General features: G+C 42.0%; 3 protein-coding genes and 2 long non-coding RNA genes across 13 annotated transcripts in view; 3 read left to right on the plus strand and 2 right to left on the minus strand.

Annotated features, from left to right (window-relative positions):
* Positions 1 to 13,423: 13,423 nt before the first annotated feature.
* On the plus strand, positions 13,424 to 74,062 carry LOC120045574 (vinculin-like). 2 transcript variants are annotated; one of them, XM_038990477.1, is made up of 23 exons: positions 13,424 to 13,591; positions 27,673 to 27,743; positions 29,150 to 29,300; positions 35,401 to 35,509; positions 36,106 to 36,228; positions 36,631 to 36,791; positions 37,441 to 37,531; positions 37,801 to 37,948; positions 47,152 to 47,305; positions 47,419 to 47,594; positions 61,984 to 62,174; positions 62,958 to 63,157; positions 67,188 to 67,316; positions 67,445 to 67,594; positions 67,728 to 67,836; positions 68,125 to 68,427; positions 68,521 to 68,645; positions 68,817 to 69,017; positions 69,348 to 69,356; positions 70,291 to 70,461; positions 71,361 to 71,564; positions 71,655 to 71,759; positions 73,916 to 74,062. In XM_038990477.1, exons 1-23 carry the CDS (start codon positions 13,424 to 13,426, stop codon positions 74,060 to 74,062), a joined length of 3,396 nt encoding a protein of 1,131 aa, XP_038846405.1. The 2 variants fall into 2 exon arrangements, with proteins under 2 accessions (XP_038846405.1, XP_038846406.1); XM_038990478.1 differs by lacking the exons at positions 69,348 to 69,356; positions 70,291 to 70,461.
* A 12,667-nt stretch (positions 74,063 to 86,729) lies between these two features.
* LOC120046436 (AP-3 complex subunit mu-1) lies at positions 86,730 to 100,360 on the minus strand. Of its 3 annotated transcripts, XM_038991665.1 has the most exons (11): positions 100,343 to 100,360; positions 100,153 to 100,218; positions 98,966 to 99,149; positions 97,021 to 97,111; positions 96,725 to 96,896; positions 93,116 to 93,253; positions 92,886 to 92,971; positions 92,266 to 92,399; positions 91,934 to 92,141; positions 91,568 to 91,712; positions 86,730 to 87,273 (listed from the first exon to the last, which is right to left on the minus strand). In XM_038991665.1, exons 3-11 carry the CDS (start codon positions 99,145 to 99,147, stop codon positions 87,173 to 87,175), a joined length of 1,257 nt encoding a protein of 418 aa, XP_038847593.1. In that variant the 5' UTR covers positions 99,148 to 99,149; positions 100,153 to 100,218; positions 100,343 to 100,360; the 3' UTR covers positions 86,730 to 87,172. The 3 variants fall into 3 exon arrangements, with proteins under 3 accessions (XP_038847593.1, XP_038847592.1, XP_038847594.1); XM_038991664.1 differs by lacking the exon at positions 100,343 to 100,360 and having other exon boundaries at positions 98,966 to 99,152; positions 100,153 to 100,304; XM_038991666.1 differs by lacking the exons at positions 98,966 to 99,149; positions 100,343 to 100,360 and having other exon boundaries at positions 100,153 to 100,302.
* An 8,531-nt stretch (positions 100,361 to 108,891) lies between these two features.
* LOC120045575 lies at positions 108,892 to 113,704 on the plus strand. Of its 4 annotated transcripts, XR_005476727.1 has the most exons (7): positions 108,895 to 109,025; positions 109,135 to 109,234; positions 109,752 to 109,856; positions 110,492 to 110,696; positions 110,861 to 111,018; positions 112,687 to 112,951; positions 113,420 to 113,704. It is a non-coding gene; the product is annotated as an uncharacterized LOC120045575 (long non-coding RNA). The 4 variants fall into 4 exon arrangements; XR_005476726.1 differs by having other exon boundaries at positions 108,892 to 109,234; XR_005476728.1 differs by lacking the exon at positions 110,492 to 110,696 and having other exon boundaries at positions 108,894 to 109,234; positions 113,420 to 113,702.
* A 5,428-nt stretch (positions 113,705 to 119,132) lies between these two features.
* Positions 119,133 to 124,892, minus strand: LOC120046438. Of its 3 annotated transcripts, XR_005476806.1 has the most exons (8): positions 124,488 to 124,892; positions 123,604 to 123,671; positions 123,053 to 123,109; positions 121,230 to 121,578; positions 120,631 to 120,747; positions 120,198 to 120,302; positions 119,919 to 120,089; positions 119,133 to 119,791 (listed from the first exon to the last, which is right to left on the minus strand). It is a non-coding gene; the product is annotated as an uncharacterized LOC120046438 (long non-coding RNA). The 3 variants fall into 3 exon arrangements; XR_005476808.1 differs by lacking the exons at positions 123,053 to 123,109; positions 123,604 to 123,671; positions 124,488 to 124,892 and adding an exon at positions 122,128 to 122,255 and having other exon boundaries at positions 121,230 to 122,000; XR_005476807.1 differs by lacking the exons at positions 123,053 to 123,109; positions 123,604 to 123,671; positions 124,488 to 124,892 and adding an exon at positions 121,907 to 122,255.
* Positions 124,893 to 135,667: 10,775 nt separating this feature from the next.
* LOC120045827 (kinesin light chain 1-like) overlaps positions 135,668 to 144,179 on the plus strand; it is a 35,576-nt gene continuing 27,064 nt past the window's right edge. Inside the window, exon 1 of the mRNA XM_038990759.1 lies at positions 135,668 to 135,816. The gene's annotated coding sequence lies outside the window, so the exon portion shown is untranslated. The remainder of the gene's footprint in view (positions 135,817 to 144,179) is intronic.

Raw genomic sequence — 144,179 nt, forward strand, 5'->3', positions numbered from 1 at the left:
CCACAATAGCCAGAAACACAAGCCATTTACCAGCAGCAAATGTTAGCGATCGTAACAAACCAGCAAAAGATATATAATTTTTGACTAACCTTGATAAGCTTCATCAGATGACAGTCCTATAACATCAGGTTATACATACACTTATGTTTTGTTCGAAAATGTGCATATTTAGAGCTGAAATCAGTGGTCATACATTGTGCTAACGTAGCATCTTTTTCCCAGAATGTGCGGATATTTTTATGACACTCAACTATTCTGACCAAATAACTATACATAAACGTTACTAAAAAAGACATGTTGTATAGGAAATGATAGATACACTAGTTCTTAATGCAATCGTCGTGTTAGAATTCTTAAAATAACTTCATTACGACATCCAGCTTAGTTATAGCGAGAGAGTGCCCAAAATATGGGCGCAAACTACTAGTAAAACATGTTCGACAGATATATGAAATAGCATCATAAAATGGGTCCTACTTTTGATGATCTTCCATCAGAATGTTGTACAAGGGGTCCTTTGTCCAGAACAATCGTTGTTTGGATTTAGAATGTCCTCTTCTCCAGTCAATTAGCACGGAAAGCTAGCAAAGTGGCGCGAAGCTCTCCTTCCTGAACATACGCAGACAAAGCAACACGCCTAACGTCCCAAAAAAAATTCAATAATCTAATAAAACTATATTGACAAAACATACTTTACGATGATATTGTCACATGTATCAAATAAAATCAAAGCCGGAGATATTAGTCGTCTATAACGACAGCTTTTCAGAAGGCTATACCAGGTCCCTTCTCGCGCTCTCCAGAAAACAGGAAACTGGTGACACGTCATGCAAAGAGCTTTTATTCGACCCCAGATCAAGTTATACACTCCATTTCTTCTCTCACTGCCTGTCGACATCTAGTGGAAGACGTATGAAGTGCATGTATACTAATAAATATCAAGGACATTTATACGCAGGCCCTAGAACAGAGCATCGATTTCAGATTTTCAACTTCCTGTCAGGAAGTTTGCTGCAAAATGAGTTCTGTTTTACTCACAGATATAATTCAAACGGTTTTAGAAACTAGAGAGTGTTTTCTATCCAATAGTAATAATAATATGCATATTGTACGAGCAAGAATTGAGTACGAGGCCGTTTGAAATGGGCACCTTTTATCCAGGCTACTCAATACTGCCCCTGCAGCCCAAAGAGGTTAAATAAGTAAAAGGAACTGCTTGTCTCAACCTTGATTCAGTGTCATTTTTATTATGCCTGCACTGCTTGGTATAGTGGGCTATCTGCTCTGCTTGGTATAGTGGTCTTGTAAAATCCCAAGAGTAAACAGTACTGCGAGGAGTACGTTTTTTACTGGCATTTGTACTGGTACCTTACTGGCATTTTACTGGTACCTTTAGTTTCTTGAGCCTCCCCCAGGTGATCATGCAAAGAAAAAGTAGAAATAGCTTTAAAAAGCAGTCAAAGGTTTAAATTTGGACAAGGTTGTATAAGTAAGAGAAACCACTCCACTACCACTTGATAGATATGATGTGCAATGAATAGATTGTTTTAATGTGAAATTGATATGGTTGATTTTTAAGGTTAGGGAAAAGTGCAGTGAATATAGCCACTTTTTAGGATGTCAATATAAATGAATGTATTTATGGTTGTTTGCAATTTTGTCATCATTATATGTGTTATTGTTTTTACCATTGAGGACCACTTTGGAAACAAGCGTTTTGATGAATACTTTCAAGTGAAATCCTCTGGGTCCACATTGTAAATTGTTGTATATGTCTCTTACCCAAAATAAACTCAATTCAAAACTAATTGAAGAGCTTATGACTGAACAAAAATGTAATGTTCATTTGAGAATATAACACAAAAACAGACAAATTAGAAACATTCCCTTCCCCTCTTTATTGCAGGATTGTGATCTGTGATTAATCAACATCGACACTTGTTCATCTTGAATAATAGTTAAGTTAACAATTAAAACAAGTTTAAATACCGAACATCAAAGAATAAACACTATTTCATACATTTTCAAAGTGTACAAGTAAGCTAACTCATGTATGTAAAAGTTAAATATCCTATTATAAAAAAGAGGCAATTCCAGAGTTGGCCAACCTCGCTCCACTGATCCCTGATCTACTGGGTGAGCAGACTTCTGTTCCAGCCCAGCAATAGCACACTGGATTATTAACTAATTAGGTTTGATACATTAAATCAGGTGTGTTAGTGCTGGGCTGGAACAGAAGCCCATCAAGGTTGGCCTACTCCAGTTGGCCTACTCCAGTTGTAAAAGGTTCATACATTGAGTGTGACTTTAGAACTGTATTTTTGTTCACAAAATGTGCTAATATAGGTACACATATAATCTATGGTATACAATGATGTACCTTTAGTTTCTTGAGTCGTTCGTTGGGACCTCTTCATCTGCAGATAGGGTTTTACGGCTCTCTGTATCTGAGGACAGAAAACATCACAAAAGAAACAGGCTGCATTATACTCAAATTAGACAGCACTGAATATTATGTTGCTATATCCCTCTGTCCTATGTTTGTCTTGCTAGGAACTGGAACTAATAATAATCTTTTCATAATGTCCTCCCACAAAAGGTACCTGCCCTATCCAGAGTAGCCTACTGTCGTGTCTTTGGCTATGCCAGATTAATTGCTATGACATACTATTCTATAAAATCATTTCTCCGTAATTAATATTACCTGATTGAACTAATCATGTAAATGTAATTAACTAGAGAGGGACACCACGAAAGAATATTTATAGAGCTGTTATCTTCCGAATAAACTCTTAAAGATTTAGTAATATTTTACGTCAATAGCAGTCAAAATTAATCGTCATCTCATTCTGTCTCATATTCTGAAAGTTGTAAATTCTTGGTTATCTGCAAGAATCCTGGCTAACAAGTTGAATCAGCAATACAAAATTGGGTTTAATTATTTATTTACTAAATACCTAACTAATCACACAGAATCACACATACCCAATGAAATCATAACTTGATTACAAATTGCCGTCATAAAGGAAAACGTCCCTAGCGGGCGGAACAGATATGACAGCTTGTTACACAAAGAAAAGGGGCGGGATTTTAGTGAAAGAGCGGGAGACTGGAACATAGGCGAAGCTGTGCTATCGTAAATATTTACTCTGAGCTGCGCTTCAGTAGGTTGGTGGTAGATGGAAGACCGTATCGCCAACCCGAGTCCTCTGTCCTTTGAAGAATGTCTCTGGTGGTCACTGGATACGTTGGAGTAACGTCGTTGTGTAGTAGACGGGATACTCGGACTGTCCTTCCTAACCTGCGTTTGTAGCAGCTGTTGCTAACTCAACGGCTAGGAGGTATCACTTCTGTAGTGAATATGAGTTCAAAGTTCATACCATTTACAACCAAAGTTCATGCTGATGTTGGCTTAGTTCTGTAGTTATTATCTGAACCATTCTGACATCGGATCGTCATCCTAATGTACCCGGAACAGGAAGTTATATTTCTGTCAATGGCTTTATATACTGGAGGGAGAGGGGTGTGTCTGAAAAGTTTGTAACCCATGTCTCTTCACAGGGGCGGGCCACTGGTTGAGCGGAGGCCCAAACTTATGAAAACCCAAATCTCTCATTTGGAAGCTAAAATTACATTTAATCTCTTCACAAATAGTTTCATATTCAAACATTTCAATTAAACAACAATTCCATGTGAATCAGATACCTCTGATGTTTAGACTTTCCACAGTAGAGTTTATGTCATTCTATCATTGATGAGAATGTGTCAGAGGGCAACCGAACTGACATAATATACCTTAAGTACCACCGCATATGTTCAGTTGGTCGGATTACCAGAATATAGTTCATTTCCCCCCAACTTCTGATGTTCCCAGAATCTCTATGTTAACCAAGGAGTTTTCTTATGTCACATCAGTAGGGAAGAGGAATGGGGGAGGGGGGAAAGAGGTATTTATGACTGTCATAAACCTACCCCCAGGCCAACGTCATGACACTACTATCCCTTCTCTGACAGCTGGAACTGCTAGGTGCTTGGAAGCTTGGCTTCCCTTGGCATCCATGAATACACGCCACTGTGTGTGTATAACTTCTGTAAGTGCCTCTACTCTAATGCTCTGTGCATGATATTCCTCCATTCCAGGTACCTCAGAACCTCCCAGGCAGTTGCATTATTAGTCCTGATTCCTGTGACTAATCAATTTGGCTATTTAATATCAGCTACCCAACTTTATAAGGAGTTATCCTGAGCCTATTTGCAATGAGAATCAATAGTTTATTTTCTTTTTCGCCATGATCTGCTCGTAAAAAAACATTTACAGATACAAACTTGAAACAATTGATCATGACAATTTAGCCCACGGGGTGAAACTCCTGGACAGTAGTTTTGAGTAGCCTGTGTTGTGACATGACTATCATTAATGTGATGACTGCTACTTATCGAATAATTACCTACTACGTTTAATTATTACTCGATTCAATTAATCATTTAAGAATGAACTCATTAGGAATTTGGGGCACCACATGAAAAGTTTGTTAAACGAGTTAACAACTCCCAAATTAACTCAAGAATATATAGATATCATACCAGTCACTAAATAATCATTTACTCATATCGGTCTCATTCTGAACGTTGTTGACTTCGTAAATCTGCACAATCATACTAATCATTCTGTACCACACAAATTGATTTTATTATTTATTTACTAACAAGTTAAATGATAACATAAGATAGCACACACACAACACACACACACAATATAGGTTATTGATTGGAAACTTAGTCCGCTAGGGATTTGTTGTCGTCGTATTAACACAAGATGGAGATTTAAAAAGAGAGCGAGAGAAAAAGAAGCAACACTTGGATACATTTGTAAACAACGCTTAGTTTAGCCCTAATACCTTGCCCTGAACAGGCGTTCCTTTGGGTAAGAAGTAATGTAAGGATGTATTTACGTGTTGAAGGTCTTTGTCGTGTATCTCTGTTGGGCCCTCTTCGGATGGCCTTGTCTTTCATTCTCAGGTGTAAGTCTCTGATTGTACACAAGAGGTCACAATGTCCTTAGTTGTCTGTTTACTTGCACTCGTTCTGGACAAGTGGCCTACTGAGGACGGCTAATCAGCCGTGTCAATGATCCCAGAGTGGTGATGAAAGCAGTGTAGGACACGATGATTTGAAAAGATTAACTGGATTGTCCTACTTAAATTCACCTTCTTAGATACAGTACAGTACTACTCAACCATAGCATTGATTGTTAAGAGGTTATTTTGTCTTCTTCAACCTCGTGTTGCATTTTCGGGGTCGCGTCTATCTTATCCCACTGCACCTGTGGTCCGTTTTAGTCTGATATGTTAATTCTTAACTCAAATTTTATTTTTTATTTATTTAACCTTTATTTAACCAGGAAGGGCTCATTGAGATTTAAAATCTCTTTTTCAAGAGCGTCCTGGCCAAGATAGGCAGCACCAAGTCATTACAAAAAATTACAGACAGACAACATGAAAAACTACAAGTAATCTAGTAAAAACCATTCATGAATTCACAAAAGTATAACAATATCAAAAACAGCAAATTAAAAAATGCTTTATACCCTCGGGTAAAAAGGGGGCCTTTACATCAGGCTGACACTGTCTGGGTTCCCTGGGGCGTGGCTAGGTACGAGGCAAGGTATCACAACTTACTATGATCTTGTTAGAGAACTAAAATCACAATCTTATTGTCACAATAACGTTCTCTATATCCTGGATATTTTCCACACAACGTAAAGCATGTAACATGATATACACAGTATGAATACTCTTCAAGTTACAGTGTTTTTGTTATAACGTCTTCATGAAACTTTTAATGGCATCACAAAATAGACATTCATTTTCCATATTCCATCTCTCATCATTCCCAATATTTGGGTGTTGAAATATATTGTCCCAGTGTCCATGGTTTGATGTTGTAGTTTTGGGCGGCAAACTCTTCATAAGACACAAAGACATTCCGATCACCCAAACCAGGCCCCAAAATAAATAGTCTGCTGCCTATGGTTTACGATCGACGTGAGGTGTCATAAAACCCCCACATCCATACCTCTCCCCCTCTGCGGTAGAGAGAGAGCTCTGTGGAGTTGATCTTGCTGATCTTTTGGATCCTCACAGGAGATTCATGCCACCTGATTGTCCATTCCATTTTGTCCATTTTACCTTGACCTGTCCTGTTTTTAGGATATAGTGTTTGTTAACATGTCATTGCATTATTTATTTCATTGGGAACCATTTAGGTTAGGCTATATGATTTGAGAAACGTGCATGATGTAAAAAGTGTCCATCTCATTACATTGTACATGTCATCTCCGGCCTGTAGGCTACAGAAAAGGCAATATAATAGGCTATATCTGCTACATGATTTATGTAAGATAATTTTTTTACGGAACGTTGGTGTAGCGCACCAGCGATGAATCTCTCCAACAGCACCTTGGAGAGGCGCGCTGGGAATGGACAAGCAAAGCATTTGCGCCAGTCGTCACTGCTTATCACAGGGCGGATTCAGCGCTCACCTTAAAAGCCCAAATGCCACTTTTTGAGATAAATTGTCATTGTTTTTGGGCAGAATTATGTGAGGTTTTATGTGTTGTTGGAGGTGCGTCTTGGTCAGTTTAGCTTGTCAATCTGCCGCCATAGGCAGCAGACTATTCCTGACCAATGGGCAGGCCGGCCATGTTCACAGAGATTATGTGGCCCCCACGTGTGGGGAATCTGATTGGTTGTTTACAACACACCTCCTTGTGATTGGTGGATTGTAGCTCACCACGGCCAACACTTGGTCTGCATGGCTAGTGGCTAATGTTAGCCAGCATCTAACTCAGAATAGATTCTCCATATGACATTGAGAAAGAGTGTATTGTGGGTAGTTTTTAAGAGAAGTTAATAAATATGTAAAAACACAAACATAACTATGTTTGGATATAGTTATAGGTAAACAGATCGTGACTACAACTAAGTTACTTCCGAGGGCTCCCGAGTTGCGCAGCAGTCTAAGGCAATGCATCTCAGTGCTAGAGGCATCACTACAGAGACCGGTTCGATCCCGGGCTGTATCCCAACCGGACGTGATCAGGAGTCCAATAGGGCGGTGCACAATTGGCCTAGCGTAGTCCGGGTTAGGCTGGGGTAGGCCGTCATTGGAAAATAAGAATTTGTTCTTAACTCAGTTGCCTAGTTAAATAAAGGTTAAATAAAAAAAAATGTAAAAACGTAGTCTTTGACCACACTGTGTTGTTACTTTGCTGAGTAAAAACTCTTTAATAGAATAGAATGTTACAAGGTGTATGACAATATAGTGTCACGATCGTTATATAAATAATCGGACCAAGGCGCAGTTCCACATTTTATTGATCGTGAAACTTCAAAAAAACAACAAAGAAATAACGAACGTGAAAATACGTAGCGCACATACAAAAACAATAACGCAAGGGCGGAGGTGGCCGCAGGCACGCACATCGACGAGATGCCGCACCCGACGTGGTAAGAAGAAACGACTATCAGAGGCAGAGGAGACCGTTCACACGGTCCCAGAACCCACGGGACTGAGTGTTTTTAATTTATCAAGCAAGATATTGAGCCCTGCCCATGTCTCTTTGCTTAATAAAGGGTTATCTTTTGTGCCTACAACCCAGTGCAACGACTTTGATGTAAAGGTAGACACGTTTAAGTTTTTTAGAAACATCCGTTTAAGGGAATACTTTAGCTCCCCTAATCCTGACATTTCTATTGAACCAGTATGTTGCTCACCTGCACATACTCCGACTCCTTTTAGAAGCAAGAGTTATTTTATACCTCCAACCAATCGCAATCACTCTATCGAGACATATTGTAGACTTGTTGAAAAATATGTTGCGCAACTCCTTAAGAACAAACAGGAGTCCAAATCTTTCCACAATTTACCTAAGGATGAAAAACAAGCTTTGCTTGATTTACAATCCGATACCTTAGTCCTTATTCGTCCTGCTGACAAGGGTGGGTCGGTTGTACTTATGGATAGGACAGCTTATGTAAATGAGTGTCATAGACAGCTGCTTGACAACACCTTTTACAAGAAACTCAGAAGTGACCCCACTTCTCAATTTCAGAATACTATCTTAACTGTCCTAGATGGGTATTTAGGTTGTGGTCAGATAACCAAAAAAGAACATGACTTTTTGGCTATTCAACACCCTAAAATTGCCACTTTCTATACTTTGCCGAAATTACACAAGAATGTTACAAAACCTCCAGGGCGCCCTATTGTAGCGGGCATTGATGCAGTAACGGCCCCTCTATCTACTTTTGTTGACTTTTTTATTAGACCACTCGCAGAACAGCTCCCCTCATTTGTAAAGGACACCAGCAGTATGATCTCTATCATAGAATCTCTTGATCCTCTCCCTGAGAATACCTTGTTAGTTACTTTTGATGTTGAGTCGTTATACACAAATATTCCTCACGAGGGCGGTATTGAAGCTATGGAACATTTTCTTCTGCAACGTGACCCTAATAAACTACCTTCCAGTGAATGCATTATAACATAAAATAGCTGAAATAGTACTTACACACAACTATTTCATGTTTCTAAATGATTTCTTTATTCAGACGAAGGGTACTGCTATGGGATCCCCCATGGCTCCTAACTATGCTAATTTGTATGTGGGTTACATGGAGAAACAATCTATTTTCAATCCTCTCAAAAATGTTTTCTTGCCTAACATCATTATTTGGAAACGGTATATTGATGATATTTTTGTTCTATGGAGGGGTGATGCAAAACAGCTCGAGGCGTTCCATGCTTTTCTTAACTCCTGTTCTGAGCACCTGAGATTTACTATGCAATCTGATACACGTCAAATCAGTTTTCTTGATCTTCTGATCTTATGTGAAAATAATGTTCTATACACTGATCTTTACAGGAAACCTACTGATCGTAACAGTTTGTTGAGGGCTGATAGCTGTCACCCACTTCCCTTGAAAAATAGCTTGCCCTACAGCCAATTCTGTCGAATCAAAAGAATTTGCAAAAAACAATCAGATTTCGACAGAAATAGTCGCAAAAGAAAGTTCAAGGAGAGGGGGTACAAAAATGATCAGATGAATATTGCCATTGAGAAAATTCAAAACAAAATGAGACATGACCTTTTTCAAGGGCAGTCTCGCAAAAAGACGCATTCTTGTATTCTAACTACCCGCTATTCAAAGCGCTCTGAACAAATTAAGGGAATCGTTCACAAACATTGGCACATTCTAAAATCCGATGATAGTCTCGGTAATGTGTTTTCAGACCTTCCCTTGGTCGTGTTTTCGCGGGGCAGAAATCTCAGAGACCAATTGGTACACTCTGATTTGCCACCCCAAGATGTTCCTGAACAACGTCTATTTGCGCCCCTACTGGATGGAAATTATAAGTGTAATGGCTGTGCTCAATGCAATGGCACTTATAAATGCAGATCCTTCAAACACCCACAAACAGGGAAATCGATCCCAATCAAAGGTATTATTACGTGCTCCACTATGGCAGTTATTTATCTTATAACTTGTCCTTGTGGTAAAGATTATGTGGGTAAAACAAAGCGTGAATTAAAAGTACGTATCTCAGAGCATCGTAGCACCATTAGGTGCCAAAACTTGACCTACCCAGTTGCGGCCCACTTTTTGGAGGTAGGCCACTCGATTTCGTCTCTGCATTATATTGGCATCGAACATGTCACCCTCCCTAGCAGAGGGGGTGATCTTGATAATTTATTGTTAAAACGAGAGGCTGCTTGGATCTTTAATTTAAAGACCCTTGCTCCCTTCGGTCTCAACGTGGACTTTGATTTGAAGCCATTCTTGTGATTGTTGTGATTGTTGTGACTTTGCCATTGTGGTTGTTTGTAGGCTTGTGTGGTCTTAAGTGAGTCTATGATCGTATGCTATCCATTTGTATTTATTGTATGCTGCTCTTTCTATGCCATTTTAATATTTGAGAAATTAACCAATGATATTAGGCCACTCTTGGCCATGATTACAGACACCTGTGTGTCTTGACACTATATATAAACGAGTCATCCCGCAGTGTCTGTGATTGTACCCTGATGAAGACAGCTTGCCTGTCGAAACGTTGGTAAATTAAATATTTTTCATCTGAGCTCCTAGAGTGTGCGGCTCTCCTTTATTTTTAAGTTTTCTACTCCGCTAGCCAGCACCTCGCCTAAATAGGTGTGTGTTTCTTTTTCTTCTAGATATTTCATGATTATGACATACTGTATCTATAGGGTATATGAGGGAGAGCTGAAGTCAGGGGTCGAGAGGGGACGACTTTCCTGTTACCAGCGGTTTAAGGACAGACTGACACTGACAATGCACACACACACACGCACATACACACACACACACACACACACACACACACACACACACACACACACACACACACACACACACACACACACACACACACACACACACACACACCCACGGTAAATCCGGAATAGGTGTTAAGCAGTGGTCAGGTTGGTAAGGATGATTGAGAGATGAGAGATAAGTTCTAACAGCCCGTTCATCCCAAGGACAGTTACAGATACAGACCCACCTCTAGACCTCTAGGAACACCAGACAAGACATGTAATCTAAAAGCAATCACTCAATTATTCATTCATTCACTCACTCCCTCACTCGCACGCATGCACACACACACACACATTCTCTCTTTATCTCTCTTTCTCTCACTCACTTTGTCCCCCCTCTCCAACCTCTTTTTTTATTTTTGAACCACCACCCAATCAAATCTTCTCTCTTTCGCTTTACCACGCCTCTCTGTAAACTGCTGTTGTTCCTGTCAGTGCACAGAGGCGTGGTCCTGCTCTATGAGACACATCTGTGTTAGAATTTATCTTCTTTCAAATACTAAAGCTTAGCTTGATTGAGCTCGTCTGTCAGTGGGAGAGTCCCAAAAGTACTGTACAAACCCTGTCCACCTGACAAGCTCAAACAAACGTGCGAAGAAAACAAATAATATTTGATAACAGGTCTGTTAAATCCAAGTGTGTCTCTTTTGCTACAAAAAACTTGACAGAACTACATGTAATTTACAAAAGAAGGATTCTTTTGTGTTGTTACACAGCTGTGCAGCTGTGCATTGCACATGTTTCATCCTTGGTGTGTGTGTCCCTCTTTCTGTTATAGCACCCCCCTCACAATTCCATGTCTAATGCCCCATACGTCGAACAACCCCCCCACCTGAAAAAATTTAACAAGTGCTGTTTGTGTTACACACACACACAACACTCACACACACATACATACGCATGCACACAGTTTGCAACAGAGTAATATAGTTTACAGTAGCTAATGTAGTTTACATCAGTAAATGATGCAATTTATGTTAGTTTCTCTGAGAGAACTACCCTCTGAGAGGCTTGAGGTATAGAACTCTTTCTCTGAGCTCTGTAAGGACAGGAACGTAACAGGGAGACAGAACATCAAGATCAGGGCTATTCACTTAGCAGCCCTTGCTATAAAACCCTTACTGCCTTAATACCAAAATACTACTGTAGGTAAGTAACCTGAATGGCCCATAGGGCAGGAGTCTATCTCCTGTTTCTGTAGCGTGAGGCAGCTTGATGTACAAGTACACCCCCTGGACAGGACGCTAGTCTATCACAGGGCCTTACCCTCAATCCATCTCCTTAATGCTGAGTGCCAAGCAGAGAGGCAGTGGGGTCCAATTTTTTAAAGTATATAATATGACTCGGCCGGGGTTGATTCGACTGGGATAATTCTAACCCCTAACCTTCCAATCTTAGGGTGAGAGAGAGAGAGAGAGAGAGACTCTTAACCACAAGGCTACTGAGCTACCAAGTACTACTGGTTCGTTTTCAAATCAGGAGGAGCCCATCTCTTTGCGCAGCTGGTCACACTAGAGAGTCAAGTCCCTCAGCTCCTGCTACAGTTTCTGGTTTCCAACCCTAGATTCAGATGAACCTCTATGGGCCACTGCTTATACACACAGACCACCCAAACTTAAACATGTACAGTGTACACACCATACATCTAACCCCAACCCATTTCCCATACACTCAACAAACGTATAAGCCTGCCCAGAAATAAAATGCACTGACCAGACCCTACAGACCTCCTGGAGAGGGGGAGAGCTGGAGTTATACCAATGTCAATGTCCTCCTGGTAGTTCACCTTAGAACCAGAAATCATCCATCTACTCCATCTCCTTCATTTTCAGCATACTAGACAGTCAGGCAGGCTCTACAGAGTTACAAGGTTTTAACCAAACAGACAATCAATTCTGGCCAAGTCTAAACCCAGGCAGTCCATTTGCCATTGCGAGAACAAGCCTCCAATGTCCTTATTAACCCAGCACGCCGTAAGGAAAGTTGGGCTGGGGTAACTGGGTGGAGTAGTAGCTCAGTGTTACATTTCCATTCCTCCTCCCAGCTCCTGTGGGCTGCAGAAGATAGCTGAGCTGCTTGAGCTGGGGCAGCTAGGAGCTGCAGAAGGAGCCCTTGGTCTTATTATAGAGCTGGTGGCCAAAAACTACAGGCTGGAGACACGTTAACGGTAACTCCTGACCCTCCTTTTAGCTAACCCAGATCAGGTGACAGACCAGGAGAAGTCCCAATTGGCACCCTATTCGTACATAGTGCACTATTTTTAACCAGGGCCCATAGGGCTCTGGTCAAAAGTGGTGCACTAGGGTATAGAGTGCCATTTGGGATTGACACCAGCTCTAAAGCAGCATAACACTCAGACTCATAGACCAGAGAGAGTGGTTTGTTTCCCCAGTGGCTTGGAGTGGGTGGGGTTTAAGTTGTGGTCTACTTGTGGTTTACTTATGGTCTGGTTGAAGGTATATGATGGAATGTCCCGAAAGTTACTTTGTTACGATCCAGCTCTGGTATGAAATGTTGCAATAACTCCATACTAATACCAGGTCTCTCTCACTCTCCCTCCCACCCCCGTTCCCCGACCCCCCACCACCTCACTCCAGCACTCCCTTTTTCGGCAACCAGAATGCATGACGTCATTTGGGAACAGCTTTCACTTGCAGTGGGGTAACGGTGTGCCTGCGTGTGCGCGATGAGAAGCCGTCTGTGCACACCAATCCTATTAGCAGATGTATCTCGTGCAGTCAGTTATTGTCTGAGATCTCGAACTGTGATTTCTCCTGTCACGATTTTCGGTGTTCGGTGTTCGTCTCACAATCCCGGACAAGGTGCTGACACCGCGCATTGCAGAACGTCCTCGCTGGAATACGCACTCCAGGAGTGGAACTAAAGAAGAAAAAGGCATTTTGTCTGTCAATTTTTATTGTCGGGTAAAGACGGCGGAGGAATAGAGCAGGATTTTACCAGCGGGGTGTTGGAGCTGCAGCAGCCGTGTTTCAGATCTCTTTGAGCGGGCTAACAGCTGTAACCATGCCGGTGTTCCACACGAAGACCATCGAGGGCATCCTTGAGCCGGTGGCCCAGCAGATCTCCCACCTGGTCATCATGCACGAGGACGGGGAGGTGGACGGGAAGGCCATCCCAGATCTGACCGTTCCGGTGGCCGCGGTACAGGCAGCGGTCAGTAACCTTGTCAGGGTAAGTGCGTATCTCTCTCTCTCTCTCTCTCTCTCTCTCTCTCTCTCTCTCTCTCTCTCTCTCTCACCACTCACCACTCACCACTCACCACTCACCACTCAATTTGGTGTAGTGATTTTGTATTGTACTGGATGGTAATGAACCGAGAGGAGTTTGTGTGGCACAATGAAACGGGAGAGTTGTTATTGTTTATTGTAGTGGTAAACACTTTTTTACAGTGACAATCTAGACAGGCACTGCTGTCACTGTGGACTGGTCAAATGGGGTTAGGGCAGTATCAACTCATGTTGAATAAACCTACATCTGTAGCAGAAAGAAGGCTGTGTAAAACAGTGTAATAGTATTGTCATAATAAATACCATGTCATACAGTAATGTACATTGGAAGAATCTTATCTCTGGAAAACTGAGCTAGCAGCAGAATAGCCTACCCTTTCAGCACATGTGAATGGCAGTGTACACTGTGGTGTGTGTGTGTGTGTGTGTGTGTGTGTGTGTGTGTGTGTGTGTGTGTGTGTGTGTGTGTGTGTGTGTGTGTGTGTGTGTGTGTGTGTGTGTGTGTGTGTGTGTGTGTGTGTGTGTGTGTGTGTGTGTGTGTCCCCTCTTCGAGTGAGTCCGTTAGACTTGAGGATTCTGCTGGTTTCCCTCACAGGAACCAGCATTGAGAATGCTCCCTCTTTCCCTCTTGCCCCCTTTCCCTTTCTCTCTCTCTGTCTCTCGTTCGCTCTCTCTCTCCCTTTTTCCTTCCCCCTCACTCTCGCTCTCTCTCCTCTGTAATAAACAGAGTCATGTCGAGTTGTTTTCAGTGAGACAGCAACAGTGGTGTAGTGTTGCCTGGAGAAGTGCATATACTCTAATTTTGCAAAATGATTCCCCAAACGGCCCTCCAAAGGAAAAATGCTCTGTGAAAAAAGTTATATGAGAAACCGTGTCATACACTCTGAATTACCAAAAATAAAAAATTCCACATTGGTAATTCACAGTTACACCAACCCAAGGTGTACTGTGCAAGTAGGCTAATTGTAGGTATATTATTGAAACAGATAAATGAGGCTGTGAACTGAGTCAGAAATACATCGGGTTTCAGATTTGTTAATTTTTTCACACATTTTTTTGCTCTCAAAGTCACACTTTTTAATAGAAAACAACAAATTGGATGTTGTAAGTCCATAACATGCTTAAACCACATCAGGAGACCAATTTTGAACTCTTGTGTTTTTGTGTAGTTACCCTTTAATTCAAGTGTGCAGGCACCTAGCTCTGTTGTTTGTATGGTGGTGTTTCTGTAGCACATGAGAGGGAGTTTGCAAAACAAATGGCCACTGGATTGATGCAAATAATCATATCATTCTGCCTGGTAGGAATAGGCTACTCTGTGGCTAGTTTACATGTCATTTAGAAGGTTTTGGGAAAGCCTCTCCATCTACTAGAAGATGGTTAGGCCTATCATTAGCATCACTATATTTGACCTGTTCATTAATTGTTTGAAATCTGGACTTTTTACTTCATATTATGAGGCATGTCTTACCTTGCTTCAATGTAGCCTATAGCCAAAATCCCACCATGGAAATGTAAAGGCAATTATTTTATAAGCACTTCCTCATATGCGTTCTCCTGTTCTATTGGTTTTCTTACAACTTTGGTTCATTGTGTAGCACCAAAAAGCATTATCCTAGTCATATTAACAACCCATGATAGTTATTGCATATCCTCTTTGGGATATGGGGGCGCTGTTTTCACTTTGTAAAAAATCGTGCCCAAATTAAACTGCCTCGTACTCAATTCTTGCTCGTACAATATGCATATTATTATTACTATTGGATAGAAAACACTCTCAAGTTTCTAAAACCGTTTGAATTATATCTGTGAGTAAAACAGAACTCATTTTGCAGCAAACTTCCTGTCAGGAAGTGAAAAATCTGAAATCGAGGCTCTGTTCAAGGGCCTTCCAAATCATTTGCTTGAAATCTATGGATATACATGCACTTCATACGCCTTGCACTAGATGTCAACAGGCAGTGTGAGGTGAAATGGGGTGTATAGCTTGATCTGAGGTCAAATGAGAGCTCTTGGAATGACATGACCCCAATTTCCTTTGTTCAGCAAGGCGCGGGAAGGACATCAGCATTGGCTTCTGAAAAGCTTTCGTTATAGACGGCTAATATCTCCGGCTTTGATTTTATTTGATAAATGTGATAATATCATCGTAAAGTATGTTTTTTCAATATAGTTTTATCAGATTATTGAAAGTTTATTGGGAGTTTTGGCTTTTTCCGTTCTCTGCGTTTGGTGACGATGGACAGCTTCGCGCCACTTGGCTAGCTTTGGTTGCTAATTCGACAGGATAAGAGGACATTCTAAAACCAAACAACGATTGTTCTGGACAAAGGACCCCTTGTACAAGATTCCGATGGAAGCTCAACAAAGTAGGAACCATTTATGATGTTATTTCGTATTTCTGTTGAAAATGTTTAGTAATATTTTCCGCCCTGATTTTGGGCGCTGTCTCGCTATAACCTAAGCTGTATGTCGTACTAAAGTTATTTTAAAAAATCTAACACAGCGGTTGCATTAAGAACTAGTGTATCTTTCATTTGCTGTCCAACATGTATTTTTTAGTAAAGTTTATGATAAGTTATTTGGTCAGATTAGGTGAGTGTCAGAAATATATCCGGACATTCTGGGAAAAAGTTGCTACATTTTCACAATGTATAACCACGGATTTCAGCTCTAAATATGCAAATTTTCGAACAAACCATTGTATTGTGTAATATGATGTTATAGGACTGTCATCTGATGAAGATTGTGAAGGTTAGTGAATAAATGTATATCTTTTGCTGGTTTTTTCGCTATCGCTACCTTTGCGTTGAATGAATGCGGTTGTGTGGTTGGCTATTGTAGTAAGCTAATATAATGCTATATTGTGTTTTCGCTGTAAAACACTTAAAAAATCTGAAATATTGGCTGGATTCACAACATGTTTGTCTTTCATTTGCTGTACACCATATATTTTTCATAAATGTTTTATGATGAGTATTTAGGTATTTCACGTTGGTCTCTGTAATTGTTCTAGCTGCTTCGGTGCTATTTGTGATTGTAGCTGCAATGTAAAACTATGATTTATACCTGAAATATGCACATTTTTCGAACAAAACATAGATTTATTGTATAACATATTATAAGACTGTCATCTGATGAAGTTGTTTCTTGGTTAGTGACTAATTCTATCTCTATTTGGTCGGTTTTGTGCAAGCTACCTGTGCTGTGAAAGAAATGTCTGTGCTTTTTTGTATTTGGTGGTGAGCTAACATAAATATACGTGGTGTTTTCGCTGTAAAACATTACAAAAATCGGACATGTTGGCTGGATTCACAAGATGTTTATCTTTAATTTGCTGTATTGGACTTGTTAATGTGTGAAAGTTAAATATTTCTGAGGCAGGTATAAACAGTCAGTAAAGGGATGTAATAGGAGATAGTTCATGTACATGAGTTCTCAGATTTCCTGTCAATCTTTTTGTTGTTGTTTTTATATGTAGGTATCAGTGTTTTGTCTCCCCCATACCCATACTCCCCCATACCCCTCTTATCTTGCCAAATTTTTAAGGAGTTTTGTTTACACCCCTCCTTGACGTTATATATTTTTGTTTGTATATTATTGTTTCACATTCAGTGGAATGTGGGCGGGGTTCCGCTAGCGGAACGTGTGTCCTAGACAGGATATTTAGATCTTCCCTCTTTCTAAATTTCAAACAGATATTTCCATCTCTACCATGAATCCGCTTGCATGTGCAGTGCGCATTTTAGAACAGTGTTTTCCCTCATTTGGAAACATTTGTGCATATACCTACCGCTATGTGCACATTTCTGCACCTAAAATGTGAAGAAATAATAGTTTATAAAAATAAATCAAGCGAGTGGCACACTCTCCCAGTAATTAATGTATTTTTATAGCTTACAATTTATTCGCCGTTAGTCAGCACCTCTACACAAAATAATTTTCTCTGCGTGTGCGCCAGCTCATGCTTTTTTAAAAGAAGTAATAGTATACATTTTAAGCTAAACATTCTGATCTGTTCCATCAGCCTTTTTATTTGGTATGGCGTTTACCTCCACTACACTACTTTGATAGACACCATGGGGATTAAGTAGTGAATATATGCAATACCCACTGAAAAATAAATGGGCTTACGGCATATACCTGCGTGTACCCTCCACTACACCACTGGACAGCAACACAGAGACTGGCAGAGAGCAGGCTGGGATAGTGTAATGAAGACGCTGAGGGTGGAGAAGCAGGTGCAGGTGGTACGTTTAATAAAACAACAAACATGGAACAAAACAACATAGCAGTGGCGTCTTCACATAAACAATACTGACATGGGGAAAGAACCTAAGGGAGTGCCACATATAGGGTAGGTAATAAGTGAGGTAATGGAGTCCAGGTGTTCCTCATGATGAAGTGCAGGTACGCGTAATGATTGGTGCCAGGTGTGTGTAATGATGGATGCCAGGACCGCTGGTTAGTTTACCGGCAACGTCGAACGCCGGAGGGAGGAGCTGTAGATGTGACCGATGTGATAGAATTTGGAAAATCTATCCACAACCACCAAAATGGTGGCGAAATCGTCAGAGGAGGGGAGATCAGTAACAAAGTCATGGATAGATGAGACCAGGGAAGCTGAGGCACGGGAAGTGGAAGTAGTTTCCCTGCTGGAGCGTTAAGGGGGGATTTGGTTTGGGCACATATGGAACAGGAGTTGGCATAGTAAGAGACGGCTCCACACCAACCTATGAGGACCACCCTTGAGGAGAGAGTTGAGAGAAGCGGGGACGGAGCTGAAGTTCCTGATGAAACAGCGGTAGAAGTCGGCAAATCCCAAAACTGTTGTAATCCCTTTATGGTGGTTCCAAGAAAAGTCTCAGTTGGAGACACTGACACCAGAGAACTTTCCTCCTCAGCAGGGTGTCCCCAGGGTTGAGGTTTATGGCTATCTAGGGTTGAGAGTGAATCATTTATAAATGTGGTTTGTTATGGTTACAGTAATATCAGAACATATTCTAGTGCCTCATTGAGTGTAGCTCCCAGAGGCTGTGTAACCTGTTGTCACTGTCACAGTCAATGTTGACAGTGGAGATCCAGGTCAGATAGATACTGCTCTTTGCTTAATTGACAGTTATTAGGCTAAAGTGGAGTGATCAATACACTCAACTGATCCTAGGTCAGATCCAGACTATTCTATGGTTCATGGACTGTTTTTACAGTGGAATAATAGTACACCGTTTTTAGGTCAGCTTCTACTCTTTATGCACTGTTACTACTGTGGAGTGAGGGCTCAATACATTACACAGATCCAAGGTCAGCTAGATACTGCAATGAACCTAATTGGACTGTTATTACTTTGTGGAATTAGTGATACATTACACTAGGGGTGTGACATTTAAATACCTAACGCAACAATGCTAACAAATCCCTAACCAAATTTAAATCATAGTGCAGTTATCACAAAACTACCACTAACAGGTTCCGATCATCATCATAAAGGCTAAATATAAATTAAACAAATACCTAACGCAACAATGCTGTAAGTAGGAGGAGATATGCATCTTTCAAATTATTTGCCACGAATATAAAGCTCTCTGCACGTCATCGCCATTAACAGTTGAAAACATTTCAGCGAGTGAGACGGGGAGGCGTCAGCAGCAAAGTCCTGTATGGCATCACTGCAACGAGCCATCACATTGATGAGAAGTGGGACATGAAGTCCCATGTATTGACAACTGAGAACATGGAGGAGAGGCACACAACAGAACCTAAAACGGCCTCCCGAGTGGCAGAGTGGTCTACTAGAGATCCTGGTTCAAGTCCAGGCTTTGTCGCAGCTGGCCACGACCGGGAAGACACATGGGGTGGCGAACAATTGGCCTAGCGTCGCAGGGATGTTCTTGTCCCATCGCGCACTAGTGACTCCTGTGGTGGGCCAGGCACAATGCACGCTGACATGGTCGCCAGGTGTACGGTGTTTCCTCCGACACATTGGTGCAGCTGGCTTCCGGGTTAAGCGGGCATTGTGTCAAGAAGCAGTGCGGCTTGGCTGGATTGTGTTTCGGGGGACACACGCGATGCAGCGATGGACTGTAACGACCAATTGGATACCACGAAATTAGGGAGAAAAAGGGAATATAAAAAATAAAATAACCTAAAATGGCATTAATAACATCATTTCTGAGTGGGTGGGGAGGTAGTGGGTGGGGAGCGGTGTCTGGTAGGTAGTCATGAGTGCAGTAGATTGAACTGCATTGCCCCCTCGTGGTCATACGCAGGACCATATCTGCATTGTGAATTCACATAATTGTATGATTTAAAAAAAACTTTGAAACAAAAATAATGGCAGTTTAAATATTTCATCTTTTTTTTTACATTTGTCACATCCCTACATTACACTGACACTCGTCATAATCTACCTGTCTGGAGTCGATAGAATGAAGAGAGGGACTTCCACAACTCCCTGTCCTCCATTGCAGATACAATCTCCTCCTCCTCCAGTCCCGTGTCACATTTGTGCTGGTCCACATATGTAATCTCTGGCCTGTCTCTGCGAGTTGGAACCATGCTGTGGTTGCTAGAGGATCAGATCACTTGCTGGAGTGTCCTTCTGCCTGTAAACATGTCTGGTAAACCATAGTATTTTCTGTGCCCTTATGGCATGTTACTGTGGAATGATCAATACATTGATTACACTGATCCTAGGTTAGCTAGAGAGTGTTCTGTCCTAACTGGACTGTTACTACTGCGGAAAGCAGGGATTTCTGTCAGCAACTACAGAACTAAAGTTGATTTTACACAGCTTCAGATTGGCGACATTTGGTCGCCTGTGATCCCACGGCCAACAATTGACTAAACAGTAATATTTTATTTAGCCTATATCTATTGTTTACCTCAGGGATGGGTAACTTTGATGGGGGTGGAGGCACTCGTCATAAGGGGCCGCAGTGGTACCCACATCCATACCCACACATGCAGTCTGAGCCAGCCCTAGCGTTTTGGGTGCCCTAAGCAAAACAATTTAGTGGCCTCCCTTTTGACAGCAGAAAGAAATCATCTATGTTTTAGTTAATTTCCTGCTATTCTACACATTTTGCCATGGGGCAGAAGGAAGATTTATCAATTTCCGAACAAATTTCATGCAATTATACTCATTTTGCTATGGGGTGGAGAGAAACATTTGCGGGTTTGAAGATAATTTCCTGCAATTCTACACATTCTGCCATAGGGCGGAGAGAAATGTTTGCAGTTTTTAATGATATCTGAGTGAGAGTGACTAACAAAATCAATGGGGGCTTCCCGGTCGGTAATTTGACCATGATTACTACAAGTTTGGATAGCTGGCACGACTAATTTAACAATCTAAAAATGTTTAGCTGACATGAGATAATTGAGTGACTGTCAGAGACTAACATAAGAAAAAAACTGCTGATGCACAACCAAATTCCGAAATTGCACGTTGTGTGTTCAACTATTCTAACTCTTAACAGTAAGTTGAGACACGGACTGATTTGGGGGGGGAGTGGACCCGCAGTTGTCCATCCCTGGTTTACACGATCTTGGCAACAGATGGTTCATTACCCTAACGAGAAACGTGTATTTTGCGACATGTGGAAGGTGTTTGATAGGTTTCGATTTTTTTTGAGGGACACACACAGTACACACACATATACACCACTGACTAAGTTAAATTATATTGAGTTTCCTTTCCGATCTGAGGGTTGCTCAGTGTTTATTGATCCTGTGGTAAACGCCTTCTCCCGCAGTACGGAGCAGGTTAATGCTAAATCCAGAAACCACTCAACATTAATTATATATTAAAATGGCTAATCGACACTAAAAGCACTCAGTGTGTTTGTGTAAGTGTGTTCCTGTGGTCCTGGGGTCCAGCAAAATTAAGACAATTTATACAATTTTAAAACGTTACAATACATTCATAGATTTCACAACACACTGTGCCGTCAGGTCCCTTCTCCACCACTACCACATATCTACATTACTAAATCCATGTGTATGTATAGTGTGTATGTTATCGTGTGTGTGTGTGTGTGTGTGTGTGTGTGTGTGTGTGTGTGTGTGTGTGTGTGTGTGTGTGTGTGTGTGTGTGTGTGTGTGTGTGTGTGTGTGTGTGTGTGTGTGTGTGTGTGTGTGTGTGTGTGTGTGTGTGTGCATGTGTCTGTGCCAATGTTTGTGTTGCTTCAGTTTCTTGATGTGGAATAGAGTTCCATGTAGTCATGGCTCTATGTAGTACTGTGTGCCTCCCATAGTCTGTTCTGGACTTGGGGACTGTGAAGAGACTTCTTGTGGCATGTCGTGGGGTATGCTTGCGTGTCCGAGCTGTGTGCCAGTAGTTTAGACAGACAGCTCGGTGCATTCAACATGTCAATCATTACCTCTCATAAATAAAAGTAGTGATGAAGTCAATCTCTCCTCAATTTTCAGCCAGAAGAGATTGACATGCATATTAATATTAGCTCTCTGTATACATCCAAGGGCCATCCGTGCTGCCCTGTTCTGAGCCAATTGCAATTTTCCTAAGTCCTATTTTGTGGCACCTGACCACACGACTGAACAGTAGTCAAGGTGTGACAAAACGAGGGCCTATAGGACCTACCTTGTTTATAGTGTTGTTAAGAAGGCAGAGCATCACTTTATTATAGACAGACTTCTCCCCATCTTAGCTACTACTCAACATGTCAATCAATGTGCCAATTGACTGACATGTTTGACCATGACAGTTTACAATCTAGGGTTACTCCAAGCAGTTTAGTCATCTCAACTTGCTCAATTTCCACATTATTTATTACAAGATTTAGTTGAGGTTTAGGCTTTAGTGAGTGTTTTGTTCCAAATACAATGCTTTTAGTTTTATAAATATTTAGGTCTATCTTATGCCTTGCCACCTGCTCTGAAATGAACTGCAGCTCTTTATTGAGTGTTGCAGTCATTTCAGTCGCTGTAGTAGCTGATGTGTATAGTGTTGAGTCATCCACATACATAGAAACTCTGGCTTTACTCAAAGTCAATGGCATGTCGTTAGTAAAAATTGAAAAAAGCAAGGGGCCTAAACAGCTACCCTGGGGATTTCCTGATTCTAACTGAAATATGTTAGACAAGTAAGTCTTCATCCACATTATAGCAGGGAGTGTAAAGCCATAACACATGTGTTTTTCCAGCAGCAGACTATGATCAATAATGTCAAAAGCTGCACTGAAGTCGTACAAGACAGCCCCCACAATCATTTTATCATCAATTTCTCTCAGCCAATCATCAGTCATTTGTGTAAGTGCTGTGCTTGTTGAGTGTCTTTCCCTATAAGCATGCTGAATTTCTGTTATGAGTTTGTTTACTGTGAAATAGCATTGTATCTGGTCAAACCATTTTTTTCCCAGAGGTTTACTAAGGGATGGTAACAGGCTGATTGGTCGGCTATTTGAGCCAGTAAAGGGTGCTTTACTATTCTTGGGTAGCGGAATGACTTTAGCTTCCCTCCAGGCCTGAGGGCACACGCTCTCTAGTAGGCTTAAATTGAAGATGTTTTTTACTGTAAAATAGCATATGTATGTGCAGTGTGTGTGGGGGGATACAGTCTTTTCTAAAACGATAATTTTTAAAAGTTGTCATTTCCATTATTACGTTAGAAAATAAAAATTACCATTATGGATGTATGGATGTTATAGTCTAAAATGGACATTCAAATCTTAAAGATTTTTTGATTAAATTCTATCATAACACATTTGTTGTCATCTGGAATGTTTCTAAAATGTCAGCAGAAGTCATAGTACCTTAGGACGATATAATTACAGGTAACCTGAATACCGCATAGGCTAAGGCCATACACCACACCCTAATAGGGTAATGTTTTCTCTTTATAGTGCCACACAAGGACAGGCCAACAATATTTTGGGTATGAGATTGTTCTGGAAATTCTCACATGGAAACATTATTGGGAGGAAGGATGTTTGACATGCTTTTTACATGTAACTTTTACAATATTTTAGGCCCTTTTTAGACCTATATTTGCCTCCTGTGATCCGTAAACCATACATGATACAGACATCATCTTGGTGTTATTATACTCCTTACAGTGTGCTCTCAAATATTGAGTATTTCGCGATACAACAATATAAATAATAATATTAATATCCCAAAGGCAGCCTTTTTGATGTTGATTTTAATTTTTTTACATAGTGTTCGGAACAATATATTCTTCAAACACGTCAAATTTCCAAAGTGGGCTCTCTGGTACTTTTGAAGATATAACCCATTTCATACATAGACATTGACAATATAGGTCATTAACCATTCAGCAAATCACCAACAGAGGAAGTTTGAATTCATTTTCCCATTCACTTTTTTGGTGGTGCTCATTAGTAGAAAGCCCACTCTGAAAAGTTGCTGTACTTGTAGAGTATATTGCTTCAAACAATGTCTAAGAATAAGCAAACTCAAAAAGGGTACTTTTGAAATGTACTTATCGAAATAACGTTTTTAATTAAAATATGTCAGTCATTGTTTTAATATGTTGGTAGCCGGTTTATAAAAGCTATAAGCCGTAGTTGGTTAAAATATGTTTAATAATCTACATTTATCAGTCTGACTCCAATTTAATATAAAGGTTTATAGACATACTATTTTAGCAAGAGACCCTTTTCGTGACTAACGGGTCTAGCCATGCAGCAAGCTTGGGCATCACCAGATTTGACACAAAAAAAATTAACACGTGTTTAAAATGAACCTTTATGCAATTAACAAGAGGCTAGACACAAAGAGCATTAATTAATTAATTAATTGAGTCAGTTTTAAGCAGAGGTGTCAAGTTGGTACCTCAAGAATACAATGTGTGTGTAATTAACTTTAATAAATAAGAATTTGCCAATTCTAATTTATGAAAGTAGTCAATCAAAGAGGTACTCTATGAACGAGGAATGCATTCACTCAAATCAACTAATAGATGTATTAGTCAAGAATAAACGAACTCTCAAACAATAACAGTGTACATGGAAGACATTATACAGCATAAAACAGAGTAAATTACTATCAACTAATAAGACTTCAGAGATTAATCTCTAAGAGAGAAGATCTATGTGTGTCTGTACACACAAGGGGCTTGCAAATAAGGTCTCAATTAACTAAAGGAGACACAATCCTTTTAACTATGAAAAACAGAACTCACCCCCCCTATTAACTAACATTACTTTACACTTTGCTGGCGAAAACAAAAGGAAGAAACATCACACACGGATTGTAATCTAATTACATTCCTACAATGTTACGACAGGACACAGGAATGCTCCTGTCTGATAAGCGGTTAGCCCAACAGACGAATTCAACCCGGTCTCTCTGAAAAGATATCAACCAGACAACATACAATGCAAGTCATGTCAAAATATTCAGCTCTTTATGAGCTATTAAACAAATCCAAACATGACAATAAAATTCATCGAAATACATTGACAATGTCAGGTCCAGTTTTAATACATTTCAGCCTTGAGGGCACAAGGAGGCATATGAAGTCTCCTGTACTTCGTGGGAAAGTCCCGCCATGTGGAGAAGGTGCAAACACAGCTGTGCCTTGCTCTTTTAAGTGTTAAAACACAATAAATGATCTAGATAATTCCATGAGTTGTGATTGACCACACGCTGGTCTCCCACGCCAGCAAGTCACCAAAGTAGTCTTCATCACATTCCAGGATGGCCATCCTCTCTCCCCTACAAAGGCGCCTTCACATTGTGCCTAAGAACAGCCCTTGGCCATATACCACACACCCTCATGCCTTATTGCTTAACTTCTTTGGGCTGCAAGCCCGAAGCCGGGCACAATATGACAACAGCCACTTCAAGTGCAGGGCGCGAAATTCAAAATATATTTTTTAGAAATATTTAACTTTCACACATTAACAAGTCCAATACAGCATATGAAAGATAAACATCTTGTGAATCCAGCCAACATGTCCGATTTTAAAATGTTTTACAGCGAAAACACCACATATATTTATGTTAGCTCACCACCAAATACAAAAAAGGACAGACATTTTTCACAGCACAGGTAGCATGCACAAAGCCAACCTAACTAACCAAGAACCAACCAAACTAACCAAGAAACAACTTCATCAGATGACAGTCTTATAACATGTTATACAATAAATCTATGTTTTGTTCGAAAAATTTGCATATTTGAGGTATAAATCAGTTTTACATTGCAGCTACCATTACAGCTACCGTCACAAATAGGACCGAAGCAGCCAGAGTAATTACAGACACCAACGTCAAATACCTAAATACTCATCATAAAACATTTCTGAAAAATCGATGGTGTACAGCAAATTAAAGACAAACATCTTGTGAATCCAGACAATATTTCTGATTTTTTTAAGTGTTTTACAGCGAAAACACAATATAGCATTATATTAGCTTATTACAATAGCCTACCACACTACCGCATTCATTCATCAAGGCACGTTAGCGATAGCAATAGGCACGTTAGCGATAGCGAATAAACCAGCAAAAGATATATAATTTTTGACTAACCTTGATAAGCTTCATCAGATGACAGTCCTATAACATCAGGTTATACATACACTTATGTTTTGTTCGAAAATGTGTATATTTAGAGCTGAAATCAGTGGTTATACATTGTGCTAACGTAGCATCTTTTTCCCACAACGTCCGGATATTTTTCTAACACTTTTTCTGACACACATATTCTGACCAAATAACTATTCATAAACATAACTAAAAAATACATGTTGTATAGGAAATGATAGATACACTAGTTCTTAATGCAATCGCCGTGTTAGAATTCTAAAAATAACTTCATTACGATATGCAGTTTACGTTATGGCGAGAGCGTGCCCAAAACCTGGCCGCAAACTACTAGTTCACATGTACGACAGATATATGAAATAACATCATAAAATGGGTCCTACTTTTGCTGATCTTCCATCAGAATGTTGTACAAGGGGTCCTTTGTCCAGAACAATCGTTGTTTGGATTTAGAATGTCCTCTTCTCCAGTCAATTAGCACGGAAAGCTAGCAAAGTGGCGCGAAGCTCTCCTTCCTGAACATACGCAGACAAAGCAACACGCCTAACGTCCTGAAAAAATTTCAATAATCTAATAAAACTATATTGAAAAAACATACTTTACGATGATATTGTCACATGTATCAAATAAAATCAAAGCCGGAGATATTAGTCGTCTATAACGACAGCTTATCAGAAGGCAAATCCAGGTCCCTTCACGCGCTCTCCAGAAAACAGGAAACTGGTGACACGTCATGCAAAGAGCTTTTATTCGACCCCAGATCTAGTTATACACTTCATTTCTTCTCTCACTGCCTGTCGACATCTAGTGGAAGACGTATGAAGTGCATGTATACTGATATATATCAAGGACATTTATAGGCAGGCCCTAGAACAGAGCATCGATTTCAGATTTTCCACTTCCTGTCAGGAAGTTTGCTGCAAAATGAGTTCTGTTTTACTCACAGATATAATTCAAACGGTTTTAGAAACTAGAGAGTGTTTTCTATCCAATAGTAATAATAACATGCATATTGTACGAGCAAGAATTGAGTACGAGGCCGTTTGAAATGGGCACCTTTTATCCGGCTACTCAATACTGCCCCTGCAGCCCAAACAGTTTAAGTATAGCCCAGGAGGTGCTTACATGGCAGCCATCAAGCTATGTGATGTAATTCTCAAGGGTTCATGATGTTTAGTGGTTGAAACATCGATTGCCAACCTGTCTTTATATCTGTACACTGAGTATACCAAACATTAGGAACACCTTCCTAATATTGAGTTGCACTGTATACTCAGTGTAGTTCTAGTGATGTATATGCTGCACTACATTACTCATGTATCCCTGCTGTTGATGTTTTTGATACTGACACACCAATCTACTGTAAACTGTCAACCCCTCTTCCTGTTCTTATATGTGTATGCGTGTGTGTGTGTGTGCGTGCATTCTTGCATGTGTGTGTGCATGCGTGTGTGTGGTGCATGCATGTGTGCGTGTGTGGTGTGTGTGTAGGTGGGAAAGGAGACTGTTCAGACCACAGAGGACCAGGTGATGAAGAGAGACATGCCTCCCGCCTTCATAAAGTGAGTCACGCCTCTTACATTGACCTCTGATTTACTCCTGACCCCCTAACCTCTAACACTAACTATTGGGACGGATTTCTAGGGGTTTGCAGTGTGTACTGTTCAGCCAAACAGCAGTATTCATTGATCAGTAAAGTACCAGAGAGAAACACAAAAACCAACAGGACAAGGGGACTGGAGGGCTGAGGTTTACACCCCATGTCAAATCAAACTTGATTCATTCTTACAAAGCCTAATTATACATATTTTATACCATCCCTTTTAGCCTTGGTAGCCTTCAGTTTCAGAGGCCTTCGTCTTTATAGTTTATAAATGGTTTAGTAATGATGCCCTTCTCTTGTGTCAGTGAGTGATGTTGCTCTCTTCTCCGCCCATCTGGTCTTTTTGTCTGCGTCTGTTTCTCTCTCTCTCATCGGTGGAGGAAATAGTAATTATAATTCGTTTTAGGTTTGCTTAGCAGGATGTGAACTCTGTCTGTCTGTTGGTGATGTAATTTAATAACAACAGGCCTGACTGGACTGTCTGTTTTGCCTGAGAATGCTCTGCCCAGAGGTGTATACTGTAGCTGTGCTCTGTCTTCTACTGTGAGTCTGTCTATCAGTATGTTAGTTCTGCTGTGTGGTTCTGTCTGTCTGTCCAGAACTCTGTTGTGGGGTTCTACTGACTGTCTGATCTGATCTGCTATGCTCAGTGTCTAGAGGAGAGTGAGCGTAGATTAGACTCTGACTCTGTTACTCAGCAGTCCTGCTGCTACCTCTCTCTCTTTTTCACTCTCTGTCTCTTCTCGCTCCTGGTGACTGCTGTAGGAGTAAAGTTAGATCTCTTCACATGAGAATTCCACAGCGCAGTCCCATGCAGACACACACACACACACACAAACTGGCACTGCATCATAAATATAATTCTCAGTGCTCAGCAGGGGTTATGAGGGAATGTGAACCCTGCTATATTTAGTTCTCTTTGCAGAAAATTGATACTCTGGCCAATGAGGGCTCAACCCATTGATACTCTAACCAATGAGGTAACAGGAAGGCCCTATTCCAATAGTCTTAAAATTCTCCCTCCTTACCTTTCTTCAACCCGTACTTTATTTCATCTTTCCGTCTTTCATTGCTTCCTTCCTTCCATCCTTCCTTCTCTGGGCTGTCAATAATAATTAATGTTATATATCCAGTACTGTAGGTAAATTGTTCTAAGTTGTATATATGTTCTAACAGTGGCAAATGTCTGTTTTAAGAGGGTTCTATGATCTGTGTTCTAACAGGGTGGAGAACACCTGTTCTAAGCTTGATCTATGTTCTAACAGGGTAGAGAACACATGTTGTAAGCTGGTTCTATGGTCTATATTCTAACAGGATGGAAAATGTGTGTGTTCTAAGCTGGTTCTATGGTCTGTGTTCTAACAGGGTGGAGAATGCGTGTTCTAAGCTCGTGCAGGCAGCTCAGATGTTGAAGGCGGATCCCTACTCGGTTCCTGCCAGAGACTTCCTCATTGACGGTTCTAGAGGAATCCTGTCTGGAACCTCAGACCTGCTGCTCACTTTCGACGAAGCTGAGGTGGGAGTGGGGGGGGGGGGGGGGGGGGGGGGGGGGGGGGGTGTGTGTGTGTGTGTGTGTGTGTGTGTGTGTGTGTGTGTGTGTGTGTGTGTGTGTGTGTGTGTGTGTGTGTGTGTGTGTGTGTGTGTGTGTGTGTGTGTGTGTGTGTGTGTGTGTGTGTGTGTGTGTGTGCGCGCGCGTGTGTTTGTGTCGGCAGCAGTGTAATAGGCATCACACTGTTTCATCCCCAGCTGCCCTGGTACTGAACGACCACAACTCCCCTCGATCACAAGACTTACATCACAAGACACACACACACACACACATGCAGGGTTCAAAAGGACAGATGTAGGTACTTAAAAGCGGTACTTCTGTTGTGAAACTGTATTTACAATCACAAGCAACAACATCCTTTAACCTGTTTGGCGTGCAAGCCCGACGTCGGTACACTTATGACAACAGCCAGCTCAAAGTGCAGGGCGCGAAATTCAAAAGATATTTTTTTAAAATATTTAACTTTCACACATTAACAAGTCCAATACAGCATATGAAAGGTACACATCTTGTGAATCAAGCCAACAAGTCCGATTTTTAAAATGTTTTACAGGGAAGACAAAATATGTAAATCTATTAGCTAACCACGTTAGCAAAAGACACCACTTTTCTTACTCCAACAGTTTTTAACTCCATCAGTAGCTATCACAAATTCGACCAAATAAAGATATAAATAGCCACTAACCAAGAAACAACTTTATCAGATGACAGTCTGATAACATATTTATTGTATAGCATATGTTTTGTTCGAAAAATTTGCATATTTCAGTTATAAATCATAGTTTACATTTCAGCTACAATCAGAAATTGCACCGAAAGCAGACAGAAAAATTACAGACACCAACGTCAAATACCTAATTACTCATCATAAAACATTTCTGAAAAATACATAGTGTACAGCAATTGAAAGACAGGCATCTTGTGATTCCAGACAATATTTCCGATTTATTAAATGTTTTACAGCGAAAACAAAATGTAGCGTTATATTAGCGTAGCCACAATAGCCAGAAACACTTGGGCGCCCACGACCAGTTCACATGCACGACAGATATTAGAAATAGCATCATAAAATGTTTCTTACTTTTGGTGATCTTCCGTCAGAATGTTGGACAAGGTGTCCTTTGTCCAGAACAGTCGTTGTTTTGATCTGGAACGGCAAATATCCCTCTTCATTTAGCATGCACACTAGCCGAGTGGCACAGATCTCTCCAACGTCAACAAAGTCAGAGAACGGAACACGGCAAAACTCCCGAAAAAATTTCAATAATCTGATTAAACTATATTGAAAAAACATACGTTACGATGATATGGTCACATGTATCAAATAAAATCCGAGCCGGAGATAGTTGTCGTCCATAACGGCAGCAAAACAGAAGGCAATCCCACTGTCCAAGTCGCGCGCTTCAGAGTACCGGAAATGAGGGACACGTCATACAAAGACCTTGTATTCCAATTCAGATGAAGATAAACACAACATTTCTTCTCTCTCAGCCTCTTGACATCCAGAGGAAGGCCTATGAAGTGTACGTAGACTCTTACGTGCCATGCCCATGTATAGGCAGGAAGTTGAACAGAGCAACGATTTCAGACATTCCACTTCCTGGTCAGGAAATGTGCTGCAGAACGAGTTCTGTTTCACTCAGAGAAATAATTCAAACGGTTTTAGAAACTAGAGAGTGTTTTCTATCCAATAGTAATAATAATATGCATATTGTACGAGCAAGAATTGAGTACGAGGCCGTTTGAAATGGGCATGTTTTATCTGGCTACTCAATACTTTCCCTTGCAGCCATAAGAAGTTAAGTCAAACTGTGTCCTGATTCTCAACCCTTCTCCTAGTGTGCACTTGCAAGCATTGGCTGCAGGGAGTTTTCTCCACTTAAATCAATGAAGAAATCCATGGAGAATCGGTCAAAGTGAATAGGTCCTATTATACTGAGCAAAAATATAAACGCAACATGTAAAGTGTTGGTCCCATGTTTCATGAGCTGAAGTAAAAGATCCCCGAAATGTTCCATACGTACAAAAAGCTTATTTCTCTCAAATCTTGTCCACAAATCTGTTTACATCCCTGTTAGTGAGCACTTCTCCTTTGCCAAGATAATCCATCCACCTGACAGGTGTGGCATATCAAGAAGCTGATTAAACAGCATGATAATTACACAGATGCACCTTGTGCTGGGGGACAATAAAAGACCACTCTAAAATGTGCAGTTTTGTCACACAACACATATATCTCAAGTTTTGATGGAGTGTGCAATTAGCATGCTGACTGCAGAAATGTCCACCAGAGCTGTTGACAGGGAATGTAATGTTAATTTCTCTACCATATATCAGGTATGAAGGTAAGACCCAGATGCAGACAACGTCGAATTAACAATGATTTAATAATCCAACAGGGGCAGGCAATAGACAGGTCAAGGCAGGCAAGGGTCAGAAAACCAGAGGTGGGGCAACGGTACCGGACGGCAGGCAGGGTCAGGGTAGGCAGAGGTCAATAGTCCAGAGGTGGGGCAAAGTTACAGGTCGGCAGGCAGGCTCAGGGTCAGGGGTAGGCAGAGTGGTCAGGCAGGCGGGGTCAGTCAGGACTGGCAAGGGTCAAAACCAGGAGGGCGAGAAAAAGAGAGACTGGAAAAAGCAGGCGCTGAGACACCAAAGCACTGGTTGACTTGACAAACAAGACGAACTGGCAACAGACAAACAGAGAACACAGGTATAAATACATAGAGGATAATGGGGAAGATGGGCGACACCTGGAGGGTGGTAGAGACAATCACGAAGACAGGTGAAACAGATCCCTCCAACGTTGTTTTAGGGAATTTGGAAGTACGTCCAACTGGCCTCACAACCGCAGGCCACGTGTAACCACACCAGCCCAGGACCTCCACATCCAGCTTCTTCACGTGTGGGATTGTCTGAGACAAGCCACCCGGACAGTTGATGAAACTGTGTGTTTGCACAACCAAAGAATTTCTGCACAAACTGTCAGAGATCGTCTCAGGCAAGCTCATCTGTGTACTTATTGTTCTCACCAGGCTCCTGACCTGACTGCAGTTCGGCATCATAACTGACTTCGGTAGGCAAATGCTCACCTTTGATGGCCACTGACATGCTGGAGAAGTGTGCTCTTCACGGATGAATCCTGTTTTCAACTGTACAGGGCATGCTTTTTCTGATGTCAACGTTGTGAACAGAGTGGCATAAGCTACGGACAATAAACACAATTGCATTTATCAATGGCCATGTGAATGCACAGAGATACCGTGAAGCAATCCCGAGGCCCATTGTCGTACCATTAATCCGCCGCCATCACATGATAATGTGATGCATGCATGATAATGAACAGCCCCATGTCGCAAGGGTCTATACACAATTCCTGGAAGCTAAAAATGTCCCAGGTCTTCCATGGTCTGCATACTCACCAGACATGTCACCATCCATTGAGCATGTTTGGGATGCTCTGGACGGACGAGTATGACAGCATGTTCCAGTTTACGCCAATATACAGCAACTTTGCACAGCCATTGAAGAGGAATTGGACAACATTCCACAGGCCACAATCAGCATTTGGGTTAACTCTATGCAAAGGAGATTTGTCACGCTGCATGAGACAAATGGTGATCACACCAGATACTGACTGGTTTTCTGATCCACGGCCCTATCTTTTTTTAAGAGGTATCTGTGACCAACAGATGCATATCTATATTCCCAGTCATGTGAAATCCATAGATTAGGGCCTAATGAATTTATTTAACCTCTAACACCTCCCAAACCCGGATCCGGGAGCACCCCCCACCACCCCCCACTGACTAGCATAGCTAGCATAGCGTCACAAGTAAATAGTAGCATCTAAATATCATTAAATCACAAGTCCAAGACACCAAATGAAAGATACAGATCTTGTGAATAAAGCCATCATTTCTGATTTTTAAAATGTTTTACAGGGAAGACACAATATGTAAATCTATTAGCTAACCACGTTAGCAAAAGACACCATTTTTCTTACTCCACTATTTTTTCACTCCATCACCAGCTATCACCAATTCGACCAAATAAAGATATAAATAGCCACTAACCAAGAAAAAACTTCATCAGATGACAGTCTGATAACATATTTATTGTATAGCATAGGTTTTGTTAGAAAAATGTGCATATTTCAGGTATAAATCATAGTTTGCCATTGCAGCCACCATCACAAATCTCCCCAAAGCGACTAGAATTACTACAGAGAGCAACGTGTATTACCTAATTACTAATCATAAAACATTTCTTAAAAATACACAGCGCACAGCAATGGAAAGACACAGATCTTGTGAATTCAGACAATATTTCAGATTTTCTAAGTGTTTTACAGCGAAAACACAATAAATCGTTATATTAGCATACCACATGTGCAAACGTTACCCGAGCATTGATTCAAGGCAAAAAGAGCGATAACATTATCACCACCAAAATGTATTAATTTTTTCACTAACCTTCTCAGAATTCTTCCGATGACACTCCTGTAACATCATATTACAACATACATATAGAGTTTGTTCGAAAATGTGCATATTTAGCCACAAAAAAACGTGGTTATACAATGAGAATAGTAGCAAAACTGGCCTGAAAATGTCGGGCGCCATATTGGACAGTGATCTAGTCTAATGAATAAATATTCATAAACTTGACTAAAAAATACAGGGTGGACAGCTATTGAAAGACAAATTAGTTCTTAATGCAATCGCTGAATTACATTTTTTAAATTATCCTTACTGTGCAATACAGGGTGCGCCAAAGCGAAGCTACCCCAAAGAAAATGGCGGAATATGCGTTTAACATTTTTCTACAGAACAACGATTTATCATCATAAATAGTTCTTACTATTAGCTGAACTCCCATCAGAATCTTGGGCAATGTATCCTTTCTCCGGTCTAATCGTCTTTTGGTCGAAAGATGTCCTCTTGTCCCGTCGAAATGGCCACTAACGTTCGGCATGTACTAGAAAAGTGCCCAGCTCTTGGAAGTGCGTCACAAAGAAATGCCAGAAAATCGCACTAAACGGATATAAATTGCTATAAAACGGTTTAAATTAACTACCTTATGATGTTTTTAACACCTATAACGAGTAAAAACATGACCGGCGATATATTACTGGCTAAACCAAAGCTTGGAAAGAGGCCAGTCCGACGTCCATCGTGCGCCAAGCGCAGGGAAGAAAAGACATGTACTTCCGCTCTTTGGTCTTTTATACAGGCCCTGATTGCGCAATCGACTCCATTCAAATTGTCACCACTTACTGACATCTAGAGGAAGGCGTAGGCAGTGTTTGTATCCCCATAGCATTCACAGGGACATTAAAACTGACCTGGGACCAGAGGCCAAGATTTCTGAAATCTCACTCCCTGTCAGGAAAAGTGCTGTAGAATGAGTTCTGTTCCACTCAGAGACATAATTCCAACGGTTATAGAAACTAGAGAGTGTTTTCTATCCAATAATAATAATAATATGCATATTGTACGAGCAAGAATTGAGTACTAGGCAGTTTAATCTGGAGACCAATTTATGCTAAGTCGAAACAGCACCCCCTATATTCGCAAGAAGTTAAATTGACTGATTTCCTTATGTGAACTGTAACTCAGTAAAATCTTTGAAATTGCTGCAAGTTGCATTTATATTTTTGTTGGTCAGTCCTGTTGGGTGTGCTGTGGTGTCACACAGCTAGATGGGTTAAGGGTTAGAGCCAGGGGGTTAGAGATAAGGTCAGGGTTATGGTAGCCTCTGCCGATACCCCAACAACTGGACGCTTTTGGACGTTAACAAGGCGACACTCCATCTTATCTCCTCCAATGCAGAATAGAACCTCCCCCAACAGTTTTTTTTCATCGCGTCAAGACCAGTATGTAGGGGATCTAGTTTCAGGCGTTTATTTTACGCCTGCTATGTTATGTTAAGGTTATGGTTAAGAGTTGCTGTAGCTTAACTAGATGCTATCTGTTGTGTACATGAAAGCTCATCCAAGTGTGTGTATTTGTGTGTGTGTGTGTGTGTGTGTGTGTGTGCATGTGTGTTTTACTTTTTTTTTTAGGTGCGTAAGATCATTCGTGTGTGTAAGGGGATCCTGGAGTATTTGACTGTAGCTGAGGTGGTGGAGACCATGGAGGACCTGATCACCTACACCAAGAACCTAGGACCAGGTAACCTCACCTGTAGGCTCTGACCCTTAACCTCTGAACGAACCTCTAACCCTGATCACCTATACAAAGAAACTGGGACCAGGTGACCTCACCTTAAGCCTCTGTCCCATAACCTCTGACCTCTAACCCAGCGGTTTCCAAACATTTCCGTTCTGGGAACCACCAAATCACCATCAAAAGTTCATGAGGACCACCATTCGTGGAGTCTTTTTATTTATTTTATTTAGCCTTTATTTAACTAGGCAAGTCAGTTAAGAACAAATCCGGGGTAGGTCAAATCCGGGGTAGAGTATTTTTTCTCAGTGAAGGTAATAGATTAGAGCCCTATTATTATTAATAATTTGAGTTGTGAAAAGTAACGTAAAAGTAACGTTAAATGCTTAGAATAACTTTAATACTGTTATTAATTTTGTAAGAAAAAAAATATTGACAAAATAAAATAAAATCTCTTAAAAAATGCGGACCACCAAACCACAGGTTGAAACTCTAACCTGACCTCTAACCCTGATCACCTACACTAAGAACACCAGGTAACCTTTGACCATGAAGATAATTGGTTCAGGATATTTTTCACTCCGTGTTGTGATTGGCTACAGGTATGACTAAGATGTCTAAGATGATTGAGGAGCGACAGCAGGAGTTGACCCATCAGGAACACAGACAGATGCTATTCAACTCCCTGAACACTGTCAAACAACTACTGCCTGTACTCATATCAGGTCGGTCGGTCTGTCAGACTGTCTGTCTCTCTCTTTCGCTCTCCCTCTCTCTCTGTTGGTGTTTGTGTGTGTGTGTGTGAATTTGCTCACCTCCATGAACACTGTCAAACAACTATTGCCTCTTCTCATATGAGCTCTGTCTCTCTGTGTTTATTTGTGTGTGTCTGTCTGTCTTCTCTGCACACTCCTCACACACACAGCCGCCCAGCAGATACCAGATGTGTCATAGCAGCACTGATAATTGCAGTGGTAATTAGAACTTGGCTCTGGCAGAATGACTCCCAGCCCACCATTTCTCTATACACACTCACTCAGGCTCTCATTCTCTCAAAGATACACACTCACGCACACACACCCACTAGTCCATGTACTCTGCAGTAATTCCCATCTCTCTCTCACCAGCCATAAAGATCTTTGTAGCGACTAAGAGCACACATAGTGCTGGGGTGGATGAGGCAGAGAGAAACAGATGCTTTACGTTTGAGAAGATGAGTGCTGAGATTAGTGAGATCATCAGAGTCCTACAGCTTACCACCTGGGATGAAGACACATGGGCCAACAAGGTACACACACACACACACAGGTAAACACACACACTTCACCCCCTGACCCCCCCTCCAGACACACACTAGTCTCTGATAGTCCCTCCCTTCCCATGTTCCTCTACACTAGACGCAGCATTTCCTAAACCAGGGGTGTTCCTATCCAGGTCTGTGGTGGTCTGCTGGTTTTTTCTCCTTGGTAATTATTTGATTGACCAGAGAGTCCACTCGCCTGGTTTTCCAAATCTGAATTAGTCCCTGAATAGGGGGTAGGGTGAACATCAGCAGTACTATTGACCTTCGGAACTGGATTGGAATAACCCTGTCTTAATGCATACTTCACTTTCTCTCTTTAGTTTCCACTCTTTTCTTCTGTTGGGCTTCTGTTATAACTATTTTCTTTTTCTTTTCTTTTTACTCCCTTCGTTCTTTTCCTCCCTGTAGAAGGTAAGCCTGTCTCTTTCCCCTCTGCCATGCTGCAGTGTGTGTGTGAGAGAGAGTGAGAGCGTGAGTGTGTACGCGTGTGTATACATGTGTTTGCGAGTGTACGTCTGTAAATGCTGTGTGAGGAGAGTGGGAGCGTAATTGCATGTGTGTGTGTGTGTGTGTGTGTGTGCATGTGCGTGTGTGTGTGTGCGAGTGTATAACTGCTCTCTTTGTGTCTCTCTAGGACATGGAGTGTATGAAACGTTCTCTGGCTGTGATAGAGGCTAAGATGGCCCTGGCGAAAGCCTGGCTCAAAGACTCCCATGGACAACCAGGTACACACACACATATCCTATCCATAATCCTATCCGCCATGGTCTAGTGATACAGTCTACCCAAATACCTGCCTGCCCCATCATCCTTATAGTGACATCCTCACAATACTAGCACTGCACTCCTTATGATTAATTAATTGTGTGTGTGTGTGTGTGTGTGTGTGTGTGTGTGTGTGTGTGTGTGTGTGTGTGTGTGTGTGTGTGTGTGTGTGTGTGTGTGTGTGTGTGTGTGTGTGTGTGTGTGTGTGTGTGTGTGTGTGTGTGTGTAGGCGAGCCCGGGGATGTAGCGGTGCGTGTGATATTGGATGAGGCAGGGAAGGTAGGAGAACTGTGTGCTGGAAAGGAACGCAGAGACGCACTGGGAACAGCAAAGACTCTGGGACAGATGACCGACCAGGTCACAGAGCTACGTGTCAGGTACTGTGTGTGTGTGTGCTTGTTCGTTGTTATAATAACAATGTATAAGCCTTTCCAATCTCGCATGATAAGGCTTACATTATGTTATGTAGGGATGCACCGATATGACATTTTTGGCCGATACTGATATCCGATATTTTCCTTGCCAAAAAACCCGATACCGATATAAAGAAAATGTGCGGCCCTTTAAGCATTCTAGTAGTTAAATAGTTGAAACACACACACACACACTGAGTAAAAAATTATTTCGTTGGCATTTACATATGTCCCCATTACCAGTAAAACATAATCAAAACCTATTTCTTTCACGTACTTGCTGTGCTGTTTCATTTGTTCAGTCGTTTCATTCTCAACCAGGATTTCATCATACATGTCAAGCAGTGAAGTCTCAGCTCTGTCTGTCCATGGCCTCTTCTGTCATGGGTCCTCTTCTTCGGTGCGCACTGTCACTGTATCCGTTTCCATCTTGTCCAGCTATGTCTGTAACATTTCACATAAACCCTGTTTCTTGTCTGCATCGAAGTAGCTGTCCTTGTACCTAGCATCAAGCATGGTGGTGACACAGTAAAGAGGTTCAGAGAGAATGCCACTGAATCGCTTGTTCACAGCCTCTAGTAGACTACTTTTGCAAGTTTTAACCCCACGGTCTGTCAGCAGTTTTGTTGAGCAGGCGTTTCAATGCCATGACAGAGAGTATCACGTCTACTGCAGACGCAGTTGATGAGCTTATTTCTCGAGTCAGTTGTTCGAATGGAGCTAAGAGTGTGTTCATGTTTCAAACATGTTCTCAAATGCCATTGAAATAGCAGCAGCGGTATGAGAACCAGCACATTCTTGAGCATTTTCTCAGTACGAAATCCTCACCAACCCACTGTGCTGTCAGACTCAGCATGCTCATCATGCTCATTGACATCGCTGGTTCAAATGTCAGTCGTGAAGCTAATAGCAGTGACACCCATAGCATGGATGTGCGTTTCAACAATACTGTGTAACTAGGACAAAAAGGCTTCTCAACAGTTTTTACCCCCAAGCCACAAGACCCCACCCAACCCTTCTTTTACGCTGCTGCTGCTACTATGCATAGTCACTTTAACTATACATTCATGTACATACTACCTCAATTGGCCCGACCAACCAGTGCCCCTGGGCTATCTGCATTTTGTTCCATCCACCCACCACCCACCACCCGACAACCCCTCTTTTACGTTACTGCTACTCTCTGTTTATCATATATGCATAGTCACTTTAACCATATCTTCATGTACATACTACCTCAATCAGCGAAACTAACCCGTACCTGTATATAGCCTCGCTACTGTATATAGCCTCGCTACTGTTATTTTTCACTGACTTTTTACTGTTGTTTTTATTTCTTTACTTACCTATTGTTCACCTAATACATTTTTTGCACTGTTGGTTAGAGCCTGTAAGTAAGCATTTCACTGTAAGGTCTATGTGACAAATAAACTTTGATTTGATTAAATCCGGTAGGGCAACATCTGAAAAATAGTGCCAACTTGATAATGTGTACCAAGGCTCGAGGTGCTCGACCAGTTGGTGAAAGCCAACATCATCCACGACAGAGAATGGTTGACTGTCAAGGGCTTTTGTTCTAAGTAGTCGCTGAACATCTGGGGGTGATGTACTTTCAAATCAAATCAACATCCAATCAAATCAAATTTATTTATATAGCCCTTCGTACATCAGCTGATATCTCAAAGTGCTGTACAGAAACCCAGCCTAAAACCCCAAACAGCAAGCAATGCAGGTGTAGAAGCACGGTGGCTAGGAAATACTCCCTAGAAAGGCCAAAACCTAGGAAGAAACCTAGAGAGGAACCAGGCTATGAGGGGTGGCCAGTCCTCTTCTGGCTGTCCCGGGTGGAGATTATAAAAGAACATGGCCAAGATGTTCAAATGTTCATAAATGACCAGCATGGTCAAATAATAATACTCACAGTAGTTATCGAGGGTGCAGCAAGTCAGCATCTCAGGAGTAAATGTCAGTTGGCTTTTTTAGCAAGTCCGGTGAACAGGTCAGGGTTCCATAGCCGCAGGCAGAACAGTTGAAACTGGAGCAGCAGCAAGGCCAGGTGGACTGGGGACAGCAAGGAGTCATCATGCCAGGTAGTCCTGACGCATGGTCCTAGGGCTCAGGTCCTCCGAGAGAGAGAAAGAAAGAGAGAAGGAGAGAATTAGAGAGAGCATACTTAAATTCAGACAGGACACCGGATAAGACAGGAGAAATCCACCAGATATAACAAACTGACCCTAGCCCCCCGACACATTAACTACTGCAGCATAAATACTGGAGGCTGAGACAGGAGGGGTCAGGAGACACTGTGGCACCATCCGATGATAACCCCGGACAGGGCCAAACAGGAAGGATATAACCCCACCCACTTTGCCAAAGCACAGCCCCCACACCACTAGAGGGAAATCTTCAACCACCAACTTACCATCCTGAGACAAGGCCGAGTATAGCCCACAAAGATCTCCGCCATGGCACAAACCAAGGGGGGACGCACACCCAGACAGGAAGATCACGTCAGTGACTCAACCCATTCAAGTGGCGCACCCCTCCTAGGGACGGCATGAAAGAGCACCAGTAAGCCAGTGACTCAGCCCCTGTAATAGGGTTAGAGGCAGAGAATCGCAGTGGAAAGAGGGGAACCGGCCAGGCAGAGACAGCAAAGGCAGAGACAGCAAGGGCGGTCCGTTGCTCCAGAGCCTTTCCGTTCACCTTCACACTCCTGGGCCAGACTACACTCAATCATATGACCTACTGAAGAGATGAGTCTTCAGTAAAGACTTAAAGGTTGAGACCGAGTCTGCGTCTCTCACATGGGTAGGCAGACCATTCCATAAAAATGGAGATCTATAGGAGAAAGCCCTGCCTCCAGCTGTTTGCTTAGAAATTCTAGGGACAATTAGGAGGCCTGCATCTTGTGACCGTAGCGTACGTGTAGGTATGTACGGCAGGACCAACTCGGAAAGATAGGTAGGAGCAAGCCCATGTAATGCTTTGTAGGTTAACAGTAAAACCTTGAAATCAGCCCTTGCCTTAACAGGAAGCCAGTGTAGGGAAGCTAGCACTGGAGTAATATGATCATATTTTTTGGTTCTAGTCAGGATTCTAGCAGCCGTATTTAGCACTAACTGAAGTTTATTTAGTGCTTTATCCGGGTAGCCGGAAAGTAGAGCATTGCAGTAGTCTAACCTAGAAGTAACAAAAGCATGGATTCATTTTTCTGCATCATTTTTGGACAGAAAATTTCTGATTTTTGCAATGTTACGTAGATGGAAAAAAGCTGTCCTTGAAACAGTCTTGATATGTTCGTCAAAAGAGAGATCAGGGTCCAGAGTAACGCCGAGGTCCTTCACAGTTTTATTTGAGACGACTTTACAACCATCAAGATTAATTGTCAGATTCAACAGAAGATCTCTTTGTTTCTTGGGACCTAGAACAAGCATCTCTGTTTTGTCCGAGTTTAAAAGTAGAAAGTTTTCAGCCATCCACTTCCTTATGTCTGAAACACAGCCTTCTAGCGAGGGCAATTTTGGGGCTTCACAATGTTTCATTGAAATGTACAGCTTAGCATAGCAGTGAAAGTTAACATTATGTTTTCGAATGACATCCCCAAGAGGTAAAATATATAGTGAAAACAATAGTGGTCCTAAAACGGAACCTTGAGGAACACCGAAATGTACAGTTGATTTGTCAGAGGACAAACCATTCACAGAGACAAACTGATATCTTTCCAACAGATAAGATCTAAACCAGGCCAGAACTTGTCCGTATAGACCAATTTGGGTTTCCAATCTCTCCAAAAGAATGTGGTGATCGATGGTATCAAAGGCAGCACTAAGGTCTAGTAGCACGAGGACAGATGCAGAGCCTCGGTCTGACGCCATTAAAAGGTAATTTACCACCTTCACAAGTGCAGTCTCAGTGCTATGATCGGGTCTAAAACCAGACTGAAGCATTTCGTATACATTGTTTGTCTTCAGGAAGGCAGTGAGTTGCCGCGCAACAGCTTTTTCTAAAAATTTTGATAGGAATGGAAGACTCGATATAGGCCGATAGTTTTTTATATTTTCTGGGTCAAGGTTTGGCTTTTTCAAGAGAGGCTTTATTACTGCCACTTTTAGTGAGTTTGGTACACATCCGGTCGATAGAGAGCCATTTATTATGTTCAACATAGGAGGGCCGAGCACAGGAAGCAGCTCTTTCAGTAGTTTAGTTGGAATAGGGTCCAGTATGCAGCTTGAAGGTTTAGAGGCCATGATTATTTTCATCATTGTGTCAAGAGATATAGTACTAAAACACTTAACCTTTACTGCTCCGGCGTTCCGCCAGCGAAACTCCTCCCACATTCCACTGAAAAGGCAGAGCGCGAAATTCAAAATATATTTTTTAGAAATATTTAACTTTCACACATTAACAAGTCCAATACAGCAAATGAAAGGTACACATCTTGTGAATCCAGCCAACATGTCCGATTTGTAAAATGTTTTACAGCGAAAACAGCACGTATATTTATGTTAGCTCACCACCAAATACAAAAAAGGACAGACATTTTTCACAGCACAGGTAGCATACACAAAGCCAACCTAACTAACCAAGAACCAACCAAACTAACCAACAAACAACTTCATCAGATGACAGTCTTATAACATGTTATTCAATAAATCTGTTTTGTTCGAAAAATTTGCATATTTCAGGTATAAATCACAGTTTACATTGCAGCTACAATCAGAAATTGCACCGAAAGCAGCCAGAATAATTACAGACACCAACGTCAAATACCTAAATACTCATCATAAAACATTTCTGAAAAATACATAGTGTACAGCAAATGAAAGACAAGCATCTTGTGAATCCAGCAAATATTTCCGATTTCTTAAGTGTTTTACAGCGAAAACACAATATAGCGTTATATTAGCTTACCACAGCCAGAAACACAAGCCATTTCCCAGCAGTAAAAGTTAGCGATCGTGACACACCAGCAAAAGATATATAATTTTTGACTAACCTTGATAAGGTTCATCAGATGACAGTCCTATAACATCAGGTTATACATACACTTATGTTTTGTTCGAAAATGTGCATATTTAGAGCTGAAATCAGTGGTTATACATTGTGCTAACGTAGCTATTTTGTCCCACAACGTCCGGATTTTTTTCTGACACTTTTTCTGACACACATATTCTGACCAAATAGCTATTCATAAACATAACTAAAAAATACATGTTGTATAGGAAATGATAGATACACTAGTTCTTAATGCAATCGCCGTGTTAGAATTCTAAAAATAACTTCATTACCACATAAGGCTTACGTTATGTCGACCGAGTGCCCAAAACCTGGGCGCAAAACTAATAGTACACAGTTCGACAGATATATGAAATAACATCATAAAATGGGTCCTACTTTTGCTGATCTACCATCAGAATGTTGTACAAGGTGTCCTTTGTCAAGAACAATCGTTGTTTGGATTTAGAACGTCCATTTTCCCTCTTGAATTAGCAAGCGCACTAGCCAAGTGGCGCGAAGCTCTCCTTTCTGAACAAAGGCACACAACGCAACACGCCTAACGTCCCGAATAAATTTCAAAAATCTAATAAAACTATATTGAAAAAACATACTTTACGATGATATTGTCACATGTATCAAATAAAATCAAAGCCGGAGATAGTAGTCGCCTATAACGACAGCTATTCAGAAGGCAAATCCAGGTCCAACTTCGCGCCTTCCTGAAAACAGGAAATGGGTCACACGTCATTCCAAGAGGACGTATTCCATCTCAGACCAAGATAAACACTCCATTTCTTCTCTCACTGCATCTTGACATCCAGGGGAAGGTGTATGACGTGCATGTATACTAATAGGTATCATGCCCATTTATAGGCAGGACCCAGAAGAGAGCATCGATTTCAGATTTTCCACTTCCTGTCAGGAAGTTTGCTGCAAAATGAGTTCTGTTTTACTCACAGATATAATTCAAACGGTTTTAGAAACTAGAGAGTGTTTTCTATCCAATAGTAATAATAATATGCATATTGTACGAGCAAGAATTGAGTACGAGGCCATTTAAATTGGGCACGTTTTTCCCCCAAAGTGAAAACAGCGCCCTCTGTCCTCATCAGGTTAAGTGTCTCTCTTGATCCTAGGTCCTGGCAGAGTTGTGCAGACTCAGGACAGCTGAGCTTTGGAGGAATACGCAGATTTAAAGAGGAGTCCGTAATTTGCTTTCTAATGATCATGATCTTTTCCTCAAAGAAGTTCATGAATTTATTACTGCTGAAGTGAAAGCCATCCTCACTTGGGGAATGCTGCTTTTTAGTTAGCTTTGCGACAGTATCAAAAATACATTTTGGATTGTTCTTATTTTCCTCAATTAAGTTGGAAAAATAGAATGATCGAGCAGCAGTGAGGGCTCTTCGATACTGCACGGTACTGTCTTTCCAAGCTAGTCGGAAGACTTCCAGTTTGGTGTGGCGCCATTTCCGTTCCAATTTTCTGGAAGCTTGCTTCAGAGCTCGGGTATTTTCTGTATACCAGGGAGCTAGTTTCTTATGACAAATATTTTTAGTCTTTATGGGTGCGACAGCATCTAGGGTATTGCGCAAGGTTAAATTGAGTTCCTCAGTTAAATGGTTAACTGATTTTTGTCCTCTGACGTCCTTGGGTAGGCAGAAGGAGTCTGGAAGGGCATCAAGGAATCTTTGTGTTGTCTGAGAATTTATAGCACGACTTTTGATGCTCCTTGGTTGGGGTCTGAGCAGATTATTTGTTGCGATTGCAAACGTAATAAAATGGTGGTCCGATAGTCCAGGATTATGAGGAAAAACATTAAGATCTACAACATTTATTCCATGGGACAAAACTAGGTCCAGAGTATGACTGTGGCAGTGAGTAGGTCCAGAGACATGTTGGACAAAACCCACTGAGTCGATGATGGCTCTGAAAGCCTTTTGGAGTGGGTCTGTGGACTTTTCCATGTGAATATTAAAATCACCAAAAATTCGAATATTATCTACTATGACTACAAGGTCCGATAAGAATTCAGGGAACTCAGTGAGGAACGCTGTATATGGCCCAGGAGGCCTGTAAACAGTAGCTATAAAAAGTGATTGAGTAGGCTGCATAGATTTCATGACTAGAAGCTCAAAAGACGAAAACGTAATTTTTTTTTTTGTAAATTGAAATTTGCTATCGTAAATGTTAGCAACACCTCCGCCTTTGCGGGATGCACGGGGGATATGGTCACTAGTATAACCAGGAGGTGAGGCCTCATTTAACACAGTAAATTCATCAGGCTTAAGCCATGTTTCAGTCAGGCCAATCACATCAAGATTATGATCAGTGATTAGTTCATTGACTATAACTGCCTTTGAAGTGAGGGATCTAACATTACGTAGCCCTATTTTGAGATGTGAGGTATCACGATCTCTTTCAATAATGGCAGGAATGGAGGAGGTCTTTATCCTAGTGAGATTGCTAAGGCGAACACCACCATGTTTAGTTTTGCCCAACCTAGGTCGAGGCACAGACACAGTCTCAATGGGGATAGCTGAGCTGACTACACTGACTATGCTAGTGGCAGACTCCACTAAACTGGCAGGCTGGCTAACAGCCTGCTGCCTGGCCTGCACCCTATTTCATTGTGGAGCTAGAGGAGTTAGAGCCTTGTCTATGTTGGTAGATAAGATGAGAGCACCCCTCCAGCTAGGATGGAGTCCGTCACTCCTCAGCAGGCCAGGCTTGGTCCTGTTTGTGGGTGAGTCCCAGAAAGAGGGCCAATTATCTACAAATTCTATCTTTTGGGAGGGGCAGAAAACTGTTTTCAACCAGCGATTGAGTTGTGAGACTCTGCTGTAGAGCTCATCACTCCCCCTAACTGGGAGGGGGCCAGAGACAATTTCTCGATGCCGACACATCTTTCTAGCTGATTTACACTCTGAAGCTATGTTGCGCTTGGTGACCTCTGACTGTTTCATCCTAACATCGTTGGTGCCGACGTGGATAACAATATCTCTATACTCTCTACACTCGCCAGTTTTAGCTTTAGCCAGCACCATCTTCAGATTAGCCTGCCCCCTGGTAAACAGTGTATGATTGCTGGGTGATTCATTTTAAGTCTAATACTGCGGGTAATGGAGTCGCCAATGACTAGGGTTTTCAATTTGTCAGAGCTAATGGTGGGAGCCTTCGGCGTCTCAGACCCCGTAACAGGAGGAGTAGAGACAAGAGAAGACTCGGCCTCAGACTCCGACTCGCTACTTAATGGGGAAAACCGGTTGAAAGTTTCTGTCGGCTGAATGAGCGACACCGGTTGAGCATTCCTACATCATTTCCCTCCAGAAACAATGAGAAAGTTGTCCGGCTGCGGGGACTGTGCGAGGGGATTTATACTACTATCTGTACTTACTGGTGGCACAGACGCTGTTTCATCCTTTCCTACACTGAAATGACCCTTGCCTAACGATTGCGTCTGAAGCTGGGCTTGCAGCACAGCTATCATCGCCGTAAGGCGATCGTTCTCCTGTATATTATGAGTACAGCGACTGCAATTAGAAGGCATCAAGTTAATGTTACTACTTAGCTTCGGCTGTTGAAGGTGCTGACGAACCATGTCCAGATAAAGCGTCCGGAGAGAAAAAGTTGAATGAAAAAAAAAAGTTGAGGGAAAAACTAATGAGTAATGAGTAATTAAGTTTTTGGTATTGAAAGATTTCACTTTCTCCCCTTCTTGGGAAATAATAGTAGCACAAACGTTGCATATGGCCTTTTTGTTATCTTCCTTTGAAACTTCAAAATAGATCCACATACCAGACATTGTGGGCTAGGTTAGGAATGCTGTATTTTTCGTGGCATCATTACGTAATCTACCTACGTTATATAGGTATGCACATCAGCTTTGACATCGGTTTTGCACATTGCACAGAGGCCGATGTTGGCATTTTTAGCTAATATCGGCCGATTCCGATATACTTACCGATATATCATGCTTCCCTAATGTTATGTCTATATGTATCAACATTTCAACTTTCTAATGGCTGGTATTTAGTCGGGATCATGTTGAGTTGATTGTAACACATTATAAGGGTGTCGTACATGGTCATGACAATCTTACAATACATTAAACCTGCTAAGTGTTAAAGTGTGTGTGTGTGTGTGTGTATAATCTCCTTCTGTAGAGGACATGGTCCGTCTCCACCATGTGTTCAGCGGGCCGGTCAGTGTTCTCAGGGTCTGGACCTGCTGCTTGGGAAAGTGGACAGCGCCACCCGCAGGCTCGAGGCTTTAACTAAAGCTAAACTGGCATTCGCTAGGAGACTGGATGCTTCCCAGGTCAGCACACACATACCAATATTTGATGTTTTGTTTCTGGGTTGTTCGAAATATCAGATTAAATATTAAAAGGACAAAACCTAAAATGTCAAGTATGTGTGTGTGCCTCATAGGCATGGCTGGCAGATCCTAATGGGGGTCCAGAGGGTGCAGAAAACATCAGAGCCTTGCTGGCCAATGCCCAAAAAATTGCTGACCTGTGCGAAGACCTCTTCGAGAGAGACGACATCCAGAGATCCATCAATGAGATTGCGGGGCTCACCGCACGACTAGTGGAGCTACGCAAGCGGTAATTTTTTTTGTGTCTTTGTTGTTGCCTGTTTTTTCAAGCGTGTAACTGTTGTTGTCTATTTTGTATTGTGTGTATCTTTTGTCTGTTTGCAGGCCATACTATGGGTAACTACTGTTGTCTGTTTGTCATCTGTGTGATTGTCAGTTTGTCAGTTTTAGGCACATGCTGCAACCTCATGCCACCAGCATGTTCTGCCTACCCAGGGAGCCCTGTCTGGCTGGGTCTGTCTGCCCACTAGCAGGTTCAACACATGTGGAGTGGACACGTGCACACACAAACCATCTTTTCTTTGGGATGGTTTGGAGACAGTCCAGATGAAAAAGTCAACAGTAGACAAGACAACAGAGTTTAAGAACAATTTGATTGATCTGAATTGCCTAGTTTTAAAGCGCCTGCTGACGGCTATTGACATCTCGGGGTGTTTTCACACAAATTTTTGTGAACTCAGTGCAGTTCGCTTTTTTTGTGATGTGTGAACACTCCAAAGGAACTCAGACCCCTCAAAAGAGCCCCCGAAAGGAATCAAACTGAGACTATCTCAGAGGTCTGAGGTGGTCTGAGTTCGGTTTGCTTGAATTCTACAGTCCGGTTCCATTTTTTGGGGGCAATGTGAACACAAAGCTCCCCAGGTTCGCTTGTAATTATTCCCATACCACACACTAGACTACTGAAATACCATTTCCCTGCCATAAACCCTTCACATTGGTGTCACAAAAGAGTGAAGATGATGATATGCAGGTTCACTGAAAAAACATGTGCTGTTTTTGGATAGGCCTATTGATTAGCGAGGCACAGAAATTCCAAAATATGTGTGGAGTTTTTAGTTCAATTCATTTGTTTTCAATATGTGATCTTTAGGCAAAGAGAGCTTCATAAGCTGTTTATTTGTGGGGTTTGAATAGTGTGAGAAGACACCAACATATTTGGTGAGAATCCCAACATAGAAAAATCTATTCTAGCTCTTAAAGGGGCAGTAGCCTACATGGGGTGTGCAATTTTCAATTACAACATTATTTAATCTACAGTTATTCTTCACTATGTTTTCTGTTACCAATAATATGTACATTTTAATAGGGCTGGTCGGTATACCGTATTTTACGATATACCGGTATTGAAGCACTGACCAGTTTTATTTCTTTCTTTACCTTCTATAACCCTATTTGAATGTTTGATTTGTTAAATGGTATACGCCGTGTGTAACGTCCATTTTATAGTTTACTTCTCTACTTGAGTCTGCACTCTCTTTCTCCATGCTGCTTTCCACATAGACCTAGCCCCGCCCTATGTCACACAAGGAGCGCATTTGTTGTTCCTCGACCACGAAACAGTTGCGTTGTCACGTTCCTGACCTGTTTTCCTTTTTCTTGTATTTATTTAGTTGGTCAGGGCGTGAGTTGGGTGGGTTTGTCTATGTTTGATTTTCTATGTTGGGATGTTTGTGTTCGGCCGGGTATGATTCTCAGAGACAGCTGTCAATCGTTGTCCCTGATTGAGAATCATACTTAGGCAGCCTGGGTTTCACGTGTGTTTTGTGGGTGTTTGTATCTCGTGTCAGTGTTCGTGCCACACGGGACTGTTTTCGGTTTGGTTACGTTTGTTGTTTTGTGTCTTGAAGTGTTCTGTTTTACTTTCATTAAATAATGAACACTAACCACTCTGCGTGTTGGTCCGATCCATGCGTAACATAACACGTAACATGCGTTCAGTCTGCATGGTCAATGCAGCACATGTGACAATGTTGAAGACAATGATGCTGTTTTCACTTTGCTTCATAATATAAATCCACTCACATTCTATAATTACGCTATAAATTTGTGTTTCTTACATCTGCAAACAGCTAGTTTGTCTTTTCTTAGCAAGTTGGGCCTAAACTTTATTAGCCACTAATGCTAATCGCAAGTTAACAGGCTAGCTACCTAATAAATGTCAGTGGTAGAAAAAGTACCCAAATGTCATACTTGAGTAAAAGTAAAGACACCTTAAAACTTCTTATGGCTGCAAGCCCGACGTCGGTACACTTATGACAACAGCCAGCTCAAGTGCAGGGCGCGAAATTCAAAATATATTTTTTTTTAATATTTAACTTTCACACATTAACAAGTCCAATACAGCAAATGAAAGGTACACATCTTGTGAATCCAGCCAACATGTCCGATTTTTAAAATGTTTTACAGAGAAAACAGCACTTATATTTATGTTAGCTCACCACCAAATACAAAAAAGGACAGACATTTTTCACAGCACAGGTAGCATGCACAAAGCCAACCTAACTAACCAAGAACCAACCAAACTAACCAAGAAACAACTTCATCAGATGACAGTCTTATAACATGTTATTCAATAAATCTATGTTTTGTTCGAAAAATGTGCATATTTCAGGTATAAATCATAGTTTACATTGCAGCTACAATCAGAAATTGCACCGAAAGCAGCCAGAATAATTACAGACACCAACGTCAAATACCTAATTACTCATCATAAAACATTTCTGAAAAATACATAGTGTACAGCAAATGAAAGACAGGCATCTTGTGATTCCAGCCAATATTTCCGATTTATTAAGTGTTTTACAGCGAAAACACAATATAGCGTTAGCTATTAGCATTAGCTTACCACAATAGCCAGAAACACAAGCCATTTCCCAGCAGCAAAAGTTAGCGATCGTAACAAACCAGTAAAAGATATATAATTTTTGACTAACCTTGATATTCTTCATCAGATGACAGTCCTATAACATCAGGTTATACATACACTTATGTTTTGTTCGAAAATGTGCATATTTAGAGCTGAAATCAATGGTTATACAGTGTGCTAACTTAGCTACTTTTTCCACAACGTCCAGATATTTTTCTGACACTTTTTCTGACACACATATTCTGACCAAATAGCTATTCATAAACATAACTAAAAAATACATGTTGTATAGGAAATGATAGATCCATTAGTTCTTAATGAAATCGCAGTGTTAGAATTCTAAAAAATAACTTCATTACGACATCCAGCTTCGGTATAGCTAGAGTACCCAAAAGTTGGGCGCCGACGACTACTTCACATGTACGACAGATATATGAAATAGCATCATAAAATGTTTCTTACTTTTGCTGATCTTTCATCAGAATGTTGGACAAGGGGTCCTTTGTCAAGAACAATCGTTGTTTGGATTTAGAACGGCCACTTTCCCTCTGGAATTAGCAAGCACACTAGCCAAGTGGCACGAAGCTCTCCATCGTAAACAAAGTCAGAGAACGGAACACGGCAAAACTCCCGAAAAAATTTCAATAATCTGATTAAACTACATTGAAAAAACATACTTTACGATGATATGGTCACATGTATCAAATAAAATCAAAGACGGAGATAGTAGTCGCCTATAACGACAGCTTTTCAAAAGGCAAATCCATGTCCCTCAACGCGCCTTCCTGAAAACAGGAAATGGAGGACACGTCATTCCATAAGCTGTAATTCGACTCCAGATCAAGTTACACAGTCCATTTCTTCTCTCACTCCTTGTCGACATCTAGTGGAAGACGTATGAAGTGCATCTAAACTAATAAATAACATGGACTTTAATAGGCAGCCACTGGAACAGAGCCTCAATTTCAGACTTTCCACTTCCTGTCAGGAAGTTTGCTGCAGAATGAGTTCTGTTTCACTCACAGATATAATTCAAACGGTTTTAGAAACTAGAGAGTGTTTTCTATCCAATAGTAATAATAATATGCATATTGTACGAGCAAGAATTGAGTACGAGGCCGTTTGAAATGGGCACCTTTTATCTGGCTACTCAATACTGCCCCTGCAGCCATAAAAAGTTAATAGAAAAGGACTCAAGTAAAAGTGAAAGTCACCCAGTAAAATCGTAATTGAGTAAAAGTCTAAAAGTATTTGGTTTTAAATATACTTAAGTATCAAAAGTGAATTAGAAGTAGCTAAAAAAAAAACATTCAATGTAGACAAAGATTATAGGGTCCCCTAGGAAACACTTTGTATTTGTATTTTGTGTGTTTATTATAGATCCACATTAGCAGCTACTCTTCCTGGGGTCCAGCAAAATGAAGGCAGTTAATAATTACTATTTTTTAACATTTCAATACGTTCACAGATTTCACAACACACTGTGTGCCCTCAGGCCCCTACTCCACCACTACCACATATCTACAGTACTAAATCCATGTTTATGTATAGTGCGTATGTTATCGTGTGTGTGTGTGTATGCATGTGTCTGTGCCAATGTTTGTGTTGCTTCACAGTCCCCGCTGTTCCATAAGGTGTTTTTCTTAAATTAAATTTTACTGCTTGCGTCGGTTACTTGATGTGGAATAGAGTTCCATGTAGTCATGGCTCTATGTAGTACTGTGTGCCTCTCATAGTCTGTTCTGGACTTGGGGACTGTGAAGAGTCCTCTTGTGGCATGTCTTGTGGGGTATGCATGGGTGTCCGAGCTGTGTGCCAGTAGTTTAGCCAGACAGCTCGGTGCATTCAACATGTCAATACCTCTCATAAATAAAAGTAGTGATGAAGTCAATCTCTCCTCCACTTTCAGCCAGGAAAGATTGACATGCATATTAGCCAGCTGTGCTGCCCTGTTCTGAGCCAATTGCAAATTTCCTAAATCCTATTTTGTGGCACACAAACGTCTGAACAGTAGTCAAGGTGTGACAAAACTAGGGCCTGAAGGGCTTGCCTTGTTGATAGTGTTGTTAAGAAGGCAGAGCATCGCTTTATTATAGACAGACTTCTCCCCATCTTAGATACAATTGCATCAATATGTTTTGACCATGACAGTTTACAATCTAGGGTTACTCCAAGCAGTTTAGTCATCTCAACTTGCTCAATTTCCACATTATTTATTACAAGATTTAGTTGAGGTTTAGTAAATGTTTTGTTCCAAACACAATGCTTTTAGTTTTAGAAATATTTAGGGCTAACTTATTCATTGCCACCCACTCTGAAACTAACTGCAGCTCTTTGTTGAGTGTTGCAGTCATTTCAGTCGTCGCTGTAGTAGCTGACGTGTATAGTGTTGAGTCATCCGCATACAGATATACTCTGGCTTTACTCAAAGTCAGTGGCATGTCGTTAGTAAAAATGTTAAAAAGCAAGAGGCCTAAACAGCTACCCTGGGGATTTCCTGATTCTAACTGGATTATATTTGAGAGGCTTCCATTAAAGAACACTCTCTGTGTTCTGTTAGACAAGTAACTCTCTATCCAAATTATAGCAGGGGTGTAAAGCCATAACACATATGTTTTTCCAGCAGCAGACTATGCTCGATAATGTCAAAAGCTGCACTATAGTCGAACAAGACAGCCCCCACAATCATTTTATCATAATTTTTTTCTCAGCCAATCATCAGTCATTTGTGTAAGTGCTGTGCTTGTTGAGTGTCCTTCCCTATAAGCATGCTGAATTTCTGTTATCAGTTTGTTACTGTGAAATAGCATTGTATCTGGTCAAACACCATTTTTCCCCAGAAGTTTACTAAGGGTTGGTAACAGGCTGATTGGTCGGCTATTTGAGCCAGTAAAGGGGGCTTTACTATTCTTGGGTAGCGGAATGACTTTAGCTTCCCTCCAGGCCTGAGGGCACACACTCTCTAGTAGGCTTAAATTGAAGATGTGGCAAATAGGAGTGGCAATATCATCTGCTATTATCCTCAGTAATTTTCCATCCAGATTGACAGACCCCGGTGGCTTGTTATTGTTGATAGACAACAATAATTTTTTCACCTCTTCCACACTGACTTTACGGAATTCAAAAGTACAATTCTTGTCTTTCATAATTTGGTCCGATATATTTGGATGTGTAGTGTCAGCGTTTGTTGCTGGCATGTCATCCCTAAGTTTGCTTATCTTGCCAATGAAAAAGCAATTAAAGTAGTTTGCAATATCACTGGGCTTTGTGATGAAGGAGCCGAGTTGGCTTTTTTCCCCCAAAATGTCATTTAAGGTGCCCCATAGCTTTCTACTATCATTCTTAATATAATTTATCTTTGTTTCATAGTGTAGTTTATTTTTATTTAGTTTAGTCACATGATTTCTTAATTTCTGGTACGTTTGCCAATCAGTTGGGCTGCCAGACATTAATTGCCATACCTTTGGCCTCATCCCTCTCAACCATACCCTTTTTAAATTCCTCATCAATCCAAGGGGATTTAACAGTTTTTACAGTCATTTTCTTAATGGGTGCATGCTTATTAGTAACTGGAATAAGTAGTTTCATAAATGCATCAAGTGCAGCATCTGCTTGCTCCTCATTACACACCACAGACCAGCAAATATTCTTTACATCATCAACATATGAATCACAACAAAACGTATTGTATGACCTCTTATACACTATATTAGGCCCAGCCTTTGGAACTTTGGTTTTCCTAGATATGGCTATTATATTGTGATCAAATAAAAGTGTATTTGTCATGTGCGCCGAATACAACAGGTAGACCTTACAGTGAAATGCTCACTACATCCTATGGATTTGGATACTGCTTTAAAGCAAATATCTGCAGCGTTAGTAAAGATGTGATCAATACATGTTGATGATTTAATTAATATGCTGTTTGTAACTACCCTGGTAGGTTGACTGACAACCTGATCCAGGTTGCAGGCACTGGTTACAGTTTAAAGTTTTTTTCTGAGTGGGCAGCTTGGTGATAGCTAGTCAATATTTAAATCACCCAGAAAATATACTTCTCTGTTGATATCACAAACATTATCAAGCATTTCACACATTATCCAGATACTGACTGTTAGCACTTGGTGGTCTTTAGCAGCTTCCCACAATAATGTGCTTTAGGTGAGGCAGATGAACATGTAGCCATATTACTTAAACAGTATTTAACATTAGATCGTCTCTAAGCTTTACAGGAATGTGGTTCTGAGTATAGACCGCAACACGACCTCAGTTGGCATTTCTGTCTTTTTGGTAGATGTTATAACCATGTATTGCTACCACTGTATCATCAAAGGTATTATCTAAGTGAGTTTCAGAGATAGTCAGAATATGAATATCTTCTGTTACAAGCAAGTTATTGACTTCATGGATCTTGTTTATTAGGCTACATATGTTAATATGGGCTATTCACACTTTTCTGGGTTGCTTGATTGTTTTTAATGCTTTACTGGGAAGCTTATCAGAGGTATACTTACTCATGTTATTTACATTGGAGCTGATAGTGCAGGGTGGGCTGCATAAAGTGGTCTTCCTACTATTGCACACCGCCTCAGTGCTAACAGTGTAACTCTGGTTCATAGGCTCATGATTACGGCTTACGATAGCTGTAGGATAAACAGATGTATTCGGTGCAATTAGGGGTACATAAATTAAATTATTTACATTGTGTTTGCCAATGCCCCTAAGATCATGTACATTTGATGCAGCATTATGACGACTCATTGTCACAATGGTAGTGGTTAACTGAGCTGGTCTTGGATCATTTACCAGTCATTGTTTCAACGCAGCCTTGAAATGCGTGGACAGAGTCCAGGAGCCAAGATGATTTGTATTTTTTTTATTTAACCTTTATTTAACCAGGTAGGCCAGTTGAGAACAAGTTCTCATTTACAACTGTGATATGGCCAAGATAAAGCAAAGCAGTGCGACAAAAACAACAACACAGAGTTACACATGGGATAAACAAACATACAGTCAATAACACAATAGAAAAGTCTATATACAGTGTGTGCAAATGTAGTAAGATTAGGGAGGTAAGGCAATAAATAGGCCATAGTGGCTAAATAATTACAATTTAGCAATTAAACACTGGAGTGACAGATATGCAGAAGATGGTTGTGCAAGTAGAGATACTGGGCTGCAAAGGAGCAAAAAATAAATAACAATATGGAGATGTGGTAGTTGGGTGGGCTATTTACAGATGGGCTATGTACAGGTGCAATGATCGGTAAGCTGCTATGACAGCTGATGCTTAAAGTTAGTGAGGGAGATATACAGTGGGGAGAACAAGTATTTGATACACTGCCGATTTTGCAGGTTTTCCTACTTACAAAGCATGTAGAGGTCTGTAAATTTTGATCATAGGTACACTTCAACTGTGAGAGACGGAATCTAAAACAAAAATCCAGAAAATCACATTGTATGATTTTTAAGTAATTAATTTGCATTTTATTGCATGACATAAGTATTTGATACATCAGAAAAGCAGAACTTAATATTTGGTACAGAAACCTTTGTTTGCAATTACAGAGATCCTACGTTTCCTGTAGTTCTTGACCAAGTTTGCACACACTGTAGCAGGGATTTTGGCCCACTGCTCCATACAGACCTTCTCCAGATCCTTCAGGTTTCGGGGCTGTCGCTGGGCAATACAGACTTTCAGCTCCCTCCAAACATTTTCTATTGGGTTCAGGTCTGGATCCCACGAGGTGAGATCTTGCATGGAGCCCCAGACCGAGGTTGATTGACCGTCATCTTGAACTTCTTCCATTTTCTAATAATTGCACCAACAGTTGTTGCCTTCTCACCAAGCTGCTTGCCTATTGTCCTGTAGCCCATCCCAGCTTGTGTAGGTCTACAATTTTAACCCTGATGTCCTTACACAGCTCTCTGGTCTTGGCCATTGTGGAGAGGTTGGAGTCTGCTTGATTGAGTGTGTGGACAGGTGTCTTTTATACAGGTAACGAGTTCAAACAGGTGCAGTTAATACAGGTAATGAGTGGAGAACAGGAGGGCTTCTTGAAGAAAAACTAACAGGTCTGTGAGAGCCGGAATTCTTACTGGTTGGTAGGTGATCAAATACTTATGTCATGCAATAAAATGCAAATTAATTACTTAAAAATCATACAATGTGATTTTCTGGATTTTTGTTTTAGATTCCGTCTCCCACAGTTGAAGTGTACCTATGATAAAAAATTACAGACCTCTACATGCTTTGTAAGTAGGAAAACCTGCAAAATCGGCAGTGTCTCAAATACTTGTTCTCCCCACTGTAAGTCTCCAGCTTCAGTGATTTTTAGAATTCGTTCCAGTCATTGGCAGCAGAGAACTGGATGGAAAGGCGGCCAAAGAGGAGTTGGCTTTGGGGGTGACCAGTGAAATATACCTGCTGGAGCGCTACGGGTGGGTGCTGCTATGGTGACCAGTGAGCTGAGATAAGGCAGGGCTTTACCTAGCAAAGATGTATAGATGACTTGGAGCCAGTGGGTTTGGCAACAAATATGAAGCGAGGGCCAGCCAACGAGAGCATACAGGTCGCAGTGGTGGGTAGTATATGGGGCTTTGGTGACAAAACAGATGGCACTGTTTTAGACTACATCCAATTTGCTGAGTAAAGTGTTGGAGGCTATTTTGTAAATGACATCGCTGAAGTCAAGGATCGGTAGGATAGTCAGTTTTACGAGGGTGTGTTTGGCAGCATGAGTGAAGAATGCTTTATTGCGAAATCGGAAGCCGATTCTAGATTTAATTTTGGATTGGAGATGCTTAATGTGAGTCTGGAAGGAGAGTTTACAGTCTAACCAGACACCTAGGTATTTGTAGTTGTCCACATATTCTAAGTCAGAACCGTCCAGAGTAGTGATGCTAGATGGGCGGGCGGGTGCGGGCAGCGATCGGTTGAAGAGCATGCATTTAGTTTTGCTTGCATTTAAGAGCAGTTGGAGGCCACGGAAGGAGTGTTGTATGGCATTGAAGCTCGTCTGGAGGTTTGTTAACACAGTGTCCAAAGAAGGGCCAGAAGTATACAGAATGGTGTCGTCTGCGTAGAGGTGGATCAGAGAATCACCAGCAGCAAGAGTGACATCATTGATGTATACAGAGAAAAGAGTCGGTCCGTAAATGTAACCCTGTGGCACCCCCATAGACTGCCAGAGGCCCGGACAACAGGCCCTCCGATTTGACACAATGAACTCTATCTGAGAAGTAGTTGGTGAACCAGGCGAGGCAGTCATTTCAGAAACCAAGGCTGTTGAGTCTGCCGATAAGAATGCGGTGATTGACAGAGTCGAAAGCCTTGGCCATGTCGATGAATATGGCTGCACAGTATTGTCTTTTATCGATGGCAGCTATGATATCGTTTAGGACCTTGAGCGTGGCTGAGGTGCACACATGACCAGCTCGGAAACCAGATTGCATAGCGGAGAAGGTACGGTGGGATTTGAAATGGTCGGTGATCTGTTTGTTAACTTGGCTTTCGAAGACTTTAGAAAGGCAGGCTAGGACAGATATAGGTCTTTAATAGTTTGGGTCTAGAGTGTCACCCCCTTTGAAGAGGGGGATGACCGCGGCAGCTTTCCAATCTTTAGGGATCTCAGACGATACGAAAGAGAGTTTGAACAGGCTAGTAATAGGGGTTGCAACAATTGCGGTGGATAATTTTAGAAAGAGAGGGTCCAGATTGTCTAGATGGACTTCGTCATTCCTATAGAGTATCTTCTGTTTCCAGAAGGTGTCAAAGTTATCAATAAAAGTGACTCCATCAGAGCTAGAGTAGTCTTTTAGCCAGCTTGTCCACACTTTGGTTCCTACCCTGTCACACTATCTCCTCCCTGACATTTTCATTCGTTGTCATGTCAAACAACACTATTATATTAAGTGCCCACTGTTAACTTCTTTGGGCTGCAAGCCCGAAGCCGGGCACAATATGACAACAGCCACTTCAAGTGCAGGGCGCGAAATTCAAAATATATTTTTTAGAAATATTTAACTTTCACACATTAACAAGTCCAATACAGCAAATGAAAGGTACACATCTTGTGAATCCAGCCAACATGTCCGATTTTTAAAATGTTTTACAGCGAAAACAGCACGTATATTTATGTTAGCTCACCACCAAATACAAAAAAGGACAGACATTTTTCACAGCACAGGTAGCATGCACAAAGCCAACCTAACTAACCAAGAACCAACCAAACTAACCAACAAACAACTTCATCAGATGACAGTCTTATAACATGTTATTCAATAAATCTATGTTTTGTTCGAAAAATGTGCATATTTCAGGTATAAATCATAGTTTACATTGCAGCTACAATCAGAAATTGCACCGAAAGCAGCCATAATAATTACAGACACCAATGTCAAATACCTAATTACTCATCATAAAACATTTCTGAAAAATACATAGTGTACAGCAAATGAAAGACAGGCATCTTGTGATTCCAGCCAATATTTCCGATTTATTAAGTGTTTTACAGCGAAAACACAATATAGCGTTATATTAGCTTACCACAATAGCCAGAAACGCAAGCCATTTCCCAGTAGCAAAAGTTAGCGATCGTAACAAACAAGCAAAAGATATATAATTTTTGACTAACCTTGATATACTTCATCAGATGACAGTCCTATAACATCAGGTTATACATACACTTATGTTTTGTTCGAAAATGTGCATATTTAGAGCTGAAATCAGTGGTTATACATTGTGCTAACGTAGCTACTTTTTCCCACAACGTCCGGATATTTTTCTGACACTTTTTCTGACACACATATTCTGACCAAATAGCTATTCATAAACATAACTAAAAAATACATGTTGTATAGGAAATGATAGATACACTAGTTCTTAATGCAATCGCCGTGTTAGAATTCTAAAAATAACCTCATTACGACATAAGGCTTACGTTATGGCGAGCGAGTGCCCAAAACCTGGGCGCAAAACTAATAGTACACAGTTCGACAGATATATGAAATAGCATCATAAAATGGGTCCTACTTTTGCTGATCTTCCATCAGAATGTTGTACAAGATGTCCTTTGTCAAGAACAATCGTTGTTTGGATTTAGAACGTCCTTTTTCCCTCTTGAATTAGCAAGCGGACTAGCCAAGTGGCGCGAAGCTCTCCTTCCTGAACAAAGGCACACAACGCAACACGCCTAACGTCCCGAATAAATTTCAATAGTCTAATAAAACTATATTGAAAAAACATACTTTACGATGATATTGTCACATGTATCAAATAAAATCAAAGCCGGAGATAGTAGTCGCCTATAACGAAAGCTTTTCAGAAGGCAATTCCAGGTCCAACCTCGCGCTTTCCAGAAAACAGGAAATGGGTGACACGTCATTCCAAGAGGATTTGTTCCATCTCAGACCAAGATAAACACTCCATTTCTTCTCTCACTGCCTCTTGACATCCAGGGGAAGGTGTATGACGTGCATGTATACTAATACGTATCATGCCCATTTATAGGCAGGACCTAGAAGAGAGCATCGATTTCAGATTTTCCACTTCCTGGTCAGGAAGTTTGTGCCAAATGAGTTCTGTTTTACTCACAGATATAATTCAAACGGTTTTAGAAACTAGAGAGTGTTTTCTATCCAATAGTAATAATAATATGCATATTGTACGAGCAAGAATTGAGTACGAGGTCGTTTGAAATGGGCACCTTTTATCTGGCTACTCAATACTGCCCCTGCAGCCCAAACAGGTTAAGGAATTTGAAGTGGGTCTAGGGTGACAGGAAAGGTAGAGGTGATATGATCCTTGACTAGTCTCTCAAAGCACTTCATGATGACAGAGGTGAGTGCTACGGGGTGATAGTAATTTAGTTCAATTACCTTTGCTTTCTTAGGTACAGGGACAATGGTGGCCTTCTTGAAGCATGTGGGGACAACAGACTGGGATAGGGAGAGATTGAATATATCTGTAAACACACCAGCCAGCTGGTCTGCACATGCTCTGAGGACACAGCTAGGGATACCATCTGGGCCGGCAGCCTTGCGAGGGTTGACGTGCTTAAATGTCTTTCTCACGTTGGCCACGGAGAAGGAGAGCCCACAGTCCTTGATAGTGGGCAGCGTCGGTGGCAGTGTATTATCCTCAAAGCGAGCGAAGTTGTTCAGCCTGTCCGGAAGCAAGACGTCGGTGTCTGCGACGTGGCTGGTTTTCCTTTTATAATCCGTGATTGTCTGTAGACCCTGCCACATGCGCCTCCTGTCTGAGCCGTTGAACTGGGACTCAACTTTGTCCCTATACCGACATTTAGCCTGCTTGATTGCTTTGCGGAGGGAATAACTACACTGTTTGTATTCTTTCATATTCCCAGTCTTTCCCTGGTTAAATGCGGCAGTCCACATGATCAAAACAATCTTGAAGCGTGGATTCCGATTGGTCAGACCAGCATTGAATAGTCCTTACCACGGGTGCTTCCTGGTTGAGCTTCTGCCTATAGGAGGGAAGCAGCAAGATGGAATCGTGGGCCGATTTGCCGAATGGAGGACGGGGGAGGGCCTTGTATGCATTCTGGAAGGTAGTATAACAATGCTCGAGAGTTTTAGCAGCGCCAGTACAACAATCAATATGTTGATAGAATTTCAGGAGCCTTTTCCTCAAATTTGCTTCATTAAAATCCCCAGCTACCATAAATGCAGCCTCAGGATATGTGGTTTCCAGTTTGCATAAAGTCCAGTGAAGTTCTTTGAGGGCCGTCGTGGTATAGGTTTTTGGGGGGATATAGACCGCTGTGGCTATTATTGACGAAAATGATCTCGGGAGATAGTACGGTCGGCATTTGATTGTGAGATATTCTAGGTTGGGTGAACAGAAGGACTTGAGTTCCTGTATATTATCACAGTTACACCATAAGTCGTTAATCATAAAACATATACCTCCACCCTTCTGCTTCCCGGAGAGATGTTTGTTCCTGTCGGCGCGATGTACTGAGAACCTGGTTTACAGAATCAGACAGTAGATCTTGAGAGAGCCATGTTTCCGTGAAGCAGAGTAAGTTACAATCCCTGGTGTCTCTCTGAAAAGCAACTCTCGCCTTGAGCTCATCAACTTTATTATCCAGAGATTGGACATGATGGTGTGCACGCTTCCTAAGTCGGACCAGAAGACGCGTATCTCTCCTCCGCCAGCTTTGTTTTGGGTCAGCCTCTGGAATAAGTTAAATTGCTCTGGGGAGAGCAAACAAAGGATCTGCTCCAGCGAAGTCGTAATCCTGGTTGTAATGCTGGAAGTTTTGGTGAGTTACCGCCGCTCTAATATCCAATAGTTCTTCCCGGCTGTATGTAATGACACAAAACAATTCCTGAGCTAATAACGTAAATAAGAGCAGATAAACAAACAAAATACTGCAGAGTTTCCTAAGAGCTAGTCGCGAAGCTGCCATCTCCGTCGGCGCCATCTTCATCCCTCCGCTTGAAGTCCTGACAAAATTCTTCCCAGGGGGCCGATGAGCCTGGTACCGCTATATGTTTTTTCCCTCTATGTAGTTTTTCCTTGCCACTGTGCTTCTGCTTCTGCTAGCTCTTTGTGGTCTTGGACAGACTACTGTAAAGCACTTTGTGACAAAGGCTTAATAAATAAATATGATTGGTTGATATCTCTTTCTTGCCCTCATCCTCTCTCTTCTCCCCCCTCACTCTTTCACTTTGTCTCGGTTTCTCTCCTCTCTCTCCTTCCCTTCTATCTCTCCCTGTATCTCAGGGGTAAAGGGGACAGTCCAGAGGCGCGTGCGCTATGTAAACTCATTGGAGCAGCTCTCCTGACCCTGCAGGCTAAGACCAACAGAGCGGTGGCCAACATGAGACCTGCCAAACCAGCCATCACTCTGCAAGGCAAGATGGAGCAGGCCCTACGCTGGGTCAACAACCCTGGACAGGATGACAGGGGTGTGGGTGAGTGAGGGAGGGAGAAGGGGATGTGGGGAGAGGAGAGTGGAGAGTGGAGAAGGCAGGGGAGAGGAAAGGAGAGGATAATACAGTACAGTGTCCATCTTTATTTTGCACACCCCTATGTGCATGTGTGTTTATGTTGTACTCTGTTTCTGCCATGCTGCCGTCTGAGTGCAGTGTGTGAGCGGCCACAGCACAACTCAGGTAACTACTTTTACAGAGAACTGAACCATAAAGCTGTTATGCTGTACAGTGAGCTCCAAAAGTTTTGGGACAGTGACACATTTTTTTTTGTTTTGGCTCTGTACTCCAGCACTTTGGATTTGAAATGATACAATGACTATGAGGTTAACGTGCAGACTGTCAGCTTTAATTTGAAGGTAATTTCATCCATATTGAGTGAACTGTTTAGAAACTACTGCACTTTTTGCACATAGTCCCCCCATTTTAGGGGGGACTATAAACGGTTCAGCCGATATGGATGAAACCCTGAAATGAAAGCTGGCATTCTGCATTTTAACCTCAAAGTCACTGCATCATTTAAAATCCAAAGTGCTGGAGTACAGAGCCAAAACAACTAAATATTTGTCACTGTCCCAATACTTTTGGAGCTCACTGTATATCGTTTTACTATACTAAAGTTGTACTATCATGTCATTAGAGACATGGCCATGAACTCTGAGTCGCATTAGTGCACACCGTAGCAAAACATTTTGCGATGGGAAATGTTTTGCAACAAAGTCTTTCAAATCCAGTGTGTTACACATGCATTACTCTACCCTCAAGGTCAGGCAGCAATCCGGGGCTTGGTATCGGAGGGCCGCCGGTTGGCTGGAGGGCTGGGGGGACCGTACCGGCAGGACATGATTGTCCGCTGCGATCGCAATGAGGCGCTGATGACATCACTGGCAGACATAGCGGGGAGGGGAGAGGCCGAAGCCCCGCAGGCTAAAGCTACTGCTTCACAACTACAGGAAAGTCTGAAGGTAACACACACGCAGTGATGGGCAAAGATACAGGTAACTTCCAAAATAAAGGAAACACTTGAGTAAATGAGGGATACAAAGTATATTGAAAGCAGGTGCTTCCACACAGGTGTGGTTCCTGAGTTAATTAAAGAGTTTTAGTATAGCCAATTGGAATTTGTTGTCTGTATATTTGATAATTTCATTAAGGATACCATCAACACCACAGGCCTTTTTGGGTTGGAGGGTTTTTATTTTGTCCTGTAACTCATTCAAGGTAATTGGAGAATCAAGTGGGTTCTGGCAGTCTTTAATAGTTGATTCTAGGATTTGTATTTGGTCATGTATGTTTTTGCTCTTTATTCTTTGTTATAGAGCCAAAAAGATTGGAGAAGTGGTTTACCCATACATCTCCATTTTGGATAGATAATTCTTCTTCGCAATCAACATCCCATCATGCTTAGGGTCATGTATAAAAATGCTCAGTTGCCCATTATTTTGGCTACCATGCCTAGAATAAGAGATTTCAGTGACTTTGAAAGAGGAGTCTCAAAGGAGCATAGGGTGTTTAATTAAAGTGTGGGTGTGTGTCTCAGTCACCAGATCCCAACCCAATTGAACACTTCTGGGAGATTCTGGAGCGACACTTGAGACCGCTTTTTCCACCACAATCAACAAAACACCAAATTATGGAGTTTCTTGTGAAAGAATGGTGTTGCATTCCTCCAATAGAGGTCCAAACACTTGCAGAATCTATTCCAAGGCACATTGAAGCTGTTGCAGCCCAAAGCCCTATTAATGTGCTAACCACACCACCCGCATCATGTGCGCAAGCGTTGCAAAATAAATTTACACATACATGTTATTCAATCATTGCACCCACACTGCTCGCCCGCATCAACTAAAACAGAACTTGGTTCTATTTGTGACGCTTGACACGCTGCAAGTCCCGCCTCTCCAATCTCCTGCATATACCCACGTGGGTGATTGAACGATGAATTGAGGTCCACACTCCAGTCCAGTTGTTGGTGGTAATGCACCTTAAAGTTGGATGCCAACCGCCATATAAAGTCCAAAGAAGAAGAAGCCTGATGGAGAGATTACGAACTCGGTTCACCCTTTTATCTGTGGATTAATTGTCGGAGTAGAAGACCTTGTGCATTTCAGGTAAAATAAAAACCAACATTTTCTATCCCAGGACAAATTAGCTAACAACAGCAAGCTAGCTAGCTAAATTGCCATAAATGTTTAATGCCTTTCGACCTGTCCCCAAATTATTATAGTTGATTAAGAGTTTGTTATGATATTTCAACCTGCGTGTCCTGATCGCATCTGGTGTGGGTGGGCAAAATCAACATGCGCGTGAGCGGTGTGGTCAGCACGTAAGACACTTAATGTTGGTGTTTCCTATATTTTGGCAGTTACCTGTACATCAACATGCATCTTGTTACAAAATACCCTGATGTATCAAAATAAACTACAACACTGGTGCCAAAATATTTATTTAATTAAAATGTGTATTTTGTATTTTCAAAATACAGAATATACATTTGCGGGTAGCCTCCTTAAATGAATTATAAAACATTTACATTACTTATGACCCTAGGCTAATACGCTGAACAGTACAATAGCTCAGACAATTGGCACAGTTCATAGAGTTTTTAGTCTTCAGAGATTTGTGGCCCCCTATTACTCCAAATTTGCATCATTGGTGTCAGAAATTAGATACTGTGCCTCAACATGAGCTCGCAGTCAGAGGTGCAAGTGGACGAGGAGGAGAAAATGGGTTTGGAAGAAAGTCAAGGAATGGAACTCACTCCCCGAATGAGAGGGAGTGTAACTGATGGCATAGTATGGCATAGGCAATAACATAGTGTTTTTGCTTTCAACGTCGAATTCACTTTCCCCTTTTGGACCAACGTCACTGCATTATTCTCGCTCAGGAAGTGCATCCTTGTGCTTCAACTTTCTTTCAAGCTCCTCCACTCATCCACTGACCCCTCTCATGGCCTCACACAATAACGCCATAAGACTTTTGATACCAATTCAGCAAATTTGGGGGGATAGGGGGCCACAAAATTTTAAACCGCTTTTGATATTATTTTTTAAGTATTTTGAGCATTTTGAAAATATTAAAATAGGGGGCCACAAAATTTTGAACCGCTTTTGATATTATTTTTTAAGTATTTTGAGCATTTTGAAAATATTAAAATAGGCTACCATTCTCTGAAGTCTCTTGTTACAAATGACATGGTGATTTTTTTTCTTCCAGGCCATTCAAATACAATTGACAAAATAGTAATTGAAATATGTTTTTTAAATACATGTAACAAAAATACTGTCCATCTCTGAAATTACACACACAGACATATCGCTCATCAAAAATGACATTTATTTTTCTGTCATCATTCTCTATTTCTAGTCTTGGCCAAAAGTTTTGAGAATGACACAAATATTATTTTTCACAGTCTGCTGCCTCAGTTTGTATGATGGAAATTTGCATATACTCCAGAATGTTATGAAGAGTGATCAGATGAATTGCAATTAATTGCAAAGTCCCTCTTTGCCATGCAAATTAACTGAATCCCCAAAAACATTTCCACTGCGTTTCAGCCCTGCCACAAAAGGACCAGCTGACATCATGTCAGTGATTCTCTCGTTAACACAGGTGTGAGTGTTGACGAGGACAAGGCTGGAGATCACTCTGTCATGCTGATTGAGTTCGAATAACAGACTGGAAGCTTCAAAAGGAGGGTGGTGTTTGGAATCATTGTTCTTCCTCTGTCAGCCATGGTTACCTGCAAGGAAACACGTGCCGTCATTATTGCTTTGCACAAAAAGGGCTTCACAGGCAAGGATATTGCTGCCAGTAAGATTGAACCTAAATCAACCATTTATCGGATCCCCAAGAACTTCAAGGAGAGCGGTTCAATTATTGTGAAGAAGGCTTCAGGGCGCCCAAGAAAGTCCAGCAAGCGCCAGGACAGTCTCCTAAAGTTGATTCAGATGCGGGATCGGGGCACCACCAGTACAGAGCTTGCTCAGGAATGGAAGCAGGCAGGTGTGAGTGCATCTGCATGCACAGTGAGGCGATGACTTTTGGAGGATGGCCTGGTGTCAAGAAGGGCAGCAAAGAAGCCACTTCTCTCCAGGAAAAACATCAGGGACAGACTGATATTCTGCAAAAGGTACAGGGATTGGACTGCTGAGGACTGGGGTAAAGTCATTTTCTCTGATGAATCCCCTTTCCGATTGTTTAGGTTATCCGGAAAAAAGCTTGTCCGGAGAAGACAAGGTGAGCGCTACCATCAGTCCTGTGTCATGCCAACAGGAAAGCATCCTGAGACATTCATGTGTGGGGTTGCTTCTCAGCCAAGGGAGAGGGCTCACTCACAATTTTGCCTAAGAACACAGCCATGAATAAAGAATGGTACCAACACATCCTCCGAGAGCAACTTCTCCCAACCATCCAGGAACAGTTTGGTGATGAACAATGCCTTTTCCAGCATGATGGAGCACCTTGCCATAAGGCAAAAGTGATAACCAAGTGGCTCGGGGAACAAAACATCGATATTTTGGGTCCATGGCCAGGAAACTCCCCAGACCTTAATCCCATTGAGAACTTGTGGTCAATCCTCAAGAGGCGGGTGGACAAACAAAAATCCACTAATTCTGCCGAACTCCGAGCATTGATTATGCAATAATGGGCTGCCATCAGTCAGGATGTGGCCCAGAAGTTAATTGACAGCATGCCAGGGCAGATTGCAGAGGTCTTGAAAAAGAAGGGTCAACACTGCAAATATTGACTCTTTGTAATTCTTTGTAATGACTCTTCATGTAATTGTCAATTAAAGCCTTTGACACTTATGAAATGCTTGTAATTATACTTCAGTATTCCATAGTAACATCTGACAAAAATATCTAAAGACACTGAAGCAGCAAACTTTGTGAAAATGTATAATTGTGTCATTCTCAAAACTTTTGGCCACGACTGTACATTAGACATATAAAACATGTACTGATATAAATATCCATGCTGTATGTCTGTCAGGACTTGAAGGGTCGTATGCAGGAAGTCATGACCCAGGAAGTATCCGATGTGTTCAGTGACACCACCACCCCCATTAAACTACTGGCCGTGTCTGCGACTGCCCCCCCAGAGGCCCCGCACAGAGAGGAGGTACTGTCTGTCTTTCTGTTATATATACTGTCTGTCTCCTTGTCTGTGTGTATGTCTATATATGTATATTTCCTTTCTATAACGTTGTGTAGAAATTAGAGGCTAATTTGTGTGTGTGTATGTTGCAGGTGTTTGATGAGCGTGCTGGTAACTTTGAGGCCCATGCGGGTCGCCTGGGCGCAACAGCGGAGAAGGCGGCGGCCGTGGGATCAGCCAATAAGAACACAGTTGAGGGAATACAGGCTACCGTTAAACACACCAGAGAACTCACTCCACAGGTACGTGTGTGTGTGTGTGTGTGTGTGTGTGTGTGTGTGTGTGTGTGTGTGTGTGTGTGTGTGTGTGTGTGTGTCCACGGACTTAGTCTTTAGATAGACACAACAATGATGTTGATTATGAGTGTGTGTTCAGGTGACCTCCGCAGCTCGTATCCTGTTGAAGAATCCAGGTAACCAGGCGGCCTACGAACACTTTGACACCATGAAGAACCAGTGGATTGACAATGTAGAGAAACTCACTGGTAACACTCACACACACACACTCGCATGCATGCATATGCAAACACACACACACACACGTGGACACACACCCAAAGATTTCTGAAGGCTGTGTACTGTATGTTTCACTCTTCCTCATGTCTCTTTGTGTGTGTGTGTGTGTGTGTGTGTGTGTGTGTGTGTGTGTGTGTGTGTGTGTGTGTGTGTGTGTGTGTGTGTGTGTGTGTGTGTGTGTGTGTGTCTGTGTGTGTGTGTCTGTGTGTGTGTCTGTGTACGTGTCTGTCTGTGTGCTTGCATGCGTGTGTGTGCAGGTCTGGTGGATGAAGCCATAGACACCAAGTCTCTGCTGGATGCGTCTGAGGAGGCGATAAAGAAGGACATCGATAAGTGTCGTGTCGCCATAGCAAATGTACAGCCGCAGATGCTAGTTGCCGGGGCGACCAGCATAGCTCGGCGAGCAAATCGCGTACTACTGGTAGCGAAGAGAGAGGTGGAGAACTCAGAGGACCCATGGTTCAGAGAAGCAGTGAAACGTGCATCAGATATACTCAGCCACACTATATCACCTATGGTTATAGATGCTAAGGCTGTGGCCGGAAATATACAGTACCCAGGTACTTACACGCACGAACACATATATGCCTTGTTTCTGCCACTTGTATGTACAGAATTTGACTGTAATTCATGCCCATACCTCTCCCACTCAGCCCTTCAGAAGGCATTTTTAGATTCTTGCCTCAGAATTCTGGCTGCTGTTGGGAAGGTCAGAGAAGCCTTCAGCCTCCCGGAACCAGACTTCCCCCCTCCACCCCCAGACCTAGACAAGCTACACGTGAGTACAAACACACACACACAGTGTTACACAAACTCTTGAACTGTTTCAGCGTCAGGCATTGTTAAATAAAACAAGAAAAACAATTCTATCTGGGGCTTACATCTAGGTGGGGCCTACATCTCTCCGCCCGTCTGACCGTCTTTCTGTCCGTCTGTCTGTCCCCTCCAGGTGAGTGATCAGGAGCAGGCCCCCCCTAAGCCCCCCCTACCAGAGGGAGAGGTGCCCCCTCCTCGCCCCCCACCTCCAGAGGAGAAAGAGAGAGACAAAGATGAAGACTTTCCAGAGCAGAAGGCAGGAGAGCTGCTCAGTGAGCCCATGATGGTGGCTGCTAGGCAACTACACGACGAGGCACGCAAGTGGTCCAGCAAGGTTAGCACACACCACACACACACACACACACACACGTACATACACACGTACATATGCTGCTCTGGTGTTAGGGTGCTAGCCATTAGCTTTAGTGCAGCTGTAAGTATGTGCTAGTGTGTATGTGTGTTAGTGCAGGTGTTCATGCATTTCCCAGACAGGAGTAGACCTACTGTATATGGTTTAGCTGTGCTAGTAGGCCCTACCAGTGGTATTACTGTGGTAATGCAGTCTTAGTTCCAGTGGTAATGTAATCTTATTACCAGTGGTAATGTGATTGTACAGGGTTTAGTACAGAGTTTTACTGCAGCTACTGTATTAATATCTACAGAGGAAGGATTGGTTATGACAAATAGGAGAGTTATGGAGGGGTTATGGTTATGATAGAGGAGACATGTGGAGTGGTTGGGTATGACAGACGTGGTTCTCTGATGTCCTGTGTGTCTCTACTCTGAGTTGTACAATAAAGGGATTTCTCCAACACGACTGTGTTGCTGAAATATGAAGATCTGGGAGCTGATTCCAATTTCAGACGAAAACTGGAAACTGTCATCTGAGAAAGGTGTCTGCATGCTGTGTCTCTAATCTAACCTTCCAACATGAGTAGGGTTGCAAAATTCCCTTAACTTTACCACAAATTCTCAGATTTTCCAGAAAGTGTAGGATTCCGTATTTCTTGCTTATTCCTTTCTGATTCCGGGAATCTTCCAACCAGGATTTCTGGAAAACCTGGGAATTTTGGGAAAGTTACGGGAATTGTTTAACCCTAAACAGAAGGACTAGAACAGAACAGTCTTACAGAGTCTGGACAAAAACACAATTCTCTCTCTGTCAGAGTCAATATTGGTTTGGTTTCTGTCTACTACACAACATTGAAACAATTATAGAATACTTTTGTACCTGTCTGTACCTGTATCTAAATTAACACTGTAGCCCAGGCTGACTCCCTCTCCCCCTACCACAGCTCTCCTCATTGCTACCTGCCTAGCCCAACTCTTCCTTCCCCTCCTCTCTCCTCCCTGATAGAACTGTCTGCCTCTTCTCCTCTCTTTTTTCCGTTCTCCCCCAGTGGTAGTATCGCTTTTTTCCCTCCATCCTCTCATTCCTCCTCCTCCCGACTGTAGACTTCCTCTTGTCCTTCTCTCCATTCAGTGCCTGTCATACTAACGCTCTACTTTCTACATTCTGCCCTCTTATCTATCTCCTCGTCCCTCTGCCTCTCTCCTCACCCCTATCACTCCTACATCACTCCCCTCCTCTCCTCACCCACCCCCAGCCTGAGGAAGAGGAGGGTGTAGAGGTAGATGATGAAGACGAGTTTACTGACGGTGAGGATGACTATGAGCCAGAGCTGTTGATGATGCCGTCTAACGGCAATGCCGTAAATCAACCCATCCTAGCCGCCGCACAATCGCTTCATCAGGAGGCGCGCAAGTGGTCCAGCAAGGTACTGGCCACTGCATCCCCTCTGCATCCTGCTGTTGAAAAAGTAACTTACTGTTACTATGGGAACAAGTCATTTACTGGTACTATGGGAACTTGTAATTTACTAGGATTACGTTTTCAGAGAGGTGTAGACTACATCCTGACTGCATCCCATCTGCACCGCTACTATGGAAACTCTCGGCTCTGCATCCTGCTGTAACCATGGGGACATCCAATCAGCTATGGCTGCTGCATTACTCCTGGACACTTAGTTGACACACAGTTGTGTTTACATTGTGTTGTTGGGGTTATGTTAAGGTTGCCTGTGAGGATTGTTGTTGGAATGGCACCTTTGTTGCACCTGCTGGATAAACTGATACTGGCTTCTCAAGTCCCTCCCTTGGGTAACTAAGTGGTTTAGAGGAGGAGCCAGTTGCTCGGACTCTGCCTTTGTCCAACCTGTGAAGCCAAGGATGACAGCTTCTCAATACTTTCTGGGTGATGTAGTGTTCCTAGCTGCCTGCTGTTGGTAGGATGACACTTCCTGCTTTGCCTGATGATAAATATTAACCTCCACCTGACCATCATCACATGGTATAACCTATCGGCGCTGTATGTGAGTGTGTGTGTGCGTGCGTGCCCGAGTGTTGTAAAACATTCTAAATCAAGCTCAAGAAAACTAACTTTTGGACTACACATTTCCATTACACATGATCGTCAACCATTGAAGATCAATGTCTGAGAACATAAATGTATGAAAGACTATTAACACAGAGGCATGGAGAAGTGGAACGTGAAACACGTCAGATGCATTCAGGAGTACCCCACCCATCCACAATACTAACTCCATCTTTCCCATTGTCCCTCCCCCCAATTTCCCCCATCACACTAACCCCTCTCCCCTTCCCCCTTCCTCCACAGGGAAATGACATCATTGCGGCAGCCAAGAGGATGGCATTGCTGATGGCTGAGATGTCCCGGTTGGTACGCGGCGGCAGCGGTAATAAGCGGGCTATGATCCAGTGTGCTAAAGACATTGCCAAAGCCTCAGATGAGGTCACCAGGCTGGCCAAAGAGGTGGCCAAGCAGTGTACTGACCGACGCATCAGAACCAACCTGCTGCAGGTACACATACACAAGCACGCACATACAAACACACACCTGCACGCACACTCACTCAGGGGGTGTACTGTAACATGCTGTTTATGTGTCCAGGTGTGTGAGCGTATCCCCACCATCAGTACTCAGCTGAAGATCCTGTCAACAGTCAAAGCCACCATGCTGGGACGAACCAACATCAGCGAGGAGGAGTCTGAACAGGTGAGAGAGAAAATTAAGAAAAAAAATCCTCAGCAATCTACACACAATACCTCATACTGACAAAACGAAAACAGGTTTTTCAAATGTATTAAAAGTAAAAAACAGAAATACCTTATTTACATAAGTATTCAGACCGTTTGCTATGAAACTTGAAATTGAGCTCAGGTGCATCCTGTTTCCATTGATCATCCTTTGATGTTTCTACAACTTGATTGGAGTCCACCTGTGGAATATTCAATTGATTGGATATGATTTGGAAAGGCACACACACTGTCTATACAAGGTTCCACAGTTGACAGTGCATGTCAGAGCAAAAACCAAGCCATGAAGGAATTGTCCGTAGAGCTCCAAGACAGGATTGTATCGAGGCACAGATCTGGGGAAGAGTAGCAAAAATGAGAGAAGGACCTTGGTCAGGGAGGTGACCAAGGGAGGGAGGTGACCAGGGAGGTGACCAAGAACCCGATGGTCACTCTGACAGAGCTCTAGAGTTCCTCTGTGGAGATGGGAGAACCTTCCAGAAGGACAACTATCTCTGCAGCACTCCACCAATCAGGCCGGAAGCCACTCAGTAAAAGGCAAATAACAGCCCGCTTGGAGTTTGCCAAATGGAACCTAAAGACTCTCAGACCATGAGAAACAAGATTATCTGGTCTGATGTAACCAAGATTCAATAATTTGGCCTGAATGCCAAGCATTATGTCTGGAAAAAACCTGGCACCATCCCTACGGTAAAGCATGGTGGTGGCAGCATCATGCTGTGGGGATGTTTTTCAACGGCAGGGACTGGGAGACTAGTCAGGATCGAAGGAAATATGAACAGAGCAAAGTACTAACTCCCCAAATACATACCCAAGACTCGAGGCTGTAATTGCTGCTTCAACAAAGTATTGAGTAAAGGGTGTGAATACTTATATAAATGTGATATTAAAAATATATATATATATAAATGAGCAAACATTTCTAAAAAACTATTTTTGCTATGTAATTATGGGGTATTGTGTGTAGAGGATAAAAACAATTTAATCAATATTAGAATAAGGCTGTAACCTAACAAAATGTGGAAAAAGTCAAGGGGTCTGAATACTTTCTGAAGGCACTGTATATATTTTCAAACCTGTTTCAACTCCTTTGCTCCCCCAAAGGCTACAGTGTTTAACTTCTCTGCGCTACATTTTCCTAAACAACCGCTGAATTGCAGGGCGCAAAATATTACTAAAAATATTTATAATCATGCAATCACAAGTGAAATATACCAAAACACAGCTTAGCTTGTTGTTAATCCACCTATCGTGTCAGATTTTGAAAATATGCTTTGCAGCGAAAGCAATCAAAGCTTTTGTGAGTGTATCAATCAATGATACAACAGCTAGCCCCAAATTAGCACGGTCACAAAAGTCAGAAAAGCAATAAAATGAATCGCTTACCTTTGATCATCTTCGGATGTTTGCACTCACCAGACTCCCAGTTACACAACAAATGTTCTTTTTGTTCGATAAATATTACTTTTATAACAAAAAAACGCTTTTTGGGTTGCGCGTTATGTTCAGAAAACCAAAGCCTCGTTCCGTTCGACGAAAATTCCAAAAAGTATCCGTAATGTTCGTAGAAACATGTCAAATGTTTTTTATAATCAATCCTCAGGTTGTTTTTAACAAACATAATCGATAATATTTCAACCGGACCGTAACCTATTCAATAAAAGAAAGAAAGAAAATGGAGAGCAACCCCTCTCGCGCGCAGGAACTAATCAGAGGACACCTGACTACTTTTGAAATATCTCGCTCATTTTTCAAAATAAAAGCCTGAAACTATGTCTAAAGCCTGGTCACAGCCTGAGGAAGCCATTGGAAAATGAATCTGGTTGATACCCCTTTAAATTGATGAAACACAGATTAAAATAAAATAAAATCACTTCCTGGTTAGATTTCCTCAGGTTTTCGCCTGCAGAATCAGTTTTGTTATACTCACAGACAATATTTTGACAGTTTTGGAAACTTTAGAGTGTTTTCTATCCTAATCTGTAAATTATATGCATATTCTACGATCTAGACCTGAGAAATAGTCCGTTTACCTTGGGAACGTTATTAAAAAAAAAAAAAATAACCTGACCCCTAGCGTTAAGAGGTTAACCTCTCTCTCCCTCCAACATCCAGGCTACAGAGATGCTGGTCCATAATGCCCAGAACCTGATGCAGTCAGTTAAGGAGACCGTGAGAGAGGCCGAGGCTGCTTCAATCAAGATCCGCACCGATGCAGGCTTCACCCTGCGCTGGGTCCGCAAGACCCCCTGGTACCAGTAACAGACACGGGTGCCAACACACACACACACACAAACAAACAGGTGTAGTTTTACGGCATACTCTGTATGTGTAGTTAGTAGAGTACACCTAACGACGTCCCTGTTGAAATAAGTTTGAGTTGTTAGCTCCAAAGTTCAATTTATCCGTTACCATGTTATTATGTAGGACAACAGCTTTAATATATATTTTTAGTATGTTGGGTTTCAAGAGTTTTTTAGCATGAAGAGTTTTTATATTTTCTAACCGTGGTGACTTCTTTTTTTACCTGTCCCATTCTAAATGAATGTCACCGGCCCACTTCAACCACTGGTACACAATGAGTGGGTCCTAAATGGCACCCTATTCCCTATATAGCGCACTACTTTTGACTACAGCCCTATGGGCCCTGATCAAAAGTAGAGCACTACATAGGGATTAGCATGTGACGTACAGTGATAGCTTTGTTTGTATGATGTATGATGTTAATATGATATGAAGTGAGTGATATGCTATTTATTGACTTCTGGAAGCTGCCAGGCTGGCGTGTTGGTTGGTGCTCAAGGGATGCTTCCTGTGTTTTTACAGAATTTTATTTGACATGTCACAAACACCACCAAAGACTTTGTTTTACACCACTGTATATGAACATACACTATACACTACCGTTGGAAAGTTTGGGGTCACTTAGAAATGTCCTTATTTTGAAAGAAAAACTCATTTTTGTCCATTAAAATAACATGAAATTAATCAGAAATACAGTGTAAACATTGTTAATGTTTTAAATGACTATTGTAGTTAAAAAAACAGCAGATTTTTTAATGGAATATCTACATAGGCCCATTATCAGAAACCATCACTCCTGTGTTCCAATGGCACGTTGTTAGCTAATCCAAGTTTATCATTTTAAAAAGGCTAATTGATCATTAGAAAACCCTTTTGCAATTATGTAAGCACAGCTGAAAACTTTTGTGCTGATTTAAAGAAGCAATAAAAACTGGACTTCATTAGACTAGTTGAGTATCTGGAGCATCAGCATGTGTGGGTTTGATTACAGGCTCAAAATGGCTAGAAACAAAGAACTTTCTTCTGAAACTCGTCAGTCTTATTGCTTAAGGCCAGACTTAAGGACAGTTTTAGTGCTTCCTTAATCAGCACAAGTTTTCAGCTGTGCTAACATAATTGCAAAAGGGTTTTCTAATAATCAATTAGCATTTTTAAAATTATAAACTTGGATTAGCTAACACAACGTGCCATTGGAACACGGGAGTGATGGTTGCTTATAATGGGCCTCTGTACGCCTATGTAGATATTCCACAAAAAAATCTGCCGTTTCCAGCTACAATAGTCATTTACAACATTAAGTGTCTACACTATTTCTGATCCATTTGATGTTATTTTAATGGCCAATTTTTTTTTGCTTTTCTTTAAAAAACGAGGACATTTCTAAGTGACTCCAAACTTTTGAACAATAGTGTATATACAAAAGTATGTGGACACCCTTTCAAATTAGTGGGTTCGGTTATTTCAGCCACACCCGTTGCTGGCAGGTGTATAAAATCGAGCACACAATCATGCAATCTCTGGTGACAAACAATGGCAGTAGAATGGCCTTACTGAAGAGATTGGTGATTTTAAACGTGGCACCGTCATAGGATGCCACCTTTCCAACAAGTCAGTTAATCAAACTTCTGCCCTGCTAGAGCTGCCACGGTCAACAGTAAGTGCTGCTATTGTGAAGTGGAAACGTCTAGGAGCAACAAAGGCTCAATGGTGAAGTGGTAGGCCACACAAACTCACAGAACGGTAACACCGAGTGCAGAAGCGCGTAAAGATTGTCTGTCCTCGGTTGCAACACTTCCTACCGAGTTCTAAACTTCCTCTGGAAGCATCGTCAGCACAAGAACTGTTCGTCGGGAGTTTCATGAAATGGTTCTCCATGGCCGAGCAGCCGCACACAAGCCTAAGATCACCATGTGCAATGCCAAGTGTCGGCTGGACTGGTGTAAAGCGTTCCGCCATTGGACTCTGGAGCAGTGGAAACGCGTTCTCTGGAGTGATGAATCACGCTTCACCATCTGGCAGTCTGATGGCCAAATCTGGGTTTGGTGTTTCCCAAGAAAAAGCTACATGCCCCAATGCATAGTATCAACTGTAAAGATTGGTGGAGGAGGAATAATGGTCTGGGGAAGTTTTTCAAGGTTCGGGCTAGGCCCCTTAATTCCAGTGAAGGGAAGTCTTAACGCTACAGTATTCAATGACATTCTAGACGATTCTGTGCTTTCAACTTTGTGGCAACAGTTTGAAGGCCCTTTCCTGTTTCAGCATGACAATGCTCCCATGCACAAAGCGAGAAATACAGAAATGGTTTGTCGAGATCGGTGTGGAAGAACTTGACCCCATCGGACACCTTTGGGATGAATTGGAACGCCAACTGCGAGCCAGGCCTAATCACCCAACATCAGTGCCCGACCTCACTCATGCTCTTGCGGCTGAATGGAAGCAAATCTCCGCAGCAATGTTCCAACATCTAGAGGAAAGCCTTCCCAGAAGAGTGGTGGCTGTTATAGCAGCAAAGGGGGACCAACTCCATATTAATGCCCATGATTTTGGAATGAGATGTTTGATGAGCAGGTGTCCATATACTTTTGGTCATGTAGTGTATGATAGGACTTTCTGACAACCTTAAAAGCACAATTAATGCAGATGTAAAGATCAAGTTAGAAAACACTGAATGTACTCAAGTTTATTAGAACCTTGTTTTCTGGAGTTCAAAAAGACAATGAAATAAGATTGTTTTGCAGTGTGATTGTGACGCTGATTAGATTATTATTTTCTTTATGTTCCATGTAACAGTTGAACTGTTAGTTTGGTACTTTTTCATGAGTGAACACTAAAGCCAATCTTTACAGTTACACATCCCGTCCACCTGCTCTATCAGTGTGAGTGTGTTTGTCTGTGATATATGTTTATGTGTGTGTGTGTGTGCGCATGCGAGTATTGGTATTAAGCTGTAATGGTTAAGGCCGGTAAAGCACCACAGTACTGCTTAGGGTAAAGCAGCCTACTAGTTGGGTTTAAGGCTGTCAATACTGTGGTTTATGCTGATACAGTCCAGGTGGCAGTTCTAAAAATCTCGAATTTTATTTTTAGCCAGCTAACTTTCCAAAATTGCTTGAAATAACTTCATGTTTTTGAGAAATGTGACTGTTTATTAAAGTTTGGTGGCTAACTTGATAGTCCCGCTTTCTGGAATACCCCACTTGTTAACAAACTTTATTTTGAGCCCCCTGTCCATGTTTAGGTCCAGTGTTAAGGTGTGTGCACAGGGTTAGGGTGTGTATTCTGTGAATGTACGTATAAAACACTGTCAGACAGCCTGCCAACACATACATTGTGCCTTGGAATAATAAAGAAAACATTAAAATATATTTCGTCTTTCATTTATATATTACATCTACAGTGCCTTCAGAAAGTATTCACATCCCTTGACTTTTTCCACATTTTGTTGTTACAGCCTGAATTTAAAATTGCTAAAATACATTTTGTCACTGGCCTAGACACAATATCGCATAATGTCAAAATGGAATTAGTGAGATCAAAGTATTGGGACAGTGACAATTTTTTTTTGGCGCTGTACTCCAGTACTTTGGATTTGAAATGATACAATGACTAAGGAGGTTAAGGTGCAGACCCTTTAATTTGAGGGTATTGTCATCCATATCAGGTGAACCGCTTACAAAATACAGCACTTCTGTACATTGTCCCCTAATTTTAGGGGACCAAAAGTATTGGAACAAATTCAATTATGTATTAAAGTAGTAAAAAGCTAAGTATATTGAACAAAATATAAATGCAACATGTAGTGAAATTTTCCATACACACAAAAAGCTTATTTCTCTCATTGTGTGCACAAATTAGTTTATTTCCCTGTTAGTGAGCATTTCACCTTAGCCAGGATAATCCATCCACCTGACAGGTGTGGCATATCAAGAAACTGATTAAACAGCATGATCATTACACAGGTGCACCTTGTGCTGGGGGACACTAAAATGTGCCATTCATCCACCGCAATCACCTCGTTTCAGCATGATAATGCACAGCCCCATGTAGCAAGGATCTGTACACAATTCCTGGAAGCTGAAAATCCAAGTCCCAGTTCTTCCATGGCCTGCACACTCACTAGACATGTCACCCATTGAGCATGTTTGAGATGCTCTGGATTGACGTGTGTGCCAGTCCCGCCAATATCCAGCAACTTCGCACAGCCATTGAAGAGGAGTGGAAAAACATTCCACAGGCCACAATTAACAGTCTGATCAACTCTATGCGAAGGAGATTTGTCACGCTGCATGAGACAAATGGAGATCACAACAGATACTGACTGGTTTTCTGATCCAACTATCTTTTTAAGGTTTCTGTGACCAAGAGATACATACAGTGAGGGGGAAAAAGTATTTGATCCCCTGCTGATTTTGTACGTTTGCCCACTGACAAAGAAATTATCAGTCTATAATTTTAATGGTAGGTTTATTTGAACAGTGAGAGACAGAATAACAACAAAATAATCCAGAAAAACGCATGTCAAAAATGTTATCGATTGATTTGCATTTTAATGAGGGAAATAAGTATTTGACCCCTCTGCAAAACATGACTTGGTACTTGGTGGCAAAACCCTTGTTGGCAATCAGAGGTCAGACGTTTCTTGTAGTTGGCCACCAGGTTTGCACACATCTCAGGAGGGATTTTGTCCCACTCCTCTTTGCAGATCTTCTCCAAGTCATTAACCTCTTGAGCCTATGGGGGGTGCTGTTTCGACTTAGCATAAATTGGTCTCCAGATTAAACTGCCTAGTACTCAATTCTTGCTCGTACAATATGCATATTATTATTATTATTGGATAGAAAACACTCTCTAGTTTCTATAACCGTTGGAATTATGTCTCTGAGTGGAACAGAACTCATTCTACAGCACTTTTCCTGACAGGGAGTGAGATTTCAGAAATCTTGGCCTCTGGTCCCAGGTCAGTTTTAATGTCCCTGTGAATGCTATGAGGATACAAACACTGCCTACGCCTTCCTCTAGATGTCAGTAAGTGGTGACAATTTGAATGGAGTCGATTGCGCAATCAGGGCCTGTATAAAAGGGCAAAGACCGGAAGTACCTTTCTTTTGTCCCCTGCGCTTGACGCACGATGGACGTCGGACTGGCCTCTTTCCAAGCTTTGGTTTAGCCAGTAATATATCGCCGGTCATGTTTTTACTCGTTATAGGTGTTAAAAACATCATAAGGTAGTTAATTTAAACCGTTTTATAGCAATTTATATCCGTTTAGTGCGATTTTGAGGCAGTTCTTTGTGACGCCCTTCCAAGAGCTGGGCACCTTTCCTGTACATACCGAACGTTAGTGGCCATTTCGACGGGACAAGAGGACATCTTTCGACCAAAAGACGATTAGACCGGAGAAAGGATACATTGCCCAAGATTCTGATGGAAGATCAGCTCATAGTAAGAACTATTTATGATGATAAATCGTTGTTCTGTAGAAAAATGTTAAACGCATATTCCGCCATTTTCTTTGGGGTAGCTTCGCTTTGGCGCACCCGGTATTGCACAGTAAGGATAATTTAAAAAATGTAATTCAGCGATTGCATTAAGAACTAATTTGTCTTTCAATTGATATCCAACTTTTATTTTTTTTGTCAAGTTTATGAATAGCTTTTGATAAAAATAGGTGTCTTTCCAACATGGCGCCGGGCAGATTGCTTGAGTAGTTGGACACTATTTCCATTGTGTAAGCACGATTTGTGCCGCTAAATATGCACATTTTCGATCAAACTCTATATGGATTGTGTAATATGATGTTACAGGAGTTTCATCGGAAGAATTCTGAGAAGGTTAGTGAAAAAATTAATATATTTTGGTGATGATAACGCTATCGCTCTTTTAGCCTTGAATCAATGCTCGGGTAACGTTTGCACATGTGGTATGCTAATATAACGATTTATTGTGTTTTCGCTGTAAAACACTTAGAAAATCTGAAATATTGTCTGAATTCACAAGATCTGTGTCTTTCCATTGCTGTGCGCTGTATATTTTTAAGAAATGTTTTATGATGAGTAAATTGGTAATACACGTTGCTCTCTGTATTTATTCTAGTCGAGTTGTGATGGTGGGTGCAATTGTAAACTATGATTTCTACCTGAAATATGCACATTTTTCTAACAAAACCTATCCTATACAATAAATATGTTATCAGACTGTCATCTGATGAGGTTTTTTCTTGGTTAGTGGCTATCAATATCTTTATTTGGCCGAATTGGTGATAGCTACTGGTGGAGAGAAAAAATGGTGGACAAAGAAAAATGGTGTCTTTTGCTAACGTGGTTAGCTAATAGATTTACATATTGTGTCTTCCCTGTAAAACATTTTACAAATCAAAAATGATTGCTGGATTCACAAGAAGTGGATCTTTCATCTGGTGTCTTGGACTTGTGATTGAATGATATTTAGATGCTAGTATTTACTTGTGACGCTATGCTAGCTATGCTATTCAGCTTTTTTACTGGTGGGGGTGGTGGGGGGTGCTCCCGGATCCGGGTTTCTGAGGCGGTAAAAGTTAAGGTTTCGAGGCTGATGTTTGGCAACTCAAATCTCCCTCCACAGATTTTCTATGGGATTAAGGTCTGGAGACTGGCTAGGCTACTCCAGGACCTTAATGTGCTTCTTCTTGAGCCACTCCTTTGTTGCCTTGGCCGTGTGTTTTGGGTCATTGTCATGCTAGAATACCCATCCACAACCCATTTTCAATGCCCTGGCTGAGGGAAGGAGGTTCTCACCCAAGATTTGACGGTACATGGCCCCGTCCATCGTCCCTTTGATGCGGTGAAGTTGTCCTGTCCCCTTAGCAGAAAAACACACCCAAAGCATAATGTTTCCACCTCCATGTTTGACGGCGGGGATGGTGTTCTTGGGGTCATAGGCAGCATTCCTCCTCCTCCAAACAGGGCGAGTTGAGTTGATGCCAAAGAGCTCCATTTTAGTCTCATCTGACCACAACACTTTCACCCAGTTGTCCTCTGAATCATTCAGATGTTCATTGGCAAACTTCAGACAGGCATGTATATGTGCTTTCTTGAGCAGGGGGACCTTGCGGGCGCTGCAGGATTTCAGTCCTTCACGGCGTAGTGTGTTACCAATTGTTTTCTTGGTGACTATGGTCCCAGCTGCCTTGAGATCATTGACAAGATCCTCCCGTGTAGTTCTGGGCTGATTCCTCACTGTTCTCATGATCATTGCAACTCCACAAGGTGAGATCTTGCATGGAGCCCCAGGCCGAGGGAGATTGACAGTTCTTTTGTGTTTCTTCCATTTGCGAATAATCGCACCAACTGTTGTCACCTTCTCACCAAACTGCTTGGCGATGGTCTTGTAGCCCATTCCAGCCTTGTGTAGGTCTGCAATCTTGTCCCTGACATCCTTGGAGAGCTCTTTGGTCTTGGCCATGGTGGAGAGTTTGAAATCTGATTGATTGATTGCTTCTGTGGACAGGTGTCTTTTATACAGGTAACAAAATTAGATTAGGAGCACTCCCTTTAAGAGTGTGCTCCTAATCTCAGCTCGTTACCTGTATAAAAGACACCTGGGAGCCAGAAATCATTCTGATTGAGAGGGGGTCAAATACTTATTTCCCTCATTAAAATGCAAATCAATTTATAACATTTTTGACATGTGTTTTTCTGGATTTGTTTGTTGTTATTCTGTCTCTCACTGTTGAAATAAACCTACCATTAAAATTATAGACTGATCATTTCTTTGTCAGTGGGCAAACGTACAAATTCAGCAGGGGATCAAATACTTTTTCCCCTCACTGTATCTGTATTCCCAGTCGTGAAATCCATAGATTAGGGCCTAATGAATTTATTTCAATTGACTGACTTCCTTATAAATCAAATCACATTGTATTTGTCACATGTGCCGAATACAACAACACCTTAGTGAAATGCTTGTACATGTAGGTAGAAAAAAGTGACTATGCATAGATAATAAACAGAGTAGCAGCAACGTACGGGGGGACATTTGATTAGCTGTTCAGGAGTCTTATAGTTTGGGGGTAGAAGCTGTTAAGAAGCCTTTTGGACCTAGACTAGCTCCGATACCGCTTGCCGTGCGGTAGCAGAGAGAACAGTCTATGACTAGGGTGGCTGAAGTCTGACAATTTTTATGGCCTTTCTCTGACACCGCCTGGTATAGAGGTCCTGGTTGGCAGGAAGCTTGGCCCCAGTGATGTACTGGGCCGTACGAACTACCCTCTATAGTGCCTTGCGGTCGGACGCCAAGCAGTTGCCATACCAGGCAGTGATACAACCAGTCAAGATGCTCTCGATGGTGCAGCTGTAGAACTTTGAGGATCTGAGGACCCATGCCAAATCTTTTGGGTCTCCTGAGGGGGAATAGGCTTTGTCATGCCCTCTTCTTGACTGTCTGGTGTGTTTGCACCATGAGTTTGTTGGTGATGTGGACACCAAGGAATTTGAAGCTCTCAACCTGCTCCACTACAGCCTGGTCAATGAGAATGGGGGCATGCTCGGTCCTTCTTTTCCTGTAGTCCACAATCATTTCCTTTGTCTTGATCATGGCCAGGGCTCTGACCTCCTCCCTAAAGGCTGTCTCATCGGTGATCAGGCCTACTGATGACAGTTGTCGGCAAACTTAATGATGGTGTTGGAGTCGTGCCTGGCTATGCAGTCATGAGTGAACAGGTAGTAGAGGGGTGCGTGCTCAAGTCCCTCCTAAGGGGCCCCCGTGTTGAGGATCAGTGTGGCGGATGTGTTGTTGCCCTTACCACCTGGGGGCGGCCTGTCAGGAAGTCCAGGATCCAGTTGCAGAGGGAGGTGTTTAGTCCCAGGGTCCTTAGCTTAGTGATGAGCTTTGAGGGCACTATGGTGAACACTGAGCTGTAGTCAATGAATAGCATTCTCAAATAGGTGTTCCTTTTGTCCAGGTGGGAAAGGAGAATGTGGAGTGCAATAGAGATTGCATCATCTGTGGATCTTCAAAAACAAGGACATTTCTAAGTGACCCCAAGCTTTTGAACAGTAGTGTACATAGACTTCAAATCACTGGACACTTTAATAAATGGAACACTAGTCACTTTAATAATGTTTACATAATTTCCATTACTCATCTCATATGTATATACTGTATTCTATTCTACTGTATCTTAGTCGATGCCGCTCTGACATTGCTTGTCCATATATTTATATATTCTTAATTCCATTCCTTTACTTAGATTTGTGTGTATTGGGTTTATGTTGTGACATTTTTAGCTATTACTGCACTGTCGGAGCTAGAAACAAGCATTTCGCTACACCCAATATAACATCTGCTAAACACGTGTATGTGACCAATACAATTTTATTTGGATGCTTTTGCTTCAGGTTGTGTTTTGCCCAATATGAACTGACTGGAGTAATTTTCTTTCTAAGTGAGTACACTAAACAAAAATATAAAACACAACATGTAAAGTGTTGGTCCCATATTTCATGAGCTGAAACAAAAGATCCCAGAAATGTTTGATACGCATAAAGTGCATATTTCTCTTAAATGTTGTGCACAAATGTGTTTACATCCCTGTTCGTGATTAAACATGATCATTACACAGGTGGACCTTGTGCTGGGGACAATAAAAGGCCACTCTAAAATGTGCAGTTTTGTCACAATACAATGTCAAAGATGTCTCAAGGGGAGAGCGCAATATACATTCTGAGTGCAGGAATGTCCAACAGAGCTGTTGCCAGATAATTTAATATACAGTTCTCTACCATAAGCCACCTCCAACATTGTTTTAGAGAATTTGGCAGTACGTCCAACCGGCCTCACAGCTGCAGACCACGTGTAACCACGCCAGTCCACGACCTCCACATCCAGCTTCTTCACTTGCGGGATTGTCTGAGACCAGCCAGCCAGACACCTGATGAAACTGTGGGTTTGCACAACCGAATAATTTCTACAAACTGTCTCAGCTAAACTAATCTGTGTGCTCGTTGTCCTCACCAGGGTCTTGACCTGATTGATTGCTGTAAAAGTGTGCTCTTCACTGATTAATCCCGGTTTCAACTGTACCGGCCAGATAGCTTCATGTGGGTCAGCGGTTTGCTGATGTCAACGTTGTGAACAGAGTGTCCCATGGTGGCGGTGAGGTTATGGTATGGGCAGGCATAAGCTTGCATTTTATCGATAGCAATTTGAATGCACAGAGATACCAACACAAACATTGGCACAGACACACGATAACATACGCACTATACATACACATGGATTTAGTACTGTAGATATGTGGTAGTGGTGGAGTAGGGGCCTGAAGGCACACAGTGTGTTGTGAAATCTGTGAATGTATTGTAATGTTTTAAAAAATGGTATAAACTGCATTAAATTTTGCTGGACCCCAGGAAGAGATGCAGCAGCTAATGGGGATCCATAATAAATAAATACAAATACCGTGATGCGATCCTGAGGCTCATTGTCGTGCCAAACATCCTCTGCCATCACCTTGATTCAGCATGATAATGCACGGCCCCATGTAGCAAGGATCTGTACACAATTCCTGGAAGCTGAAAATGTCCCAGTTCTTTCATGGCCTGCATACTCACCAGACATATCACCCATTGAGGATGTTTGGGATGCTCTGGATCGATGTGTACAACAGCGTGTTCCAGTTCCCGCCAATATCCAGCAACTTCGCACAGCCATTGAAGAGGAGTGGGACAACATTCCACAGTCAACAGCCTGATCAACTCTATGTGAAGGAGATGTTGTGCTTATATTTATATTTTTGTTCAGTGTAGATAAGATGTTTCTGAACACTTCTAAATTAATTCTGAAAAATGCCATGATGATCATTGTGCCTCTAACTTTCTCACTCATCAGTATTCACGATTAACTCATGATTATGCATAATCATGATAGCATCCACATTAACCCCAACCTCTACTCTAACCCTCTATGGGGAAAATGTTGTCTATTGTGTATCAGGCATGACAAATTCCAGATGGCACATTTCGTTCCTTGGAACTTACGTGGGAACGTAAGCATTTGGTTTCCCATTGGTTCAGAATTGAACATTTAGCCTGTTCTGTGAATGTACATTTTAGGTTGCAGGGAGGTTTTGAGAATCTGAAAGTTCTCCTGGGATGTTTTATAAACATTAATTTGAATAATAAAATAATTTGGTAATCAAATAAGTTTGAGAACATTCTAAATGTTGTAACCCCAAACTTAACTTTCACGAAGACTTTTAATTACACTGCTAGCTTACATTTGGTGATAACTGTTCTGACCTCCAAGCACACGGCTCATGGAAATTAATTTAGTGTCACACCCTGACCTTAGAGAGCCTTTTATTCTCTAATTTGGTTAGGTCGGGGTGTGACTAGGGTGGGTACTCTAGTTTTTTTTATTTCTATGTTGGCCTGGTATGGTTCCCAATAAGGGGCAGCTGTCTATCGTTGTCTCTGATTGGGGATCATATTTAGGCAGCCTTTTCCCACTGGATTTTTGTGGGATCTTGTTTGTGTATAGTTGCCTTGAGCACTGCATAGCTTCACGTTCATTTCTTTCTTCTTTATTGTTTTTTGCAGGTTAAATAAAGATGATGAACCCAAACCACGCTGCATTTTGGTCCGATTCTTACAACGTTCGTGACATTTTTTACTGTGACATGCCGTCCCGTCAGTGACATTCTAACCTATGATCTTCTTGACTCCATCCATACATTTAGTCCACTGTACCACCAGGAAGGAGCTAGCTTGCCATGTTTTTTAACTCATACAAAGCTGTTCCTTTTAGTCTATTCAAACAGACCCCATTTCAAAGAAAACAAGCTCAGGCCAACACACCTGAACACACTTAACAAGATAGAGGATAGAGAGTTTTGTTGACGCTGAGAATGGATATGTTTTTAAATAACATTCTTAGAACGTTACAAAATATTTGCTTTTGGTTTTTATGGAAAGTTTTCTTAATGTTCTGAGAACATGACTTTAAATAGAACCATGAGGAAACCTGCAGAAAACATTATGCTGAAGTACTGAAATGTCTTAATGTTCTCTGAACTTTGAGAACATGTCAAACAAGTTGGAGAACGTTCCTAGACCATTACCAGAATTTAAATGAAATGTAACCATGTTTGAACTTTTAGGAAATGTTGTGTTAAAGTCATGAAATACAAAGAAAATAATGTTTTTTTGTCAAGTTCTTTAACTGTGCTGACAATGTTCCAAAGCCAAACAACTATCCTGCACCATTCTCAGAAGGTTGTGGGAAGGTTGTATGCAAAATAACCATAGGACAACCACGCTCTCACCAAGCTCTATATGTGCTAGCTGGGATGACAACAGTTTCAATGGCTACCCAAAAGGCCCTGGTGAGAGTGGCAAATAACATGCAGTAGTGACTTTATGTATATTTATTAATACTTGCAGTAATTGTTAGCCTGTATATTAATTAACACCATGTATGACCAAATGAGATTCCACTCTGGGTTGCAGTTACTCAGCATTAGAGGGTTATTAGTCATAAAATGGTCAAAAAATATGCTTTATATAAAACTAGATATTAAATCTTTACCTGCTAAAGCAGAGAAATAGAATTTTAAAAAGAGGGGAGATGAGTGAGCGAGACAGACAGAGAGCGAGAGGTGGGCTGTGCTGGAACACAGTTATTTAATTCCAGATACAGGAGAAATAATAGGTTGATTGTCCAAAACAATTCCCTTCGCAGACCAACAACTCCATTCCATCCAAATAATAAACATTTAAATAAACAACCAAGTTATTAATACAGGCTCTGTCCCTAATACAGAGGGAGTATAGGGGTATAAAAGGCATAAGGTAGAAGAGTTGACACTTGGCATGTAGAAAGCTCAATTCATAGTTTGCTGTTGCAGAGCCACAACAGTCTGCAGTGATGTGAACCTTTTTACAAGTTTCAGACATTTGTCATAATGGACCGATCACGGCTCTGAACTACAAATAGAGAGCATAATAGTTGACAGCTGGCGTGTCTAAGAGTTGACCTTTGACCCAGAGCATTAGGCACGTTGGCTAGTTGACCTATGACCTTTAGGTTTCAATCTTCAAGTCCGCACCTGGAACTTCCCGGCCTTGGTGATGTATTTAACCCCTTTAAAAGGCTTGTACTTCTCCCCAAACATATCCAGCCTGTTCACCTTCAGTCCTAAAACACAGTTAGCATAAACGCATCACCATTTGTTTTGCTCTGTACTGAATTTTCTTTATCTTGACATTTTGACCGAAAACATGCACTATTTTTGGGGAATGTATTAACAGTGGACAAATAAACAAAATACTAAAAGATTGTTTTGGGGTTAACTATATCATGGATTTACCATAAACTGTACAGTTACCATATATTTACACATTTATCCAAACGCCTATACTGTACCATTTATCAACACACATTCTCCATTGAGTCTGAGGTTTATTAGGTACACCCATCTATACTGAACAAAAATATATGTAAAGTGTTGGTCCCATGTTTCATGAGCTGAAATAACAGATCATAGAAATTCTTCAAATGCACAAAAAGCTTCTCTCAAATTTTGTGCACAAATTTGTTAAAATCCCTGTTAGTGAGCATTTCTCCTTTGCCAAGATTATCCATCCACCTGACAGCTGTGGCATATCAAGAAGCTGGAAAAGTGTGCTCTTCACAAATTAATCCCGGTTTCAACTGTACCGTGGAGATGTGAACAGAGTGCCCCATGATGGCGGTGGTGTTATGGTATGGGCAGGCATAAGCTACGGACAACAAACACAATTGCATTTTATCGATGGCAATTGGAATGCACAGAGATACCATGGCGAGATCCTGAGGCTCATTGTCGTGCCAAACATCCGCTGCCATCACCTTGATTCAGCATGATAATGCACGGCCCCATGTAGCAAGGATCTGTACACAATTCTTGGAAGCTGAAAATGTCCCAGTTCTTCCATGCCCTGCATACTCACCAGACATGTCACCCATTGAGCATGTTTGGGATGCTCTGGATCGATGTGTACGACAGCGTGTTCCAGTTCCCGCCAATATCCAGAAACTTAGCACAGCCATTGAAGAGAAGTGAACATTCCACAGGCAACAATCAACAGCCTGATCAACTCTATGCAAATGAGATGTGTCCCGTTGCATGAGGAAAATGGTGGTCACACTTGATACTGACTGGTTTTCTGATCCACACCCCTTTTTTAAAAAGGTATCTGTGACCAACAGATGCATATCTGTATTCCCAGTCATGTGAAATCCATAGATTGGGGCCTACTTTACTTATATGAACTGTACAGTGGTTCCTCCTTTAAAAGTTGTGAGCTTACGCAGCGGGACTTAGAGGTAATTTGTGGTTTAGTACGGTACCCTGCTTCACCACTTCATTGCTCCAGACCAGCGCAATGGGGAGTTAGAGAACTGATTATGCTTTTGGGCCCTACTGTGTCTCTAACTGACAATGAATGGGCGACAAACCTAAATAGAAACTGATAATTGTGCATTGTGCACGACTTCAGTATTACTTCCTAAAACTGTTGTTACACTAAGGTTTCTATTATTTTATTGTTTAGGATTATTTTGCTCTTTCTGAAGTACTGTATGCCACTCCCGACCAATCACGTTGTACAGTTCTTGAGTGGTGCAACGGTCTAAGACACTGCATAGCTGTGTTACAGATGCTGGTTCAATACCTGTGGTGGGCTCAACTGGGAGACCCATGAGATGACTGTAGGTTTTTGGTTTTTCTCCCTCTAAAAACAGAAATAAATCATCCTAAATAACAAACTGGCTTGATTTACAAATTAGTAACAATGTCTAACCCCATGTTCAAGAATGTCCTTTTTCCTCGCTAATTTTACGTTATTTGAAAAACGAAATCTCCAAAATATTGTTATTTTTTACACAAAGCGACTATTATTATTATTTTAGAATTATATAAAAGCCCGTTGGATATTCTCACATATATATTATTAACCCCGTTATTAGCAGGACAATATATATTGGTCACAGCTCCCGAGTGGCGCACAATGGGACTGCATTGCAGTTTTCCAGCTGTATCCACTGAAAGCGCGCAAGGTTCAAGGCACAAGGGCAGGGGGCACGGGATGGGCCGCAGAGCCGCGCACAGAAGACCGACCTAGCCCATGGGGAAGGGAGGAGGAAGGGGGTGGACCCCCACCCCGCCACACTGGCAACACTTTAAGGGGCATTGCACTAATAATGGCGCTGACTAGGGAAACGTTCCCGCTGTTCTGTTCTTAGTGCCAGTCTGCAGGTTCAAACTAAAACAATGTAACTAATAAATGGCATCTTTATGCTTTCATTCATAAAATAATAAAAACACTCTTTCAAAATGCTGATGTTTATTTAGTTATGGATCCATAACGAATTACTATGGGAATAAATATCACTGGATTACAGAAATATCCTCCAATTCTCTCTATATGTAATTATTGGCGGAGAGTCACGTCATATTTTTAGATATACTGTAGGCCTACCGTAGGCGACATGAGTCTCACTAGTATTGAGTAATGTACTGTTAAAAGTGGCGTAGGTCTTATTTAAAGAGCATATTGAAGTTAGAAGCAATAGGATTTATTTAACTAGGCAAGTCAGTTAAGAACAAATTCTTATTTACAAGAGCAGCCTACTTCTTCCGCCTCGTCGGGGAATTGAACCCCGGAATCCTGCGCACCCGCAGGACACTGCATTCTTTAGCTAAATAGACCAGTACTGTACTCCCGACCATCACGTTGTACAGCGTCATATTTCCCGTTCCATCCTAACGGAATCCCCGAGGGTTTTTCGTTTTCCTTGGATTAGAACCAGCATAATATTAATCAAATACCAGTCAAAGCAAGTACCAGTCAAAAGTTTAGACAAACCTACTCATTCCTGGGTTTTTCTTTATTTTTACTATTATTCTACAATGTAGAAGTGAAGACATCACAACTATGAAATAACACATATGAAATCAGTTAAGAACAAATTCTTATTTACAACGCTAGTTAGTGCTAGTTTGACCACAAGAGGGCATCTTTGAGAAGCATTTGGTAGCCTTCAATAATGCCTGTACTAGAGAGTGCGGGCACGCAGCAGACAGGGGTTCAATTCACCGACGGGGAAAAACTAGCACTAACTAGCATTAATGGTACCAGTGGTTCACACTTAAATAACGTGCCATAGAATTCTGCGGCACCATGCAAGCTGCGCAGCAACATTTAAAGGAGGAACCATTGTAACTCAATAAAATCTTTGAAATTGTTGCATGTTGCATTTATATTTTTGTTCAGTGTAGTGCAGCGTAGGACGCCCCTATGTCTCCAGAACAACCAGAATTTTTCGGGGAACGGAATTGTTGCGCAATTGGTATCAAGAGGACCTAACATGTGCCAGGAAAAAATTCCCCACACCATTACACCACCAGCCTGTAACGTTGACAAGGCAGGATGTGACCATAGACTCATGCTACTTACGCCAAATCCGGACTGCCATCAGCATGACTCAACAGGAGCTGGGATTCGTCGGAAGAGGCAATGTTTTTCCACTCTTCAATTGTCCAGTGTTGGTGATCGCGTGCCCACTGCAGCCGCTTCTTCTTGTTTTTAGCTAGTAGGAGTGGAACCCGGTGTGGTTGTCTGCTACAATAGCCCATCCGTGACAAGGACTGACGAGTTGTGCATTCTGAGATGCCGTTCTGCACACCACTGTTGTACTGCACCGTTATTTGCTTATTTGTGACTTGCATGTTAGCTTGCATTTATCCTTTGACCTCTCATCAACAAGCTGTTTTCGCCCACAGGACTGCCACTGCCTGGATGTTTTTATTTTGTCTTACCATTCTCGGTAAACCCTAGACACTGTCGTGCGTGAAAAGTCCAAGAGGTCGGCCGTTTCTGAGATACTGGAACTGGCGTGCCTGGCACCGACGATCATACCACGCTCAAAGTCGCTTAGGTCACTGGTTTTGCCCATTCTAAATGTCCAATCGAACAGTAACTGAATGCCTTGATGCCGGTCTGCCTGCTTTATATAGCAAGCCACAGCCACAACTCACTGTCTGTAGGAGTGGACCATTTTCGTGAACGGGGTGGTGTACCTAATAAACTGAGTATACATTGATATTTAGCATGCCGTATTACTATGGCAATACCTTTTACAGAGCAGGTTACTACCACCAACACCATAAACTTTACTGCCAAGACACAGAGAAAGATTAGCTTAATTCCAAATTTACCCCTAGCGCCTATTACCGAGCCACTCATAGATCTATGAAAATTGGATCGGTGGAAGCAATATGGTCACATTTCAACAGTCAATAAGGAGGCAAGACTAAACTTTTACCATAAGGCTTCTACTTATCCAATTCCTTCAGATCTACAAGGGGGCTAGGTAGTAGGAACCGATTTGGAATTCAACAATTGAAAGGGAGAGGCTGAAAGGGACAAAAGTTACAGGTCAGGGGTACCTGATATGGCAAGTTGCTGTATCTTCAGGTCGATGTTCAGACTGGGGTTCTCCTCTGGTTTGGGGGCTCCAGCCTGCAAACTCAGACTACCTCGCAAGTTAGGAAGCTTCTGTGGGTTCAACTTTCCAATGTCCCACACCAACAACTAGAGAGAAGAGAGCGAGGGAGAGAGAGAGAGAAAGAAAAAGAGAGAAGGGGGGGGTTAGGTTCAGGGGTCCTTGTGAGATGGAGAAGTTTGTTAATAATAATGTCTGTTGATTGGCTGTTTACCTTGTCTAACTTGGAAATAGGGTCGTAGGTATAGCTACTCTGTGTAGTGGTTAGGCTCAGGGGTTAGAGGTTACAAGGTAGTAGGCGTGTAGTTACCTTTGTACCATTGTCATATGTGTAACTGCCCTGTGTGGCAGTCAGATTGATGCTGAGGATAGTTTTGGGCAAGTGGACCGTGACCACTACCCCTTCGACCGTCTTCCCCATGGTCTGCTTCGGTCCAACGGTCACGTCCAGACGGCCACCAGAACCACTCTCAAAGAAACTGATGCTCTGCTTCACATACACTGGGATGGCTACAAGACTGCATAGAATATAACAGAATAAATAGAATATTACCAATATTATTATTAAACTGGGATGGCTACCAGACTGAAAATAATAGACATGGTAGTGTTATGATTAGGGGTCAGAGTTTAAAGCCTTACTTCTGTGCATTGACGTGATAGGTCATCAGGGTGAAGTTCCCATCGGGAGGAATGAAGGAGAGGACGCGCTCAGACTCCCAGCGTTTATAGCGAACACATGGGTGGAAACTCACATCGTCAAGGAGACGAGGATTCTGCAACGACAAAATGCAGTATGAATAGAACAATACACTGGGGCTCTCTCTCTGTGTGTGGGAAGGGAAATGCCTAGTTAGTTGCACAACTGAATGCATTCAGCCGAAATGTGTCAGGCTGCCTTAATCGATGTCCACGACACCCAGGGAGCAGTTGTTGGGGGTTTACTGCCTTGCTCATGGGCAGAACGGCAATATTTTTCCACTTTCCTGGCTCGGTGATTCGAACCGGCAACCTTTCGGTTACTGGCCCAGCGCTCTTAACCACTAGGCTACCTGCCAACCGTGTGTGTGTGTGCGCGCATGTATGTGCATGTGTGTAGGTTAGGGGTCAATTTGAATTGAAGGAAATCAATTCAAGAAGTAACTTTCAAAAGTTATTTATTATTTCCATTTTTTTATTAAAAAGTCAAATCATTTCCTGAATTGACTACCTTCAATTCGAATGGACCCCAACCCTGATATAGTGTGTGTGTGGGGGCCCACCATGAAGGAGAGTGTGAGGTCGGGCATACCAGACAGCTTGACACACGCCTCGACCACGCCCTGGATCTCTGCAAACACTGTCGTACCTGTTAACCAATCACAACACAGCTTACAGACTACACATACACACACACACAAACAAACTCCTGATGCCTGACCTTTAACCTCTGGATCTGACTTCCTGGATCTCTGCACCGTGGTGCCGGTGGACGAGTCAGTACTGCTCCTACCTGATTGGTCCAGGATAGCGTCAATCTCCTCCACCACGTCAAAGTAAGCTTCGTTATTGGTGTACTTCACTCCGGCCCGCCTCCATGGGATGGTCGACAGCTGACCAGTTGGCAACGTGTCTCCAACGTTACTGGTCCCTGGAACACACACACACTTTTTGCACTAACTCATAACATCGCTGCTGCTACAGTTTATTATCGATCCTGTTGCCTAGTCACTTTATCTCTACCTACAGTGCCTTTAGAAAGTTCACACCCCTTGACTTTTTCCACATTTTGTTGTGTTACAAAGTGGGTTCAAAATGGATTTGTCATTTTTTGTCAACGACCTACACAAAATACTCTAATGTCAAAGCGGAAGAAAATTTAAAACAATTAATGGAAAATAAAACACTAATATTTCTTGATTAGGTAAGTATTCAGCCCCCTGAGTCAATACATGTTAGAGTCACCTTTAGCAGCGATTATAGCTGTAAGTCTTTCTGGGTAAGTCTCCAAGAGCTTTTGCACAGCTGGATTGTATGATATTTGCCCAATATTTAAAAAAACATTCAAGCACTGTCAAGTTGGATGTTGATCATTGCAAAACAGCCATTTTCAAGTCTTGCCATAGATTTTGAAGCCGATTTAAGTCAAAACGGTAACTAAGTTACTCAGGAACATTCAATGTTGCCTTGATAATCAACTCCAGTAATTGTCCTGCTGAAAGGTGAATGTGTCTCCCAGTGTCTGTTGGAAAGCAGACTAAACCAAGTTTCCTCTATAATTTTGCCTGTTCTTAGCTCTTTTCCGTTTCTTTTTATCCTAAAAAACTCCCTAGTCCTTGCCGATGACAAGCATACCCATAACATGACGCAGCCACCACCATGCTTGAAAATATGAAGAGTGGTACTCAGTGAAGTGTTGGATTTGCCCCAAACATAACACTTTGTATTCAGGACAAAAAGTGCATTTCTTTGCCTCTTTTTTTGCAATATGTACTTAATAAGTGCCCTGTTGCGAACAGGATGCATGTTTTGGAATATTTGTATTCTGTACAGGCTTCCTTCTTTTCACTCTGTAATTTATGTTAATATTGTAGAGTAACAGTTATATCCCATCCCAGCCATTAAACTCTTTTAAAATCACCATTGACCTTATGGTAAAATCCCTGAGTGATTTCCTTCCTCTCCGGCAACTGAGTTAGGAAGGGTGCCTGTATCTTTGTAGTGACTGGGTGTATTGATACACCATCCAAAGTATAATTAATAACAGCACCATGCTCAAGGGGATACTCAATGTCTGCTTTTTGTTTTAACCCAATAGGTAGGTGCCCTTCTTTGTGAACCATTGGAATATCTCCCTGGTCTTTGTAGTTTAATATGTGCTTAAAATGAACTGTTCAACTGAGGGACATTCAGATAATTGTATGTGTGGGGTACAGAGATGTGGTAGTCATGAATAAATGATGTTAAACACTATTATTGCACACAGAGTGAATCCATGGACTGGGGGGCAGTATTGAGTAGCTTGGATGAATAAGGTGCCCAGAGTAATCTGCCTGCTACTCAGGCCCAAAAGCTAGAATATGCATATAATTAGTAGATTTTGAAAGAAAACACTGAAGTTTAAGGCTTCTACTGTGAAGGGGGCTGTTTGACTAAGGGGTCTGGCAGAATGCCGTGAGCTAAATCACGCGTGCGGCCGTGAGAGCGAGCTGCATTCCCTTTCATTTGGCGCCCTGCAATTTCACTTGCTGTTGGTGAGGTGAGACAACCAGAGAAGTTAAGTCTTTATTGAAGACTCATCTCTTCAGTAGGTCCTATGACTGAGTGTAGTCTGGCCCAGGAGTGTGAAGGTGAACGAAAAGGCACTGGAGCAACGAACCGCCCTTGCTGTCTCTGCCTGGCCGGTTCCCCTCTCTCCACTGGGATTCTCTGCCTCTAACCCTATTACAGGGGCTGAGTCACTGGCTTACTGGTGCTCTTCCATGCCGTCCCTAGGAGGGGTGCGTCACTTGAGTGGGCTGAGTCACTGACGTGATCTTCCTGTCCGGGTTGGCGCCCCTCCTTGGGTTGTGCCGTGGGGCAGATCTTTGTGGGCTATACTCGGCCTTGTCTCAGGAAGGTAAGTTGGTGGTTGAAGATATCCCTCTAGTGGTGTGGGGGCTGTGCTTGGGCAAAGTGGGTGGGGTTATATCCTGCCTGGTTGGCCCTGTCCGGGTGTATCGTCGGATGGGGCCACGGTGTCTCCCGACCCCTCCTGTCTCAGCCTCCAGTATTTATGCTGCAGTAGTTTGTGTCGAGGGGCTAGGGTCCGTCTGTTAAATCTGGAGTATTTCTCCGGTGTCCTGTGTGAATTTAAGTATACTCTCTCTCTCTTTCTTTCTCTCTCGGAGGACCTGAGCCGTAGGACCATGCCTCAGGACTACCTGGCCTGATGACTCCTTGTGGTCCCCAGTCCACCTGGCCTTGCTGTTGCTCCAGTTTCAACTGTTCTGCGGCTATGGAAGCCTGACCAGTGCATTCTGAATTGAGGCAGCAAACAATGTACCAGGCCAGCTGTGATTTACAACCTGATAGCAATATTTTTTGGACTACCAAGAAATGTATTGGTGAATTATATTAATCTTGCATTGAACTGCAACCAACAATGCCTTCGTGGTGGCAGGTAGCCTAGTGGTTAGAGCGTTGGGCCAGTAACCAAAAGGTTGCTGGATCGAATCCCCGAGCTGACAAGGTAAAAATCTGTCGTTCTGCCCCTGAACAAGGCAACATTTTCCCTAGTAGGCCGTCATTGTAAATAAGAACGTGTTGTTAGCTGACTTGCCTAGTTAAATAAAGGTTCAATAAAAATCGTGTACATCATGGAACGTTGAGTCAAATAGAACCTATTTTTAAAACCTTTTATAAAGTTTGTTTTGTAGCATTAACTGGGGATTTGATATTTTTACATATATCATTACAGATATGAAACAGACAAAGTACTGTCAGTTCCACTTTAAACTCTAGGTCCCTGTTACTTTGTGTGCTAAATGTGAAATGTTTTTTGCAATGGGAAGTAATAGATTTATATTGGGAAATGCTTAATGGTTGTATTTTTGTATTGTTATGATTGGGACCTACTGGCTTATTATGTCCCAGTTTATGGACTGCTTATCCTTTAACATAATGCAGTGTGTAACTGCTGTCTTTCCATCGGCCCTATGCAGTGGTGTAGTGGTGCCTGGAGAAGTGGGTATAAGCTAATTTTGCCAAAAAGTTCCCAAACGGCCCGCCCCGCGAAGGAAATGCACCCGGTCTGATAAATCTTTTATTTTTTAAACAACAAATTCTTATTTACTATGACGGCCTACCCCGGCCAAACCCTTCCCTAACCCGGACGATGCTGGGCCAATTGTGCGCCGCCCTATGGGACTCCCAATCACGGCCGGTTGTGATAAAGCCTGGAATCGAACCAGGGTCTGTTGTGATACCTCTAGCACTGAGAGAACCTTATGAAGCATGTGACGAATAAAATGTTATTTGATTTTGACACACACACACACTTTTAGGGAAGTAGGCATTATGGGTTAGGGTGTAGGGGTCAAGGAGGCTGTAGGGTAGAGGTTAGCATGTAGGGGTAGGGTACCTGTCAGTGTGTTGACAACAGATCGGAGGATGGTGGGTGGTCTGATCATCTCTTTGAGGACGTTAGATTCGGTTGCCAGGGGAAACCCGTTGTCAAGCATCTCCTCCAACAGCTCATACACCATCACCATGTTGTCCTTGACTACTGTCTCCGAACACTCCCCAAAGTAGTCCTGCAGAAAAAGACGTACACACACACACTTAAACATTACTGGTTATAAAATAGTTAACTAATCCAGGTAACTAGTCAGGTTGAACTAATCCTGGCAATTTGTCAGGCTTAGAGTTGAGTCAGACCTGGATCATCTCTGCGACGCGGTGCAGGAACTCAATGACAAACAGCGGAGGAACCTCAGTCTGGATGACGGAGAGGAAGAACAGCTTGTCCCTGTAATAATAAATACAGTAATAATAATCAATATTTGTAAAGCAACATTCACACATTGTATACAAAACAAATGTTTTTTAAAAAACACACTAATAAAGACAGACCTTAAAACTGTCTGTCATGAGTGAGCAGGTTTTTACATTGGTTTTGGATATATGGCGGTTTCTTAAATAGTGATATAAAATAACTTGTAGATGCTGATGAGGTGTAAGTGTGCGTCCTTTGGTGTTGAAGAAGTGTGTGTGTGTGTGTGTGTGTCTTTCTATGCATACATACAGTGCATTCAGAAAGTATTCAGACCCCTTGACTTTTCCCACATTGTTAGCCTTATTCTAAAATTGATTAACTTATTTGTTTCCCCTCATAAATCTACACACAATACCTCACAATGACAAAGCGAATACAGGTTTTAGAAATTGTAGCAATTGTATTAAAAATACCTTATATACGTAAGTATTCAGACCCTTAGCTATGAGACTCAAAATTGAGCTCTGGTGCATCCTGTTTCCATTGATCATCCTTGAGATGTTTCTACAACTTGGAGTCCACCTGTGGTAAATTCAATTGATTGTACATGATTTGGAAAGGCACACACATGTCTATATCCCACACACCTGTCTATATCCCACAGTTGACAATGCATGTCAGAGAAAAAACCAAGCCATGAGGTCGAAGGAATTGTCCGTAGAGCTCCGAGACAGGATTGTGTCAAGGCATAGATCTGGGGAAGGGTAGAAAACATTCATGCAGCATTGAAGGCTGCCAAGAACACAGTGGCCTCGCCATTCTTAAATGGAAGAAGTTTGGAACGACCAAATATCTTCCTAGAGTTGGTTGCCTGGACAAACTGAGTATTCGGGGGAGAAGGGCCTTGGTCAGGGAGGTGACCAAGAACATGATTGTCACTGACAGAACTCCAGAGTTCTTCTGTGGAGATGGGAGAACCTTCCAGAAGGACAACCATCTCTGCAGCACTCCACCAATCAGGCCTTTAATGGTAGGGTGGCCAGACAGAAGCCACTCCTCAGAAAAAGGCACATAACAGCCCGCTTGGAGTTTGCCAAAAGGCACCTAAAGGACTCTCAGACCATGAGAAACAAGATTCTCGGGTCTGATGAAACCAAGATTAAACTCTTTGGCCTGAATTGCCAAGTGTCACGTCTGGAGGAACCCTGGCACCATCCCTACAGTGAAGCATACTGCGGGGGATGTTTTTCAGCGGCAGGGACTGGGAGACTAGTCAGGATCGAGGGAAAGATGTACAGCGAGATCCTTGATGAAAACCTGCTCCAGAGCGATCAGGACATCAGACTGGAGAGAAGATTCACCTTCCAACAGGACCCTAAGCACACAGCGAAGGCAACGCAGGAGTGGCTTTGGGACACATCTCTGAATGTCCTTGAGTGGCCCAGCCAGAACCCGGACTTGAACCTGATTGAACATTTCTGGAGAGACCTGAAAATAGCTGTGTAGCGACGCTCCCCATCAACCTGACAGAGCTTGAGAAGATCTGTAGAGAAGAATGGGAGAAACTCCCCAAAGACAGGTGTTTCAAGCTTGTAGCATCCTACCCAAAAAGACTTGAGGCTGTAATTTCTGCCAAAGGTGCACCAACAAAGTACTGAGTAAAGGGTCTGAATACTTATGTAAATGTGATTTCTGTTTTATTTTATACATTTGCAAACATATCTAAAAAACGGTTTTCACTAGTTCATTATGGGGTATTGTGTGTAGATTGATTAAGGGGGAAAAAATGTTTAATCTTTTTTTTTTTTTTATATAAGCCTGTAACGTAACAAAATGTGGGAAAAGTCAAGGGGTCTGAATACTTTCCTAATACGCTACATGCATGACCTGTAGATGCTGATGAGGTAGTGATGAGGGGTGTGTATGACAGGTGGAACGTCCTCAGGTTCCAGAGCCTTCTCTTTGGCTTCCAGGAAGTAGTCACACACCGACCGACTGACTACACTTTTCCAGTGCTTCTCCAGGAAGATGTCCCCCGAAGCGTTGATCAAGAACAGGCTGTTGATCATCTCTGCTGGTAGAGAGGGACAGGTGTTACACAGGTAGGTTTGTTTGTGTGTGGCCTACCGAGTGGCGCAGTGGTCTAAAGAGATTTTGGATTCGAGTCCAGGCTCTGTCGTGACCGGGAGACCCATGGGGCGGCACACAATTGGCCCAGCGTTGTCCGGGGTAGGGGAGGGTTTGGCCGGCAGGGATGTCCTTGTCCCATCGCGCAATAGCGACTCCTGTGGCGGGCCGGGTGCAGTGCACGCTGACACTGGAGCAGTGTACTCGTTTCCTCCGACACATTGGTGCGGCTGGCTTCCGTGTGAAGTGGGCATTGTGTCAAGAAGCAGTGCGGCTTGGTTTGATTGTGTTTTGGAGTACGCACAGCTCTCGACCTTCGCGTCTCCCGAGTCCATACGGGAGTTGCAGCAATGAGACAAGAATAACTACCAATTGGGGAGGAAAAAAGGGGTAAAAATAAATAAATATAAAGGTTTGTTTGTGTGCGTTACGGGTCCCCAGCCCTAAGCCAAAGGTGTAACACATGTGTCCTACATTACAGGGCTAGAGATATATTATCTACCCCGTGGATCAGATCAGTGGGATAGACAGCTCAGAACAGTACTACAGACCAGGGTTGTGTACAATGCACAATGACATCCCTGTCTTTCACTTTAGTTTGGTATGTGCCACGTTGCATCCAAGATGCAGACAAACTCCAGATGTTAGAAGAGCTGTACAACATAAAGTTTATCCATGATGATAAATATCATCCACTGTCAGATGTTAAAATCAAAGCCTAGTAGTCCACTGGCTAAACAGTACAATCTGGTTATAAACTCTGTCTGCACCGATATTGACTCAACGAAGTTAGCCTAGCCTTACAGCCTCGAGCACAGTGATCGAACTGTCTGCAACATTGTAGCCAGCAATCTTATTCTAGCTTGTGACATTCAGCAAGTCGAGTCTTGTTAAATCGGTTGAAATAGCGGTTAAGTTAGTTAAAGTGTATCAAAAAGTATAATTACCTGCTTTGTTCCAGTGCTAGTGGCAGGAATAAAACTGTGTTGCACTGTCAGAGAGTAGTCTGGCCACTATACACAGAAGCCTGATTTAATATGCACATTTATACTCTTATCAGCACAATATAACTTTACATAAAACCTTTAAACATTCAGCCTTGACATTTGTGAATATTTGTGTGTAACATGCACTGACCGAAAAGCACAACATCAACTTCTGACCAAAGTTCCTGTATTTCTAGTCAGGCACAATCGTCTGCAGGCAGCTTAATGCCGCGTTCAAAACTACTGGGAACTCGGAAATCTCCGACTCCGCAGCAGTCTAAGGTGCTAGAGGCGTCACAACAGACCAGGGTTGTGTAATGTCACACCCGGCCGTGATCGGAAGTCCCATAATTGGCACAGCGTTATCCGGGTTGGCTCATCACGCTTTAGCGGTTTTTTTCTTCTTGGGTAGGATGCTACAAGCTAAAACGCTTTAGCGGTTTTATGTAAAGTTTCCTCCGACACATTGGTGCGGCTGGGTTAAACGGGCGGGTCATGATTCGGAATTCCAAGTTGGCTTGAACGCGCCATCAATCTCCAGCTGTTGTATTGGGGGTCGTCCCTAGTTCCCATAGCCACAAAGTCATAAACCCCGCCTATTTCTAAAACGTATCTTTTTAAAGTGTGATTGTAAACCTAACCTTAAATTAAGTCCAAAAATAAAAACACGTGTCATGAAGTTTGACTGTCGATGTGGTAGCCGTTGTATTGTCAGTGATTATTTTAAAGCCGTTTCCCCTGTCTAGATTCCTTTTGATATTCTCATCTTTACTCAAGGAGGTCTCGGCGTAATCATTCATGGCACCAGGCGAACCTAGTGCAAAGAAACTCCGACCGTTCGAGGAGAAAAAGGATAACACATCAGAAAATAAAAAAGACTTCAGAGAAAGTTCCAAAGAGGAAAACTCCAGAGAGAACCCAGGTAGCTAATAGCAATAGTAGCTAGTTGAATGGAGCTCTGCTTGGCATGGCTACTGACTGTACACACTAGTCTGGCTTCAAGAGTTTTAGCTAGTTTGCAGCTACTGTATACGTCTGTTTGCCAAAACCTCAAAGCGAGGGGCTAGTCGGTGAACTCTGAATGTATTGTAATGAAACAGGCAGGGAGCAGATCTCGAACCCTCGACCTTCTATCCCGAGGTCCGGCGCGCTATCGACTGTGCCGCAAAAGCATGCTCATGCGGCAGAGTCGATTTCCGCGCTTATAAACCCAGGGTCGTTACACTACTCCCTTCCTTTCAAAGAGCGCGTCCTCGCGCTAGCTTGCAGGAACGCGCTCACCGGCCAAGCACACCCACTGTCGTGGATGCAAGGTCCGATCACTTCTGACACCAGTGTAATGAAACAGCAGGGAGCAGGTCTCGAACCCTCGACGTTCGAGCCCGAGGTCCGGCGCGCTATCGACTGTGCCGCAAAAGTATGCTCGTGCGGCAGAGTCGATTACGTTACAGTATTATATAACTTGCCAGCTGGCTAATTCAGTTCGGAAGTGTGTGCACACTGCCACACACGGAAATCATTATGAATTATTAAGCCTTTGTTTTTTTTATTACATAAATACTTCAAAATTCACAAAAAGTGATGTTAGAACAAAACGTAAAGCTAAAATCTCTTAAGCCTGTGTTTACCACAGACCTTATTTTCTGCATTTATTTTAAAAAAACTAAATCTTCCCATAGGTTTTGTTAAATGACACACAAGAAGGCCAGCATCCCGGAGTCGCCTCTTCACTGTTGACATTGAGACTGGTGTTTTGCGGATACTTTTAATGAAGCTGCCAGTTGAGGACTTGTGAGGCGTCTGTTTCTCAAACTAGACACTCGAATGTACTTGTCCTCTTGCTTAGTTGTGCACTGGGGGCTCCCATTCCTCTTTCTATTCTGGTTAGAGCCAGTTTGCGTTGTTCTGTGAAGGGAGAAGTACACAGCTTTGTACGAGATCTTCAGTTTCTTGGCAATTTCTTGCAGCCTTCATTTGGAAAATTGTATCTCTGTAATTTAGGCCAATAGGGTGGACATTTGAGGGGGACATACAGACTAATAACATTAAACATTTATACAACTTTGAGTGTTTCAATTTATTTAGCTTTGCACCATAGTTTTTTCCACCAAAGAAATTGTCACTTCCTGAATGTGGTGTCATTGTAGGAAGTGGGTTGTTTTTTTAAATGGAGAATTACAACAAACTAGCAAGATGGAAAGTGCTATCAGGGACACACAGAAAATCTTAAATAAATAATCAATAGAAAAATTGTGAAAACATTTTATTGATGAGAGGGAATTTAACTAGGACTACAAAATGCTTTGAATATTTTATTACTTTTATGGCTTCTATTTCTTGTGGAAGTTGATGATTAACACCTAGGGACAGAAAAGGCACCACTTACCCAGCTAGTGCAGCCCATATGTCTTTATGTAGCTATGCGTGCTCTGAAGTTCCCTGCAATCAGTGGTTTAGGGTAAGAGGTTAGGGGTCAGAGACTCTGTCCTGTCACCCGAGTCTCCTTGGTCTGTCTGACTCAAAATCCTTGAAGCACCAATGAAAATAATGTTTTAGTCTGAGTGGCTGTCTGTCCTCAGCACAAGTTCAATGTCACTGTAGTGTCACAAAAAGAGAGCTACTCACTCCGCAATTTTTAAAATGTATTTGACCTTTATTTAACTAGCCAAGTCAGTTAAAGAACAAATTCTTATTTTCAATGACGGCCTAGGAACGGCCTAAGAATTGCCTTGTTCAGGGGCAGAACGACAGATAATGGACTAAAGGAGCCTTACTTTACTCCTTATTGTCCAAGGACCTTACATGTTCTGTTTCGAGGCGAAGTGACTGGCAGCCAAAATGGCCAAATATTCCATCTAAATGTGAATTGATTCTCAATTACGGTATGGTTCTAGAAACAAAGCCCTCTACTTTCATATCACATCAAAATTATTTCACAAATGCAAAATACAATGTTTTAACCGGTTTTAAAACAGTTGTTGCTGAGGAACGCTCAACTCTGTTCGCTTATATCAAGGTGGAGTTGACTTTTGATAACTGGTCGCGTGATTTTTGAGCAACAACATTGAGTCACTGTCAGTCAATACTTGTAAAAATGTCAATTCTGAAAAAGCTTACCTCTACCTACGTTTGTCGTGTACATATGTTTTAATATCTTTTATCGAATACAACCAGACTTTTTTCTCATCTGTAGTCAGTATGCATGTTGGAAACATACTTAATGGTTTACTTCATATTGTGAAGCATGTCTTACCTTACTTGAAAATTTGACCATAGAAAGGTGGAGGCAATTCTTTTATAGACTTCATAGGCAGTGCGCGAGTTTCAAGTTTGGGGAAGCATACAAAAGATCTACTTCTATGATCCATTTCTACTGATCTGCATGTCAGTTAGGATTTTCATATGTGCATTTTCGTAGAACAGTTTCATTTAAATAATAGCATTTTATTTTCTCAATCACTGTCATGTGGTTAATCATAATGATAAACGTTAATTCAACTAATGCAGAGCACCAGCCTCTGCCGTATAGACACATTGATACACCGGGATCATTGGCGGCTAAATTGCCTAAATGAGCACTTGGTCTATAACTCCATTGTCAACTAAGTAAAAATAGCCTACATAAAGCTGACAAAAACGGTAGATAATACTAATGAAAATACTGTTTTTATCAATCACATCTAAGCCTGTCATCCTCCCTTTTCTATCTGTCTTGACTTGAGCTATCGCTAGTGAAGTGCAACATTGTATCAAATCAACTGGATCTGGCCTGAAGCAATTGTTTACAGACCAGATGATTTCACTTATACGTCACTGTATCACAATTCCAGTGGGTCAGAAGTTTAAAACAGCTTGGAAAATGCCATAAAATGTCATGGCTTTAGAGGCTTCTGATAGGCTAATTGACATAATTTGAGTCAAATGGGGGGTACCTGTGGTTGTATTTCAAGGCCTACCTTCAAACTCAGTGCCTCTTTGCTTGACATCATGGGAAAATCAGCCAAGACATGGCCACATGGCCTCAAACCATTTTCTCTACGTCACCCACGCACTTTCAACATTAAGATAATTAAAGCATTTTTATATTTTTTCTAATGCTTCTATGCCTTTAGTTTTCTATGTAGACCAATTTATTTGTGAATTCTGAAAAGCTATCCAAGGATTGTTCCATAGGGTTGTGTTTTTGGTGATATTGGTTCTTGTTAGAATAGGTTTCACTTTCGTCCATATTGTTATAGTGTCCTTAACTATGACGTTGTTAATATTCTTAGCTTTATCCTTTGAAAATAGACAAGTGAAAAGATTCTGGGGATGAGCATGCGCATCTTCAATGTGTACCCATTGTTCCTCTTTAGTGCATTTAACCATATGTCACAAGTAAAAGCCTTGGTTAGCGAGTTAATACAATTAAGTTGTCACGATTGTCGTCGGGAGAAGGAGAGGAGGACCAAGGTGCAGCGTGGTAAGTGTTCATTATTTTAATAAAACAACAGAACACTGAACAAAACAACAAAAACGACAAACGAAATGGGAAACTCAAAATGGGAAAACAGGCTACCTAAGTATGGCTCTCAATCAGAGACAACGATAGACAGCTGCCTCTGATTGCCATACCAGGCCAAACACATAGAAAAGGAAAACCTAGACCTACAACATAGAATACCCACCCACATCACACCCTGACCAAACTAAAAATAGAAACATACAAAGCAATCTACGGTCAGCGCGTGACATAAGTCTGGATGGTTAAAACCACCCTCCGACTTAGGAAGATATAACACTTTATTACCGTATCACAGAACAAAAATAAACGCAACAATGTTAAAGATTGAGTTATGGTTCATATCAGTCAATTTGTAACGGTTCTCGTCCTCTTCGTCTGAGGAATAGCAAGGATTGGACCAATACGCAGCGTGGTAAGTGTCCATAATAGATTTTTAATAAATCAAAATGAACACAGAACAAAAATAACAAAACACAAACAAACAACCGAAACAGTCCCGTATGGTGCAAACACTGAAACAGGAAACAACCACCCACAAACACAGGTGGGAACAGGCTACCTAAATATGATTCTCAATCAGAGACAATGAATGACAGCTGCCTCTGATTGAGAACCATATCAGGCCAGACATAGAAATACAACACAAGGACAACATAGAACACCAGATATAGAATGCCCACCCAAACTCACGCCGTGACCAACCAAAACAGAGACATAAAAAGGATCTCTAAGGTCAAGACGTGACAGTACCCCCCGCCCCCCAAAGGTGCGGACTCCGGCCGCAAAACCTGAACCTATAGGGGAGGGTCTGGGTGGGCATTTCACCGCGGTGGCAGCTCTGATGCGGGACGTGGACCCCGCTCCACCTTAGTCTTGGCCCACTTAGGTGGCGCCTCTGGAGCGGGGACCCTTACCGCCGACCCCGAACTGGGGACCCTTGCAGCGGGCCCCGAATAGACGGCTCCGGACTAGAGGGCGTCGCTGGAGGCTCCGTACTAGAGGGCGTCGCTGGAGGCTCCGGACTAGAGGGCGTCGCTGGAGGCTCCGGACTAGTTTCCTTCGTTGGAGGCTTCGTGCCCTGGATCCTCACTGGAGGCTTCGTGCCATGGATCATCACTGGAGGCTTCATGCCATGGATTATCACTGGAGGCTTCTTGCCATGGATCATCACTGGAGGCTTCGTGCCATGGATCACCACTGGAGGCTTCGTGCCATGGATTATCACTGGAGGCTTCGTGCCATGGCTCATCACTGGAGGCTTCGTGCCATTGATCATCACTGGAGGCTTCGTGCCATTGATCATCACTGGAGGCTTCGTGCCATGGATTATCACTGGAGGCTTCGTGCCATGGATTATCACTGGAGGCTCGTGCCATGGATTATCACTGGAGGCTTCTTGCCATGGATTATCACTGGAGGCTTCTTGCCATGGATTATCACTGGAGGCTTCTTGCCATGGATTATCACTGGAGGCTTCCTGCCATGGATAATCACTGGAGGCTTCTTGCCATGGATTATCACTGGAGGCTTCGTGCCATGGATTATCACTGGAGGCTTCGTGCCATGGATTATCACAGGAGGCTTTTTGCCATGGATCACCACTGGAGTGGAGAGACACACAGGAGGCCTGGCTCTGGGAGAAGGCACAGGACTCACCAGGCTGGGGAGGCATGCAGGAGGGTTAGTGCTTAGCACAGACACAGAACTCACCAGGCTGGGGAGACATGCAGGAGGCCTTGTCCTTGGCCGAGGCACCGGATGCACTGGACCGTGGAGGCGCACTGGCGGTCTCGAGCGCAGGGCTAGCACCACTCGTCCTGGCTGGATCCCCCCTGTAGCCCGGCAAGTGCGGAGAATTGGAATAGGCCGCACTGGGCTGTGCTGTCGAACTGGAGACACCGTGCGTAGGGCTGGTGCAGTATACCCCGGGCCGAGGAGACGCACTGGAGACCAGATGCGCTAAGCCGGCATCATCCCTCCTGGCTCGATGCCCACTCTAGCCTGGCCGATTTGAGGAGCTGTGATACAGCGCACCGGGCTATGCGTGCATACTGGGGACACCTTGCGCTTCTCCGCATAACACGGTGCCTGCCCAGTCACTCTCTCGCCACGGTAAGCACGGGGAGTTGACTCAGGTCTCCTACCTGAGACCGCCAATCTACCCGTGTGCCCCCACCAAAACAATTCTGGGGCTGCCTCTGCCGATTGTCCAGGATTATGAGGAAAAACCAGTACGATCCACAATATTTATTCCACGGGGCAAACTAGGTCCAGAGTGTGACTGTGGCAGTGAGTAGTTCTGGAGACATGTTGTACAAAACCCACTGAGTCGATGATGTCTCCGAAAGCCTTTTGGAGTGGGTCTGTGGACTTTTCCATGTGAATATTAGTCACCAAAAATTAGAATATTATCTACCATGACTACAAGGTCCGATAGGAATTCAGGGTACTCGGTGAGGAACGCTGTATACGGCCCAGGAGGTCTGTAAACAGTAGCTATAAAAACTGATTGAGTAGGCTGCATAGATTATGACTAGAAGCTAAAAAAACTCAAATGTAGTTAAAAAATATATATATGAAATTGAAATTTGCTATTGTAGATGTGAGCAACACCTCCACCTTTGTGGGATGCGCGGGGAATATGGTCACTAGTGTAACCAGGCAACACAGTGTCACATTCAATTTGTGCATATATGTACATAATGCATTTCAGCAAATTTCGTGCGTTTTTGTGTGGCTTAATTCGTGAGAAATGACATGAATTTATGTGCTTCCTAATTCGTGCGAAAAGACACAAATTTAACCAGTAGGCTACACACAAGCCTTTGCAACAATTTTATAAAAAAATATAAATTTATATTTAATAAATAAAAAAATATTAAATGTTTTGTTCTTCTTAATGACTAATTGAACGTTATGAATATACAGAAATGTTGTCTTTGTTTAACCATGTTTTAAAATGTGTCGTATGTAGTACTGTTTTAGACTTGCTGAACAGAATGAGAAACGACGCACATTTACATGCAAATTAATTTGTGGGAAAAATTGTTTTATTAATGCCAATACTGGTGCAGTTGTAATCAGAAGGCCTTTTTGTCATGTAGGCAACAGTACACGATTTTCTTCATAACCCATTTCATATTTTGTGGAGCCTAAATTACACAATTTTCTTCATAATGCATTTATTACATGTTAAACAGGTTAATATAAAATAATGAATTATGTTGGCTTACACTTATGACACTTCCAAGGCCTTTCCATTATGATTATTACAGGCATGTCAATCATGTTATATACTTAGGCTACTGTAACGCGTTCAACCAGTTAGCAAGTCAGAAATGTCAGTTTTCTAGTACACTGGAATACAGTATTATGCTGGCTTCACATTCTCGTGGGAAATGGGAAGTTGTAACTCCGACATGATTGTTTTCAAGTGCTTTTGAAGTCCGAACAATTCTTAAACCAATAAGATTTCCCACTTGTAATTCCTATTTGGAGGGTCATTCAAGTGAAACTTCCCAGTCAGAAATAGGAATTTCCGAGAACTCCGATAGCACCTGAACGAGGCATTAGTATCTGTAATAGACAACAGTAGGGTCTGGGTCGCGGCGTGTCCAGCCCTCATACCCATTCACGACCACGGCGGAGTGAGTGTCAGTATCCTACTATGTGTCCGTGCAGTCAACTCGTATAATTATTGTTTGTGACGTATGTATGGGGATTATTATTAAGGTTCTGGTCGTCTGAGATACAGGCTATACAACAAACAATATAACTATAGAATTAAGAAACTAAAGTAATAAAGTATTTTAATTTTTGCATTTATTTCCTTAATAAATGTTTGGTTGCTTTAAGACTAATAAGCCATGTCTACACAATAATATTGGAGCGGTTCCAATGTTTAGCCTACATCCAATGTTTAGCCTACATACATAGCCTACATCTGTTTTCAGATTTATTTTACGGATGATTTATCCATTGAAAGAAATGTATTTATTCTTCCACTCCACTCTTCCGATACATTTATTTGCTACAGACAATATGATATTCAACAGGTAGGCATTTTGAAACCGTTCAGAGATTACTCCAAGTAATGGCACTCTTTGGGTTCTTTGCCAGGGAACATTTAAATACATTATCAATGGCAAATACTGTTTTCTATGCTTGATTTCACATAATATTTTGGTGTGTTGAGCTCATTGCAATCAGAAAACGTATGTTGGCCGATCAAAACCCTTGCGGGTGATGTTGCTCAAGATCAGTAGTGTACATAGGCAACTTCAACCCAATGTAATGCGGAGCGCGTTCCAGCTCTTCAACACAATCGGCTGTAAGGAGGTTACGTTCTGCGTTGTTCAGTTTATATAAGAATATCAAATTAAATTAATCTAAGAAAGGCTTTTCCAGGCAGTTTGAATGTATATTCTTATTCTGTGCAGAATCTGTGTCATTTGACCTACAACACAAATGCGCATCATGACTTCAACAAAGGCAACTTGGAACGTACTCGTTCCTCCCATGCTCCCACTCTCTTTCCCGGTAAGTGAAGTATGCAATTAAACAATGTGGTTGTAATCGCTAGTATGTAATGTTATGGAGATTGATTTATTGCTTTTTACGACATTTCTCAAACCACCATGCATTTTCACTGATCTGTCAAGGTTTTCAATCAAAATCTTAACTATAGGCCTACTCAACAGTTTCAGCTAGCTAGCGAGCTAGGCTACAGTCTATTGCGTTTCATGGTGGGCGCAGGGTTTTGTTCTGGGCAACATCTACACACCTGATTAAACTAGTTTGAGTGGTTAATTACTTTAATCCACGTGTCAAACTCCAACCATGGGAGGTCCGAGTGTCTGCAGGTTTTTGCTCCACCCTTGATTGATAAATGAAGGTCACAAATGACTAAGGGACTCCCCTCACCTGGTTAGGTTTTCCAGGTGTTCATTGAAATGAAAAACCAAAAACCTGTAGACACTCGGCCCTCTGTGGAATGAGTTTGACACTCCTGCCTGATAGAGCTAGTTCAACTTGTTCTATTCTCTTTACTTTGCAGCTCCAAATAAAGACCCTTCACACCTACCACCCTTCTATTCAGACCTACGGCTGACACCTTTAGTCCCTCTCCATCCTCTTGATACAGCCTCTGGCTGCAGTTTAAGTAAGTGGAAACTTTTTCTCTTTTAATTCAGCTTTCTTCCCATTTCTTGTGTTTTCAAAAACAAATCAGGTTGTAGTTTAAAAATGGAAACCAACTGGAGAAGATTATTCAAAAATTGTATCTTAAAATAAGTAACCAAATCCCACTGGCCCAGGTATTGTTTCATCTGTCAACTAACGACATTCATTGCACTATGCACCTGAGGCTATGGCAGGTAGCCTACATCTAGGTTACAATAGCAGTCAACAGTTAGTATGACACATTACGTTACAGTGTGACATGTTAAAGCCTCAGGCTTAGTTTTAGTACCAGGCGAGGTCCATTATCAGATCTGACCCATATGATTGAGTCATTGAAACCCATGTCACCTTCAAACACACACACACAGCACTTCTTTAATGGGTTTGAGAAGGGTCAGGGCTTGATGTTTCATGCGAACTCAACGGCAGCTCCTTAGTTGGCCAAACTGTCTTTATTAATTGCTATTGTTAGTATAGTTTTTATCTTATAATCTCTAGTTCTCCTTGTCAATTCAAGCCCCGTGCCAGAGTGGACCTCCCTGGTGCATTCCATCAGTCAAAGTTATGTGTATAGGGCTATTCTTTCTGACACTTTCGTATCCACCTTTCATGCAGAATGGCTCCTGGCTCCACCCGTAAGCTGTGTCCTAGTTGTAACACATCAATAGGAGTAGCATCAAATAAGTGCAAGTTCTGTGGTGCAATAATCCAGCTAAAGGTCAAGTTAGAGGCCCAAAAAATGAAGGCAACAAATGAATGGGCAAATAAGACAATGAAAAATGGAAGATATGCAACCTTGGTTAATGCAGCAAACAAGCTGGTAAGCATTATTATGTGTTCCTCTAAAAGATTTCTGCATTTCTAGGTTAGGGATATTATTATTTGTTGTTGTCTCATTGTGTCATTTAACACTAAATCTAAATGTCATTATTTGACTGATATTTATTGTGTTTCTGGAAGTTATTTAGTCATTAATGATTCCAGGTACATAGGTTCCACAAGGTAGGAGTGTACCCCCTGCTACTCCTCAGCAAGAGGAAGAAGGATAACATTTTGTCATCAACTGCACTGTGTCCTCAGTGGTATGATGAATCAGACCTCAATGGCAGCAATCCAAAGGTTGTATGCGGCAATTGTAAAAGGTATCCCTCAACCACCACATCCGTCAGACAGTAAAAAACAAATTATTCCACTTAGGCAAATTCGCCAATTACAGCACCTCCCTCTCCTGTCCTGCCGGCCGAAACTCATCCATGCTTTCTTATTCTCCCGAATAGACTATTGCAACTCACTACTCCCCGGAACTAACACAAACTCCCTCGATAAGCTCCAAATGGTTCAAAACTCAGCAGCCCATCTTCTAACCCACTAAATCATCCTGGCAGCATATCACCCCATCCACTGTGAACTCCACTGGCTCCCTGTCTCCCACCGCATTAATTACAAGATCCTCCTGACCTAAAAAGCTCTCCCCCACCTTGCTACCCCTTACCTCTCTGACCTTCTTCTCTCCTACCAGCCTTCATGCTCTCTCTGCTCAACCACAGTTGGCCACCTTGTCATCCCCAGGTCCAAGCTCCAGAGTTTCAGTGACAGGGTTGCTCCTAGGCTCTGGAACTCCCCCCAGCCATCCGTGACTCTGAGTCCATCATCTTTCAGTCCCGCCTAAAAACCCACCTCTTCACCATGGCCTACCCTTACCTCCCCCTCCAGCATTAACACACACACCCCTTCTGTTTCACACACTCGCACATGCGCAACATATGCTCGCTCACTCACCTGCTATCTCACTCACATATCACACCCTTTCCTTGAGCCCTTCTTACCTCTATTTAGCCCCGTTATACCTGGTTCTAACATGCATTATATTTCCTGATCTTTTCCACAGTCTGATTGTGCCCACATTTTCACACAGGTGTAGACGATTAAAAGAAGCATTGTGATCAGATCTTCCTGACCACGTCTGGAGTTGACAGTGAAACCATTTAAATCATCCTGCCTTCTAAAGTCATTGACAGGTGGCACCATTGACTTATGGAATATATATGTGTCTTGAAAGAATAACTGTCAAAGAATTAGCATACAAGGCGGGACCAGTAAATCTGTTCACAATGCGGACACAGTGGATGGATAAGACCATGTGTAGACGCATTTCAAAAAATGTGGGCACAATCAGAATGTGGACAAGATCAGGATAAAGGACGTATGTTGCGCCAAAGTATTTTGTTTACTGTTTTTCTTCCTTTTGTTTAGTCTGCTGTTGTTTAGTTAGATTATTGATTGTTTGTTTCTACAATTGTAAAGCTATGCATGTTTCATGTTTAATTATTGTTATTATTAAAGTAGAGGAGTTCAGGCAAGCAACATTTCAACACATTCTTTCACATATCCTGTGTAGAAGTTTATTTCTAAACTGGGTGGTTCCAGCCCTGAATGCTGATTGTCTGAAAGCCTTGGTATATCAGACCGTATGACCCAAAAATTATTTTTACTGCTCTAATTACATTGGTAACCAGTTTATAATAGCAATAAGGCACCTCGGGGGTTTGTGGTATGTGGCCAATATACCACGGCTAAGGGCTGTGTCCAGGCACTCCGCCATGCATAAGAACAGCTACACCTCCTCGGGCCTTATTGCTTAAATATACATGCTCACCTCTGCTAATTGGAAACTGTTGTCCACTTGTCTGTCCCATTTCCTTAATATGTTCTATTTCACAGTGGCAATCAACACCCATACCCCCACACTACAACCCTCTAACCCTCCTCCTGTTGCTGCCCAAGAACTGTCTGTTACATTTGCCCCTCAGGAGACCAGCTACACCCTCAACATCACCCAGGTTGAAACCCCGATATCCCCCACCGCCCAGGAGACCAGCTACACCCCCATCCTCAACCAGGTTGAACCCCCAATAACCCCCACCGCCCAGGAGACCAGCTACACCCAAACCAAACCAAAGAAGACGGGGAGAAAGTCCTATCACCCTCAAAGAACCCTCCAACCCGCTGAGCATGACACAGTCAACCCCATCCAACCCCGACCAAGGAAGAGGAAATATGACTACATGCAAAAAGGTAAATCAGTATCTAACTTATATTGTTTATTCATAAATGTTAATTATGTCAATAACTTCAATTATGTTTTAAATAAATTTATAAAACAATTCCAGTGATTGATGGTCCCCTACTTTTCAGGAGGCAGGCATACTGTATGCTCTTAGAAAAAGGGTTCCAAAAGGGTTCTTCAGCTGTCCCCAAAGAAGAACCTTTTTTGATTCTAGGTTAGAACCCCTCAGGTTCCAGGTAGAACTCTATTGGGTTCCATGTAGAACCCTTTGTCTTAAGGGTTCTACATGAAACCAAAAGGGTTCTACCCGGAACCTAAAAGGGATCTCCGATGGTGACAGCCAAATAACCATTTCTAAGAGTGTAGTCTAAGGCTAGGCATAGATGTAAAATGGATAATGCAAATGACTATCCCGCTAACTTTATTAATGTTCTGCTGGGTGGTGATTAAATAAATACATGCATTTATTGTTTCAGAGTGTCCAGTGCATCCGGGGCAAACGATTTTCCCTATTCTCAAGATTCTTGCCAATAGAACTTCAAAGGAGGCTAATCCTAGTGCAACACCAATTGTAGTTAACTTGCAGTGCATAGACCTTGTAGTTAAAGTGGCAATATGTAACTTTTTGGGTGGCCCGACCAAATTCATATAGAATTGTTAGTTACAGATCATCATTCTACTTGAAAGCAAGTCTAAGAAGCGGTAGATCTGTTCTACTGTGTGCGTTATTTATATGCTTCCCGTTCTTAAGTTTTGTTATTTAGTCTCTTACTTTGGTTTTGTACAACAGCTGCAAACAGCTGATATTAGCTACCATGACATTGTGGAGCGATTTCAGCATAGTGCAGCTTTAAAAAACATACATTTGTATTTGTTGCATAATAAAAGGTCAGGAGCAGAAAGTGAGGTGGAAGCCATGCTCTGGATGGTATGTTAATTCAACTAATCTCCTAGAATGAATTGAGGATATACTGTATACTCAACACTGTATGTATTTTGACAGTGAAGCTAAAAATGTACAATTTTACTCTAAACTCCAGCATTTTGGATTTGAGATCAAATGTTTCATATGAGGCGATAGTGCAGGTCACCTTTTTACAATTTAGAAATTAAATCACTTTATGTATATAGTACCCCCCAAATTGAAGAAGCCATAAGTATTTGGACAAATTCACTTAAAGTGTATTAAAGTTATAGTACATGAAACCTTTTATTTAAAATACTCAATTCTGGAGTATGGATCCAAATTTCACATTTTAGCTTCACTCTCCAAATACAATGGTTTTGGCTGTACCTTGGTATTGGACGTTACAGGTTAACAAATTGCAAAAGTAGTCATACCCCTAGAAAACGCCTTTGACAGTGATTACAGCTGTGAGTCTTCTTGGGTAAGTCTTTTAGAGCTTAACACACCAGGATTGTGCAAAATTAGCCCATTCTTTTTATAATTCTTCAAGCTCTGTCAATATGTTGGGGATCATGTCTAGACAACAATTTAAAAGTCTTTCAATAGATTTCCAATCAGATTTAAGCTCGAACTTGGCAACTCAGGAACATTCACTGTCTTCTTGGTAAGCAACTCCAGTGTAGATTTGTCATTGTGTTGTAGGTAAATGTCCTGCTGAAAGGTGAATTCCTCTCCTAGTGTCTTGTGGAAAGCAGGCTTTGCATTTAGGCCAGAAAGTATATTCCTTTGCAGTTTTTTTCAGTATAACTTCAGTGCCTTGTTGCATACAAGATGCATGAGATTTTGTTTTTATTCTGTATATTTGTATTCTTCTTTTCACTGTAATTTAAGTCATTATTGTGGCGTTACTACAATGATGATCCATCCTCAGTTTTTCTACCATGACAGCCTGTAACTGTAAAATCACCAATGGCCTCATGGTAACACCCCTGAGCAGTTACATTCATGTCCTGCAGCTCAGTTCAGAAGGATGACTGTATCTTTGATGTGTCTGGGTGGTTTAATACATAATCCACACCATAATTATTAACTTGATCATGCTAAAAGAGATATGCAATGTCTGATTTGTTATTGTTACCCATCTACCAATCACTGCCCTTCTTTATGAGGCTTTCGAAAAGCTCCCTGGTCTTTGTAGTTGAATCTGTGCTTGAAATTCAATACCTGACTGAGGGACCTTACAGATATTCTATGTATGAGGTATGGGTAGTTATTCAAAAATAATGTCAACCCCTATTGAGTCCATATAACATATTATGTGATTTGTTAAGCCAATTGTAACTCGTGAACTAATTTAGGCATGCCTTTATTAAAAAAATCAAAATTTTCTTCCATTTTGACATTAGAGTACACCATTTTCAGTTGCTTGTTGACAAAAAAATCTAAATTAAATCAATTTCAATCCAACGTTGCAACACAAAATGTGAAGAAATCCAAGGGGTATGAATACCTTTGCAAGGTACTTTATGTAGTTTAAATATTATATTTGAGGAGAAGAAGGCGCTTGATCAGCGCGTGAGATCAGGTTTAACCAAAAATCATAAAACCCTTTGAAAGGAATAGGTGCAACCCTTGCTCACGATTTATGTATTGAATGATTTGTTTTCTATTTCTGCTTAAAAACATGACATTCCTTTTTGTGTTTTCTTTCTTGTCTTAGTGGCAAGAAATGGGACGATGACTGGATCAAGGCCGAGGACCGGGTTTCTCCAGTTTAACCTACTTTATGCACAAATGTATTCTTCACTCTCCCTTCACATGTATCCCTGTCAATCATAAATGGTTGGCCAAATTCACCATTGAAACATTCATGGAGCATCAGCATGCCAACCATTTGATCTCAATCAGTTTCATGAGAATATGCATTTAGATATTCTTCATATAAAGTGAGCTACATAAGTATTGCAACAGTGACACATTTTTTGTTGTTTTGGATCTGTACTACAGAACTTTGTATTTGAAATAATACAATGACAGGTTAAAGTGCAGACTGTCAGCTTTAATTTCAGGGTATTTTCATCCATATCTGGTGAACCGTTTAGAAATTACAGCACGTTTTGTACATAGCACCCCCCCCCCCCCCCCCCCCCCATTTTAGGGGACCAAAAGTATTGTGATAAATTCACGTATGTGTATTAAAGTAATCAGAAGTTGAGTGTTTGTCTTTTATATTTGCATTGATTAATTGGACTCTTATTAAATATATAAGTTTAATTTCACTCTCTCACATTTTTTACCTTTAGTCTATGCCTATTTCTATAACACAATGCACATAGCTGATTATCTTATGGAGTAGATGCAAATTAACTGTCTTTAGTAAATATAATTGTAAGTTTAATAGTCTATTTTTCTCCAGATCAAACGTGTTGGTCTTTCAGCCAAAGCACCCCATACAGAAGCAATCAGTTGATATAATAAAGAACAAACATAAAATATCAGGCTATTTAAATCAGACAGTAGTAGGTCAGATGGTTGAAAATCACAGATTCATATCGTGATTTGAAATGCCAATGTTTACAGTAGGCAAAAATCATCTTGTGGTTTTCATTTTTGTTGTTAGTGACGCTCTCCAGTCTCCACTGCCGTGGTTCTGAACTCGCCACGGCATGCCTTGCATTTCTCCCGCATGAGCCAACAGTAGCTGTCTGTGGTCCTGAAATTAAACGCCGGCGCACTATTAGAAAATGTGCACAGGTTAACGTACACGGTTCTTGATTTTACCTGTGCCTTTTCCAATATAGTAAAGCTACAACATTCTGTTTGGAACAAAGTAATGCAAATCTGAGACTTAAAGGTAACTTTTTTCCTTCTGTCTTTCTACTGGAAGAATGTTAGTTCAATGGATAAAGGTACTGGATCATTTCTTTCCAAATGCCACCATATTCCATTGAAAGTGCACTACTTTTGACCAGAGGCCGAGGCACATAGCACAATGTTGATACATTAGTTATGAGCAGTGGATTGGGCTGATCAACTTTAGTACTTAGTGAATGTCTTATGAGGAATGAGAAAATAATAATCAAAAGTTATGAGAATGTTGCATTTTGAAAGCATTTTGGCCAACTGACCTTGAACTTCGCAATTCATATCAAAGTTTATTATAGGCCCGTAGGCTAGGCGCAGCTAGGCTATATCTTATAATACATAGGACTATGTGTATATCAACATAGCTTACATATATATGGATTATATATACAGTATATATAATGCTATTACATATTACTTTACCTGCATTTTTTATGTTGGATATAGGCCTACTCCTGAGTCATATTGGCATGCAGCATGTTTAGCGTCTACCTGCTTGGTCTATAGGCTAGTTGTCCACGGAAAATATTTAATGAAGGTGAAAGCCAAATAATTTCACAACTGCTTTTTTTGAGTAGACAGTGAAAATTAATTTTCATCATTGTTGCTTATCAGGAATATGATGTGCCGAGGACCATGGCAATAGAGGTGCGGTTATAAGGCCATGTGGGTAATGGGTATTGGGGTTGAAAGGCCACAGACTGTTGAATGTCTATTTTTTAACTTCTAGAAGCGTCAATATCGATGTAACAATGTTTATATAAGCAATTCTATACATGTTTTCTGCCATGAACCTTTATACACCCCTAAAAAACCTTTTGTAAGAGGTCAACTCTGGTCATAGAGTCCCCAAAAATATGTTTTTGTTGTTTTTTGTAGCTCAGTCTTATGGCTTGGCACAAATAATCCTATGCATGAATTAGACATAATTATGCAATCCCATACCCCTGGTGGCCATGGGGTGCTCAGTAGCGCCACCAACAGTTGACTTTTCCCCAAACTTTGATGATTTACTACATTTGTAGTTCACAACTTTTCCCGTTTTTGTAACGTAAGAATTTATCTGTTACATCAATTATTTAATAGAATCCGACAATGTTTACGACATTCAAATAAAAGTAACATTGCGCAAGAATAATTTATGAATAGTTTAAAAATGTAATCAGAAAATTCAGAAACATAGTCTATTACGTCACGGGCATTGCGACGCACATAACCAAAACAAACTGACTGAACGACCAAACCGAAGACATGCCTGCATAAGTTTTTTTTTTAAATCATCTAATTTTAATAATAATACGGTGTTGCTAATAGTAGCGTTAAGAGTTTTTCACTTGCAATTGGCCTGTTCAGTATGGGACAACCCCCATTTCAATAGGAACATTTCCAAGTTTGCAGCTTAACACACAAGGGCTATGCTATGCATTATTCTTCCCAAAAGATGTCATGGGTCAGCATAATAAAATACAATAATCACTTCAATCATTCTGTGTCCATACTTTTGATGATTAATTGCGAGTGCCTGTAGATTCTAGGCAACATTATTTTTCAACTAACCTGTTTCATCTGCAGCTGATGGGAGTCAGTTATTGTACTCAAGTACAAGTAAAGTAACCCTCTCGAAAAATACTTGAGAGTAAAGACGTAACTGGTCAAAGTACTCAGCATTAGTTAAGCATTTGTACATCTCATACATACATAAGGAATCGTTGACTTAACAGCCCATGACTAATGTACTGATGTAGCTCCATCAGGATGCAAATGATTACTTGAAGACAAGGATAGTTTTTTATTAACTAAACTAATAAGCACGCACAAGCACAGTACATTACAGTTTAACAATGTTTAAATCGGAAATCACCAGGTGAAACAATAAATCGTTCTCCCCGCCAATGGTTCTGTAAAAAGCAGAGGGAGGGGGCTGGAGAAATGTAACCATAGTTTAAACTTTAAACCATGTTTCGAGGCTATAGTCCAGTGGTGTTAATCTCATTCCACGGAGAGCCTAGTGTCTGCTGGTTTTTGTTTTTTCCTTTCAATTAAGACCTAGACAACCAGGTGAGGGGAGTTCCTTACTAATTAGTGACCTTAATTCATCAATCACGGGAGGAGCGAAAACCCGCAGACACTCGGCTCACCCGTGGAATGAGTTTGACACATGCTCGTGTATGTTTACATTTACTTTGTTTACAAACATTGGAGTAGAACAAAATATATATTTTGGGATCTGATGGGGTACGGCAGTTGAACTATGTTCATGAGGCATTTATAAATTATATTCTTCAAGAATCCAAAAGTGGATGTAGCAACCTCAGCTTGGCCATTTAAAGGGATGCATCGGACCTGGTCGTGTACCAGGGCAAAATCAGTAACAGACGAGCGCCCTTCTCAAATCTGTGCCACATGATCACATTGTCAACAAGGAAGAAACATAAAAGTTTATTTTCCATAAAATGTTCAAACAATTTTTCCTTAGGAAGGCAGATAAAGCACATATGCAAAACAAATGGAATCACTTTTCACCCAGTGCAAACTGCACCCACCCAAAAGAACACCGTCAGTCTGTGATAGATTCCTCGTCATCAGAGCTGTAGTGGATGCTGTCATAGATGTCATCTAGGTCCTCTTCCAGGAGGTCACCTATGAAGTTATTTTCTAGGAGGGAGGTGTCTTGGCTCATAGCTTTGCTGTATATCAGTTTGACAGAGTCCTGGTGTCTTCTGAGGCTGCTGACTGTCCTCTGCGCCCAGCTTTGACCTTTGCGCCCAGCTTTCGACTGATTCAATTGCCAGCCTAACACCAACAATTGTAATGTGGGTAAATACAATTAAATATTCCTTAAATACAATAGCAATTACAGGGTGCCATCATCAATTGTATATATTAATGAAAGTTCCCCTATTTGGCCTGCTTAGGTCAAGTACCACATATGAAGCAAGGTCTTGCACATTATCCGATTTCCTCTTTAGGCTTTCCCAGTGCTGCTTGACTTCCTTTAGGACAATTAACTCCTCCTCCTTCAGCCGTCTCAGGAGCATCACACGGTCAAAGGCTATTTTATTTGTGAGTAGGTCAGCTGTAAATTCATAAGAATGCAATGTGGATTTGTAACTGTGGCAGTGCTGTCTGTGTTTGCGCAACTGAACAAACAGAGATAGCAAAACAGAAACATAGTTATTGTGGCACACAAACATACTACTTACTTTGTCCATTCAGCTCCCAAGGCCATGCATGAAGGTCTGTGGAAAGGATCTCATCTGCAGATGGTATTGCTGAATCTGGTACAAGGGTGTTGTACTCCTCTATGGCAGCTGTCAATTTGGCCTTTTCTACCAATATCTTTCTGCGCAGAGGGTGTCTTTTCTTGCATCCATCTGTCATCAAAACAAAAGGAGAATGGAATTATTTGTTAAATTGCATGGCTTTGAAATGAAATAGAAATGAAGTGAGTGCAATTCAATTTCATGAGAAATTTAACAAACCTGTCTGACGGTAGAGGTTCTGTTTCCTTTGTTTGATGCTAAGAAAAAGGACTTAAATTGTTCTCTGTAGTACCTGGGGACCATCCATGTTCATATTTGTTTCCTCTGAAATACAATAAATCTATAAATTAACAACGTATCTCCAACGGTGAGTAGTTGCACTCACTTCCTGGAGGAACATAGGGCCTGTGAAGGTTTCTGTAACAAATTATTTGTTATGTGGGGGGTGAGTGAGCCCCAACCTGGAGAACCAGGGAATGGTTTGTCTGCCTCCTACCCTTCCACCTGTCTGGCTTGATTGCACCTGCCGGTGGAAAACACCCTCTAAGGGTTAGCTCTCAGGGTCATTGGAGTACGCAAGCCTCTCCACTACGTTAAGGTGACAGTCCAGGAGAGTTACATTTAGGATTATTTCGTTTTTGTATTCATTTACCTGTATTAGCCCATTGCTGACCTTCCGTTGTCCAGTTGTACAGAGTCTCATCGCCTACACCCAAATCACTCTTAAACTTTTCGAGAGTCTGGGTCTCCTCCTGGATTTTGCTGTTGTCTGAGAATTATGACAAAAACAAAACAGAATAATTAATTGTTTTAAAATAAATTAAATGCATAGATATAATACTTCTAAAATAAATGTATTGATCCACACAATACACCTTCAAGTATCTTCTGTTCCACCACATGGCCTGGATGGTTAGCATGTCTGTTCTTGCTAGAAAAGCCAAATAGAACTCCTTATTCCGGATAAGTATTAACATAGCTGAATAGAACAACCTTAAACTAATTGTTTACCTCCTTTGGACATTTGCTTGGAACAGATTGCAGCCTTCGACAAGAAGCTGTTCCCTTGTTCCACCCAGAGCTGTGCCAGCTCCTTCCTGATTCCGCCCTCCCCACTTAATCTTAATTTACATTAAAAAAAATATTGACTTAATATTGCAATTATGTGAATAACAAACATCTAAATGGGAAGCCTTGTAAAGGACTGAAGCTGGAAAATCTCGTTGAACAGTTTAATAAAGAAAAACTTACCGCGCATTTCAAACGATGTGCCTTTGCATGCATGACGGAAAGAAGTGGCTTCATGTCTAAAAGAGTGGCGAGCTCTGGACAATGAAGGGCAACTTTGGTTATGTATGGCCAAAATTTGCAGATCACATCCGTACTTATGAATTGTATGTTCCTGCTGCCATACAATTCCTTCTGCAAGAAGTGGGTACGCAAATATCTCTCCACGCATCATGTTGAGGCTCCTTAGAAGTATTCTGTGGCAGCAGACGGCAACTTCGAGTCCCTCTTCATCAAGTTTGTCGTTTGTTTTCCTTGACGACTCTTTAGCTGCTGTCCACTGGGATGCTCCACATACCCCTTTTCCATAACCCTAGACAAGGAAGTAGAAGAGTATAGGTAGAAAACAAATTGGGGGGGGGAGTGTTGAAGGGACAGTGGTTAGGTTTTTAAAATCTAGCTGAGGGCGCTGAGCTGAGATCAGAAGTTGGAGATTGACTGTAAAAAACAAGCACTTGTAAAGTGTGTTGCATTTCTGAACAGAGGGAGTGGTGTAACGACCCTGGACTTGAAGAGAGAGGATTACCATCTCTCCAAAATGATATGTTTTTATTGGAATAGTGTATAACGAGTCTGCCTTTGAGTCAGATGGCCCGAGGCCAGTCCTATTTCACAGATTAGAAGATACACAGGAAACGTACATGTTTAGTCTTTGTATGGACATAGTTTACAAAGTCAGACACATCCTCATCCTTGCAGATAAATACGCCATCAAAGAATCCTTTGTAATCAGTCCTTGAAAGGATACGTGAAATACATTAAATATATGACATATGAAATAGCAATCAACCTCAGTAACTGATTGTGGGACACTTGACAATGTTGATAATTCATTCCATTATAAGCTAAAAATGAACTCAACTGCATCTGAAAACGTTCACACAGCAAAAACATGTGTATGTGTGCCATTCAGAGGGTGACTGGGCAAGACAAAATATTTAAGTGCTTTTGAAAGGGGTATGGTAGTAGGTGCCAGGTCCAACGGTTTGTGTCAAGAACTGCAACGCTGCTGGGTTTTTCCACGATCATCATTTCCCCGTGTATATCAAGAATGGTCCACAACCCAAAGGACATCCAGCCAACTTGACACAACTGTGGGAAGCATTTGAGTCAACATGGGCCAGCATCCCTGTGGAACGCTGTCGACACCTTGTAGAGTCCATGCCCTGACGAATTGAAGTGCAAAACTGAGGGCAAAAGGGAGTGCAACTCAATATTAGGAATATTTTGTACACTCAGTGTATTTTGACTACAGAGTAAACTCTCCTCAAAGGCAAATGCTTCCAGCTTCCACAATTACAAACAGTGGTTACAAAAGGAAAGACACTGTGTAAACACTCCAATAGTGGATTTGAATGAATTCAACTAAGACTAATTCCATAATGTGGAATGGCAGATTGCTTCATATTAAAGGAAATGTGCAGGAAAAAGCTCTGCCAGAAGTATTTGGACAGTGATGCTAAAATGTCAAGCAACCTGCAAGTAAGCATTTCATTGGATGGTGTTATCATCAGTATCTTGTACATACGACTAATAAAACTTGCAACTAGACATATAGTGCTTTCATTTCGAAACGGTAAATCAGAAAAGTCTGAAAATACCCTGAAATAAAAGGTGACATTCTGTACTGTAACCTCATATCAAACATTTGATCTCAAATCCGAAATTCTGGAGACTTGAGCCACATTTAAAAATGTTGCATCACTGTCAAAATAAAGATGTAGTGCAGTATAATTCAGTAACACCATGATGACCCCAGTTTTGAAAGTAAAACAATTTAAACATACCTATTTCTTCATCAATGTTTAAAACTGGAGTGGATTCCAATCCACTGGTCCTCGTCTCTAAAATAAGATATGCAAAAAAGGAAAGGATTAGACTTAAAGGGGCATTCAGAAGTTGATAAAGCCATTTTTGGATTTATATTAATGATATATATACCCATTGATTCTAGAAGATTATAACTTATTAATGCCTCATGAGTTTAATTCAACTGTTGTAACCCATCAGAACCCAAACTATAAGCTTGTTTTAGTCAATGTTTGCAAACAACGTAAATGTAAAACAACACTGTATATAGCCTTAAAACATGGTTAAACTATTATTTTAATAACATTGATGGTAAGTTATTGCAATAATAGCTCTGACAATAAATTGAAAGTGGTTACATTTCGCCAACCCCATCACTCAGCTTTTAACCAAAACTGGGGAGGGGAGTGTGCTTTGTTATTGTTTCAACTACTGATTACAGATTTAATAAAAATACAATAAATGAATTACAAGGCCACTGAATAACAGGGAATTGTATAGATTAATATATTAAATCGCTCATCAATACCTGATTCTTCCTCCTCTTTGACTGGCCCAGAAGGTTGCACTAGTCTGGCTCTTGATATGCCCTTGGAGCTGAAAGAATTAGTAATAAAAAGGTTTTTAATTCAAAATATTTGCTGGAGTTCTGACTCTCCTTTCGTTAAATATGTATTTTCATCAGAGACAGACAACAGAGAAAGGGAAAGGTGGGATCAGACCTGCATGTAATGTATTATGTGCTGTGGGTAGATGGCACTAGACCGGCCTATGGCACAGCAACAAAAGTTTGATATGCTATGATTCAGTATGTTTGAAAGGAAAAAAATCACATCAGGGACCATTAAAATTAAACACCTAGACGGGATGAAACATACCAAGAGAAGTGGATGTAGTTGCCTTCCTGGTTTGAGGAACAATCTGTCCTCTCTCATCCCTTTGTCTCCATCTGAACCTAATCCCTGGAGCCTTGTTTGTCTTTTTATCTTCCTAAAAAGTGCCTTTCAATTATCATGGCTGGCCCATTAATAATAATAATAGTCTCCCACAAGCATGGCTTGCTTGTGCAGATATGGAGCACAAGCAATCATTTTATTTTCACATAAAGTGAAGTGATTTGTCAGCTGAGGAAAGGCACCTGCAGTAGACCCACGTTCTGGCTCACTCACACAACTAAAATGTGTAGAAGTTCACAAGGACGCTAACAAGTGCACCCTTGTGCCTCATGCTGAATGGGCAATATCATTGATGCTCGTGTTCAGGTCGTATCACGGAGTCTACGTTTAAATTCACATTTGTGCCATGTGGGGTCTACTTTTACAAACAAAAAGCATTGATAAATCATAACGCTGTGGTGTTGGGGTTGTGTTGGGAATATTTGTCCACGTATGGGAGCTATAGGGGTTACATTACCGGTTCTGGGTTGAGCTCCTCAGCCAGCCTTTTTGCCTCATTAATGGGCTCGTCCATTTAGGCTTGTGGGTCCTTCTCTTGGTTGAGCTCCTCAGCGTTCTGCCTTTTTAATAGCCTCATCCAGTTGGTTTTAGGGGTCCTCAGAGGCCATACCATCTCAAAAGAAACATAAACAGACAACGTCCAATCCTAACACATTCCTTCACATAGTAACCTCCCACCTATGAGAAAAGTTGCATGTCATTGATATGTGTGTTTTACTATGTCCTGCACTTAACTAAATGTCTTCATCCTCCTCCACACGCAGACTGACTGATCTACAAATCACTTTGCATAACAAATACATATTTATTATTATTACTTGCAGATCAGTGTTACGGAGTCTAGTTGATAGGTAATCGACTAGTTGGACTGTTCCCCAGACTCCAGGCGTAGGGATTTGTACAATGCTTTAACAAGGCTATTGAACTTAACATTGGTGTCTGTCTTTATTCCTTAATCCAACTTATCATACAGAAACATGGTATCAGAAGTGGCTCGGAAAACACACGTTTGTTATTTTTGTAGCTAAGTACAGTATAGGCGCAGTTACGTTCCATATGCGAACACAAGCCGTTTCCTACTCACAACACTGATCAACTCGTTGTTAGCTGGCTAGCTAGCATCACTACCTACCTCCATGACTGAAGGCAAAGAAATCTCCTATTCCATTGCTATGGCAGCGAACATTCCGCCACCAAATCACATGGTTCTCACAGGGGACTGGAATACTAATTGGGACAACTTCAGGGATGAATTCGAGGACTATGCGCTGGCGACCGGTCTACATGAGAAACCCAACGAGGTACAAGCGGCAACTCTGAGGAGTTTAATGGGCAGCGAATGCAGGCATATCTACCGGCACAATCTCACCCTCACGGCACGACAACAGTGTGATGCAAAGGCTATATTGGATGCATTGGAGAATTACTTCAAACCCGCCAGAAACGTAATTTACGAGCGGTTCGTTTTCGGAAGCTGCAAACAGGAAGAGGGTGAGTCAGTACACAACTTTGTAACCCGTTTGAGAGAGAAATCCGCCACTTGTGAATACGGGGGATTGAAAGATGAACTGATTCGTGACAAAATAGTACTGGGAATTGCAAATGAGAATACGCGCCGGCGTCTACTGAGAGAGAGAGGCTTAACATTAGTAACTGCCATCGAAATGTGCCGCACTGCTGAAGTCACTGACATGAGAATGAGAGCAATGGAAACGGAAACCCCACGCTCCGACGTTGATACTGTTCACGCTGTTGCTAGGCAGACATTCAGACAAAACCAATCGAGGCAGAGTAATTCACCACGAACGGTGAACACAGAGAGCCCCGTAGCATGTAAATACTGTGGGAATACACACACACGTGGCAAAGAGCACTGCCCGGCCTACGGAAAACCATGCAGAGCTTGTGGAACTAATAATCACTTTGCAAAAGTGTGTCTCAAAAGCAAAAGAAGGGTGAGTGAGGGCAAGATTCACTGTGTTGATGATGTTACTCAATGTTCAGAGCTGAACAGTGAAAGTGACATTTACATGCATGAATCCATTGGGGCTGTACACTCAAGAGGGAAGAAATGGTTTGTGACACTACGATTACACAACAAGCAACAACAATGTCAACTGGATTCGGGTGCTACATGCAACGTAATGAGCTACAAAGACAAAATCAATCTGGCACCTGACACACATCTATTTCCCAGCGATACTAGACTAAAGCTGTACTCAGGAGAACTAATGAGCTCTATGGGCACCTTTGAGACCGAATGTGTTATTCGGGGACGCAAACACAAGCTGGAGTTTGAGATTGTGAAAACCAGTCAAAATCCTCTCCTCTCAGGCTCTACATGCGAACGCCTGGGACTGATGCAGTTCACTGTACCAAATGACCTGCACATTGTGGATCATGTCCAGCATGGACCCCTGTCCAAAGAACAACTACTCAGCAGATATGACGATGTATTCAACATGCCCGTTGAATCAGTGCCTGGGGAGGTACACTTTGAAGTGGATGAGAGCATTACTCCAGTCCAGTGTGCTCCTCGCAATGTGCCCATTGCAATGAAAGTGGCTGTGAAGGCCCAGCTGGACAAGTATGAGGCCGATGGCCACATGACATCTGTGACTGAACCAACTGACTGGATCAGCAATATGGTCATAGTGAAAAAACCAGAGAAGCTGAGGGTCTGCATCGACCCAAAGCATCTGAACCAAGCACTGAAACGATCCCACTACATCATGCCGACACTAGAGGATGTCCTCTATAAGCTTCCCAAGGCCAGGATTTTCACCTTGGTGGATGCCCGAGATGCATTCCTTCAATGCAAGCTGGACGAAGAAAGCAGCTTCATTACCTTCTGGACCCCCTGGGGTCGGAAACGCTGGCTCAAGCTCCCGTTTGGTGTCTCAGTGGCGCCTGAGGTATACCAACGCAAGCAGCACGAGTTACTGGCTGGGCTCAAGGGCATTGAACCCATCGCCGATGATATCCTGATCGTAGGCTGTGGTGAAACAGACGAAGAAGCAGAACGCGACCACGATGTGAAGCTCCTGGCACTGATGGAGCGCTGCCGATCAGTTAAGCTTCGTCTTGGCCTGAAGAAGCTGCAGTTCAAGGTGAAAGACGTCCACTTCCATGGCCACATTCTCTCGGCAAAAGGCCTGAAGCCGGACCCAGACAAGGTCCAAGCGATCCTCGACATGCCAAACCCGTCTGATGCAAAAGGAGTACAGCGTCTCATCGGCTTTGCAAACTATCTTGCAAAGTTCATGCCACACCTATCAGCAGTCTGTGAGCCTCTGCGCCGGTTGCTGGACAAAGACACACCATGGCACTGGCTACCCAAGCACGAGGCCGCAGTGCAGGAGATGAAATCTCTGGCTTCATCCATGCCAGTGTTGCGCTACTACGACGTCACGAAGCCTGTCACAATCCAGAGCGACTCTAGCCAAAGGGGACTTGGATGCTGCCTTATGCAGGAAGGCCAGCCCGTTGCGTTTGCCTCGAGAGCGCTCACCCCCACCGAACAAAACTATGCACAAATTGAGAAAGAGTGCCTCAGCATCGTCTTCTCCTGCCAGCGATTCCATCACTACTTATATGGTCGAGAGCTGGTCACCGCTGAAACTGACCACAAACCACTCATTGCCATATTCAGTAAACCTCTCCTCAACGCGCCCAAGAGGCTTCAAAGTATGCTCCTGACTCTGCAAAACTACAGCCTGAAGGTCATTTACAAGCCAGGACCTGAGATGTACATCAGCGACACACTGAGCAGGGCAACAGCACAATGTACAGGTAGAGGCACTGCCTATCAGCGGCAGGCCATCTGTTCGCTACAGCAGGAACAACAAGATGTTCAACAGATCAATCAGGCAGACTACTTAAACGTGACAGATCACCGCCTAGCCCAGATCAGGCAACATACTGACAAGGACGAACACCTACAGTCACTGAAGTCCATGGCTCTCGCAGGTTGGCCATATCTGAAAGAGGAGACACCTTTCACAGTGAGAGAATACTGGACCTTTCGAGATGAGATCAGTGTGCAAAATGGCGTCTTGTTCAGAGGTCAGAAGGTCATTATTCCCAAATCACTACGTCCAGAGATGCTTATCCGCATACACTCCAGTCACGTTGGAGGTGACGCATGCTACCGTCAGGCTCGTGAAACATTATACTGGCCAAACATGCAAGCAGAAATTAAAGACTTTGTCAGCAACTGTACCACATGCAACGAGTACGCTCATGAACAGCAAAAGGAAACCATGATGTCACACGAACTGCCCACAAGGGCCTGGCAAATCATCAGCATGGACTTATTCAGCCACAGACAAAAGGACTATCTTCTCCTCGTTGATCATTACTCTGACTTTTGGGAAATTGAACTGCTCCCTGACTTGTCTGCAGAGACGGTCATAAAGCGCTGCAAGGCGCAGTTTGCAAGGCAAGGTCAGCCTGACAAGGTAATCACGGACAATGGCCCACAATTCACTGCACAGTTCAAGCGTTTCGCCTCAGAATGGGAGTTTGACCACGTGACCTCCTCTCCAAGACACCCAAAAGCAAATGGCAAGGCAGAATCAGCTGTCAAGATTGCAAAAAACCTGTTAAGCAGGGCCTTGCGCGACAGCAACGACCCATGGAAAGCGATCTTACAGTGGAGGAACACACCCACCGAAAACATGGACAGCAGCCCAGCACAACGCCTTCTGTCCAGACGTCTGAAGACTACTATCCCCGTAGCTAACAAGCTACTTGAGCCCTGCGTCATGGTTGGCGTCACGGACAAACTGCGTCACAGAAAGCAGCTCGCTAAGTGCTTCTACGACCGGACTGCTCGAGACCTACCAGAGCTGGAGGTGGGTGAAACTATAAGGATGAAACCGCTGCCGGGAGACCACACAGGACTTTGGAGGCTGGGCACATGCCTACAGAGAGTTGCACCACGTTCTTACCTGGTGGATGTTGGTGGCTCCCTCTATCGTCGCAATCGGGTGGATCTGCGCGTAGCAGAGCAGACAAACCAGAACATGCCATACACTCACCTAGATGAGCTGGATCACAGTCCAGGCCTAAGGGTAAGGGGTGCAGAATTGAGACATGAGCCAACTGAAGGTGAAGCTTCTACCCCACCAAACTCTCCAGCAACAATCAGTCAGTCTGTCACCATTTACCAACAATGCACTATTAGTCTGTCACTTTCTTTTTCATGTTGTTCTATGACATGTGTGCAACTCCAGTCCTTAAAGGCTACAGTGTCTACAGGTTTCGATCAATTTAGATCATTGACTAGTTAGGACCTCCTCTCACCTGATTGTCTGTCGTAACAGGATTTCATCAACTCCTTTACGTCCCTCCTAGGGTCCCTCTTAGGGTCCCTCTCTCCTTCTTCCAAGGAGAAGTCACAAGATGAATACAGATTGAGTGGCAATGTGTATTTCTTTGAAGATGCAAAGAGGAAAAAGGGGAATATATAGCCTAATGTATAGGTGGCTAAAATAATACGTGAGAATGATATCCAAATATATGCAAGTAATGCAACAAAAATATCCACACATTCTATGTTGTGTATGCAACTTTCTTTATTCACCTTAGTTACGTAACCTTCCTTACTGGTTTAACACGTTTTTTAAACCAAACACTAACAAACAAAAAACAAATGTGTATGTATGCTGTATTTCTGACAACAAGGGACGAACTTGCGACCTACCTGTTATCTGTCCAGGGTCTAGACATCTGCTGCGTGCGGAAAATCTATAAACAACAAATGTCACAAGACCGGATGAGGTAATCATTCTTGTTCTTCTTGTAACTTTCCGGTAGGCTAGAAGCTTTCTGGTGTTTTGCTGCTCGTCACAGGTCGACGCAGGTATTGCACTTGATTTATCGTTCCCGTAACCGTAGGTGCAGCCAAGTTGAAATACGAAAGCTTTCTAGCTATTTCGCACTGACGGTAATTTGAACACAAGAAAGTTTCTAGTGAAAAGGTGCTTACACTCAGAGCCATGTATTTACACTCAGCCAGCTCATAGTACAATTCCACCCTAGCCTTAGTACGGGTTAACGTTTTGGTTGGCCAACAAAATGTTAGACTACAATGACTGCATACGTTTCCCAAAATGTTATATGAAAAAAATATATATTTTGGTATTGATGGACAATGGCAAGGCTGCTATTGTATTTTCAGTTACATTCTGGTCAATAAAAAGGGTTTACACGTTTGTTTTTTGTAAGAAATACATGGAACTACAACCGAATAAAACACCATTCGCCATCATGCACTGCTTACATTCATTCTATACTCTAAAGTCTGTTCAGAAAAATCGGAAACAGTATGCATACAACGTTTTAATAGGGATTAAAAAAATGACAAAATATCTATATATTCATAACGTAAAATAAATAAATAATTAAATACAGGCTATAGCGTCTTTGGTTGTTGCAAAGGCTTGTGTGTTGCCTACTGGTTAAATTAGTGTCTTTTCGCACGAATTAAGTAGCACATAAATTTGTGTATTTTCAAACGATTTGAACCACACAAAAATGCACGAAATCTGCTGAAATACATTTTGTACATATATGCGCGAATTGAATGTGAGGTTGGGCTGAACCAGGGGGAGAGGCCTCATTTAACAAAGTCAATTCATCAGGCTTAAGCCATGTTTCATTCAGGCCAATCACATCAAGATTATGATCAGTGATTAGTTCATTTCATTGACTATAAGTAGCCCTATTTTGAGATGTGAGACATCACAATCTCTTTCAATAATGACAGAAATGGAGGAGGTTTTTGTTCCAGTGAGATTGCTAAGGCCATGTTTAGTTTTGCCCAACCTAGATCGAGGCACAGACACGGTCTCAATGGGGATAGCTGACTACACTGACTGTGCTGGTGGCAGACACCACTAAGCTGGCTATCTCATTGTGGAACTAGAGGAGTTGGAGCCCTGTCTATGTTCATAGGCGGCAGGGTGACTTGCCTAGTTAAATGAAGGTAAAATAAAAATAGATTAGATGAGAGCACCCCTCAGCAGGCTTGGTCCCAGAAAGAGGGCCAATTATGTACAAATTTTATATTTTGGGAGGGGTAGAAAACAACAGGAAAGGATGAAACAGCGTCTGTGCCACCAGGTAGTAGAGATAGTAGTATAAATCCTCTCTCACAGTCCCCGCAGCCGGACAATTTTCTCATGGCATCTGGATGGAAATGCTGTTGGAATGCTCAACTGGTGTCGCCCATTCAGCCGACAGAAACTTTCAACCGGTTCTCCCCATTTAAGCATCGGGTCGGAGTCAGAGCCCGAGCCTTCTCTGGTCTCTACTCCTCCCGTTACGGGGTCTGAGACGCCGAAGCCTCCCACCATTAACTCTGACAAATTGAAAACCCTAGTCATTGGTGACTCCAATACCCGCAGTATTAGACTTAAAACGAATCATCCAGCGATCATACACTGTTTACCAGGGGCAGGGCTACCAACGTTAAGGCTAATCTGAAGATGGTGCTGGCTAAGGCTAAAACTGGCGAGTGTAGAGAGTACAGGGATATTGTTATCCACGTCGGCACCAATAATGTTAGGATGAATCAGTCAGAGGTCACCAAGCGCAACATAGCTTCAGCATGCAAATCAGCTAGAAAGATGTGTCGGCATCGAGTAGTTGTCTCTGGCCCCCTCCCAGTTAAGGGGATTGATGAGCTCTACAGCAGAGTCTCACAACTCAATCGCTGGTTGAAAATTGTTTTCTGCCCCTCCCAAAAGATAGAATTTGTAGATAATTGGCCCTTTTTTTGGAACTCACCCACAAACAGGACCAAGCCTGGCCTGTTGAGGAGTGACGGACTCCATCCTAGCTGGAGGGGTGCTCTCATCATATCTACGAACATAGACAGGGCTCTAACTCCCATAGCTCCACAATGAGATGGGGTGCAGGCCAGGCAGCAGGCTGTTAGCCAGCCTGCCAGCTTAGTGGCGCCTGCCACTAGCACAGTCAGTGTAGTCAGCTCAGCTATCCCCATTGAGACCGTGTCTGTGCCTCGACCTAGATTGGGCAAAACTAAACATGGCGGTGTTCGCCTTAGCAATCTCACTGGAATAAAGACCTCCTCCATTCCTGCCATTATTGAAAGAGATTGTGATACCTCACATCTCAAAAAAGGGCTACTTAATGTGAGATCCATCACTTCCAAGGCAGTTATAGTCAATGAACTAATCACTGATCATAATTTTGATGTGATTGGCCTGACTGGAACATGGCTTAAGCCGGATTAATTTACTGTGTTAAATGAGGCCTCACCTCCTGGTTACACTAGTGAACATATCCCCTGCGCATCCCGCAAAGGCGGAGGTGTTGCTAACATTTACAATATGTTTCTAACATTTACAATCTTTTGAGCTTCTAGTCATGAAATCTATGCAGTCTACTCAATCACAATAGCTACTGTTTTACTTACGGACTCTTTAAATCTGCGTTTTCCTCCAAAGCTCAGTTGGCCTGAGTCTGCACAACTCTGCCAGGACCTAGGATCAAGGGAGAGACTCAAGTTTCCAAATACTATATCTCTTGACACATTGATGAAAATAATCATGGCCTCTAAACCTTCAAGCTGCATACTGGACCCGATTCCAACTAAACTACTGAAAGAAAGAGCTGCTTCCTGTGCTTGGCCCTCCTATGTTGTAACATAATAAATGGCTCTCTCTCCACCGGATGTGTACCAAACTCACTAAAAGTGGCAGTAATAAAGCCTCTCTTGAAAAAGCCAAACCTTGACCCAGAAAATATAAAAAACTATCGGCCTATATCGAATCTTCCATTCCTCTCAAAAAAAAATTAAAAAGCTTTTGCGCAGCAACTCACTGCCTTCCTGAAGACAAACAATGTATACGAAATGCTTCAGTCTGGTTTTAGACCCCATCATAGCACTGAGACTGCACTTGTGAAGGTGGTAAATGACCTTTTAATGGCGTCAGACCGAGGCTCTGCATCTGTCCTCGTGCTCCTAGACCTTAGTGCTGCCTTTGATACCATCGATCACCACATTCTTTTGGAGAGATTGGAAAACCAAATTGGTCTACACGGACAAGTTCTGGCCTGGTTTAGATCTTATCTGTCGGAAAGATATCAGTTTGTCTCTGTGAATGGTTTGTCCTCTGACAAATCAACTGTACATTTCGGTGTTCCTCAAGGTTCCGTTTTAGGACCACTATTGTTTTCACTATATATTTTACCTCTTGGGGATGTCATTCGAAAACATAATGTTAACTTTCACTGCTATGCAGATGACACACAGCTGTACATTTCAATGAAACATGGTGAAGCCCCAAAATTGCCCTCGCTAGAAGCCTGTGTTTCAGACATAAGGAAGTGGATGGCTGAAAACGTTCTACTTTTAAACTCGGACAAATCAGAGATGCTTGTTCTAGGTCCCAAGAAACAAAGAGATCTTCTGTTGAATCTGACAATTAATCTTGATGGTTGTAAAGTCGTCTCAAATAAAACTGTGAAGGACCTCGGCGTTACTCTGGACCCTGATCTCTCTTTTGACGAACATATCAAGACTGTTTCAAGGACAGCTTTTTTCCATCTACGTAACATTGCAAAAATCCGAAATTTTCTGTCCAGAAATGATGCAGAACAATGAATCCATGCTTTTGTTACTTCTAGGTTAGACTACTGCAATGCTCTACTTTCCGGCTACCCGGATAAAGCACTAAATAAACTTCAGTTAGTGCTAAATACGGCTGCTAGAATCCTGACTAGAACCCAAAAATTTGATCATATTACTCCAGTGCTAGCCTCCCTACACTGGCTTCCTGTTAAGGCAAGGGCTGATTTCAAGGTTTTACTGCTAACCTACAAAGCATTACATGGGCTTGCTCCTACCTATCTTTCCGATTTGGTCCTGCCGTACATACCTACACATACGCTACGGTCACAAGACGCAGGCCTCCTAATTGTCCCTAGAATTTCTAAGCAAACAGCTGGAGGCAGGACTTTCTCCTATAGATCTCCATTTTTATGGAATGGTCTGACTGCCTATGTGAGAGACGCAGACTCGGTCTCAACTTTTAAGTCTTTACTGAAGACTCATCTCTTCAGTGGGTCATATGATTGAGTGTAGTCTGGCCCAGGAGTGTGAAGGTGAACGGAAAGGCTCTGGAGCAACGAACCGTCCTTGCTGTCTCTGCCTGGCCGGATCCCCTCTCTGCACTTTGATTCTCTCCCTCTAACCCTGTTACAGGGGCTGAGTCACTGGCTTACTGGTGCTCTTTCATGCCGTCCCTAGGAGGGGTGCGTCACTTGAGTGGGTTGAGTCACTGACGTGATCTTCCTGTCTGGGTTGGCGCCCCCCCTTGGGTTGTGCCGTGGCGAAGATCTTTTTGGGCTATACTCGGCCTTGTCTCAGGATGGTAAGTTGGTGGTTGAAGTGTCCCTCTAGTGGTGTGGGGGCTGTGCTTTGGCAAAGTGGGTGGGGTTATATCCTTTCTGTTTGGCCCTGTCCGGGGGTATCATCGGATTGGGCCACAGTGTCTCCTGACCCCTCCTGTCTCAGCCTCCAGTATTTATGCTGCAGTAGTTTATGTATCGGGAGCTAGGGTCAGTCTGTTATATCTGGAGTACTTCTCCTGTCTTATCCGGTGTCCTGTGTGAATTTAAGTATGCTCTCTCTAATTCTCTTTCTTTCTCTCTCTCGGAGGACCATGCCTCAGGACTACCTGGCATGATGACTCCTTGCTGTCCCCAGTCCACCTGGCCTTGCTGCTGCTCCAGTTTCAACTGTTCTGCCTGCGGCTATGGAACCCTGACCTGTTCACCGGATGTGCTACCTGTCCCAGACCTGCTGTTTTCAACTCTCTAGAGACCGCAGGAGCGGTAGAGATACTCTTAATGATCGGCTATGAAAAGCCAACTGACATTTACTCCTGAGGTGCTGACTTGCTGCACCCTCGACAACTACTGTGATTATTATTATTTGACCATGCTGGTCATTTATGAACATTTGAACATCTTGGCCATGTTCTGTTATAATCTCCACCCGGCACAGCCAGAAGAGGACTGGCCACCCCTCATAGCCTGGTTCCTCTCTAGGTTTCTTCCTAGGTTTTGGCCTTTCTAAGGAGTTTTTCCTAGCCACCGTGCTTCTACACCTGCATTGCTTGCTGTTTGGGGTTTTAGGCTGGGTTTCTGTAAAGCACTTTGAGATATCAGCTGATGTACGAAGGGCTATATAAATACATTTGATTTGATTTGATTTATATACCCTCCAAAGAAAGGTCGGTGGACCAAGATTCAAAGGTCAGATTCGGAAGAGGTGGTGTTTGCTCGATTGCACTTAGGACATTGTACATTGAACTCGTCATTACATCTGGTTGGCAAGCACGTGAATGGTTTTTGTCTGGAGTGTATGGTCGATGAAATGGTGGAGCATGTGTTGTTATATTGTTGTAAGTATGTTGCTGCGCCACTCGAGAGCCCCCATGTAAGCACCATCTGTCTTATGTAACTATACCAAGCTTAACATATACTTATTTCAGTGTCCCGGATTTACGTTTACTATGTTACGTCAATCATATGAGACCAGGCCGGTATGCGTAACGATTGGCTAAGCAGCCATGTGACGCAGCATAACAACGTGAACGCGATTGGTCTACAGTCTGACGGGTGGGGGCGTTATACCTTCCTTCATTGCCAAATGGGATTCTATTTCTAATATCTCTGGCTGATCCGGCTCCCGCTGAGTCCAAGTTCGATATTCATTTGAGTTGAAGTCAACGTGTGTCTGTCATAAGGTAATATTAGTATATTATTAGAATATTTCATGAAACGTATTGTTTGTGTTTGCTAGTGATTTACAGTTCTCAAATAGATTGGGGAAAACATTGGCTCCGTTAGCTTGCTCTTTCAGCCATCTAGCAAGAAATGTGGCAGTTCGCAGTGTTTTCGTATCTAACGTTAGCAATTTGCACGCATACTTATTTTATGTATATCTATTTTTCATTAAAGTAAATAGGCTGGCTGTTGGTTATCGAGACATATTTTTCAGCGTTATGATGACGATGTCATTTCATGTTAATTAACGTTACCTAGCTTTATGAAGACTCTTACAACATGCTAGCAGTGAAGTGACAGTGGGTTTGCTCCGCATTGCAGCAGACTGACTGATATACAAAGAACCTTGCATCATAAATAACTACTCATTATTATTTGTAGGTCAGTCAGTCACAATTTACCCATGGTACATTACAAGTTTGATCATTCGAACACGTTTGAAAGTCGGACAGTAATGTGGTTTTCCAACAGCAAGATCAACATGACAGTGTTGCCATTTGTTTATAAACGTTTTTCGTTATAATGTACATGTCTCCAACCCCCATATGTGTACAGTCAATTAGTGCAAGAGAGCCTCACATCACATTAATTTGTCCACTGTATACATGAATCAAGGCAATATTGGTTCCTGTTTCAGTCATGTCATTGGTCACGTTGGCATGAGTCAAAAACAAACACACGAATGATTGGTTGACAATAGAGCCCCCCACAATGCAGGTGATGGCTGCAGGATGAAGTCGGTGAAGGGCAACTGCAAAAACTTGATGTCAACTTCATGACCTTTGATCACATGATTTTTGTAAAGTTCTTACATGTAGGCGCAAGTCAGACAATTTTTGTCCCCATAATGAAACAAACTGGCTGTGATAAACAGAATGAGTGGGGAGGCTTCTGGTGTCATAATGATAAGGGTTCTAATTCCTAATTCTATGGATAAGCCCTTTTATTTAGAATTACCTAATGATTCTACCAAGCTAGTTCTATGGAGAAGGCATTATGACATAATATTCAGCACTAGCCTGCTAGCTAACGTTACCTACACAATGAGAGATTGCATGGAATGACCAGTTATGTTCAATGGATAAGGTTTAATGTTCAATAAATGGTCAGTCAGTAAATGCCAATTATGGATTTATATACATCATTGGTAAATGCACTGGGAGATAACATTAGATGCATGACTCCATAGGGAGGGGTTTGGCTTTTTCAACATCAGGGGCATCAGTGATTCTCTGTCCTTTCGCCATTAACTCGCTTGGAAATCAGGGCTGCATCTCAATGACCCAAAGTGGCATCCTATTCTTGTGTCCTCTCCTTCATCTGTGCTGATCTGAGAAGACTGGTTTGGTGAAAGCAATATGGTAGATACTATGCCTACCATGAGGCTGTTGGCACCTTCATTGGGGAAGACAGGCTGGTGTCTTCCTGGAGCAGAATGAGTGCAATGGTATCAAACACGTGGTTTCCATGTGTTTGATGCCATTTGCTCTGTTCCAGACATTATTATGAGCCATCCTCCCCTCAGCAGCCTCCTGTGGCGCCTACCAGGAATTTGCTTTCACCTTAGTAGACTCGCAGTAGGGTAAAGCCATTTGAATTCAATCACTTTTTGACAGCATCCCTTTTAATTTGAACAAAACTTTCCATACGTGTTTGCCCATGGAAGAAGTTGTCAGTCAGAAAGTGACCTTTTGGACCTGAATGCCCAAACATTCATGACATAAAGGTGCTTAAAGTTGACCCATTTTGCATACCCCACAATACCATGAGACATCCATGTCTTCATCACTGGAAAAGATAAACGGTTTAGTTTATAATTTAAAAGCTTACAAACAGGGTTGTCAAACTATGAATAATTTCTTTCAAAAACATTTTTAAATGTGCAATATGCAGTAATCGGGTTGCAAGAATTATTGTCCAATCAATTTAATTTACCACAGGTGGACTCAAATCAAGTTGTAGAAACATCTCAAGGATGAGCGTTCGAAACAGGATGCACCTGAGCTCATTTTCAAGTCTCATAGCAAACTGTCTAAAATACTTATGTAAATAAGGTATTTGTTTTTTTTAAACCTGTTTTTGCTTTGTCATTATGGAAGTATTGTGTGTACATTGAGGCAAATAATTAATTTAATCCACTTTATAATAACGCTGTAGCGTAACAAAATGTGTAAAAAGTTAAGGGGTCTGATTACTTCCAGAATGGACTAGTGAATTTGGAAAGTATTCAGACCCCTTAACTTTTCCCACATTTTGTTACGCTACAGCCTTATTCTAAAGCGGATTAAATAAAAAAAACTTTATTAAAAATAAAAAACAGAAACCTTATTTATTTAAGTATTCAGACCCTTTGGTATGAGACTCAATTGAGCTTAGGTGCATCCTGTTTCCATTGATCATCCTTGATGTTTCTACAACTTGATTGGAGTCCACCTGTGGTAAATTCAATTGATTGGACATGATTTGGAAAGGTATACACTTGTCTATACAAGGTTCCGCAGTTGACAGTGCATGTCAGAGCAAAAATTAAGCCATGAGGTCAAAGGAATTGTCCGTAGAGCTCCGAGACAGGATGGTGTCGAAGCACAGATCTGGGGAAGGGTACCAAAACATTTCTGCAGAATTGAAGGTCCCCCAGAACACAGTGGCCTCCATTATACTTAAATGGAAGAAGTTTGGAACCACCAAACTGAGCAATCTGGGGAGAAAGGGCCTTGGTCAGGGAGGTGACCAAGAAACCGATGGTCACTCTGACAGAGCTCCAGAGTTCCTCTGTGGAGATGGGAAAATCTTCCAGAAGGACAATCATCTCTGCAGCACTCCACCAAGCAGGCCTTTATGGTAGAGAGACAGACGGAAGCCACTCCGCAGTAAAAGGCACATGGCAGCCCGCTTGGAGTTTGCAAAAAGGCACCTAAAGGACTCTCAAACCATGAGAAACAAGATTCTCTGGTCTGATGAAACCAACATTGAACTCTTTGTCCTGAATGCCAAGTGTCACGTCTGGAGGAAACCTGGCACCATCCCTATGGTGGTGGTGGTGACAGCATCATGCTGTGAAGATGTTTTTCAGAGGTTGGGACTGGGAGACTAGCCAGGATCAAGGGACAGATGAAAGCACACAGCCAAGACAATGCAGGATTGGCTTCAGGACAAGTCTCTGAATGTTCTTGAGTGGCCCAGCAAGAGCCCTGACTTGAACCCGATCTAACATCTCTAGAGACACCTGAAAATAGCTGTGTAGCGACGCTCCCCATCCAACCTGACAGAGCTTGAGAGGATCTGCAGAGAAGAATGGGAGGAACTCTCCAAATACAGGGGTGCCAAGCTTGTAGCGTCATACCCGATCCACCCACCGTTGAATGTCAACTTAAAATATCATGTCTAATCTGTTATCTATATTTCTATGATTTCAATAGGTTTCCTATATGACAGTATCATTTTAATGATAAAACAAGTTGTTTGGCTCCTGGATGCTGCTTGGTTGATAGCAGGGAGGTACAGCATCACAATCCATGCATTCTCTGGAAAATGCCTGTTAACAGTTCCATTTGTATTTTTTTGTATTTATTATGGATCCCCATTAGCTGCAGCAAAAGCAGCAGGTACTCTTCCTTGGGTCCAGCAAAATTAAGGCAGTTTATACAATGTAATGTTAAAAAAAAGAAAAATACATTCACAGATTTCACAACACACTGTGCCCTCAGGCCCCTACCCCCCTCACCACCACATATCTACAGTACTAAATCCATGTGTATGTTATCATGTGTGTATGCATGTGTCTGCCAATGTTTGTGTTGCTTCACAGTCCCCACTGTTCCATAAGGTTTTTTAAAAATCTAATTTTACTGCTGGCATGAGTTACTGGATGTGGAATAGAGATACATGTAGTCATAGCTCTATGTAGTACTGTGTGCCTCCCATAGTCTGTTCTGGACTTGAGGACTGTGAAGAGACGTCTTGTGGGGTATGCATGGGTGTCCGAGCTGTGTGCCAGTAGTTTAGACAGACAGCTCGGTGCATTCAACATGTCAATACCTCTCATAAATAAAAGTAGTGATGAAGTCAATCTCTCCTCCACTTTCAGCCAGGAGAGATTGACATGCATGTTATTAATGTTAGCTCTCTGTGTACATCCAAGGGCCAGCCGTGCTGCCCTGTTCTGAGCCAATTGCAATTTTCCTAAGTCCTTTTTTGTGGCACCTGACCACATGACTGAACAGTAGTCAAGGTGCGACAACTAGGGCCTGCAGGACCTGCCTTGTTGATAGTGTTGTTAAGGCAGAGCATGGCTTTATTATAGACAGACTTCTCCCCATCTTAGCTACGACTGCATCAATAAGTTTTGACCATGACAGTTTACAATCTAGGGTTACTCCAAGCAGTTTAGTCAACTTGCTCAATTTCCACATTATTTATTACAATATTTAGTTGAGGTTTAGTGAGTGTTTTGTTCCAAATACAATGCTTTTAGTTTTATAAATATTTAGGGCTAACTTATTCCTTGCCACCCACTCTGAAACTAACTGCAACTCTTTGTTGAGTGTTGCAGTCATTTCAGTTGCTGTAGTAGCTGACGTGTGTTGAGTCACCCACATACACTCTGGCTTTATTCAAAGTCAGTGGCATGTCATTAGTAAAAATTGAAAAAAGCAAGCGGCCTAAACAGCTACCCTAGGGATTTCCTGATTCTAACTGGATTAGATTTGAGAGGCATCAATGGACACCCTCTGTGTTATGTTAGACTAGTAACTCTTCATCCACATTATAGCAGGGGGTGTAAAGCCATAGCACAAGTTTTTCCAGCATCAGACTATGCTCGGTAATGTCAAAGCTCCACTGAAGTCGAACAAGACATCCCCCACAATCATTTATCATCAATTTCTCTCATCCAATCATCAGTCATTTGTGTAAATGCTGTGCTTGTTGAGTGTCCTTCCCTATAAGCATGCTGAAAATCTGTCAATTTGTTTACTGTGAAATACAATGCTATCTGGTCAAACACCATTTTTTCCCAGAAGTTTACTAAGGATTGGTAACAGGCTGATTGGTCGGCTATTTGAGCCAGTAACTATTCTTGGGTAGCGGAATGACTTTAGCTTCCCTCCAGGCCTGAGGGCACACGCTCTCTAGTAGGCTTAAATTGAAGATGTGGTAATATCGTCTGCTATTATCGTCAGTAATTTCCATCTAGATTGTCAGACCCCGGTGGCTTGTTAGTGTTGACAACAATACTTTTTTTCACCTCTTCCACACTGACTTCATGGAATTCAAAAGTACAATTCTTGTCTTTCATAATTTGGTCCGATATACTTGGATGTGTAGTGTCAGCGTTTGCTGCTGGCATGTCATGCCTAAGTTTGCTTATCTTGCCAATAAAAAGTAATTGAAGTAGTTTGCAATATCACTGGGCTTTGTGATGAATGAGCCATCTGATTCAATGAATGAAGGAGCTGAGTTGGCTTTTTTCCCCAAAATTTCATTTAAGGTGCCCCAAAGCTTTTTACTATCATTCTTCATATAATTTATCTTTGTTTCATAGTGTAGTTTCTTTTTATTTAGTTTAGTTAACATGATTTCTTAATTTGCAGTATGTTTGCCAATCAGTTGGGCTGCCAGACATTAATTGCCATACCTTTTTTGCCTCATCCCTCTCAACCATACAATTTTTCAATTCCTCATCAATCCAAGGGGATTTAAGTTTTTACAGTCACTTTCTTAATGGGTGCATGCTTATTAGTAACTGGAATAAGTAGTTTCATAAATGCATCAAGTGCAGCGTCTGGTTGCTCCTCATTACACACCACAGACCAAATATTCTTTACATCATCAACATATGAATCACTACAAAACTTATTGTACGACCTCTTATACACTATATTAGGCCCAGCCTTTGGAACTTTGGTTTTCCTAGATATGGCCTTTATATTGTGATCACTACATCCTATGGATTTGGATACTGCTTTAAAGCAAATATCTGCAGCATTATTAAAGATGTGATCAATACATGATGTTGATTTTAATTCCTGTGCTGTTTGTAACTACCCTGGTAGGTTGACTGACAACCTGATCCAGTCATCATTAAACCTCTGCTAGCTACATGCCAATTATTTAGCATAGCAATGTGGAATGAATAGAAAACATAAACTGGGTCAAAATATGAGAATAGAATTAACGACCAGCATGTTTGGTTAGCAACTTCAGAACCTCAGAACTAACAACTGGTTTTTACCCGGACTATATTGTCAGTGGAATGATGAAATAAACACATTTTCCCATTTGAAATTCATTTCATGAAAACATTTTGTTAATCTTTAAAAAAATGTTTGCAACTGTTTTGTAAGGCATGAGAACCCGGGAATTATCGTGTAATAACTCCCTCCTAAGGGCTGTTTCCCGGCCCCTGTCTTTGCCTCGGGCGTAAAAACAGCCCTTAGTCGGGAGGTATCACACGATAATTCCCGGGTTCTCATGCCTTATTGCTTAAACAACAGATATTCCCATTCAAGTCAACATTCTCTGATGTGTGGAACTCCCAACCATCTTGGTGATACGAATTGTGGTGCCCGTTTTAGTACGTTTATCAGCCAAAACATGACACTCATCCTGTATTCAAGAGCATGTGTCTCACCTGATGGCGGCTACAACACAAAAACATCAGATGTAAAATACGGTCTAAGCTGCAACATATGGGAAAAAATATGTTTTTTAGGTAGTTGGTGTATAAGATAAAATTATTATTTTTAAAGTATTTGTTTTAAAACCCTGTTTTGTAAGCTTTTTAAATTATATAAATCTCAACCGTTTATCTTTTCCAGTGATGAAGACATGGATGTCTCATGGTATGGTGGGGTATGCAAAAGAGGTCAACTTTTAGCAGCTTTATTTCTTGAATGCTTTGGCAAGTAAAAAAAAAAGTCCCTTTCTAGGCACTTCTACAATGGGCAGATATGTATGGAAGGTTTCATTGACATCCAAAGGGGTGTTGTCAAAGAGTCATAGAATTCAAATAGATTTACCCAGTATACTCTGTTCTGTCCAGGGCTACATTTGCCATTCTTCATTTCTTCACAACTTCATATCTGTGCAGATGAAGCCAACCATCACTATATTGCAAATGAACAAGACGTTTGCAGAAAGTCACAGCATATTTATTTGCTATCAGTTATGCGGCATCTCTGGCTCTTTAGCGATACTCTAGCCTCTTTGATATTTTTTCAGTCAGGCCACTGTGCACACTACAGATGACAGATAATGATAATGGCAGCCTAGGCTGTATGATAGTCTGGCTTTTGTCCCTACCTCGAACAGCCTGCCTCACCAAATTAGTGATGCACCAATATGACATTTTATACCAATATCCGCTATTTATCCTTTTTTTGCAGCCTTTTAAGCATTCTAGTACAGTTAAATAGTTAACACACACACACGCAGCGGTCTAAGGCACTGCATCTCAGTGCAAGAGGCATCACTACAATCCCTGGTTCGAATCCAGGCTGTATCACATCTGGCCGTGATTGGGAGTCCCATAGGGTGGCACACAATTGGCCCAGCATCGTCCGGGCCGTCCTTATAAGAATTTGTTCTTAATAAGGATAGCCCCCCTTTCTTTCAATTTTTCCCTAAAATGACATACCATATCTAACTGCCTGTAGCTCAGGCCCTGAGGCAAGGATATGCATATTCTTGGTACCATTTGAAAGGAAACACTTTGAAGTTTGTGGAAATGTGAATTGAATGTAGGAGAATATAACACTAGATCTGGTACAAGAAAATGCAAAGAGAAAAACAAAAATGTATTTTCCCTACCACCATCTTTGAAATGCAACAAAGGTCCCAGTTCTAGCCATCACTCTGGTTGTAATTCCGATGGTGTCCACAAAATGGCAGCGGTGTATGTGCAAAGTTTCAGAAGGTAACTTGAAGTATGAGCGAACTACAATACATTTAGTGTGAAGTATGTGGAAGAAGCCTCCCTAAAGTGTGCTGGCAGGGGCTCACAGGGCAGATGATTGATGAATTGGAACTGTCATGGGCACTTCCCTTTCCGCTGTTCCATGTTCCGCCACACCCTCCCAGTTGGCTTACGTTTTTTGGTGTTTTGTACCACAGGGAGGTGTGTGTAGGAAACATAGAATGATTAAATTATCTAGTGGTGTTCAGCTGTCAGCAAGTGGACGGGAAATGCATCTCTGGGGAGAACGGCACAGAGGTCTTGGTTTCAGTCAAATTGGCTTGTTTTTGAAGTGCTAGTGTACTGTTCTTTGCTGTCGTTTTTTTTTTTTTACTGTTGTAACGAATTATGTAATTTTCAGAGTAAGCT

This window comes from Salvelinus namaycush, chromosome 4, assembly GCF_016432855.1.
Source record: "Salvelinus namaycush isolate Seneca chromosome 4, SaNama_1.0, whole genome shotgun sequence".
NCBI classification, from domain to species: Eukaryota; Metazoa; Chordata; class Actinopteri; order Salmoniformes; family Salmonidae; genus Salvelinus; species Salvelinus namaycush.

Excerpts from the sequence above, each read along its gene's own strand:
- LOC120045574 (XM_038990477.1), top strand. The coding sequence starts at position 13,424 with ATGCCGGTGTTCCACACGAAGACCATCGAGGGCATCCTTGAGCCGGTG. Across the intron at positions 67,837-68,124 it reads CAATGTAGAGAAACTCACTG|GTCTGGTGGATGAAGCCATA; the intron begins GTAACACTCACA and ends GTGTGTGTGCAG. Across the intron at positions 71,760-73,915 it reads GCGAGGAGGAGTCTGAACAG|GCTACAGAGATGCTGGTCCA; the intron begins GTGAGAGAGAAA and ends TCCAACATCCAG.
- LOC120046436 (XM_038991665.1), bottom strand. The coding sequence starts at position 99,147 with ATGATCAACAGCCTGTTCTTGATCAACGCTTCGGGGGACATCTTCCTG. Across the intron at positions 92,972-93,115 it reads CGCTATCCTGGACCAATCAG|GTACGACAGTGTTTGCAGAG; the intron begins GTAGGAGCAGTA and ends ATTGGTTAACAG. Across the intron at positions 91,713-91,933 it reads CATATGACAATGGTACAAAG|TTGTTGGTGTGGGACATTGG; the intron begins GTAACTACACGC and ends TCTTCTCTCTAG.